Genomic DNA, 124,094 nt, shown 5'->3' on the forward strand with positions numbered 1-124,094 from the left:
TCGGAGACTAAAACACATCATCGAAAAACAAATAACTGCAATCTGTAATTTCAAATCCTCTCCTTCTTTGGTGTGTGTGTGTGTGTGTGTGTGTGTGTTTCAGTGTGCACAGGGGCACCTTGTTGACTTGCGTTCCGCTCCCTTGGATTCTGCATAACTCCAGATATTCTTTTTGACTCTTTAATTGCTTTTGCACAGTGGCCCTGATGATGATAAGGAGGACTTGGTGACAACATCTCAATTTCTCTCCCCAACTGAACGCTCCCCGTTTCAATTATCCTCGTCGTTTTTTTCTCCCTTCCCTTTGCCGCCCTCACTCTCTTGCCTCCAAATAAATTTTCATTTCCCTTAAGCCCGCTGCTTCCAGTATCTGATGGCGTCTCACTCAGTTATCCATGCATGGTATTATCGGGGAGACAGGCCCTTACTGCTCACTGAGAGGGAAAAGGCTGCAGGCCGCTTATTACATACCAAATATCAGGCACCATATTCAAATCCAAAGTAGCTGCCTGTGGGGAATATGCCTAAACTGGTTCAGCCTGTTAAGAGTTTTGCGCCAGCCTACACAGATAAATGAAGTCCACACACTGCAGGAGATGAGGGAATTTGCTTTGAACGTTTGCAAATTTTTAATATTTGTGTTTTTTTTAAGCAGTTTCGACGTGTTTCTCGTATCCGTTATATAATTTCTCTCGACGCAGAATGTGAGTCAGAACAGCCGCTCTGCGAGTACACGAGCGATTCGCAATGGAAGGAGACTGAAATCCCCCCAAAAATGAAATCTGATAGCACCTTTTTTAACCGCCTTTTGGGAATGTATTCTGAACCGTCATGACATCAGCCGATTCAAAAGCTCGCCCGAGCTCTCCAAACAATGAAATCATTACAAGCAGCTTTTTTTCCAGGTCGCCTACCTATTAAAGGAAGAGAATGGGGAGGTAAGACGTTGGATCCAGCCGCTGGGTATTGTGCAACGTTACAAAGCAAACAATGAGACAATCAAACGGGGCGATATCATATTGTTCTATTGCCTCCCCGAAGCTCAAAGTAATATTCTGCTTTTTGAAAATGACATAAAAATCTCTCCGCTGATTATGGCGCCGTTGCGACTTCACGTCGTGACAATTTTCCCACCGAGGAGGAACTCAGTGTCATATAATAATTACAGAGCAATGAGTGCACGACAATAAACATGCAAACTATTCAAGGCAGCCGAGATAAGATAGCGTTTAAGCACCTTTTTTTTTTTTATTTTATTGCGAGAGGTTCCCACAGTTCAGGTTGTTCAAAGGTCTCTTACACAACCACAGATGTCCATAAAGAGCAGCAGTTCTCGATCAAAGCAGGGAGCGAATGAATGTGTCAGAGATGAGCTACCAGTGATTAGGTTTGCTAACAGAAGGCAGCCCCCTTTCATTTTCAATTCAGCCCACGCAGCAAAAATAAACTTAAAATTCACATTTGATTCACAGAGAGCATCAACATCTCTCAGCTTCTAGTCGGCCGGTTATGAAAAAACCTCTTTTGTTATTTTGCCTCGTTGAATAATTTATTACTTTTTGATAATTCCAACTACGAGCAATGATTAATCTGATCTCGGTTTAATAAACAAATGGAGATATGAAAAGAAAATCAGACGTAATGGTATGCGACTGTTACAAATAAAAACAATTACGAGGCGCTCCCCGTTCCGGAGTAATCACAGCGAGAAGAATTAAAACATTGTGCGTGTTTAATTTCTTTGAAAATTAGATGTTAATGTTTTAGCTAACGGAGCAGGTCGCTCAGACGCCTTGCGAATGCTAAATGAACGTCGAGCCCGATGGGAAACAGGCGGGTTTGACCGGTCGATTCGCCTCGAAGGAAGTTGCGCAAGATGTTCAAACACCGGATACTTATCTGAAAAGGAAATATTTTAGACCGGTTAAACCATCTCAAGTCTTATTCGATTTTACAGGTTATAATAATTGGGCTAAATCTGGTTCAGGTACCATTGTGGTGTGAGGGGATGTGGTGCGAAGGCAGGACAGGATCGTGTGCAGAGAGACGAGCAAGCTGAGTGGAATCAGATGCGACTTGAGCCGAACGTGATTATGAGGGAGAGAGAGAGAGGGAGACAACTTGGAAGGAAAGCTCGGACGAAAATTGCGTGAAATTATTGCAGATAATGAAAACACTCTTCTTCTTGTTTGATTTTTAAATTAAGGCCATTTCTTTCTCGTAAACGCCTGAAGAAAAAAGGTCTTTTGAATGAAGACTGTGAATCGTTTCCAATAAATCCAAGATGGGACTCATAATGGAGCCACCTTGAACCGACTCAGTAGGCTGACCCTGGTCTCCTGTGTGCTGTTCTTCAGTCTTTGTCAGTTGTGTCTTACTTTGATATTTTGTTTCTGAAAACTGTGACAAAAGCACATCTCCGGTCCATTTTGAAAAGTGGGATTTGGCTGTGTCGTGACAGCAGGGACCGCAGCTAATGATTGAATTCATTATTGGTTGATCTGTTTTTATTATTTTCTCAATTAATTGATTATATGCACCCAGTGTTGCTTTCATTAGTTTTTTTTATTTGCCCTTGTTTAACTTGTGTGAAGAACATAGTTTTAAAAAATGAAAAATGGTAGATGAAAAATAAAGATGAAGACGTCCATCCCAGAGTCAAAGGTCATGGCTGTAAATGTCTGTCTTATTTTGTCTGGCACAACAGTCAGAAACGTAAAAAAATAATCCTTTTACAAATGAAATAAAACACACAAAAGAGGCAAAAAGCCTCCGAAATAAGAAGTTGAAACAAATGAATGAAATTGCTGTCGAAAGGATCCACTTTCTGGCTCTCTATATCATTCAGAAACATTTCTGCGCAGTGACTTAAAACAGCAATAGCAGTTCAGGTAACGAGATTAAAGAGATCCACTAATTGCTGCTATAATCACCCTGAAACAGACGCCCCCTGTGAGCGTCTCGTGAATGGTGGGAACTCTTGATTTCTGTGTCAGCTCTATAATCTCTTTGTTAACAGCTCAGGGGTGGGCGGGTTGGACCGCCATAAAACTGGCCGACGAAACTCTTTCATGTGTGGACTTTATGCGGCGATGCGGCCCAATCAACCTGTTTGCTCGCTCTGTTATTGAACGCTTATCTTTGTGACAGGAAGACACTCGATACCAGAGCAGATAAAGACGAGAAGAAGGAAAAAAAAAGGCACGGACGGAAGGAGCTATTTGTGTCAGAGCTTCCTTATTTTTCAGTGTGAGTGGATTGAAGAAAGACAAGAGACGATCGATGTCGCGCAGCCTGGATCTCTGCATTCATGGATTTTGTGCCCTATGAAGGTTCGATTAATCAATGCAAGGCCTCAGAAGTAAATTCAGAAGGCTTTTTTATGTTGATTTACTTGGAGTGGAATCAGAATAGTTGAAACGTCCAAGTTGTTATCAAAAGAAGTCGGGCTGCACTTAGTGTTTGTCATAATTATTGGTTAATCTGTTGATTATTTCCTATTATAAAGTGATTGTTTGCTCTATAAACTGTCAATGAATTGGGAAAAATGCCCATCACAATTTCCCGGACCCCTCGTTGAGGTCTTCAAATCCCCTCTGTCGTGCAACCAACAGTCCAAAACCTAAAGACTCTTCATTAACAACCATAAATGACAGAAACAAAAAAAACAGTGAATCCTCACGCATGAGAAGCTGAAACCCGGCATTTTTTTTTGCTTGGAAAATTGACTCGAACGATTAATCAATTATCAAAATAGTTGGCAATTCATTTTCCTTTCGATCTTCTCGACGTGTCGCCGCAGCTCTTAATGAGAAGAGTCGCAAACCCCCCCCCCCCCCCGGCTCACATCGTGCTGGATGCTGCGCCCGAGATGCTCAGATTCCCCCTACCTCCGCCGGTCTCCCCTTATTTTGGGGCTAATTCAATTTCCCTCAGACAGACTCCCTCGCACGCTGACGCCGTCTCCATTACGACGCGCAGCCAAACACAAGCATTCATTAATTAGTGGCATCGTTGTCTTTTAATTATGCATGTGGCTTATTAGGCGCCTCACCCATTCACCCGGGCCCTTCCCGTCTACACTCCCCTCTGCTTCCTCCGCCGCACTCATACGGGACCTTTAAACTTCCACCTGCACATTATAGCTCTAATAAAGCTGTTATCAGGCCCGTGAAGGAGATGGCAAACAGGTGAGGAAGAAAAAAAAAAAAAAAGGAGGGAGGGAGGGAGAGAGAGAGAGAGACAGCAAAACGGGCGACTGAGGGTTCTGATATGTCAGCAACAGAAATTAGCTAACTGCACTCCCGACTGTGACACAGGCGGGGAGAGGATAAACCCACCAACTCCTCTCTCCCTCTCGCCTTCTCTCTCTCTTCTCCCTTTCCTTTAATTCTGTCTTCCTCTCTCGTTCCCTCTCCAAACCCCACAGACAGGAGAGAGGGAGAAAGAGAGGGAGAGAGAGAGAGAGAGAGAGAGAGAGAGAGAGAGAGCGTCAGCCGGTGAATTTTTACAGCTCTCCAAAATCATTATTGGCAATTAGCGTTCGTCAGGGAAGACAGCAGCTGCTTGTAATTACAGGTAGCCCCTCATTACTTCTCAGTGTAGGGGAGAGGGAGGGATGGGAGGGAGGGAGGGAGGGAAGGGGAGAAAACATGTTCCAGAGCCAGTGTTTATATTTATTTATATATTTCCTTACCTGTGATGTTGAGCGACATAATGTATACGAGCTATAGAGGAGGGCTGGAGACTTCAGCAGGTGCAGCTTGAGAGGAGGAGAAGGAGGAGGAGGAGGAGAAGGAGGAGGAGGAGGAGGAGGAGGAGAGACTGAACTCTTTGTAAACAGCCAACGTTATCATACAAATATGGTGCTATTGCTGTGTAAGAGTGGATATGATTGTATATATAAGTGTCAGTGTACAGTGACTTGACTTTCGCCCGCCGGTAGTCGAGCCACGAGCCCTCAGAGCTCGAGGTTAAGACAACCTGACATCACCGTTCACCATGCCCCTCAAATCCAGCGCCGCATGGCACGGCGGAGCGTTCACCTTAGTCATTTCCCCCCCGAAATATCTTATATTCACTCGCTTACGCAGGAGTGAGCTTCTGCCCCGATAGGCCCAGAAACTCCCCGGAGAGAGCCTGATTGAAGAGGAGTCACTCCCTGATAGAGGAGGTATTTCTACTTAATCAGAAGCTCAAAAACTGGCACGGGTCAAACAGTGCTGATTTGAAAAAAAAGTTTAACTTTTTTTATTCCCAAGGCAGACTCAGCTAATTAAATGATAGCTGGAGTCTCACCAACCAAACATCAAGCGGTTATGTTTTCATACTTTTCAGGCTACGTTCGTCATTTTTAAATTCTTTTTTTCCATGTTGTTTTATGAGGGGCTTGGCGAGCCTCTCGTTCTGTCAAACCTGACGAATCGACATGTTTTGCTCTTCGCCAAAAAAATGTCAACGGCATAGATGTGTGTACCAGACCGGGGCAAGGTCGATTTTAATTTGACAGCATAGCCGAAATAGTTAAAGCTTTACTCATGAAGGTGGGGAGGTTGTAGCCCTTGGTAACTATAAAAGGAGATATTTCTTTAGGGTGATGAAGATGAGGTAAACACATACCGCGGGCAGGGGCCACACTCCTATGAATAGTTAATTAATACCATCTGAATGCTTTATGCGCCCTAGCGACTGCAAGGCTTGAGAGTGGACCACAGAATCTGCCACAGCCTAGGGCAACAATCAAGCCAATTAACCCAGGGCAGAAAATAGTGGAGGTGGGGCGCAGCTTGGAAACACAGTGGACCGTCGCCTCCGCTGATCCCCCTGTTACCTCAGACTGAGCGAGGTTAGGTTCATGGGAGAGGACCCCCGCCCCCCAACCCAGTTCCGTGTCGAGGTGTAGTTTTCAACATGGAGGTCAGGTCCGCTACATGCGAGGCCTCTCTGCAAGACCAACAGAGGGCACGCTAATAGCAGCCAAACATTAGCCTCTTAGCCTCCGCCGAGGGGTTTGGCTCGTTCTCAGACGAAAGGAACGTCTGAGTTTGTGTTTCCCTCTTTGTTGCCGAACGTAATCGTCGGTCTCACTTACCCAGTGAGTCATTTCAGTTCATATGTTCCACGAAGGGGAGGGGGGAAAAAAAAGTCACAACAAGTCAATCTCCGGGCTGACACATCGCTCGTCCTTCAATCTCCCTTCCCCGGTGATGAGCACCATAACAGTATACGTACCAGCCGACAAGCAGGTCTTTCTGCCAACAACTTAAAGCCCCAACCGTGTTCGCGCTAATTCATAAAGCGCCGCCGTTTACAGCCTTTTTTCAATAAACATATACTGTGATTGTCTGCTACAAAAAAAAATAAAAAATCTCTTTAGACCTTGAGGATATCTGCAAAGCTTTATTCGCTGCGAGGGTGCTGGTATTTATTTTCTGCACACACACGCACGCACGCACACACACACACACACACACGCACACACATACACACACAGGCTCCTGCTCAGTTACAGTAGAACAACCGGCATCCTGGCAGCCGAATAGCTCACATTTGCAGGGCATCTCTGGTTTCCACTGTAGACCGTCCAACGCAAATACAAAGAACAACTGTCACATTCAAACTGGAGCTGAAATGACTGGCTGGGTTTCGATTCATCTTGTCTGTCCGGGTCTCTCTTTTTCATTCGCTGCCATGAAAAGTTGGAACTGTATGAGAACCCCGCGCAAGAGGGAGAAGATCAAGTGTGTAAGGATTTAACAGATGGAATTGGGACTAAATGAAGCGCTAATGCATGGATGGTATGAATCCACTGTGCATTTTTTAAAAAGCAGGGACATGAGGAGACGGTTTTCTGTTCAAGGTGGAAGTTAGTTAGTCGATTTAATTTTCCACTTACAGCCGTGGAATATGATTTTAAAAGATATGTTGATCTGTGCTTAAATAATATGTCACTTATTTTAGCTAATCATTTGCAGATTATGTGCAGGGCATCTTACAGGGGGAAAAAAGGGGATGATTTATGTCATTTATCTTTATGTTACATCAACTCCTCCACTGTAAATTTACAATGGAAGCCTTTACAGCTGTGCAGTTGCTAAGAAGCAATGCTAGAGCTGAAATTTACAGACAGGATAACAACCACTGTGGTGAACGTGTCAGCGGGCGTCTGTTTCATTTATACTTTTATTAATTGGCAGACTTGGGGAGAAATGACACTTTGCTTATTGCACTTTGGATATGTTTTTACAGTCGGATGGATAATAAATGGCTGCAGTGTGCTTGCGAAGACACTTCACATGCTGCCCCAGCGTTTTTTGTTTGTACAGTGCTCTTAACTTGTGATGAGTGCCTAATGCGCTGCCGCTGTTCTAAAATAGGGAAAATTATAGTGTGTGCTTTACACTCAAATCAATTTTTTAAGCACCAGAGGAAAAACATTGCCTCGCTCACATGCGTACCGGGGCTACACGCGGCGCTCACGAAGAAAAAACGAGATCTTAAAAAAAACAAAAAAACAAACCCTTATTTGGATGCTCCTTCTGCTTGTTACCGTGGCAGCTTTGAGAAACGTTGTCGTTTTTGTTCTACCGATGCCTCGCGCCGCTGCAGTGCTGCATTTTAAACTGTTGAGTCAGATTTCATTTACCAGCTCTTTCATCTGTTTTAACTCAGTGAGGCGAGGTATCGCACACAGTGTGTCTCTCCGTGATTTAGCGGGCGAGAATGTGTGTATAAATTTGCTGTGTGGGCCCGCCTGTGAACCGTGTTGCTTGTGCTTGTTTTGTTCGCGTGTGTTTGTGCACCCTGTCGTGTGTGTATCCGAATGTGTGTGTGTGTGTGGCTTCCAACCCAGGGCTATTATGTGGAGACAGCAGGTATAATATCTGCAAACCTTTGCCGCTGTGCTGGATAAGTAATGGCCTCAAGACGTCACCTTTATCTGTAGCCACACTCCTGCAGCTGGGGCTGTGTATTCCCTGCCTCACACTCCCTCCACGATACACAGGTGTGGCGTTATGTCTGTGTGTGTGTGTCTGCCGTTTATCCCATAACACCCCCTCCCCCAGCCGCCCCCTTATGTATTTGCCACACACAAAAGTGGTCATGAGGAAGGCAGATAGGGCCGAGACTGACACATTCATTTCCTTAACGGCCGCCAATGTGGCTGCCTTTTTAAGCAGCTTTAGCCATATATCCCCCTACAGACGCAGACGCCGGGGTGAGCGCAGAGTGTGGCGCCACTGGGAGCATCCCATCATGCCCCGCAAAACGGGGGAAAAGGGAGGCCATGGTGGGGACAGATAGGAGGACGGAGAGATGCGGGAGAAGGAGGCAGAATGACGTGCAAGACAGATAGGGAGCAAAAATTGAAATGAGACAGAGGGAGGGAGAGAAGGAGAGGGAGAGGTGAAACAAAGGAAGAGTTAGATGGGAGAGTGAGTGAGCTTTGTGGTCTCGGGCTCCATGGGAGGTTCAGCCCAATCATTTATAAAAGGTAAATGCTGTCAGGACGCAGGGCGTTTAAAGGCGCGGCGCTGCAGGTGTGATTTATGCTCTCAGTACGGGGCTATAAATCACCCTGCCTTTGTTTCCACAGGCTGCTGCCGCCGCCGCCGCCGCCGCCGCCGCTGCTGCTGCTGCTGCCGCGTCAAGACATAACCATCCCTGCCTCATGTACAGCAGGCGCACACATCCAAATACACACACACACACACACACACACACTGGATAGCAATAAAGACAGAGCAAAGAAGCACTATGATGGGAACGGATGGCTGGGTTGAGAGTGAGGGCAGAAGAGGTGACCGGTCGGAGTGTATGATGAGATGTATTGAGTCAAAGAGCTGGTGGTGGTTCAGGATGTTCGCACACACACACAGACACACACACACACACACACACACACACACACACACACACACACACACACAGCTATCAGTGCAGAGCAGGGAGAATCTACTCTGACACACTCCTCGTGTTCCTCCATTGTTCTATTTCAAACAGTGCTTTTGAATGTGACCCGCTGTCTTTTTAAAGTTTGACTCAAGGCTCCAATCTGTGGAGCTGTCGGAAAGCAATTTCTGTTCGGTTCTGCTCTGTGGACTTGTGCAATACTTCTCTGAGCTCCCTCGCCCCAAAAATTAACATTTTGACATCCACATTTTCCCCATTTTAACGGGTTTGATCCAGATGTAGCTGAAGCAGCAGCATGATCTGTATCTTGCTGTTCTCAAGAATGTCTGTCCTCTGTTCTCTGTAAACTGATATATATTCCTCATTCATTCAAACGATTCTGGTTCTTCTCACTGTAACAATGCAATCCTAGTTATCCAATCACTTCTCTGGTGGACAACACAGCATCACTGTATGGCTACCAGTGTCTTGTCCTGGTCACAAGCCATAGCTTACCAGAGGTTGAGTGGCGAGGACATAGGCGGTATTGATATGACGGCCGTGTGGGAGGGAATGGCACTTCAGCAAGGTCACAAGTCCTGCTCATGACAGTCACATTGTCAGCATTCTTCAACGAGCGCGGATAAAGGCCTTTGTTCTCCGCCAAACACCCACGACTTCTGATGGGGTGCAAAGCGGGTTCAATCGCAGTCAGCTGTTTGACGTACGCAGAACAGCAATGCGACACTGTTGAACGTGCGAGGGAAGCGTCTTCGGCGAGGTTAGTCACTTAACAACAAACAGTGTATCTGTTGCTCATTAAAGCGAGAAATGGATACCAAGCATGGTGCGTCATCAGCGCCACATACTTCAGGAGTTATGTTATGAAGTGGTGCTACGATTCGCCTGAGTCAGTCAGCTCCTGCATCTCTTTGAATGACTTTCAAGAATACCCCCGGGGAGGAAGCTTAAGTGGGTTGCAACCATGCTGTTGGTTTTACAAGATGGAGAGATCAGATCAAGAGTAAGTCATAGAAAGCAATAATAAAGTCCCTTACTCAAAGTGCAACCTGGTTGCTTGCAGTGTGCAATATTGAGGTTACTGTTGCTAGAGAAATTATCTCGTCCTGTTTTCCCACCAGTTCTTGCTGCCATTGCTGCTGCGTGCAATGTTTAATTGATTAGTTGGCAGCTATGACAGTAATCGCAAACTAATTTGATAATAGATTAATCGGTTTGTGTAATTTAAAAAAAATTAAAAGTCAAAATTCTCTGATTGCATCTTCTTAATTGTGAATAGTTCCCGGTTAATTTCCTCCTGTATGACATTAAACTGAATATTTCTGGGGTTGCGAAAATGTCATCTCGGGCTCATTGGCATTTTTCACCATTTTCCGACATTTTAAAGACCAAAACAACGAATCCGTCTGATTGAGAAAACAAGCAACAGATGAATCGACAATGAAAATAGTCGTTAGTTGCAGCACCGTTAAACCCGATTTGTACGGTAAATACTAATAATAATTTAAGAGGAACCAACAGACACACAAAGCATCGAAGCTCTCGGTTTATCGAGGCCGTACACTTACACACACACACACACACACACACTGGTGAGCTGGAAATACATACTGTATTGCCCCAGGTGAGGATTATTATAGGAAAACCAAGGCCTGCTACACTAAATGCTTACATTTTCTAAGCTGGTTGTCACTATGGTAGAGATGCCATCTCACACTTTTAATGTTTTGGAATAACTCTGTTTATTAAGTGTTTTTTGGCTGATGACTGAATGTATGCGAAAAATAAAAGACTCATATGGAGGGCTGGGCATTAAAATGTGCACCTACCACTTGCCTCCTTGCTCCTGCCTCTCCCCAGTTCCGTTTCCATGAGAGCAGAGACACTGTACTACCGCAACAACGATGTGAAAAAACAACTCACGACAGCACTTGGTCTTCACACGTAATCAGTCCCTTCACCCAAACCTTATTTCAGCCTCCTGCGCGTCGCTCTCAACAAGACACCCAATTGTATTCCAGAAAGCGGTCAACAATGCTCTCCACTCAATACATAATACAGGCGTATAAATCACCTCAGAGAAGGCTCTCTGTCTCTTACTGGCTGCGAGGGCCGGGGGAAGGAAAATGGAGCTGTAACACGCGGCGAACACGTACAAGCTGACCTGAATGGCTGCTGGTATTCTGATTTCCCCCAGGAGCTCCTCTCTGGCCCGTGCCGGTGTTTTAGATTCCAGAGGGAGGCCATTAATGCTCAGCCTGTCGACCTGATCCATATGTATGGCTGGCTGTTCCGTTCTGTTCAGCCTACCTGACTGTCTCAAGGCCTGCTGGAGCCCAAATTGGTTCCTCGTACCGCACAGATAGAAATAGAATAGCGGACATGGCCGACACAAAGGACAAGCGGGGCCTGATTTTACAAGGTGATTATTCAGACCATGCATCTGGATGTCTAGCAGAGGCTAATGGGCTCCATTTTGCAGACTCAGGAACACAAAGGAGGGTTCCTGTCCTTTAACTCTGGGAACAGTTTGGAATGGGTTATCGGCACATGACCGACCACCGTGCTGTCCCGTCAAACAGACCAGTAAAACCTCCCGACACCGCACACTGTACTACAAACGGGGCATGGAAAATGCTTTTTTACTGCGGCAATTATCCCAGCCCTGTGAGGTGAATGCAGTCCATCGGTTTATTGGTTGCAGCTCACTTGGTCTCTCTCTTTTTTCTTACCTTTCTCTCCCCCCTCTCCCTCTCGCTCTCCGTCTCATCCCCTCTTCACTGTCCAATCTAAAAGGGTGTGATTTGTCACTCACGACGGGATTGGCCTGATATCCTTTTAATGGTCACATACACTTATTTTTTCGCCACACAATCTCCAATTGGCCAGCTGCACTGAGCGCAGTTGAACAACGTCTAGACAGTCTAATTAACAAATCATCTCTGAAGCACTATTATCCCTCTTTGGTGACAGAATAGAGAAGACAGAGACAGAGAGAGAGAGAGAGAGAGAGTAAAAGAGTGGGCCATGGATTCACTGTATGATATTTGCTACATTGCTATCCCAATAATTCATCTCAGGACTCGCTTTATTCCATCGCGCGTCGCCTCGTATTGATTCCCAGGTTAAAAATAATTTTTGAGGAATGGCCGGGCCTCACTTGACATCGATTTTAAACGCTAGCGTTGGAGGGTCTCTTTGTCTTTCTCATACTGGAAGCCTTTTTTTTTTTTTTTTGCCCTGCGTTAATATTAAAAATTAATAGAGTCAGAAAATAAAGTGGACGTGGACTGTGCTGTCCAGATATAGCGGGAGCTCTCGCCTCGCATCCATTTAAGTCGTCCGCCGGAACAAATAGTCAGGCCGGCTTGGATTACAATACACCCTGTCACATTAAGGGTGCTCAACAGAGACAGGGTCTCTGTAGGACGGAGGAAGAGTCAGCAGATAGTCTTCTGAAACGGAGCAGAAAATTTAATTATAACCCCTTTTGTTCTGGGGAGATGAACATATGAGATCATATTAGAAACAAATACTTTGTTTTCTATCCTTTTCTCTGCCACTGCAACACAGAAATTAGAAAACTCATCAGAAACTCTTTAAGATCTTTAAGATCTGCTGAGAAATGATATTAAAAAAGGAGAAGATGCAAGATTTCTGCGGATGGCAAAATAAACATCACTGTTTAAATAACTCTGGGGTTGTATTATTTTCAGTGTTTTGAGCAGCAAACCATCATATAAAGTAAAGGCAAAAATACTGTGCGAGACCTGATATAGATCTCCCTCCTGTTATGATGGGTAGTTTTATGCTGCCTGCTCTGTAGGGCAGAGAAATGCCAGAATAACATCAGATGCATCAGCAAATAAAGCTTCAGTGACATTATAGGAAGCTGGACAGAAAGGTCTTTATTCAGACTCAACCCCATTTTTTAATAGCTTATATTGTATTTACCACCGTATGTAAGAGCTGGATACTGTCGTTTACTGGAATCAATTGCAATCAAAGTTTGCTCTTAATATTTTGGCTCTTGAAAAGCTTCAAATAGATAACTGACGGTTTGTTTAATATCATTAGTAATTCCCTAAATGTTTGGACATTGCAATTCCTTTTTTTAATCACCAGATGATGGAGGGATATCTGCGTTCATTAAATGTCTTTCGGTGCTCGTGCAGAACATTCTGTACGTTCTGTGTCACAGAACATTTTCTACCCCTTAATCCCCCTTTAGGATTATGACGGTTTAAAGGCGGAAACATTTCACAAATAGTTTATATGTTTTGTATAAATCCGGCTTTGAATGAAAGCGTCCACATAAACTAATGATGGACAAAGGTGTTGGATATGGAAACTCAAAATACATCAGAAATAATTTGGATTTTCGGTAAAGGGATTAAAAACAGCAGACACTGTATTTCATTTGTATTCATTTAATCTTATAATTAGATGATTGAATTGTAATGTGGGCACAATGTGAGACAGAGTTTAAGATTACTGAATTAATTGTCATACATTCACATAAATATTTCCTATTTCTATTTTTTTTTTCATTCATTCGAGTGCTTATGTGAGGTACAATCTAGTGACAACTCTGGACCTTTTCATTTGATCATTTTCATCTAACACTAGTATTATAGTATATAATATTACTGACATACTGTGTGCATTTATCAGTTTTACTTTGATTATCATAATTGTCACGAATCTAAAACAATTAAGATTAAGACAAGGGTTTTGCCAAGTGGAAAAATAAGGCTCGATGATTGGCCGAGAAAACGATCAAAGAACAGTTTGCCCATCACTTGTTGTTGGCTGGGGGTGTAATCTTAATGTTGGCAGCCTGGAAAGAGTCGACCGCCTTCCAGTCGACACTCTGGGAATTTTTTTTAGATGTGTGATTTTGTATTTAATTTCAAAATTGTTCCTTCTCAAAATTGTCATCTGTGTTTATGCATTTGAAAATGTTCAAACTGTTTAATGGGAGCATTAGATTTAGAAATATATGCAATTTAGAGCTCCCCTAAGCTTTCCTGCCGCCCGAAAAAAGCGCTCCACATATGCGGTCTACTCTTTACAGATATGAGCGATGCGAGGGAGACGCCGTCTCTCCGGAGTAGAGTCTCCAGTGAATCGCCCTGTCAGACTTTCATTAATGACACCTATAAGGCAGAACACGTGAGAACACACACAGCGGGACACAACTACTTACAGAAAATATCTCTCCTGTTGCCACTTTCTTTCCTTACCCTCTTATCCTCCCTCCTGTCTCCACCTCACTTTTTAGAAAACCCTGGTCACACTTTGCTTTTGAACAATCCATAAAAAAGAAAGTAAAAAGGAAATCATGAAAAAAACTGTATTGCTGTGGCTAAATTATTGAAACCTATATCGTCGAAACACAAATTGGAAGTTGTCACGTGACCGAGATAATAACATGACAGGTGAAACTACCTGGAAATAATCCAAATGATGAATGAAATCACAAAATAACAGACAGGTGAGAATATCATTTTTACATTTACAGACACAAGTAGAAAATAAATACTCACTACTAACATTACAACAGACTGTGAGACAGAGCACAGTGTATTTTTTATTGTGCCATGGATCTTGTATATAATATGCACTGTGTCAGTGCAAGTGTGCAGATGTAGCTGTTTGGTTTTGACACTGTTGCTGCCTTGTATTTTAAATTCACTTCATTTAATCAGAGGATTTTCACCGACAAACAGTTTTTATTATGTACCATACTTCAGATGTTTCCATAGTTAAGTGCACATTGGAACAAGGCCACCAGAAAAAGTAAAGTGTTACCGAGACAATCCCTAAAGCAACAGCTTTGAGAGCTGTAATGCTTGCACACTATCATCCCCGGTTAAAAACAAGGGGATTTATCAGGGATGTCTCTGCCTCGGCTGGGGCTGGGGGGACCAAATTACACCCCCAGTGTCTGGACGGAGGCGGGGAAGGAAATAGATGGGTCCAGATATAATGGTGATGGCCCCTGGGTGGTACTCCTGTGAGGGAGAAAGAGGAGATTAGAGTGGAGGTGTGAGCTCGCCGTAAGATTACATTTTCCCTCTTTTTAATGGATAAGTGCTTCTTGCTTTTTTTTTTTCGCTCCTGTTTCACTCCCACTATTCTGCTTCTGTTTCACAGTGTTCCATCTCTCTCTCTGCCCTCCGTCTACACACACACACACACGCATACACAAAAACACACACACACGCTCATAAAAAAGCGTCCACATGCACGTCCACATGCACGTCCACATGCACATATGCATGCGCATGCACCAAACACACGCGTCTCTCCTCTCTCTCCCTCTGTCACCCTCTCCCTCCGTCCTCCCTCACTTGATCCTTACACCTACGTGCTACAGATGGTTTCATTTTATAAGAGATAAAACCACATTTGGTGGAACTGATTAAACAGAGGGAACAACATCCCCATCTGCCATTTATTCCAATCTGAAATTGCTTGGGCAGATGCTGACATCTTTGGAGATGATTGATTCACCCCGTCTGGCCAGAGAGGAGTGGAGAGGAGAGCTGAGTTGGATCCTCCCCGGGGCTGCAGCTTCCTGCCGCCCTGCCATGGCACCACCAGTGTCACTTCAACCAGCAATGGAGCCCCCCCCACCCACCTCCGTCACCTCCCAGTTCCCCGTCTCTTGTCTCCAGCAAGCTGCCGCAATCAGCACAGGCCCTGATTGGACTTGGGCAGGTGAGCGCAATACACTTTAATCATGGGGCCAGTACATGCCAGATCATCCCCTCTGTATCGGTGTGTGACTGCATGGAGGCAGGGGAGGTGGGGCGTAGTCTGTCTGGTTCACCACCCATAGTACGAATAAACATGATTTCTCATTTAACTGGCTAAAGCCGTGCAGATACTTTTTATGGCCCAAAGATATCTGTCTCTAGATTTTTTTTACTACAATACAATGGAGGGATAATAATTTTATTCGAGACGTTCACCCCACCCAAAAAAACGACCTTTTCATTACATTTAAAGTCTGGTCAAGTGGCTCTGTGAGGCCGAAGGGAGGCGAAGATGCTATTTTTTTTTACAATGGAAATGATCAAAGTTGATGTTTAGCGGGCGTAATGTTCACCATGCTCACCATCTTAGCTTAAACACAAGTACAGACGAGGCTGATTAGAATGTCACTGGCTTTGTGGATGATTTATCTTCGAATAAATGCAGTGTGTAGGACTGAGTGGGATCTATTGGCAGAATGTGAAATTCATAATTATGTTTTCACTTGTGTATAATCGCCTGAAAGTAAGATGTTTTTTTACCTTAAAGAGCCTTTTATATCTACAGAGGAAGCAGGTCCTCTTCGACTGGTTCTGTCGTGAACAGACGAACCTGAAGTTCACCATCCCCTCCCTCCTCTGTACATCACCACTGTTTTTTGAGGCTGCTCTCTTTCCTCCTTCTTTTCAGACAGGACCGCCTCTCTACAGCAGCTGTAAGGTTATTTCAATTAATCGCTATTATTATCAATTCATTATATACATTACATTTCATAGCAATCCATTCAACAGTTGTTTGAAACATTTAAGTCAGGACCCAAGAGGTGGAACAACAGACCGATCGACCTAGCAGCACCACCATCCTCAGGGCCGTGCCTTTAACAGCAATGTGTCTTTCCACAAGCAGGGTTAACATCAATCTGCATGCCCACTTACCTTACTTTTTTAGGGTTTTTCATTGAAACTACTGTCTGCTAAAGGAAAAGTACAGCAACAGTGTTCGCCATGTTATCAACAGTGAGTCTAATGTTTTTAAAAGCCGTTTTTCTGTTCTGGCTATCATGAAATCAGATTTACTCAAAACATGGGCACATGAAATCAAAGCTACATGGCTTCATGGCTAGATATCATCGGAGGTAAGTGAGAACCAATCCTTTAGGTGATTTGATGGCATCTCACAGTCCTAGACCTGTGCTAGTAAAGACCTTTGCCCAACATTGATCCCTACTTGTTGACGGTAATTATCATCAAGTGGGGACTGAAACCTGCATGACGTACTTCAACCTTTGATTACATAATCAAACCTCTTTTTCACATCGCTGTGTTTGTGAACTTTCCCCCGATGGTGCGGCGCGCAAGCCCGAGTTGTTTGCCATGCTCTGCGCCGCCGAGGCCGCGTGACATGACTGTTGTATGAAGGGAATGCCAATGGGTCCCCCGGTGATTAGATATTCCACTCAACCTCCATCTAATCAACATTTATAGTGTCCTGCCTGTGGAATTACACTGCCCTCCACTAAATCGACTCTGCGTCATCACTTGTAAACACTCAAGCATTTAAAGATTGAAAACTCTTCCCGCAAAAAAAAAAAAAAAAAAGTGCCATCAAAGTCAACGGTGTGTGAGTTCGAAACGCGCGCGGCCTCGTAAAAACTGCTGAGCTGGGCTCTTCAATGCAATCAGGCGCCGGTCTCAGCTCATATACTTGTTTGATGATAGCCGAAGATGGAGGGAGAGTGATGGAGCCCTCCGAGGGACCGCGGCGATAATTTAGCTCGGGGAGTGGGTGTGAATCATGGTGAAGGCAGCGCGGGGAGAAGGGGGGGGGGGGGGCGGCGCTGGAGGTGGGTGGATGAATCATTAGGGTGGGGGCAGGGTGGAGAGATGGAAAAGAGAGGGGTAGAGTCCCCCCGGGGAGTTAGATCCATCAGACGGCGCTGCTGTGGCCTCGACTGCGGCATCGACCCGTAGGACTGCAGCCCAAACCTGTCCGTCTTTTCTCTTTCTCATCTCTCTCCCCGCTGCAAACTGTTGGTCTCACTCTGCCTCACTATCGCCGTGATTCATAGCGGCCTCTCTCCTCCTCTCTTTTCTCCTCTCCCTCTATCATCAGGCATGTCATTCCACATCAGAGGCCTCATCTCTCCCTTCTCCACGTCTCTCGTAAGCCTCTTGAAGTATGACTGGGCCTGAGAATGGCAAATGAATTCCCAATCTGAATGCATACTCTCGCCCTCTCCTCTCTCTCCCTCTCTGCCGCCCTCCATCTCTCGCCTCGGGCTACTCATTCTACCTCTCCTCCCCTCTGTCCTCCTCTTCCTCCGCTCCCTCCCCTTCCCCCTCCCTGCACCCATGGCGAACTCTGATGGGATTCAGAGCAAATTGCTCAACCCCTGGAAGAAAAAGGAAAAAAAAAAAAAGCAGCGGAATATCATAAAAAGGAAGAATTGTTTCAGCCAGCCGACTGCCATTTTTGCACGACTGTGCGACATGACGAACAGCACGCGCTCGAAAAAACATAACCCTAGACTGCCCTACTTCTCCTTAGTGCAATAATCCATTACCGGCAACATCCACGCCTTTTCAAGAGTTTCAGCTCCCCAAGGCTTTGACTTTGGACAGGCAGAGGTTAGAGGAAAACAACCTGAAAACAGCCTTATCTCCCAACACACGAATGTTTGTTAAGGCTCCCCATTAAGTCTCCCCCCGAATTTGCATATTAATTGCATTCTGGCTCTACTTCCCCTCCTTTAAGGCTGCTGTTTATAGGTGCTTTATTTCTTTGAGAAGACACAGACGTCCGCGGGGAGCTCACCTGCAACGGAGGACAAGAATTGAATTCTGCGGGAAATTGCTTTAACTTGAGTGTAATCGAATTTGCACCCACACACACCTTGACTCGAGGACCCGGAGGTCGCGCCTGCATGTGGATGTACATGTATAGTACATAAAAAACACACACACACAAAAATCCACACACAGTGCATACTTATCAAACACAGAGAGACAGCCTCCTTAAACAACCTGAAGAAATGAACACTAGTACAATATGGGAACTCAGACGGATGCTTTTTTTAGGCTCTCTGGCTCCCCCAGCACTTCTCACATCTTAAATATTTTTCTGTCCCTTCTCTGCTGCTTCCTCTTCCTCTTTATTTTTTTCTCCATCTCTTGAATTGTGTTTACCGCTCAGACATCAGAGCACGGTTTGGCAGCTTTCTCGACAAATGTTTGAAAAGATGTGAAAGTTTTAATGACTGGATTGAGTAGGGGGATAAAGGAACAGCTGGAGATTCTGTAATGTAGTGGCTATTCTTATATAGGAGAAGGAACACTCAAGCTGTCTCATTTGAAAAACCGGCGTTGCGGTTTTATCCATACTTAAGAATAACAGGTGATTGAGCATTCTCTCGTCCCTATCTCCAAAACAATGTGGCCATATGGGACTTATTTGAATATGATGTACTGAGTGGCACTCTATATGTGTGATATCGCATTATGCAGAGTGGGCCTATTTATTATTTTCAAGATAATAGTTTCATTTCACAGATTATGACTCACGCAGATTTTTTTTTTTTCTTCCCCTCAGTGATAGCACGGCATTTAATAGAAAAAAATACCAGACAGTGAGTGAAGTAGTCATTATTTTGATTATTATCCGGCGCCAGTAACAATGTTTGTGATGAGATGCGTCTTGAACACGACTATTATATTCATTGGATACAACTAAATTCCACCACAGGAGACTTAGTTTTATGGTAATGGTCCTTCATTCAAACTGAAAATCTAATGATCTGCACTCAACCCATCGGAGTAACTCAGTTCCGGGGCATTGATTTCCTTTGTGCTGCAGATTGATCTGTGGCCTGTTAGAGCTCAATATGTCACAGCCTCCCCGCAAAAAAGGGCCACAATGAAAAACAGACGCATGAACACGCGCTGGAGTGGAACGGCGAAAGGTGCAGCGTGGATCGAATGTGAAAAGTATTCTGTGTACGGATCCTGGGCCGATGCATAGTTACACAAATGTTTGAAAATAAACTACATCATTAAAAAAACAACAACAAACCCCCACCCCCCCCGCTAATGATGATTTCATAGATGCCACTGGATCTCCATTTGGACTCTAACATGATCATTAACGTGCAGCTATGCCACTGGCCCCCGACGCCCCCTGCCCTCTCCGCTCTACTGTGAATAATACGCGAGCAGTTGCCCGGGAGAACGCGGTCTCATTATGGCTCCGGTTGCAGTGGACCACTCCCCTGATCCTCCCTATAGCGGCATCATCTCCCTTTACCCGTTGGACCACGGCCCCCCTGGGCAGATGCACGCACGCACACACATCCTCGCGCGTGCACGTATTAAAACCCTCAGTCTTTCCATTAGGCCATTTGCTGTAGCACGCTCCTCTTAACATGGTTGTCTGACTTTCTCTGTCTCGTCTGCGCTAATGCAGACTGGGCGCGGACCCCCACCGTCATGTGTCTGAGAGAGAGAGAAAGAGAAAGAGATCAGTTTTTTGGAGCGTTTATCGATAAGGGAATAACAAACAAAAGAAGTGCACGGGGACCTCGCAGTGCCGTACAAGAACCCCGCAGGAGCGCGCATGCCTGTGCGCGTGTGTGCGCACATGTTCGCCTCGGCTTTGAGGAGGTTTCTATGTGATATGTGTGTATAATGTGTTCTAAAGGGGTTCGGTAGGCACGCGATGGGACACATAGGGCTGCTCTCCCGCAGATGCAATTAGGCTAAATGGGATTATGCCTATCACATTTCAGACAGGCCGGCCCCACGGCCACCTGGGGGAGAGGGTGGTGGGTGGACGAGGAGGGGGTGATGAAGAGGGATAGAGAAAGGAGGAAAAGGGGGAGGTGAGGTGGAGAAGATGCAGGGAGGGGAATGTGGTCTCTAAGAGACAGCATCCAGTGTAGTTGTGATGCAGGCGGTAGCAGAGCCCACTGATGCTATGCTGAAGGAGAAAAAACATGTCTGGCTTCTTTGTAGTGCAATGAAAAGGGTTTATGACAATGAAAAAGTATGAAACGGGGTCTGTATCGGTTGATCAACACCTTTCACACTCCATATATAATGGCATCATATGTTTGCTTTGATGTGATGCACTATATCGAACCCCCCTCTGGTATCAGGCTAAATGTCAGCATCAGCAAAGAGGTCCGAGGCGGGGGAGGCTGACATTTTCACACCGGGTGATTCTGCCCATAGATTCTCCGCATAGAAGCGGTGCTGTATTGAACTGCGTGGTCACGGGGTGAAGAAGAGGACATGGAGGAAGAGGAGAGGCTGTGCACTGTGCCATAGCTGTGCTTTTGAAGGGCCCATGTGCGATCGTTGCTCTGCATTCTAATAAACAGAAAACCAGATGTTTTTTTTAATGTTTTCAGTGGCGACAAAAGTATTTGTCCCGTGATGTTGTCAAGTCTCATATTATTCGAAACATTTAAATTATACAGTAGCAGTTTTGCCCCACCCATGGATAACACACCGTCCCACTGAACAACGTACACGTCTATTGAAACTAGCCTGAGCGCACACAGTATTGTACGGTTGGAATTCAGAAAGACATACAGTTAGTTCTACATTTGATAACAGAACCAAGGAAAACCACTACAAGCTTCGTTTGAGCTAGATTGCTAGCTTGATTACAAGGTAGTTAGCTGGCTAGCTTATACCGTAGCTGGCTTGTTGTAGCTAGTACAGACCAAATCTTGAGATCTGAAACTGTATATGTGCAGATTATTGGTGCCGATTCATGTTAAACACTTAATGTCTTCACATGCTAGTCACCATCCCTGCTTTCCACCTCAAGTGTAAGCTCAAAAGGGCCTCTGTCAAAGGACTAAAGGTTTGATTTAACATGTGTAACTCCCTTCTTTTGTCAACCGCATCACAACTCACACACACACACACCGAACAGTGAGACATTTGGGCCAATGGTGGACCTTCCTCACCTACATGCACCTCCTTGGCAGGAGCAGAGCAGAGAGGGGCACAGTGCCTCCGTCCTCCCAGTCTCCCACGCTCGCTCTCACATTAATCAAAAGGGATGCGGTGGTTCCCAGCTCACCTCGCAGTCCCTTGGTGCCAGCTGTGTTTGGGACGCGCCCTGTTGGCCTGCCTGCCCCTGATCACACACTGTCATTGTTCCTTTCGGCCTGGTAAACAGCGAGGCTGCTACAGCTGATCAAATCCAGGGTCACATACGTTTGGGTGTCATGTGCACGGATGCGTGCACACATACACAGACCTACACGAACACAATGCATCCATATTATCACTTCTGTGCATGCAAATGTTGCGAAAACGCACACGTTTTTCTCTCGTGAGGATGCTCATCGTATTTGTTAATTAAAACAAAAAAATAATTCATTTACTTGTCACAGTAATCAAACAGAGCACACTAACACATAGAAACATGAACATTTCCACCCTCTCTGCCAACGTACATGCAGATAATGACTGCATTTCGCATGCCGGTTCCCTCTGGGATGGATGCTCCATGTGAGTGTGAAGGCTGTGAGTGTGTACATTTGTCATTGCGAGCAAATAACTGTCTCGGTGCGACTGGACATCTCTTAATGATGAGGAATTAAACGTTCATGGTAGACCACTGAGAAAAGACTACAGTATGCTCCCGAACATGGGGGGGGGATGGAGAACGGAGACCGAGGGGGGGGTAAACCAGAGAGCTGTGATAGGATACGGCCCATTAATTATTGAATTTGCTGACGTTATGACAAATGGCGTTGTCCTAGCCCTCGCTGGTGCCTGTGACTTTTACAAGGCCAGCTGGACAGAGTCTCAGCACTTCTACTGTTAAACCACGTACGCAGGTTTAAAAATCCGTGCTGTTTTTTTTTTTTGTTTTTTTTTCCAGGCTGAGAGGTTTTTCTCAGCCCACCTGCAATGTGGCAGAAGTTAGATTAAATAGCTGGAGCAAAGTATCTCTAAGCTGGGGTCATTTACTCTGTTGCAGAAGCTAAAATCCCTCCTTGAGAAACCTACATGCAGGTTTGCTGTTTTGGGAATGAGAGTAATTGAGTGATGGTGCATGTAGGTGAGACAGTAAGCAAGCCAGTGTGGGAGACAGTTACACCTCCGTGTCGGGGTGTTTTTTGCGATGCGAGGCCAGCGGAGAAAGAAAGGCAACAGTGTGCCGTGTTTGCACTGTGTGGGACGGCCTCCTGCTCCTGACGTGCATGTGGTCAGCCGTGCCCCAAGGAGGCCTTTACTATGGACTGTTGGCAAAAAAACCCTGGAGGCTCTGGAGGGTATATAAATCCTGCACATTCTCCCATCCATGTTTCAACACACAATCCTGTACCTGAAACGGTAAATAATTTGTGCTGCGGCTGAGAAAAACCTGCATCGCTGCCCACTTGGTGTTTTTCCTTTTCTTCGACTCTGCCTGCCTCCAGTCCATAGAGAGAAAACCTGTCATAGCCGCATCATTTAGTCGTTCGTCTGTACCTAATCTTCAAACACCTCCAACCCAGCCCGGTTGGAAAAAAGCGGAAAAAGAGAGAGTAAAATGAGACATAGCTTATAGGAGAACATGCAAATGAGTACAAATGTGTCTTGTTTGGTTTGTCTAAAATAAGCCTCATTACAGCTGTTAACCTTTAATAGCAGCGATGTATCACCTGGAGGAGAAAAAGAAACATCGCATCTTTATCATCACTTTTTTATATCTCGCAAAAATGAGCCTCTGGCGAGTTGTGCAGGGCGAAAGTGTTACTAATTTAAATTACTAAACAACTGGGTGCCACGTACCGAACAGTGACTCCTTTTTATGCGAGACACTTAAGATTGACTGGGACTGGAGATGGAATAATAGCACCATTTATGAGTCAAATGTATGGTGATAAGTCACAGAGGGCACTCTGGGTGTATTTGTCTCCTGTGGTGTTTGCCCGTCTCCGAATAGAGCGCCTGTCTGCGAGGGGAGCCAGGGTCTGCCGGCCTTATTTCTTCTGTTAGCTCCGCCGTCGTTAATGGCTATCCCTGTAGATACAGCCTGCTGCCAGCTGCTGCTCTGGCCCTCTGGAAAAGAGGCTGGCAATTAGACCTTGCACTTAAAACAAGGTGAGTCAGGACCTTTTAATGGTGCACTATTTCTACGTTCCCACACATGTGGCCGCTTAGTTTTTCGCTGTGCCAGAGAACTCTGGGTACTGAGGCGTGGAGGTTAGTACGTCCAAATAACTGAGGCGGTGGGTGGCTCGGCAATGGGGCAGAGTTGTTCTGCAGAAATTGCTCTTTTTTTTTTTTTTTTTGCAAAACCGTATTTGATTTACCCTCCACTGGAAGCCATTTGTTAGTAGTTTTCTTTCAACATCTTTAAAACCAACTGCAGATTGAATACCAATCCCAATTTCATAACAGAAGTCTCTTTTAATCTAACACGTGTTTAAAATGAATATCGTAAAGGGTGTTCTGCTGCAATATGCTAAAGCTAACATTATGAATAAGAGCTACAGGGCTACTGCTTCTGCATGCTCTCTTTGTATTGCTTTCTATCTGAAGGGGGTGAGGTTCACTTTCTAATTCCATCCTGCCTTTCATCTCAGACCTTGATAAGATAGGGGGGGGGGGGCTGCCTGTGTTTAGACTGCTGCACCTTGTTTCCTTGGACCTTACCCAGCTGACCTTGAGTCGATACGGCGATGAGCATATACGGGCGAACGCGCTGACATGCGCGCTCTCTCTCGCTCTCCCCCCCTTACATGCGGAGCAACATACACAAACATACACACAGCGTGAAGGGGTCGCATGAACACGAGCATGCAGGGAAATTATTTACTGCTGCACAAATAGAACAAGCGTAGGCTGAAATAAGAACGGCTAATATCCCTGCTATTTTCTGCTGTGTTTAAAGGAAATGATTTGCCGCGCACACGCCTATTTTCATCCACCTTTAATTTTGCTTTCTGGTGTATAAATGAGAATCTTTTTATAACAGTGTGTGTGGAATATTTTTAAATACAGATGCCTTCAACCTCTGGGGAGTAGGCTTTCTAAAGGAGTGGCATTGAGTGAGAGAAAAGAAAGCTGATGTTGAGTTCGTGAAACCTACATGTCTGCCAGATCCTTCCTCGTGCTGTGAAATTTTATCCCCCCCCGATCAGACTGGAGAGAATCACAGTGGTCCATACGCGGTGACAGACGCAAAGGCCGCTGGACTTAGACTGTGGTTGGCTGCAGCAGTCGGTATGCCATCCGAGGAGGGGCTATAACGCTCATGATAAATGACAGCTTTCAACCTGGCCAATCTAAATAGATTATCTTGGCTGCATCCTCCCCCGACCAGGTGCCGATGCGTAGAATGGACCAACTTTGTAAAAAACACATACAGTCACCTGCTGTATTCATGGCGGCACGAACACCGAGAGGGAGAAACAGAAACTGAATTCAGCTGCATGTGATTGAGTAACATTGTGACTGAGCCTCCTATAGGGGGACGATGACTATACCTTACTTTTTTCAAACAAAACAAAAATATCAGGATTTTTTGTTTCTGCCAGGTCAAAAAAACAAACAAAAAACATCTACTTGCATTTATTCCAGTGCTCGTGGATGCATACCATACACATGGTGTGCGTCTGCAAAGAGCTCTCTGTCTTTTGTTCTCCGGGAGATAAAGAGCATCCACTGCTCAGCAACAAACACATAAATATGCATTAATCAGTTCTGGTTGGGCGAATCTGAAGAACTGTCAAGCGTCAAATGTAAAGGTCATGCTTTGCTTGCTGTAAGGGGGAAAATCCTGGAGACCATGGTTAGGGCACTATTTGAATAAACTATTCAAGGATTTACAAGAAGTAACCTTCAGGGGTAGGCACGCCCCCTTCCCCCTCACTAGGGAATAGCAACGTTATGAATGCGCTCTATCACCAACTCCACCAAACTAGATCAGACTATGGATGTCACACAGATCATGATAGATAGTCAGCTGGTGGGCACCGGTATGGTTTTCATTGAGAGTAGATTTTTGTGCCTTTAGATTAATGTGTCAGGTTATAACTCAATTCAGCCCTCTTCTATTCTCTGGCACTTTTTACATCATTTGCACACTGTTTATTTATAAGATGTATCACTGCAGTGGATAATATTGTGTATGGAATAAGTGTGCACAGTGGAATACCCTTTGAATTTTGAACAAAGTGCCCCCACTCCACTCCCCCACCCCCAGCCCTCTCCACGTAGCATGACAGCCACGCCGAATGTGGCAGGTGGAGGTCTTTCAGGCAGAGCAAGGGGTGACCTTGCCACTTCCTCTGTAGAATTGGTTTGGTTGGTAACACAGCGCCAGGCCCCCCCAAAAAATGTGCTACAGCTCTATAGACAGGCCTGGTGAACAGAGGGCCAGTCCCAGCCCCAGACTCATGCCCAGCCCCATGGCAGCAGATGCCACATGGCGGCCCCAGAGCCTTCAGCCGGCGAGGAGACGTAGGCGAGCGCCAGCCGGGTCACCGGAGCCCATGTCCATGTCATGCACAGAGAAGGCCTTCTCAGCAGGCAGGCAGGCAGCCTGCCGTCCTCTCCTGTCCCCCTTTCTTGGAGGCAGAGTGTAACAGCTCGTTTGCACGTGCTTTGTGTAGATTAAAGCAAGAGGCTGTCAGGAATAATTAAAAGTAATAGAGCTTAGCGCTTTTTGGATTAGTGTCCTAGACAGTGATACTATTGTCCGGGTAAGTGTGTTTATTTATGTTTCCTCTGTGTGTGTGTGTGTGTGTGTGTGTGCATTAGGCTGTCTGTGCATCCATATGTGTGTACATATAGTATGTGTATGTGCTGCTTTTCACAAAACATATCAACATGATCCATAACGTTGTGAACTAATGATAATGTGCTTTGGCCTAACCTTGTGTGTGTGTGCGATTGCCTGAAAGCAAGACAACAAAAGTCCTCTCATCCCATTAAGTCTGTTCCTCAATCACCCAAATGGTTGCTTGGGCAAAGTTAATTGCGACTGTGCAGTAACCCACGTAAAATGCATAACAAAGACGGAATAATTAATATACAGAGGACATGTAAAACATGATGCATAATTGACAAGGTTCTGCTCGGTCATTCCAACCATCAATCTCCCCTCCCACAACACCCTTATAAATAACTTTGCTTTTTGTTTACTCCCTCTGAGTTGGTGTAGTTGTTTTGTTGGTTATCTTGGGCATTGCAAAAGTGGGCTTCTAAGATTATGATGATTTTGTTTTTTGTTTTTAACCACATTCATGTTCTATGGCACCACATGTTTCAATCGTCCATTTTATTCTTAGTAGCTGTCCGTCACCGTGTTAAGCGACCTTCATGTAATTTGTCAGCTGCCTTTAAACTGATTTTCAGAGATTGTGCAGAAGGTTTAGATTAAGTTTCTGCTCATCAGAAGATGTTAAGATGAGGATTCATTTTAGTAGCTATGACAAAAATATGAGTAAACTTTGACAATTTGACAAAATGTGAATATGTCTTTCCATGTGTCTTACATCTATCATTATCACACAAGCCACTATTTCAAGGGGTTATGAACTAGCTGGACAACAAACTGAAGAAAAATAAGTTTAAAGGTGCACAGTGTAAGAATTTGAAGTCTCTCAAATTCATCCTAAAAACAAATAGTTGGCAGCATATCACAAGAGTTACCGCTAACCGCTGCTAGCTGTAGCTGCCATAAGCTAGTTAGCTCAAATAGCCGTGCGGCTAGCGGTCAGGACATGAAGCTCGGAGCACCAAGGAAGTGTGAACGTTTGCAACACTAGCATGGGAGCTTTGGGCGAACAATTAAAGGTTGGTCCATTCTACTGTTGAATGTTTTTCCTGGCCGAACTGGTTGGAATTTCCGAAAAACATTTGTAATTTAAAACGTATTACTTTAAATAAACCAAACGGGGGAATATGAAGGAAATTGTGAGACCGAAAGGTCATTTAGCAGAAACACCCAGAATAATGTGCTCCTATGTGGAAACAAATACGCAGCATATTATGAATCAGCTGATTTAATCTAAAAAATGCACCCATGAACGCTTCACCTAGCAACAACAGTCATTAGAAGCTTCCACTGGACACAGTCAATTTAGACATTACTCAGAAAACTTCCCTTGCTGAGAGTCTTTTCATGGATGTTTAAAATACCATTTTCCCATTATAGGATATTTAATAAGTCAATATATTTTTTGAACCAAAGAAAGGTGATGTTGTCCCATCCAGACTTAAGCGTGGTTGTTTCACTTGAATATAAAATGTGCTCTCCCCCATTATAAAAGCATACAGGAAGACGAAAATGCTCAACCATAATGAAATTAGAGGGGACGAAATTACTATTTGGATTTGGTACAGTAATAGCATGATGAATTATGGCACATTTTCTTCAGGGGACATTGCTTGAGGAAATGTTATAAGATGCCCATGGGAAGCGGCAGTCATCAATCACACATGGTGTGGTTGGGGGTGTTGTGGTGGCCCTGAGGACTTGGGTCTGCACAGCAGCCAGTAATCTAAATGGTGACACCGGGCTCCAAGGCCTCCGTGGGGCTGCCCGCTCCGTCGCCTGCAAAGAAAACAGATCAGGGGAGAGGGATCAAGGTTTGTTTTCTCCCTTTTCTAGGTCATTATTTATTATGTGAAATATCAACGTCCTTGGCTGCTGCATGGGATCTTCTTCCCCCCAATTGACAGATCTCATTATAAGATAAACGTGACAAAGATAGCTCATAATGCTTCAGAGAAATGTAACACCATTAGCGGGTCATTGTCATCGTTCTAATGTGTCCTTTTAAGCCGCTTAGTGAACTGGTGCTGAAGTGTGATACAGGGATTAACCTATCAGAGAGTTGCTGCGGAGGAGTTGAGCCGCCATTGATGGAAATTTTTGGACGTGTGGTGATATCTTCCCAGGCGCTGCGCAGAGTCATGGTAGAGCCTGATTCCTAAACACACAGAGGTTTCTGGGATACGGGGGAGGATGTCTGGAGGGTATAGGCATGCACGGGGCTGGGGCTGGCGTCTGCTTGGTTGTGTGAATTCCTTAATGCTGCAGTGGTGGAAATACTTGGATGCACTTTTCTTGCTGTGAATTTATTTTTACACGTGAACCCACTGCAGGTTGCTTACAGTGATGCCGCAACAATTATCTCCATTGCAGGAACACGGCAAGCACTGGTAGTCGCACCGCAAACAACATAAATCTTAATCTATCGGCAAACTACATCTCATTTCTGGGACAACCCTCGATTAAAGAATGTGCTTTTAATGAGTTGACGGAGCTGATATACCGAGGTTGAACGTCTGCGTCGGCGGATTAATGAGTGAGTTTCACATTTGAGTTGTGGAAATGACTCCGGAATGTGAATGACAGCAAATGCTTCCAGGGTTAAATGGTTATTTATGAGGCCATTGTTTAATTCTACCGTACAGTAGAACCATCTGCAGTCATGAGGGCGCGTCGTTATCGTTCAGCCATTCATTGCACTTTTGGTGACTGTTCGCTGACACAATTTTCGCTGATCAGTTTCACGACCTCATCAATCATTCTATTAGGCGTCCCGGCATCACATTAACATCGTATTAAAGCGAGCGAGCAACACAAAAGATGCGTTAATGATGATGCAAAGCACACTGGCTGGCGCATTGTCTGCGGCACGCACACAAGTGTACACACACACACACACACGACAAAGACGCTCAGAAGTACTTAGGAAAGCTCTGTTCTTCTGGACGCATCGGCAAAAAAAAAAAAGTGTAAACAATATGATCAGATATGAGAGAGACTGAGCGGAGTGATGTTTTCCTGCGCGTGGCGTGACGTCTTCCAGCTGAGTTTAATGGAGGAAAGACATTTCAGCCTCGGCTCCACTGTTGAATTTTCTCATTTCATGGCTCAGCAGGAATTATCAAAGCTTTTTTGATTACATTTTCATATGACCTTGATCTCAAAGGGCAGAGCAATCAATACAATAGCCATTAGCATCCTGGTAATTGTTAGTGAAATAGTAATCATTTTCTCGCGGCCCCGGAATCTCTTTTAGCTCCTTATTTATTTATTGGGCATATGGAGGGAGAGCGGGGCTGCTAGCCGAGATGGATGTGATGAATAGAGCCCCGAGATGCAAATTAAAATGTTTGTAATTAAACCCACTGATCATAATGGCTTTCTTGCTGCAGTCCTGCTGGTTGTGGCTGTAACAGGGATTGAGTTTAGTGTTGGCGTTTTTAAAGTTTTAAGACACGTGTGCCGCCCTACGCCTCTCGAAACGTGCCATTTTCTGTTAGCATCGCAGGGGTCGGCGTCGCCCGCCGCAGCCATCTTGTTTACATCCGACATCAGACGACACGCGAGCTGACAATGCACGGAATCACAATGCAGTAGTCAGGGTAATGGGACTATTTATTCAGCTTTGTTAGGAGAAGGGGTCATGTGATCAGGGGATAGTAATTATAGCATACGCTTAATTACATTAGCAACCTCCTGTCTTTTCATATTATCTCTGACGCAAAAAAAAACAGAGAGAGAGATTTGATTATGTTAATAAGCAGGGTTTTATACATGGTAATGGAGGCCTAGTTCAAAGCCATTAGTGCTATGAGGAATATCCATTTGAGTGTCGGAGCTCTCGAAAACGCAGCTCGGCTCAAAGTGCACATTGTTTAATGGTATTGATCAACGGTCTAGCGAGCTCGGGGGCTTTTGCTCATTACTGTGTCTTATTCATGCTTTCTTGGGTAATGATGCCCACACAGCAATTACTGCCACAACCATTTAGATGATCTAAGAGAGAAATCACAATCATAAAAAGATGGAGGAGTAACAAAAGAGAAAAAGAATGGCGTGTCATTTATCCGAGAGGGGAGCACAAAAGCCCCTCACTAAAGGGAAGCGTCGAGATTTCAAGTGCATCAACTTCAGAAGAAGTCTCCACTAACTTCGATCAACCTGTCATAGATGAATACAGTGTAAAATCTCTTGTAGAGTTGGATAAGCTCATGTGTCCAATCCCAATACTAGCTAAAAGTAACTTAAATCAAGCAGATTAACAATACTTGTAACTGCATGTCCAGCAAGCTACACATGTATTAATAGAATTAAGAATGTTTTAATTGCCTTGAGCGCAAATTAATGCTTTCGACAGCCGTGTAGCTGCAAGCGGCCATTTGACGCGGGTTTTGTCATCTGCCCGTTTCTGGGGGGGGGGGGAGCTGCAAGCCTATGCAGAAAAATCAAATGCAGCAGAAAACAGAAGGTGCATCCTGTATTGCGCCTGCGTCCTTTTTAATACTACGTGCGATCCTTTAGGCTCATTTGTGCCCGATTACATGGAGAAGGCGAGAAAAAAAAAAAAAAACATCTCGCAAAACCTAATTAAAACTATTACTCTGTTTATCTGTAATGTCTGAATTAATTTGACAACACCGTCTATTCGGCTATTTTCCGGTCATTGGCACTCTTTAAAACCAATCAAAGCGAACACAAAGCGAGGTCGGTTTCCGAAATCAACCTTGCCCCCCCTCACATAGCCTCTGCCTGTCCGTCTTGTTTTCCCTTTCTGTCTCTCTCCCTCCCTCCCTCCCTCCCCGCCCCCTTTTTCCCATCTCTCCCTATCAATGAGGCGGCAGACATCCCAGACCTGCTCAGTCAACTGCTTCAAGATTTATTCTTTGTAACAAATCTGCAACAGCTGGAGAGCCGGGGAATGCATGTAAACTTTGTGTGTGTAATTTGGTGACAAGTCAGGCTTAATCAAGCTCCCAGTGGCTGGATGAGAGGAGTGCAGGGGAGCGGCATATGGGGAGCTGAGTGGTGAACAGGCAGTGGGCAGGGAGGGGAGACACAAAGCTCTGTTCATGTGCATTAACATGCATTACAGTAGTGGTGGCAGGCGCACAGACAGCCAGCAGTCAGCCCCGCTCCATCCTCCAGCTTACGTAGACATCCAGACAGGTACTGCACCGGGCTGTGCGCGCACTGGCGGTTTATTTTTCTCGAGAGCATATAGAGCCGAACATTTCCGTTACGCTTGACAAGTATATGGACATGTTTATTCAGTGATGGGATTTATTTGTGGGTGAATTTAATGCGCATATTTAGAAGCTCCAATCCCTGTCACCGGATAGACAGGCACATTTGTCGAATAGTGATTCAGAAAAGCATTTCCACATTTTTCTGCTCATCAATACAAACTCTTAATCATCTATGCAAGAGATGAGCCACCTCTGTTTTATTTAACAGAAAACCAAAACATTAATGTCCAGTATAGTGGTAGTGGTACAATAGTAATCTGCTCTGCTCTTGGCTCACATCCCATTGGAGTGAGCACAACCTGAGTTTACTGTGCACCCTTTACTGTAATATTATCCTTCGATGTCACTGTAAGCTTGAGTGTAGGAGGCAACAATGAGGCTCTTTAAGTGTTCAGCAGTTTCTTTTATTATCCTTTCAGCAGTGGAAGTGTGCGGAATATTCACAGTGGTGATCAGCTCGGCCCAAACCAATGAGCCAAAAATAAGAGACTAAAGAAACAATAAATTGGAAACTTTCAAATGGGTAGAAATGAGGCAAAAACTCTTTACCGGTCTATAACTCATTTAAGTTTGGGCCCCTGCAGCTTTTAGCCTCTGCAGCCTGTTCACCTGCATTAACTAACTCTGTCAAGCCACTCCAACATCCTACTTCCATAAAGCAGAAACTCCTCCTACTCAGGACGTGACAATTAGCCAATCAATTAACTAACAATTAGCTTATATCAGTGCTTTAACTATCATTTGATAGAAAAAATCTTTAAGCTGACAGCTTAAAACATCAGTACTTTTCTTCAAAACAGAAAACATTATTTAAAACTGCTCGATATGGCCCTTTTCTTCAGAAACTCCCTAACACCCCCCCTCATCCGTACCACACTTGGCACATTCCCCCAGGAACTTGACCATAAAAGGATTCTGGACAAGCCAGGACTGGTTTGCCAGTTCCTGGGTCCAAATCAGAGGAAGGCCAGGTGCAGTCTGGAGGAGAGGTGAGGAAACAAAACATGTTAAAAAACACTTCATTTTGTCAGAGGTTTCTTTTCAGTATCATGTAATTTTGTGACTGTTTCACAGCTTCATGTTCTTTAATCACTAAACACCTCAGCCACCTGCCGGCTAGACGGTAGAATTAAAGTGTTGTGTGTCATGTGTTTATACTGTGAAGTCCCGGGGCATCCTGTGACAGTCAACTTTAATCACATGACCGTACCACTGACCACAAACACACAGAGGCCATTTTCCTGTAACACCATGCCCAGGGTTTAGGAAGCATGGCCTGTAAACATGGGGAACCTGACATGGGGAAATAGTTTACATTTCACTGATTTCCAGGTTTATCAGCAGCTGAAAAGATCATGGAGAGTGAAAATCCAGACAGATGTCGGACCATGTCTCAAGGTAAATCAGCACACTTTATGACCCATTAGCTTCTGTTGGACAACGGTTAACATTAGCATTACGCCGCTTCCTTGCTAACATTCGAACTTGATGTCAGTGGAAAATGGTCATCATGTGTATAGGGTCAATTGTCATTTAAAAATGATGTTTATATACAACATAACTGATTAGCTCTAGCTTAAAGCTATGGTCTACAGTCCTGGAGAGCTAGCAAGAGAGCTAGCAAGATTTGAAAGTGGCACCTCCTCTAAGTTCCACCCCCCTCCCCATCCCGTCAGTGCTCCGTCCAAAGCCACGCCCCCACAAAGTTGAACGCGCATCTGGCAGTGGGACTCAACAGGGAGAAGGAGATGCCGGAGCAAGACGCAGCAATTCAGCTGAATTTAGCACGGAGCAGACAGGAAGTCAAGCGCCAAAATAACAAACTACATCCGGTTACTTTTCAAAATAACACACTCCGTGTTGACACCAGCACACATTGTGACGCCAGCTGTCTACCATACTGCGCTGTTGCAGACACCGCAACCGGTGGGGGTTGCCGGACGGCGGAGCAAAACCGGATCTGAGCCGCAACGCAGCGGACCTGCATCCAGTGGAAATTAGGCCGACTCATTAGCCATTCTCATGGCTGAAAACAACACACAAAGAAGCTAACGTTAGCATTGGGCTAATACGAGCTACAAACGTAGCCAAGTTGGCAAACCTCACATATTTCAGGAAAATAACAAATCCCCCTGAAACAAAACAAATAATTACCTGTCCAAGAGAGAGAGAGAAACCTCTGCATCACTTTTCAAGCCCTTCACATGCCCCAGTTGTCTCCACCGCTCAAACACCGCACCGATGTTGACTTGGTCGATTTCTTTCTTTATCCAGAGCCTTTTTCGTCGCAGACTGTTCTGCCTCAGGCTTTCTTTTCCTTGCCTTTTTAGCGGGGTGAGTTGTTACAAGTAACGCTGGCTGCATTTTCTCTGCCATTGTAACCAAATGAATGTCTTCTCCTGCAACTCCGTATTTCTGCAGAGGAGTGTGCTGAATATTTCCGGCATCAGTGAAACGTAACGTGTGCCACGCGGAGGAGGGAGGGACAGAACGAGACGTAGTTTAAGCTTTAAAGTGAAACTCTGGCTAAAATGCAGCCTAGGCTTTTTTTTGTGAATGTACCCAAGTCAAACCTTCGTGTAAAAGCATAATTATGACAGAGGTCCTTATAAGATTTACCGTATTTTTGTTTTCGTGTCAAACTAATTTTCATTGGGAGTGCTACGAGCACTTTAGCGATAGCAACGAAATCGCTGTTTTTAAAACACTAAGAAGGTTCGACACAACATGAAACTTTGCTCGTAGTATCACCAGGGTCTCTACACATGAACAAAAGCATTGAGAACATTGTTTGTGTTCACAGAGTTTACTAAAAAGAAAGTTTTTGAACAACTAACGTTAGCTGTTGCTTGTTCTGCTAGCCGCCGTACTGCCAGTGGAGAAGTATCAATTACAGAATGCAACGTAACTTTGAGGAGAGTTAAGGTGGAACGCTACAGTCTCCCGGTAACAACTAACCACACAATATCTCACGTGGCTTTTTCATTTCAGTATTGTTTCTTATATGAGGCTCCTTTTTCAACTTCAAGGTCAACATTGTTTTTCGCTAACGACAAAACCACAAATTATCTGTTCATTTATATGGAACTAAGCTTTAGGAGCGGTCTACCTTAACTCTCATCCATGCTCAGTCGCATTCGGAAATCGACACTTCTCCACCGGCAGGATGGCGGCTAGCGGAACAAGCATCTGCTAACGTTTGTTCTACAAAAACACTCTTTTTAGTAAACTCTGTGTACACAAACAATGGGCCTCATTCACCAATTTCTTCTTAAGAATCTTCTTAGATTCTTTCTTAAGTTGTTCATAAGAGGTTCCTTAAGAAAACCCTACGTCAGATTCACCAACGTGTCCGTAAGCCTCAGAATTGTTCGCAGCTGTGTTCTTACATTGATGAAAGCCGCAGGAGCAATATATATGCCATTGTTTTGCGGGCCCTGGATGGAGAAATGCCACGTATAAATAGGGTGGGGGGGTTACTAATTGATGGCATGTTTCCAATTTACTTGATTTATCTTAAATCATTGGCACATTTAATTTATTTTAGAATTTAAATTCTTTTTAAATTACCAAACATTATGAAATGAATAAATAAATGAATAAATATGACAGAATTATCACTGTAATATTGCATTTTATTGAACTACACAAGAGAAGAAAACACAACCATGCAAACATTTCGGCACTGAAATGTGCGTAAGAGTACTCCTGAGTGTTCGTAGGATTTGTTCTTGCCAAAGAAAAAATCCTAGATAAGAAAAAATTCATGAATGCCACAATCTTCGTAAAATCTTCGTAAGTGGGACTTAAGAACAAATTTGTTCGTAAGAACGGTTCATGAATGAGGCCCAATGTTCTCAATGCTCGTGTTCCTGTGTACAGACCCTGGTGATACTATGAGCAAAGTTTCATGTTGTGCCGAGCCTTCTTAGTGTTTTAAAAATAGCGATTTTGATGCTATCGTAAAAAATGCCCTTAGCACTCCCGTTGAAAATGAGTTTGACCCGAAAACGAAAATACGTTAAATCTTAAAAGTGCCTCTTTTGTCATAATTATGCTTTTACACGAAGGTTTGACTCGGGTACATTCAGAAAAAAGCCTAGGTTGCATTTTGCAGAAAGTTTCGCTTTAGCCTGAGGAAAAAAAACAATGAATAGTGCCCATGTAGAAATGATGAGCCTGATTTTTGTCCACCTCTTTCATAGGTCACAGACTCAAAAAATATAATTTATATTAGTAGTTTATCAACATATTTGATAGGATATATTGAACAGCACTATAGTTTGACCACTAACATAAATGAAAGCCATTGGAGACATCCTTGCTACTGGTCTGTTATGAGTCTGAATTTAACACACACACACTCTCTTTCACACTAACTCAAATACACACACACACACACACACACACACACACACACACACAAACGCACGCACACGGGCTTAATGTTAATGACAGGGTCTGTAGCTGGACTGAACTGTACAGCTTGTGCCAGCTGCCCCACGCAGCTGCAACACATGATCGAGAAAAGAATAGAGGAATTAGACAGAGGTGGATAAATATGGGAAAGACTGAGTGCAAGGATAAATTTAATGGACTGGAGAAAGTGCGAGAAGACAACAACAGCGCAAGACATGAAAAGCAGAGAGAGAGTGGGCGACTGAAATGTTGTGATTAGAGGGAAGGTAATGGACGGGGGGTCGAGGACCGTCGGCGTAATGTGGCAAGGTCAGAGGGGTATAGCAGAGAGAGAAAGAATAACAGAGTAAATAATGGTTCTTCCTATACAGCCGAGACCTTGGTCCTTTAACTTAAAGGTCCCTATTAAAGACTCGTACACAGGATTTCTGCACTGCATCTTGTTTACTCCACATTTCTAGGTGAAAAGGAGCAATTGTGCGTCTCCCATGGTTCAAGGTGTTCGCTCTACCCTTGGAATAATTCTTTTTCAATAGAGGAACCTTTGGCTGTTTTTTTTCTGTACAGTATGTACAAAATGGTGGTCGCCATGGTTACGCAATTAAATGAATTGAGACCTTTGGCGGAAGTTGATTGTTACAAAGGCAGACTGTGTATTACATTCTCTGCTAACTTCAGGACAGCCACACATAGAAGTGATGCAGAGAGTATGAAACCTTGATGCATATGTATGAGATTTAATGTTTATTGAATTCAAACGAGGCTTTAAACGGGAGAAGAGGGAGGATGGCACAGGGAGGGGTGGATCATGTTGGATGTGTGGCGTGCGAGCTCGGGCGAATGTGCGCTTTTTTTTTTCTTTTTTTTTTTGTCATGATGCATTATAGTTTCTCCTCGGGAACACATGGCAAGGTATTTACCAAGCCATCTGCTAAAATCGCCCGGCTGAATTGAGCTGACGTCCAGTTGCTAAGGAAATGGATGCTTTTCAAAGGGGGCCAGCCAGTGTTGCACACCTGTCAGTGTAAAAGGACCCAGTCTGCCTCTCGCTGTCTGCCTCTTTCTTCATCTCTTTATGCTTGTGTGTCTGAAGCTCATCAGTCACATGTTAGAAGTGTCCCTTCCTCAAAGAAAACCCCTATTATTCAGTGTTCTGTGATTTGCTGCTCTTTTTGTGTATTTTGGCCTGTATTGTATGTTTGAGCCATCAGTGACTTTATGTCACTCACTTCTTCTTGAAATCACAATAAAACTGCTAAAGATGATTCAAGCAGTGCTGGTGAGCTGATGTGGATCAGCCCTGCGAGAAGCATCACAAACACCGGCCAGAAGTAAAACGCGGAAAAAAGGGAGCACGGTGCACTTCAGCACAGTTGGGCACGTCAACGAGCAGGTGGTTATGATTGCTTTAGTGTCACAATCCTACGGCCCGCGGCTAGACACTTTTCCCAGAAGAAGTTAATGCAGTTGGAGAAGTGTGTCCAGGGCTCGTGACGGGTCTCAGAGAAAGAGGCTGCGGGGCAGGGCATGACCTTCGGAGAGACGCTTTGTCATGTCGGCCTGAGCGCCACGTCCCCGTCTGGATGACACCTATAAAGGTCACTGCAGGGGCAGACTTCTGGTCATAAATCAACAAGGTAACTTGGGACGCGTTGTCCTTTTGGTCCCAATTCCACTGTCCTGCTTGGGCCTTGCCCTAGATTCAGGAGGAGAAATGATATCATGCGAGATGGAGCGTTCCAACATAAATGAAAGCTTGAAATATGTTTTTCCCCTGAAAGCTTGGAGAGATGTGATTTTGTGCTAAGAGCTTTGTGAGTTATAGGTACGACTGCTGTGAATGCTGCTGGGGTTAAGGTAGTCGGACGTTTTCTTGGATTAACGCGCACATATTTCACATAAAAACGGGACTGCTAAAAGGTATGAATCTCTTTTTGTCCTTACCTTTTAAACACACAGTATGTTATTCTTGCTGCTAGGGGTCTCTCAATCAAACATAACAAAAGACGTAAGTAGTGTGGGATCATGGGAGCTGTTGTCATTGGAACGACCAACTGCTGCTGATGGGAAAACAAGCAGCATCACTCGGGCGGAAACGCTCATGGACGAGGTCATGTTTGAAAGTTTGGTTCATGTTAAGTGAAGTCACGTTCGCCGACCTCCTTCCTCGCTCTATCTCAAATTATGCCGACAGCCAACTTGAGTGAAAATACAGATGCATCCGGGTTTATACACTGCTGGCAAGCTAACGTGAGCTCACAACTCAAAGGAATATACAACAAAGGCCCTGTTGTTTTTAGACATTTTAATCGGAGAATTAGATAAATAGAAAGAAGGACGATGAAAGAGGGAATTCATATGAATATATGGTGTATTTAATTAGACTTCACCTGCTGTGCTCCGGAATTAAAATGTAAAGCTGCTACCTGTAGTGACCGTTGTGTTCAAACCTCCCCGAAAGAAGGAAAAAAAGCCCAACAGTGATAAGCAAGTTCACATCCTTGTAACCTAGCTACATATGGTGAATTTGTGAGTGCAAGATCAGAGCCTTTTGCTTTGCCTTTGTACTTAACATCGGCCCTTTGTATTCTACACCCTCTGCACTATATTGTTACTTTACGATAACAGGACCATCAGCCTTCCATTAGTGAAATATTAATATGCATCTCAGAAAAGATAATTGCCCCTCGCTGCTCTCATCGCCCAGACATGATGTGAACTTAGAAACAATCCCTGCTGTCTGCTCGCCGCGGAACAAAAGGGGCCTTGGATGGAGGAGGAACATCTTCATTTCCCTCACAGAATACATTAGGGCCTGTAAGTGGGCTTGGTTATTGCGATGCCTGCGTTTGCGTCGGGCACCTGGGATTCTCCAGACCTGTTTGATGTGGCCCTTTTCAAGCACTCTGATCATCCTGCTAAATTGCGGCTAATGGACAGGGCCTGCCACTCGGAGAGGCCCAGACAACAGGGGGACAATTTAGTGACACGCACACACCTGTCCTTTGTAGTTGAGCGAGACATTGTGTGCACAGGCGCATTAGTCTCCGCGGCGCACATACAAGGCACTTTGTGAGCTGCAGTGTAGCCAGAGCTGCCATTTAGGCCTGAATAACCCCAGGTGCCATTACCTTGGGTACCTGAGTATCCCCCCCTACACACACAAACACACTCTCTGACCAAACAATAGTCAGTGGGGGCAGAGGGTGCTCGCACATACGATTGTGTGTGTTATATATTGTGTGTACACAGTGGACTGTGTTTTTCACTATAGGATGTGCATAGCTGCACCTGTCCCTTCAATGGAATCCCGTCAATGGAGAATAATAGGCGGGGGGAGGTGGCAGTAAGCCAAGGCGTTTGCGGAGACAGACCATGTTTTCCGCTGTGTAATAATTGGTTCATGCCAAAAATGTTGGTGATTTTGTTCCTTTGTAAAAAAAAAAAAAAAAAAAAAGAGAAAACTGTTCAGTATTCCCCCGGTTTTTAAAATGTCCCCATTTTTCTTTTCCTCTTTCGTTTTTAGTATCTGGATTCTGGTTGAAGTGAAAACCCCCACTGTGTCACCCGTTCGTTTGTAGACCGCTGTTTTCAGCCTTCCATTTGGCAATACAGACTTTGCCATCTGGGTTTTTTTGTTTTTTTTTAAGCTGAAGTTTGTACGAGACGGTGGTGCACGGGAGGATATCCTGATTGGATCTCCAATGGCTGGCCCCTGTATTGAGTTATTATACTTACCTAATGGGTTCATTATCTCATAAGCTTACATACAATCAGACTTCTTTTTGCAACCAGTCAAAGAAAGAATGCAGGTTTTAGGCACTTCCACATTGGCTTCACCTTTCAGGCCTGGAGGCTCTCTCCATATTTTTTTATAGGTGAATGGTTGAGGCCTTAATGTATAAAAACATTCACAATTTTAATGCTTTACTTACTTTTCTCTTTGTTTCTTACTGAGATTGTTGTTCAACATGGTGCTTATCTTAATTAAAAAGACCTACTTTCTAATTTAAGTGTTAGTTGGATACCCAGACATGTCAAATTGGCTTACTTTTGGCTTGTTTCTTTATTTGGTACGGAATGTTTACAGCCCGCTGCAGCCGTGACATTTCTGCTAATTAGTGAAACCTTTAACCGAGCAGAATCTCCGCTTTGTTCCTGATCGCAAGCAATCTTTCTCAAATTAAGCAGAAGTAGCTGTAATTATTATTCCTCATCAACTACCAAACGATAAATAAAAAAAAAAAAAATATATATATATATATATAAAATAAAATCCCAAGGCCTAAGGAAATCAACAGCGCTCGTACAAACACACCGCAGGCTACTTTTCTGAAGTGTGCTGGAACAAATAACTGAGCAGGTAACTAAGCAGAACCTTTGAGAAATGTCCGAGGCTTGGCTCCAAACCAAGCCCATATTGAATGGCACCTAACAGTTTTAAATCAAGTCTGTGTGCCCAGCATCTGATGTGGGAGGGACTGGGAAAGGCTTTCTGTGAGCGCACCGGGAGATTTTTATATTTGAGCTTAGTATGTGCGTGTGTGTGTGTGCGTGTTTGTGTTTGTGTGGACAATGACAGTATCTGTTGTGCCAGAGGAACTGATGAGCAGGTGGTCTGAGTGGGATTCAGCATACTCTCGCTCCCTCCTATTCACACTAGCACTCATGCCTCTCCCTGCTTCTGTATTTGTGCGTGCGTACGTGTCTGTCTCTCGGGCGGTCTCACTCTCCTTTTTTCTCGCTGTTTTTTTCTTGTTTTACTTCATTTCTGTTTGTTACATGTGAATCATCGTTCAGTGCGCTGCCTGCGCCGAGCAGAAAACTAATGCGGCTTACTTTTGGAACAAAAAAAAAAAAATGAAATAAAAAAAATGCTGCCAATACAAAGCAGCGGGTCTCTCTCAGGACGGGAATAAATGTTGAAAAACGGATACCTCTGTGGAAGTGACATGCAATATGGGAGTTTTGACACCTGTGCTTGAATGTATGTTTGATGTTGCGATGAATAAATCATTACAGGAACTCTCCTCTTCTGTTACCGAGGCAGTGCAGTGTTACATGACTCAGAGGACTCTGGACAATGCCCTTCGCCTACATGCACACACACACACACAGACACACACACACACAAGCATGCATACTTTACATACCATCACTAACCAGATGTCGGGTCTATTGATTGCTCCAGTGACACGGTTCAGCAATGTCCCATTTAGCCGATGTGAGTGCGGGACACTTGCCGTCCGCGCACACACCCACACACACAAGTCCCAAGTGCATGGACACGCGCACACCTGAGCAGCTCCGGGTAACACACAGTACGGTGTGCCTTCCACCATTCACGGCAGGTCCGATATGACCCATATGTTCCCGTTTGGACAGTGACTCAGTGTTGAGTATCAGCTCCATTCAGAGGATCAGGTTGTGAGATGAGGTGTCCCCTGTCTTCCTCCCTCTCTTTCTGGTACTCTTTCCACAAATTCAGCAAAGATCATTTAAAAAGTGACCTTGTATTTTAGTATTGAAGGGGAAAACAAGGCCGTGTATCAGATTTGTAAGGACTGGAATGCAGTTGTCAATAGTCACTAAGTGCAATAACCCAAGTATTGTCCTGTGCCTCAATTTCTGTTTACGCTGTTTTTTATTGTTACAGGGACAGTGCGCAGTTGACAGTAATTGCAGTTAGCAGTTAGCAAGCAGCTAATACGCATCTGGTGTCTCTGGGCAGGTAACCAAAAACACACATATCTAAAAAGCCCCTCACCATACATTACACTACAGGAAACAACACAATGCATAAAAGTCCAATATGGTAGTACAATAAAGTAGATTTAGTATGACTGACAACATATGCAAAGGCAATAATTGTAACTGATTTTGCGTCGATTTTAGCCAAAACCTGAGCTTGATTTTAAACACTTGCAACACTTGCACTTATACTCCACTCCATTTATTTGGCGTCTTCAGTCGTATCATAATTTTTACACAAAAAAATATAGTTATTCAACAAATCAAGACAATAATCAGCAGCTGAACAGATATTGAAAATAACTGTTAAGAATAAATCAAAAGCTCAGTATAATTCTTGTTTTCATATTCTACATCTCATGACCTTGTCTGTTTTCTTCATCTGTGGCCATAAACGCTTTGCAGAAATAAGAATTCACCTGATTCGTATGTGACACATTTGAGCCGTGCTGCGTCGGCGCCAATGACTGAGCAAAGATGTGAGCTGAGTAACGTCGACAGTTGATGTCTGATGCGTCATGAATTATAAATAATGGAGGTGAGCTTTCCGCTGACCCGTGACAAACATTCCTACAGGAAGTAGAATGTCGGGGTCTCACTGTGTCTTCAGCAGCGCTGTATGTGATGTCACCGCCTTCGCAGTCAGCGAACCGTATTTTCGTTTCTCTCTTGCATCAGCCTGAGGCAGTTTTTTGAATATGCAAATATTTTTAGGAATTAGGGGCTTGATATGAATAATGATGTGAAATGATGAACTCGTTTTTACTGGAGAGGAAGAGACATGTTAAACTGTGGTCCACTGTCCTTTCTCATTAGCCACAGTACATCAAGCCTGCAGTCGCTGCATGTGTGTGTGTGTGTGTGTGTGTGTGTGTGTGTGTGTGTGTGTGTGTAGTACAAACCCTCAGTCTTCTTTTGTGGCTCTTTAATTAAGGAGTATTTTTCTGCATTTGGTGTCAACTCTTTATCAGCTGTGGAACCACAACTGAAACCTCCAAATCCAAGGGGAGAGACGGGTGTAGGGAGGGAGATAAACAGTGAGTCTGCAGACTGGACTCTGGATGTACAAATACATCTGAAACATAATAATTAATCTGACACAAAAATCTGCTGCTGCGGCACCGTCTCATCTTTTATGCCTTTACGCTCTCAGCAGATATTTAATTGAAAGCTTCAGTCAGACGATCTTTGTAAATGATACTTTAATAACGGGGCTAGAAAAGTGTGAGAGAATTTATGATACATGTTTTGATACATGGCCGTAATCTGTTGATAATTTCCATCAGGGCTGGGGTGCTTGTTAATATTTATTGGCTGTTATGTTAAGTTGTAAACCGTGGATCAATAAAGGGGTGCACTTAAGGAAATTAGATAAAGGATTTATTTTTATTGGTATTGATTACGGAGTGGAGAGGCGGCAGAGGGGGAATTGTTTCTGCAGATTTGTGAGAAAATAGGGACGCAGGAAAGCTGATCGACTAATTTATCTGAATATTTAGCTATTTAGTTTTTTTCTTTTATGGCCTTCGATCGATTCCAGCAATCACATTTAATGCAGCCAAACAGAGGAAGTACGGAGAAGTTTTCCACTGGCAAAAAACAATTTATTTCATGTAACAGTCAGTGTTTCCTACACTGACTTGTATGATTTCACTTGTATTGTGGCCCTAAACATGTAATAAGAAGAGGGTGTTCTTTGTTAACAATGTTTGCATTTCTTAAGGTTGTGCACAATATATATTCGGCAAATATATGTATTTATTATTGGCTGATGAATTAAAAGCTGATTAATAGAGCCGATAATTTAACACATTGTTGCAGCCTCTACTTTTATTGAGCTCCTCCACATCAACACACACAAATGGTATGGTGACCAAAGTTGGTGTCACACAAGCACCGCTAGCTAGCTCGGGCATAGATAAAATGTAACTGCTATGCTAAAACGAAAGCTCTCTTTATGTAGTCTAACTGTAACCCAGGTCCCATGTAGTTAAGAGAAAAGCTAGAGTGGTTAATACGATGAGACTGGGCCTGGGCTCGTTGTAGGAAAAATACAACTATTTTATATGTTACTTTAATAATGACCACCACAACTGTACTTTAAATACAAAAAACCTCACAGGTATTTATTTATACAAAATGAAATAATATTTAAATGGGAAGATATTTCCTTATGAAATAGATGGCGGCAATATAGATAATGGCAAATTTACAGCTTCTTCAAATGGTTACTTCTCTTTTAAGTTTCAAAACAAAACGTGTTGCTGTACACACTTGTATAATAAAGCATAGGTACTCAAAAATCACTTCTTTTTACTTTCAAAGAAATACCTCTTATTATACCTCTTATACCTCTTCTTATACTTGGAGATAAAGGAAATCAGATCCTCTTAACATATTCAATTTACCTTCAAAACAGTTGCTGGAAACGACTCAATATGTACCTGTGGGCCCACACACATTCACATGAAACATACTAGAAACAAAACTTAAACCCGTTGCAGGCCTGTTGGATGAAGCTCGTGTGCGGTGGGGCCTAAAAACTGTAATGGCCGCTTCACTCTGAGCGTAAAATAAAAGCACGTGCACAATTGTTTCAGTTAGTACTCACGAATCCAATGTTTGTTAGTAGGGATAGAAGGGGACAAGCGATGGCAGTCTCATGAGGGCAATGGAAATGGCAGTCACAGTTCAAACACACAGGCGTGGGCAATGGCGCACAGCAACGAAGTCACAAGGAAGAAAAAACAGCAGGGCCGTCGGTTGGAAACCCGTCTCGATCTCTCTCTCCTTCTCCAACGTCAGCCTCCTTTAAGGATATCATTCATAAGTTGAGCCACAATATCAACTGCTATCTCTTGTTGAATTAGCATTAGTTCGCTTTAGCTTCAAAGTCATCTTAACGCTAAAACTACGATACACAGGCACATTAGCACTGCATGCTACCGCTAGCTAGCATGTCGCTAACCGCGTTACACATCCAGTCTACTTTACACTATAACTGTTAGATATAGCACAAAATACAGGCATACACATCATATTCACCTCTTGCAGGTCACACAGAAGTTTGTATCAGGACAACGAGTAGTCGACCTCCACGATAAAACTTAAATGCTCTCCACAACACGATGCCTCCTTCTTAGCTCTCTGGTCGATAGCGTCTCTGTCTCTCCTGTCGCATGCTCACTACGCACCAAGCTAACCTGCGCCACTAGTCCCACCTCTTACACAGTGACTTTACTCTGATTGGTTTGTGAGTTTGATAACCACCAAAGGAAACACAGGAATTAAATGATTGACATTAAACAGGTAACAAGTTAGATTACACATAAGAATACTGCTACTTCTTCTCTCCTTTTCTCTGGATCACGGATATCTTATCAACTCTATGAACTTAACCTTTTTAGCATATTTATCTTTTAACTGTAAATAGTCTTATTAAACTGTACATATTATATTTATACCTTTTATCCAGCACATATTTTAACCATTAGTTTTTTAATATTATGAACTTTCTCTTTCAAATTCCATGAACTTTTTAATACAACATTTTATCATACTTTGAAATGAATTTTATGCACTGTATCCTAAATGATTTTAGACAGGGCTACACCCTCCCCCTTCTGACCGTGTAGATGTCCTCATCACACCTTTTGTCTCTCTTTGACTTGGAAGGGTGATTCCTTATCTCCTCCTCCTCTTTGCGCCTTTTGGATGTTTTCCACTTTTTCCTTGGTTCAGTGTCTTGGTCTGGAGGGTTTAACTTCAGTTGAATGACCATACCATGGTGCATGATAGTAACTGGCTCACAGGATTGGTGACCAGGCTTTTCATAGGTCAATCTCACAGTTGGTTTTGGTTTTCTCAGAGATTTTCTGACTGTGGAAGACCCGTCAGTCTCACTCCTTGGATGTCTAGAAGATTTGTTACTTCTGTTTGACAAAGGCGAGCTTGCTCTACCTTCTACATCTTGTTCTTCCACAGTATCGTTATTCGTCTCTTGAACATCTGAGTCTGACTCAGTAGGTTCAACACCTTCAGACAATTCCTCATACTCTGTTTCTGTAAGTTGTTGATTGTCTGCAGCTTCACAGTTTTCTTCTTCAGATCTTTGATTTTCAGCTGCCAACTGTCTCTGGACTTCATCCACATCAAAATCAGGTTGATTATGGACAGTTTCAAACTCTGAGCCTGATGACTCTGTGTCACTTTCTTCTACTGGGTCAGTAGACTTGGTTGTTGGTTGACGTTGCCGGGTAAGTTGAGCTCTCATGACAGGTCTCCGAATGAGTTCCTTATCATCCAACGGATTAGACATCCGGACCATATAACCGATGGGCAACAGGTGGTCTCGATGGAGAGTTTTGACGACACCTGGACCATGTTCTGGTTTGACCTTGTAAACTGGCAGATTTGGCAACTTCTCCAAAACAACATACGGTGTTGATTTCCATCGATCTTGCAGTTTATGCTTTCCTTTTAGACCCACATTCTGAATGAGAATTCTGTCACCTTTCTCCAAAGGTAAGTCTCTCACACGGTGGTCATAGCGTGCTTTGTTTTTCAGGTGACTCTTTGTGGCAGCGTCAGATGCCAGTTGGTAGGCTTTTTGCAACTCCTTTCTCATTCTGGCAACGTACTGCTGGTAGGAGGACTCACTTTCACCATTGGGTGAGATTCCAAAACAGATGTCAATGGGTAGCCTTGCTTCCCTTCCAAACATGAGCTGATACGGTGAATATCCTGTGGAATCATTTCTTGTGCAGTTGTACGCGTGTACCAGGTATGTGATATGCTGACTCCAGCATTGCTTCTTCACAGTGTCCAGGGTACCAAGCATTGCAAGGAGCGTTCGATTGAACCTTTCTGGTTGTGCATCCCCTTGAGGGTGGTAGGGGGATGTTCGTGACTTTCGAACCCCGAGCATGGACAAAAGCTCTTTGATCAGTCGACTTTCGAAATCTCGGCCCTGATCCGAGTGTATCCGTGCCGGTAGGCCGTAGTGCACAAAATACTTCTCCCACAATACTCTTGCAACAGTGATAGCCTTTTGATCTTTTGTGGCAAATGCCTGTGCATAACGTGTGTAGTGATCTGTCACTACTAACACATTAGTAACACCTTTAGAGTCAGGCTCTATCTGTAAGAAGTCAATACATACTAAATCTAAGGGGCCATTACTTGTTATTTGATTCAAGGGCGAGGCATGCTGAGGGAGTGTCTTCCTGGAGATACATCTTCCACAGGTTCGAATAAACTGCTCAACCTCAGCTGTCATCCGCGGCCAATAAAATCTGTCTTTGATCAGTTCAGTCGTGCGTTCCACTCCCATGTGTCCACACTCATCATGCAAAGACCTTAACACCATTGGGCGATATCTTGCTGGTAAGACCAGTTGTTTGATCTGTTTTCCACACATCTTTTCTTTCACTCTGTAGAGTAATCCATCCTTTAATTCCAACTTGCGGCTTTCTCGTAGCAACAACACAGTCTCGGGCGAATCATTTTTGGAGCGAGTCAGCCCTTTATTCTTCTCCATTGCTTTCTTTAATGGCCCAATTGCTGGGTCCATATCTTGTGATGCCTGGATATCTTTCGGGCTCAGCTGGTCAAGGGTATTTAAGCTAAGGTTCACTGGGAACACGTAGGCTTCTGGTACTGCTGTTGCAGGAGCTCCCAGCTGATCCACCAATCTGTCAGTCACATCTGTTCCTTCACTGATGCAGGCACGTTTGCAGAGGGCTTTGATGCCATCAGGTGGGACACTGGTCCATTCTTTAGCCTCCTCTGAAGTGTACTGTCGAGACAGCAAGTCAGCATCGATATTTTGCCTCCCAGGACGATACTGGATGGTAAAATCGTAGGTGGCAAGGGCGGCGAGCCAGCGATGCCCAACAGCACTGAGTTTGGCAGAGGTCAACACATATGTTAATGGGTTGTTGTCAGTTCTTACAATAAACTTGGCACCATACAAGTAATCATGAAACTTGTCCACGACAGCCCATTTTAATGCCAGAAATTCCAACTGATGGACTGGATAGTTATGCTCTGAGTCTTTAAGCTTCCGACTGGCAAATGCTACTGGCCTAAGGCCCTCAGGATATTCCTGGTTTAGGACAGCGCCTAACCCATTCATACTGGCGTCGACATGCAAGATGTATGTCTTAGTGGGGTCAGCGAATGCCAACACTGGGGCGTTGATCAAACAGTCACGGATCCGCTCAAAAGCCTCCTGACAGGCTGGAGTCCAACGTTCTCCAAAGGGCTCTGATGGTTTAAAATAGACTTTGGCTGAGTCCACACTCTTTTTGGATTTGGGGTCTTGCCAAGTCGGGGCGTAACCCTTGGTGAGCTCGGAAAGGGGACGGACAATGGCGGAGTAGTTTGCAATAAACCTCCGATAGTAACTGCAGAATCCAAGGAAGGACTTGAGAGGCTTCAGGTGAGTGGGTGCTTTCCAATGCTTGACTACTTCCACCTTTTCTGGATCAGTAGCTATTCCATTTGCAGACACAATATGACCCACGTACTTAACCTGAGGCTGACAGAATTGACATTTATCAATAGAAACTTTTAACCCGATCTCCTCTAGTCTATCCAGCACCTTGAGGAGACGTTGCTCATGCTCTTCAAGTGTTTTGCCAAAAACAATGATGTCATCCAAGTACACAAGGGCTTCCAGAAGATGCATATCTCCAACAGCTTTCTCCATTAAGCGCTGAAACGTTGCCGGCGCTCCTGTGATTCCTTGTGGCATACGCTCAAATTGATAGAAACCAAGGGGACAAATAAATGCTGTCTTTTCTTTATCCTCTTCAGCCATCTCTATCTGGTAGTAGCCACTACGCAGATCTAGCACCGAGAACCACTGGCTGCCTGACAAGGAATCCAGGGCGTCGTCAATGCGTGGCATTGTGTACTGGTCTGGTGTAGTGCGGTTGTTGAGTGTTCTGTAGTCGATACAGATTCTTATAGTCCCGTTCTTTTTGCGGACTACGACGATCGGTGAGGCATAGGGGCTACGGGACTCTGTGATAATTCCAGCGGCCAGCAGTTGCTGTATATGTCGCCTCACATCGTCAATGTCTGCAGGGGCTAGTCTCCTTGACCTTTCCCTGAAGGGTCTGGGGTCATGCAGGCGTATGTGATGTTCAACTCCCTTGGCCAAACCAACATCCCACTCATGCAGCGAGAAAACATTCCGCCTTTCAGCTAACTTCTGCTGAAGCCGACTCTTCCACTCTTCGGGGATGGGTGAATTCCCGAAATTGAAGAGATTTGGGTCCAGAGTTTCAGCTGTGAGGTCGGACGGCTGGATTGGGGTAACTGTGTCCACAGCATACATCTCTGCAATTACAGTCCCCACTGGGATAGATGTTGTTTTCTTGGATTCATTCTGAATGAGCACAGTAAAACTGTTGCTGTCAATATCGGCATCTGAGAGCACACCGGGCTGTATTAACACACCGGCGGGGAGTAACTGGGCAGTGGGTGCATCAATAAGCACGAGGTCTTTAGATGGGGCACTCTGTCTTTCCACTTTACAGGTTGCATAGTATTTTGCACCTGGAGCAATTGAGAGTGGACTGGGACCTTTCCACTTTATCTGTCCCAAGACTTCATTCTTGGCTAGCTGTTCTTGTGCTTTAACAGGGGCATACACAGACTGAATTCTCATGGAGTGTACAGTGTTCTTGTTACTCTTCGTCTTCACCAACTCCCATAGGCGGCGGAACAGAGATGTATTGGTTCCAACTAGCACAGGGGTTTGTTGTTGGTTTTTTGGCTCAGGACAAATCAAGGCGAGCACTTCTACACGTCCCAACACACCAGTGATCTCCTCAGTGAACTCCATCTCTACAACAACGTAGCCTTTGTAAGGATACTCTGTGTCAGCGAGGCCCCAGAGTCCAAGGCAAGAGAGGGGTTTTATGGGGACACCTGGTAAGTGTTTGTTATACCAGTTTTCAAAAATAATAGTCACATTAGACCCACTATCAATGAGAGCGTCGCAGACCATGTCATTAACTCTGATGGCATGAATAAATGATGGACCTACAAGACCCTCAGGTAGGACAGTGTTATTCTCTGGGACTTCGACTTTGTTTGTTCTAGCCACACACTGCTCTTCAGCAACGGGCTTTGGGTTCTCTTGGTTGGGGTCAGGGGAACCTCGCACCAAGCGTATGAGCTTTCTAATTACTTTCTGGGGGTTCTCAGGTGCAGTGCATCTGGTAGCTATGTGACCATTTTCTCCACACCTGTAACAGAAATATTCATCATTGTGCTTGGAAGATGACACCTTGGAATGAGCAGGCTTGTGAACTGGAGCTGCTTTGTATTGGTGAGGCTGTGGTGTGTGTTCTCGTGGGAGGTCTGATGTGTATTTTACTGCCATTACACTCATTTTACTTTCTAGGGCTTTCACTTGTTTTCTCAGTGATTGTAGTTCACTCTGTGACTCATTTTTCTGTTTTTGCTTTTCCTTAGGCTCTTTAAAGGAATCATCAGATGGCGGCTGTGGCCGTGGGTTGTTTCTTTCTGCTAACTGCGCTCTCAACTCTTGAATCTGAGCTTGCAGTTCACTCTGAGATGCTGAGTCAGGTTCTTTCTCTTTTTCTGCTTGGATGGTGCGTACACGCTGAGGACGCATGGGTGTCACTTGGCTTTGTCTGGCTGACTGGCGGCCTTCCTCTTCCATCACTTCTCGTAGCAGAGTCAGGAAGGTAGGGGGATCACTGCTCCGCTCCCTAATTTTCAACTGAAGCAACATGAGCTCTGAGGTGGATCCTCTAATAAGTTGCTTTAACCGAGCGCTATTGGCAGCGCTAACAGGTAAACCACCTCCTTGTACTACTTTGACAAGAGACCTCTCTAATCTTCGCAGAAACTCTGAAAGACGTTCACCAGGCTGTTGGCGAAGGGCTCTAAATGACAAGTATAGTTCCTCTCCAGACTCTACTGTACCAAAAATGCTCTCTATAGCCTCTATGTATTCATGTGGGCTAGAATCAGGTTGAGTCAGACGCACAGCTTGAATGATCTCAAAGGCAGGCCCTTTAAGACTTTCCAATATCCGACGTCGTTTCTCTTTGTCTGAGCACTCACCTTCTGTTACTAAGAGTGTTGCTTGCTCCAGCCAGTTGTCTAAGGACTCTTCTCCAGCGGGGGTGGGACTGACCCCGGAAAATGTCCGCAGACGTCTGTATGTGTGGCTGTCAGGTTGTTTGTTTGTTCTGTTCATAACATCACCGAGCTTTCCAGCCACTTCCGCCACTTATAGGCATAATCTCGGGGGGGATTTTGGAGGGGTCGATCTCTTCACTACACTCACATAGCACCATCAGTGATTGTTGTTGAGGGTGAAACATTTTGCCCCTAACGGTAACTTTCCCTAATGCTTTGATGGTCCCTGCTGTTTCTTCAATGTCTTCTTTAGAATTTTTTTCAGGCACTCCATATAACAGGAGGGCATGTTTTACATCTACTGACTCTCCTTTACACCAGTTAACTAGCTCAAGTTGTGACGGACTGCTTGCTTGACTTGCCATTATTGCTCTTGATTTTAATTACTGTTAGCACATTACTTTTATGTCAAAACTTTAAAGTTGTGGGGTCCAGATTATCAAATTATCAGATATTTACTTTATGTTAATATAATCCCAGCGGTGCCTCCATTTATGTAACCCAGGTCCCATGTAGTTAAGAGAAAAGCTAGAGTGGTTAATACGATGAGACTGGGCCTGGGCTCGTTGTAGGAAAAATACAACTATTTTATATGTTACTTTAATAATGACCACCACAACTGTACTTTAAATACAAAAAACCTCACAGGTATTTATTTATACAAAATGAAATAATATTTAAATGGGAAGATATTTCCTTATGAAATAGATGGCGGCAATATAGATAATGGCAAATTTACAGCTTCTTCAAATGGTTACTTCTCTTTTAAGTTTCAAAACAAAACGTGTTGCTGTACACACTTGTATAATAAAGCATAGGTACTCAAAAATCACTTCTTTTTACTTTCAAAGAAATACCTCTTATTATACCTCTTATACCTCTTCTTATACTTGGAGATAAAGGAAATCAGATCCTCTTAACATATTCAATTTACCTTCAAAACAGTTGCTGGAAACGACTCAATATGTACCTGTGGGCCCACACACATTCACATGAAACATACTAGAAACAAAACTTAAACCCGTTGCAGGCCTGTTGGATGAAGCTCGTGTGCGGTGGGGCCTAAAAACTGTAATGGCCGCTTCACTCTGAGCGTAAAATAAAAGCACGTGCACAATTGTTTCAGTTAGTACTCACGAATCCAATGTTTGTTAGTAGGGATAGAAGGGGACAAGCGATGGCAGTCTCATGAGGGCAATGGAAATGGCAGTCACAGTTCAAACACACAGGCGTGGGCAATGGCGCACAGCAACGAAGTCACAAGGAAGAAAAAACAGCAGGGCCGTCGGTTGGAAACCCGTCTCGATCTCTCTCTCCTTCTCCAACGTCAGCCTCCTTTAAGGATATCATTCATAAGTTGAGCCACAATATCAACTGCTATCTCTTGTTGAATTAGCATTAGTTCGCTTTAGCTTCAAAGTCATCTTAACGCTAAAACTACGATACACAGGCACATTAGCACTGCATGCTACCGCTAGCTAGCATGTCGCTAACCGCGTTACACATCCAGTCTACTTTACACTATAACTGTTAGATATAGCACAAAATACAGGCATACACATCATATTCACCTCTTGCAGGTCACACAGAAGTTTGTATCAGGACAACGAGTAGTCGACCTCCACGATAAAACTTAAATGCTCTCCACAACACGATGCCTCCTTCTTAGCTCTCTGGTCGATAGCGTCTCTGTCTCTCCTGTCGCATGCTCACTACGCACCAAGCTAACCTGCGCCACTAGTCCCACCTCTTACACAGTGACTTTACTCTGATTGGTTTGTGAGTTTGATAACCACCAAAGGAAACACAGGAATTAAATGATTGACATTAAACAGGTAACAAGTTAGATTACACATAAGAATACTGCTACTTCTTCTCTCCTTTTCTCTGGATCACGGATATCTTATCAACTCTATGAACTTAACCTTTTTAGCATATTTATCTTTTAACTGTAAATAGTCTTATTAAACTGTACATATTATATTTATACCTTTTATCCAGCACATATTTTAACCATTAGTTTTTTAATATTATGAACTTTCTCTTTCAAATTCCATGAACTTTTTAATACAACATTTTATCATACTTTGAAATGAATTTTATGCACTGTATCCTAAATGATTTTAGACAGGGCTACATAACTATTTAGCTTAGTTAGCCCCTCCTCCCTCTACCTAGGATGAATCACATCAGCGGAGGGAAGAAGTCTGATGCTAACTGATGTCTGTGGTCCTAAACTCCACTCAGTATTTTGATGTCAGGCATATTTTCTATAGTTTTTTTATTATTGTTGTTGTTTTTTACATGTTAGATTAGTTTCCAGTGAGATATTACTGAGTTTATAGTCATTTTGCAGTTGTATACATCACTGTTATGTATATTTAGAACACTCATTTGTATTTTCGACGAAGGTTTCTAGTCATCCAGGTCATGGTAATTCTAATTGCTGTATCGTAGGTAACTGGACTTGTTTCAGTTTCTTGAAGATGTTTCACCTCTGATCCAAGAGGCTTCTTCAGTTCTAAGTAACTGGAGTGGAGTTGCAGGTTTTCAAAGAGTCAATTCTGTTCCTAATCTGAATGTATTCTTTTGTAAAATAAAAGATTTTTGTATTTTTTAAAAAGCAATTATTTTGTAATGAAAAAAAATTCATAAGAGTATCAAACAGAAGCAACCCAATAAAGAGTATTAATAAGAGTAGTAGTATTGAATAAATACTGCACCTGGGTAGATCTAAGCAGTGTAGACTAGAGAGCCAGACATGTCGTCACCGGTGTTGACTTTCTTATAGTTTTCAGAGGAAGATTACACTATTTGCATTCCTTTTCTGCCAGGATTCTGAAAATCCTACGAGCTTTAACACAACAAACTTGAGTCATGGAACATTAAATCAGCCGTCTTTGCTCGCAACTTCTTTCCATCAGGTGTGCATAACACTACATGTTACAGACTTCTTTTTTGAAAACAGAAATATGAAATCCTGTCATCTCATCAGTGTGAAACATGAACAACAGGTAATTATCAGTATTGGCTCGCTGGATTTATATTGTGCCTCCCTGGTCACGACTGGTATGTGTGTGTGAATTTATGTAGCACCGACGATGCTAACTTGATGCTTTTTAGTGTTTGTCAGTGTGCTCATCCTCAGCTCATGCACATGTGCACACCCCAGTGTGTGTGTGTGTGTGTGTGTGTGTGTGTGTGTGTGTGTGTGTGTGTGTGTGTGTGTGTGTGTGTGTGTGTGTGTGTGTGTCTGTATTCGTGATTATTGTGTGAATTGAGCTGTGTGTGGGCGTCGTCCATTGACCAGTACATAGCAAGCCATGCCTTGGCAGGTGTGGGATGCTACGTGGGCTAACTGAAGTCCCTCCGCCAGCCTGTTAGCCAGCCAGTCATCCACTCACTCAGCCAGCCAGCCAACCAGCCAGCAAGGCAGGCAGGCAGGCACAGAGAGAGGCAGTACACAGCTGTCTGAGCAGGCCTCCATTATCCAGCACTATCTATTGATCCACCCTGTGGGATTTTTCCTCTTTGGCATGGGATCATCTGTGAACACACACAGCACGCTAACACGCAACCTCTCGCACAGACGTCAACGGAAGCAAGCACACCTTCACACAAGTATACACAGATGCACACAGATGCAACACATACAAAGAACGGAACACACACATTTGTACCAGGCCGAGATCGATAGCCAGGAGGGGGGATCTGGAACCTCTTAGTTTTTCTTATATATTTATTTTCTTTATTTTATTGTCTCCTCCTCTGACATCGGGGGGGGACGACCCCCCTTCACTCTGTTGGGTGCTGCTGCTGTGCTGTTGTGTTTTCTCTAATTATAGAGCATGGCAATGGGCAAGGACCCATAAAGAATATCTCTGACGCTATAATTACTTTGGCTGCTCGCAAAATGAATCAGATAGTGTCAATAGGATTAACAAATGGTTTGGGTTTTAATTTTGCCTCCACCATAGGGCTGGTTGCCTCTTTTATTTCTCGCTTTTTAAAAAATAGAGTTAATTTTGCTGAAGAAACACGAGGACGATGCGTGAAACTTAACTTTGATCTCCGCTCTTTGATCGTAGTTCTGCTGCTTCTTTGATGGAAATGGAGAAAAAAAAAATCCTCCTATTTTTCCCAATTTGATATCATTCTGTAGCACATTCAAAACACAAAGATTATGTTATTACACAAACAACAACAAAAAATGCAAACAATGTGTTTGCATTTCTATCCTCCCACGCGTGATCTCATGGACGGCCCCGGCAGTAATGATCAAACGAAGACGCATCTTAATCAGCGCGTTGTACACAAACAAACCAACAGTTACAGTACAAGCAAGTGTAAACTCCAGATGATCATATGATTAATGTATTCGTCCTGTGCGCGCGCTCCTCAGTATTATTGCCAATAAATAATGCATGAGCCCCAGCTTTTGTTGATGGTAAGATGCAATGCATGGGTCCTGAGTATTCTGCTTCCGTGCCAAGAAATGCCTCTCAATACAAACTCCATCCTCTCCTCCCTTATATACTGTGTCTTGTTGTCGTTTCCCTACCACTCTGCTCTCGGTGCTGGCAGCCAGGCTAAACAAGGCTTTGAGATCGGTGGTGGTGATGGTGGGGGGGGGGAGAGTTAATGAATAATAACAGCCGTTAATCTCTGATGGAAAACATCTTTTCATATGAAAATCTCCAGGTTGATCTCTCCCAATCCCACCACATTGTCAATCTGGAATATGGAGGCCCTAGAGGGAAAGGCACTGTAATCTGCTCTTAATCTGTGTCCACCCCCTCTCCCTCCCCTCACCTCGCCCAATATCCTCAACAGCAGCTGTTTAGCGCGCTCCGCTTGTTTTCATCACTATGGATTGTCTTTGAATATCACTCTAATATTTAAAGTGTCTCTTTTCCTCAGATTGTCTCTGGAGATGATAGGACAACCATTTAGGGCTATTGTACAGAAGGAATGTGTACTTGGCCAGCCTGTATCTAATTTGGAAATTATAGTGATTACGAGCTAAATATAAAAACCCAGGATTTTGAGGCTGTAAGAGGCCTGCAGCGAAGGCTTACTGTATTGTTTGCCAGATGCACACACACACTTACACACTTACACACACGCAGAAGCAGAGAATCGCACAAACACAAACACGTGCGCACAATGGAAGAAGCAGCCGTCTGATGCGCTAAGTGCTGTTGTGTCCCGTTGAGTGCGTGACAGCCTCCATCTTCGCTGCCCTCTCTCCTCGCTCCTGTTCTTTCCTCGGCCTGTCTGTCTTTCCGTCCGTCCGTCCGTCTGTCTGTCTGCGCGGAGGGAAAAACATTTGGAGCAGCACCCGCTAAAAGCCTGCGAGCGGGGATGCAGGGAGCCTCCTCGGGGCTCTTAGTCCACTCTGGACTTTAAATGGAGCCACACACATGATGGCTAACAGATGTTTGCCAGATTACACGCAACGTGGGCCCAACCTCGCCTCGACTGCCACTGTCTGTTTGCCTCCACTCAGACGCTCCGGGTTCGAGTCCTCCCCCCTTTTTTCTCTTGCTGCTCCTCACTCGAATTCAGTGGTTAAAGGGTGATCTGCAGGGTCATGGATAACTGTCTAGTGGAGCCTTAGTTGCCTGCTCTCGGGGTAATGCATATATGTGTTTGTTGTATATGTGTGTGTGTGTGTGTGTGCGTCAGGGGTTGCATTGTTGGGAAAAGGGGAGCGTGACGAGAGTCTGCTGTGGATATAATTAATAGGCCACATGCGGCTGCACCAAATGTGTCACAGTGAGGGGAAATCAATCGATGGAGTCTGCCGGCATAAAGGGTGTGTGTGTGTGTGTGTGTTGGGGGGGTAGTTGATGGAAGGGAGGAGGGGAAGGGGGAGGGGGATGGAGACGAAGAAGGAGGTGTGGGGAAGAGGAGCAGGACCCAAGAGGGGAATGAAAGGGAAGAGAGATGTGGGGGGGGGGGGGGGGGGGGGGGGGGGGGGTCAGGAAGACAAGGAAGAACCATGGGAAAAGGAAAGAAGAAGGACTCTGGAGGAGAACAGAGGAGTAAGAATATGCAGCAGAGGTAAAGGAGGGAGGCAATGGGGAAGGGGGTGGGGGGGCTGAATCTCCCATCTCAGCTGGATAGAAATCACAGCCTTTAGCAATTTCCTGCAGAGACATTTGACATGGAAATTCATGACCGTGTCAATATATGGACATAGCGTAGATCCAACACATACATCACAGGAAACTCCCCAGCCGCATATTTAGCAGCTGCTTGTATCTAATCTGATTCATCTTGCTCCGTGTCTATACATTTAGTGCGGGAGAAGCAAGCGAAATCAAAACCTTTATTCCTCTCCTCTGCCGCAGATATTGCCAAACGCCACAGAACTAATCGCAGCGAAATTAGGGTGGCTAAATGCAGTAGCGCCGGTACTTTGGACTCGCCACCCAAGTAGTGAGATATCCTTCCTTTCTCAGGGCCCTAAACTCAGCAGTTGGCCTGTTTTTAAAGGGTGCATATCTAAGTTTGGAGGCAGGGGAGGAAATCAATGAAGATAAGAGTTGGATAGAGAGCTGTGTGTTGAACAGGCTGGCAGTAGACTGAGAGAAGCAGCCTGTCACCAGCTGCAGGGCCCTACTCTGTGTGATGGTGTGCGTGTGTGTATGTGTGTGTGTGTGTGGGATACAGGGACACATCTAGGCACACAGTCACTGATAGTGCTGCCAGGCGCCAGACACCCATAGATGAGACAGGGGGCGTTATCTCAGACTGCTGCTGCTGTTGCCCTTGGAAGTCATGTGGGTAGGTACACACAAAAACACATGTGCATGCACCTCTACACTGACATGCATTTAATGCAGTTGTATACACACACACACAGAGTTGAACTTTAGTTCCTCCTCTACCTGTAAAACTTTCTGTCTGCCAGCTGGGGGCATATGTATCCGCCAGATTATTGACTGTAATATGCACTCCGGGACTAAAAAAAACACCGGAGATGAATAGTGACTGCTTTAGCTGTGTTGATTGTATTTCCAAACATTCACTGTGGTAGTCAAGACGGCGATTTAAATATGAATGTTGAGCTTAAATAAATCCGCATTGAGGAATTTCATTTATAACCTATAAATAAATAGCATCCACTAAAATAAATTGTTCCTGCACTCTTATTTCTGCTATACCTCAAAAATACTCAAATCATTTAGTCACATTTACCATATTATAATTTATTTAATGTTAGATCTTTACTTAATTATTATTTTGATATCCTTTTTAAAGGTGCACTATATAGTTTAGTGGAGGATTTTGTTCAGAAGATATTTTTTTTTATGACTAAACAAACTAAATATACAATCTCTTCGTTTTCATCATTGAATAAACTGAATAGACAAACTGATCTTAAAGGACAGAACAACTTCAGACTGCTTTACTTTGCTTGTATTTGGCGGACCCTGCCACCTTTCTAGCTTCAAACTGTGTTCTGACCTTATTTTCCTCTCAGAACATTGTTTTTACTCAGTTATGGAAAAAATAGATATTTCTGAGATTGTATTATTACCTTATCAATATTGTAAAAATTAATGGTGATCGCCGATAGGAGTGTCATGATGAGTCCAAGAGGCTTTGCCAGAAGATGCCTCCCTGTCTGCAACGTCTCCTCAACATCTCTGTGGCCTTGTCACATGTCGCATAACTCCTACCTATCAGGAGTTGTCCACTGATGGTTAAAGGGCCCCCCTGCGTGTTTGTCATAAGGTGTCTGGATGCTTGGATGACATTTCCCGACCGACGCAGCACCTCAGTGCCGCACGCCGTGTGTCCTGCAGTAACTGATGCTCCGCACAAATTCACAAGACTTGCCAGGACACATAAGGATCTCCAGTTTCCCCCAGTAGATATATTCTGCAACACAGAATGTCAAAACTGTTTGTTCAACCGTCACTGTCTTTACACTTGAAATGAAATTGCTTTGCACCTGTGAGGACCTGAACCTTTGTGGCTTCCGGTCCTCTACACAACCCTGCCGACCACTGTATACAACAGTCACAAATCTGCTGGAGATTTATTTTACCTCAGAGTAATCCCGTCATGTTTCTTTGCATTTCGGTCCTCCATCTGAACTCTTTATTGGTGACAGCCGCTGTAGATCAGGTGGTTGGTGGTTTGTTGGTTTTGGGGGGATATGGGGGGTGGGGGTGGCAAAGGAGCTGTCATTTGGTCTGAGGAACACACACCCCAGACCCGGCGCTGCCTGGTCTCTGTAACAGCCCCTCGCTGCCTCCCCCTAGTAAACAGTCCATTAGCGTAGTGCTCCAAGGTAAACATATTTACTGGCTGGTGACGGCTTGCCAGTGTGGCTCCTCAGGCCCCGTGGTAGAGGGGATTTCATTAGGCAGAGGGCAGGGGGAGAACGGAGGAAATTAATGTGCCATTCAAGATGATTTCTTTGTTTCCCATCAACATGATCACAGACAGGCCGCAGGGAAGAGATGATTTACGCACACAAAGGAAAGAGACGGGGAGAGAGAGGGAGGGTAAGAGGGAGGGAGAGAAAAATATCACAAAAGGCTCCCAGTGCGTGAAATGTCTTCCTTTTGGTGAAAACGCTCTTGTCATGATTTTTTCTTTTTTTTGTTGTTGTTATGGCTTGAAGTGCTGGAATTGTTTTCAATCAGAAAAGCTTTCTTGTTTGTCATTAAGAATTTGAAATGGAAGTATATTCCGCAGCAAAAAAAGCACCAACAGGCACAACAATGTAATGCAATTCTTTTTTCCCACACTATCTACACACAGTAATCCAACCAATGCGGCGGTGTCCTGCAGCCTTGTTAAGAGCCTGTTTCACAATGGGAGCTTTTTCATACAGTTTGCGATGCAACCTAGAGGATATTATTCCGTGGCCTGCCTCGTTTATTAATAACTGCGCCTCACCAGTGAATTATCTGAAAATTACATACAGCTGATGGCAGCATGTTGGGTGTGTTGGAGTATAGTTTGTAGTAAAACTGTACTTAAATCTTGACCTAGCAAACTTTTCTTGCCATAATATACACTATAAAACATTTAATTTTATTTGTAAGTACAGTTTGTTTAACACTACCTACAAAGGAATCTCTTTTGAAATGATATCTGTGCTACAAAGTAATTAAATTACCATTTTTGGCTAGATTTGAAGTACCAAACAACCGCATATAGTACGTCCACACCTAAGTGGCGGTCTGTTGCGGTAATTCAAAATTTTTGAGACGAAATGAGAAAACATGATACATAATAACATAATAAGGGAAGGTTGCGGTCAAAAGTAGGCGTCTTGGAATACAACAAACACAGAAAGTGACTCAGAAGAACTGGACCGTAGGCTGTCATTAGTTGGAGAGTATTCTACAAAAATGATCAAGCTCCAGGAACGGAAACTTAACAAACCCGGTGAAACACAAACACCCTAGAACGCATACTGACATTTTCATCAGTTTTGAAAGCTGGAAATGTCTTATGGTAAAGGAATTCTATATTTACTGTACACCTTCCTGTGTATTAAATTGCATATTTAAGAAAAACAGATTCAAAAAGTCAGAACATTGTGAGGTTGCTGCACGACTTCAGTGTCTCAGGGCTGTCGTTTACAGTTAACCACACCTGTATAATAAGACTGTATTGTCTGTGCGAGTCAAGCTCTGTTTTTTCACTGACGACGTAGTCGTTTTTCATTAGGACATGGCCTCCGCTGTGAATTGGAGTGTTTTGCCGTTTAAGGACGTTCACAAATTCACATACATACAGATCAGCACATTCAAATTTGAGGCCACAGTTCTCCTTTGAAAAAAAAACATGTATTGATGCATGAAGTGAAGCAACAACTCCACAAGTGCGTTTGTACAATTACTGTGCTTATGTAGGCATTGATAGACTTTATTTTTCAAGGAGAGCCGATGAAAAGCGTTACTATTAAAGATTCTTTGCAGAGCTTCTCGGCTCACCTTCATGGAAACGGTGACAATCCAAGATATCTGGAATGGCCTTAGAGCAGGACCAATGCGCTTTGAGAGGAGCAAGGCGAGGAGTTGAGCTGGTTCAGGCGTCTGATTACTGCAGGATACCACTGGACTATATCCAGACCGTCTCAGGGTTGCCTCAGGATCCTTTAGAATGGCCTGGAACATGAAGGAAAATAGGACTACTCTGCATTTCCATTTCACATAACTTTATATGAATTAGAATTTCAGTCACATTCACATTAATTGGTCCATCGATTTCCATAATTGCATTAAAAACATTCAAATCTTTTTTAATACCAGCCATAGTTGATTTGCAGCACAGCGTTTTTTCTAAAGTTTGTCCCAAACTTTGCTTGACGTTGGAGCAGTAAACCACCCAACATAATATCGGCACAATCACCCGTAAACAAACCAGATGATAAAGTTGGTAAAGATGTCCTATTTTCACGAATTACCTCCACCAACGAGGTTGTGTCTTTATCCAGGTCTCTTTGTTAGTTGGTTGGTTTGTCGGCAGGATTACACCAAAACTTCTGAATGAATTTCCATGAAAGTTGGATGGAGGATGGGTCTTGGCCCAGAATAGACCCCATTAACTTCTTGATGAAAAATATCAGGCCTATTTACAGTAGGTGGCTGGTATCCATGGGTGAGCACAAATGGGGACTGTTGGGCCTTGGCGAAAGTATATGCCCTCCTGAGTGCAATACTAGTTCACTACTAGTATTATCGCTCAGCAACACCTACTTCTTTCAGGGCATGGTTGCTTACAACTTCGCAGGCTTCACATCACCTGGATGCATTATGTATTTTTAAAGCAGTTGCGGATATTTGAGCATGCAGTCTATGTATTATGTACATCTGCGACAGTAACCAATGATTATTTTTGTTACAGAATAATCTGCCGATTCATTTTCTAGATTAACAGATTATACAGTATCAAAAAATAATCAAAATTGTCCACCCCGATTTCTCAAAATCAAAGCTGATGGTTTTAAACGTCTTGCTTTGTCTGACCGACAGTCCAAACACAAAAAGTACTCTTTAATGCAACAGAATACAGAACAGAGCCGTGAATCTCTCTATTTAAAAGGCTACATATATTTAATTTCTTTACTTTTTTATTACAATTATCAAAACCGTTGGCGAATAGAAGTGAGAAGTCAACAAAACGTACCGCTCTGAATTACAGCTAACCATGTATTCCTCTGTCTCTCTTCTTGACCCACCACACTTCTCCCCATCCACCACTCTTCTCCTTTAGGTCATATTCAGGGTTGTATGACACCTGTGAGCGATGTGCCAGCTGACACGACCTGCATATAAATGACCGCAGAAGAAAAAAAAAAAAAAACATGCCCCTTTTGTATTTACACACACACACACACACACACACACACACACACACCATGTATTTTCAGAAGCCTGTCTGGGCTGTGCTAGGAGGCAGTTTTATGTAGTTGGTGACCTTAGACTGTGGAGCAGGTGTTTAGGGTCTGATAACATCATGACAGAGAGTACAGGTGTGACTGCGACAGGAAGGGAACACACTCAGGCACAAACGGACACACGCACGGACACATAAAGTATTGCATGTCATATTGGATGGCGCGGCTCTTTGTTCGCCAACCGAAAAGGCGGTAACGTCATACGGCGCGGGGGGCGGGGATTATTCTCCCGATTGGATACAATGTGCATACAGCTGCGAATTAATAATAATTTCAAATTCAAAACCAGCAAAGGCATGAACGTGTTCCACCATGTACTGCCCACTCATTGTAAGCCTTTATACAAACATGCATCTGTTCGGTACGAACAATGCAAACATAATTAATTAACAGCGATTATTTGGATATTGTGTTTACTTCCTGTGAAATTCAGACCATTTACATACATGTCACTCTACATAGGCACATTCTTGTGTTTGTGTGTTGTAGGCCTTCTGTTGATGCAGCTGAAAGTGATCAGAAACCCATTTTTTTTCCCAGCAGTGTTTGAGTGTGTGTGTGTGTGTGCACGCTCTGTCTCTGTGTGCAGCAGACATGCATATCTAAGAACCTAAAGGTAAATGTCAGCTCTTGTCCGGGGGGGGGGGGGGGGGGGGGGACTTGTCCTCTGCACCATCATGTGGAGAGAAGCAGTACAGCAGTGACTTCATTGACATTCCTCTCATAAAGGCAGAGCGGCTAACCCGGCCTCAGAGAGTAATCCCTCTACACCGAGACGTGGGAAGGGAAGAGGGACACAGTGTAAAGCTGATCGATTTGATCCCCAACCAGGAAATTGTACATGTTTTTTTTCCAACAGTACTAAGAAGTTTGTCCGCTATGCAGCCGTCCAATCCCTTCCCCTTGTACCCCGGGGATGAATGCATAATATGTTTCTGTATGGCATTAAACCGTGAAGAGATGTTTATAATTTCAAACTATAGCATAAAGTGTGGGATCTTATTTTTTTTTGTCTCTTTGAGAAGTCCCAGCCTGCGGGGTGATGTTTTGTTGATATCTGAGCACCCAAGGTACAGCCTTGATAAGAACTGATATACAGACAGAGAATGTTTTGTCTCTCCAGCTCTCATTGAGCATGACAGAGAGGATTTTCAGAGAGGCTGCATTGCCAGATGGGAGATTGTTCCTCCATGGCTATTGTCTGCGAAACGCCTCGGAATATGTCAGCTTTATCTGTGTTAAAACATACCAAACATTTTTGCATGCGATACTGTGGTACAGAAGCTATAGCCTCTCCCATCTGTGCCGTTCGCAAACTGTATCTCGGTCCTGCAGCATCCAGCACAACGAGGCAGAAATAACTCCACTGATCTGAGGAGGAGGCTGCCATTGCCAAATTTGTGATATGTAAAATGTGTGAAATATTGTGATATTGAGACATGGTTCGAGATAGATTACGTTGTATCAGCGAGCTGTGTTTCATCCCTCTTCCCCGCCGCTCGCTGCTTTCCTGCCTCTCTATCTCGTTCACACACACATACACACTGACACACATAGCGCTCTCATGCGCGCGAGAGGTGTGAAAGGCAAATATATGCTCTCCTTCACTGTGGACATAATACTGAGGTCATGAATGGAATGTTAATGAATGTTTTACCACATACCTCCATCGGCGGACGCGCATACAGAGCCGCGGCTGCACACCAGGATTTTACGCCGAGCGAGTACCAACCTCGCCAAAACCATAACAATACCCTATTTCAAATATGCATTCCTTAGCAAGCGAGTGGGTGTTTGGGTTTGTTTTTTTTTTTTTTATTTTCCAGCTTGCTTTCACTTGCATATAGGGCTTGCAAGAATGTGAAAAAGAATGAGAAAAACACACAATTTAGCTGACCGGCAAGGTAAAGGGAGGGAAAAAAAAATGTGGCCCGAGCAGGTCCGGTCCCCCGAAACGCGACCCGTGAACTCCAAATCCGTGTCACACTGGGAAATCGCAATGGAGGAAAACAAAGGGGAAGAAGAGGGTGTGGGAAGGAAAGGGCCGCGGCTTGCAGATCACTAGGCTGTGTTTGAGTATCTTATCGCGGCTGTCGCCAGCTCAACCTGGCTCCATTGACTTTGTGTGGGGATTAGAAAGGCCCACAGCTTCTGATTATTTGGGTGAGTGAGCGGTTCTGTGTAAACAAACATTGCGGCCAGGATTGTTCCAGTCACAACACGGCTGGTTGGCCCCTGACAAACGCCACACACACACACACACACACACGCGCACACACACACACACACACACACGTACACACTGACAAGCTTGTGGGAGAGTACACACACTCGCTCCTCCTGGAGTGTCCTGATGGGGTCTGGGTCAATGTTTAATTCACCTTTTACGGATATCGGCCGTGATTTCTCATTGATAGTCAGAGAGTTCATGGGAAAAAAAAGATGGACGGGCAGCTGCTTTTCAAACCCGAAACATAAAGAAATGATCAAGATGTTACGATTCTTCCTATGAGATGCTGTATTGTTCCTTTTTTTTTTTTTTAAAGTGAAACACACTGAAAGATGGCGAACCAGACTGGAGCTACTGTAACCGCAAACTGTTGGCATCTGTAGACTTGTTAAAGCCAAGAGGAGTCAAGCGGAAGCATATTGGGGGTGAAGAGAGTTGAGCAGTTGTAAGACAGAGAAAAAAAAAAGTATTATTTTACCAACAGCACAATAAGCCAAGCAGATGGGATACGGTGCAAAGAGAACAACTTCGATAGAAAAAAAAAATTTCCTCACAAGCGCAAATCCTCAGTGAGAACTCCCGTTTTATTTTTGCCGCAACCTTTCACTTTGCATTTTTAAAAAAAAAAAAAAAAAACAAAGGTAGAAGTGAGAAGCGCCCGCGAAGGGGCTGTGAAGTCGGCTGCATCTCCAGATATCCATTCCAGATGCTGGCTAGACTTGGTGGAGCCGGGGCCCGCCGTACTGGGGGCTGGATTTAGTTGTCTTTTCTTCCAGGTGTGATGCCTCATGCTGATTCCCCCACATGTTCCACGGGTCTTATCCAAACACGCCGGGGCTGGTGACAGCGCCGGTAGGCCTGCCCTCCCTCCTTGCCTGCCTTCCTTTCTCTCTGCCTCCTCTGGTGGCCCACCCACCCACGCTGCAGCAAGCAAGCGAGCAAGCAACCGGGTCCTCTTCTCCTTACCTGTCATCAGAGTTGCTGCCCTTCCTCTACTCTTTTATTTCCCCCTTTCCCCCCAGAATTCTGTCTCCTCCTTGGGTTTGAACCCCTTTGATGAAGGGGTTATGTTCACACCGCCGCTCCACAGGCTCCGCCGCGAGCCCCGAGACGGACCAAGTTGTTGCTCCAGTAATTCAGTCGTGCTCGACGGTGATGTAGGACGTATTAAACATGTCATATTTCAAGCCTGGTCAGTTTTAGGACGATAAGCCATCAGGGAGTGTTAGCTGGTTTGAGAAAAAAAAAAAAGAAAAAAAGAGTGAAGTGGAAAAATGAAAACAGAAGCTCGGCTGTTCCGTGTATTTGTTCCCCAGCTGAAGGTTCGGCGTCTGCTTCCATTAAAAGTGTGGGTGAGCAAAATTCAGTCTTCATCCCTGCTGCAAACTTAGACTAGCTTAGGGTCTTTTCTTTTCTTCCAGGCTTGATTTCACTTTACACCATGAAAAAGAAAAAAAAAAAAGAATGTTTCCCTTTTACTGTACATGAATTCCACCTACTCTTAAAGTTTCTCTTTTTCCAGGGCAGGCACGGATGGATGCAGTTTGGGGGGCAAACATTATTAGCGAGCCCACACAAAATATGTTGTCTCATGGCTCGAGTTGGACGCCTTCCAGGTTTGGCATAACTGAGGATAACATATTTATGGGAACAAGAAACGAGCGTCCTCGTTGAAACATGCTGGCCTTCGTTTCTTTTGAGAGGAATCTGTCTCGCTTTTTTATTGGTGTTATAACAAATGCCGGGCTGATTGATTGTTTCTCTCCACTTGAAGTTTTTATCACACGAAAAAAATTGTTTCAGAAACTGATTATTTACAAGTCAATTATCGTACGACAGAATTAATTAGAAGGCAGGCATACATGCTGCTAGTTTGAATGATGAAGTCAATAGATTGAAAAGGAAGCTATTGAATGTTTTTTTCTGCAGAAGCTCCGGAGTGAAATTAGAAAGTTCTGTTTTCTAAACCCATTAATCTATTGAGTCCAAGCCTCTATTGTTTTTAGAAAACCACATTTTGAGCGTGTGTGTGTGTGTGTGTGTGTGTGCACATGTGAGAGCAACTCTCGCTGACATACTTTGAAACTCCCCACGAGCCAAAGCAATGTAAATGATTTCCCGATGTTTAAACCATCATTGCTGTGATTAGACTCACAGGATCAAGATTTCAGCAAATAAACTGCTTGGACCGTCCCCAGAGCTCATTACGAAACACACACACACACAATTGGTAACACTTAACTCTTTGCAAATGTGCAGTGACACAGCGGCTGCAATGTGACTTTATTGTTTTTACAGGACAAGTGATACAATTCTCCCGTCGGGCCGGGCGGCGGAGGGCAAAACGCATCAAAAACAAGGCATGCCCCAACTTAAATAACCCAGTCATCTGTGTCTTATCAAGTCATTTTCTCATCAGTAACTCGTGGTATTGTAATGTCCCATTGGGGGTGATTAATACGTCGTGTCAAACCGAATCAAATGCCTGGCAACTTGAGTTTAATGTGATCAGCGCAACAAATGTCAGGAAGCTGTGGTTTGGTTTGGAAGCAGCGGTTCGGCTTAAACTCTCCGTCATTGTCAAACTTCTCCTCCCTTTTCGTCAGGGCGGGTTCAAGGATGTGTGGGTTGCTCCGCTGTGCAGCAATGTAATGGCTGCACCAATATCGGTACCAGTATCGGAAAATGAGGGCTCAGATGGAAACGAATCATGGATGGTTTTTAATTCTTGTGATTTTTAGTTGATGCAATGTGGGGATCTGTATAAGGTCAGAGTAGATCATTACCGCGGGAAAAACTAGCCTAGACTACCACAGAATCGACAATATGAAAATATTCAGCATATAACCTCACAACTAACACCCATCATACGTTTTCATACTTTTTTGGAGAAACAAAGAGTTTGTTATGCTCAACCAATCTCAACTAATTCCAAGCATACGGTTTAAATATGTGAGAACATGATGAAGCCGGAGCAGCGACTGTATTATTCCTGTTTATTTAGCACTTTACTGTAAGTCACTATCTTACTGACTGGAAAATCTGGCAAATACGATGCGCCGTAATATTGCCGATCTCTATATGTTTGCAGACATTAAGCTATTCTAGCTAGCTAATCCATTTTCCTGCACATGTTGTCGGCTGTAGCTTAGCCTTGCTGTACCTATTTGGTTATGATTTTGTCATCCTTTTACAGCGGAATCTGGAGCAGACAGTTTTCAATTTCCAGATGCTGATGGAGAGCAAAGCGTTGTCATTCACTGGTGTTATTTCTGTTTTTTTTAACATTTCTAACAAATTATATTTTAAAAACGAATGGGGCCATGGTTTGGTGCTTAGTATCGGCATGTATTAGAATTGAGATGATTGACCATAAAATTGGTACATTTCTAGTGTCTAGTACATTTACTCAAGTACTGTGCAATTTTAAGATATTTGTACTTTACTTTAGTACTTCCATTTTCCGCCACTTTATACTCCAGTACATTTGCAAGCAACTTTAGTTACTTTGCAAAAGTAGTTTAATAATACAAAATCTGCATAATGAGTACTTTTACTTTTGTTACTCTAAGAGTATTTTGATGCTAATGCTTCTTTGCTTTTACTCAAGAAAACCTTTAAACAGAGTATTTCTGCACTGCGGTGTTACAGCAGTACAAGATCTGACTACTACTTTCACTTCTGATGAAATCTGATCAATTGGAGAGAGCGCTGATTGAACATATTTTAAGATTAAAATCTCTCCCATTGAATCGAAGTTATGCTCCCGTCCCTGCCTTTTGCCCATCGGTGAGAGCCAGTGATTTTCCCGCCGTGAGTTCCAGGTGGGGCATAGCTAGCCGTGTCGCAGGACCCTCGGGCCACCTTGTCTCGTGACATCATTGCCAGTCATCCATTTCGTCTCCCCTGCTCCAGCTGGAGCTGGATGTTGGACCTCGGTGAGGCCCCAGTGCTGGTATTAATTTCTTGGTCCTGTTGGCGTCCGTCCCTTGGCAGCCCAGCGCCAGCTCCAGCCCCAGTCTCAGCCTCAGCCCCAGCTCTGGTTCCATCTCCATGTAGGAGTGTTACTGGAAAGCTGGCCAGTGGTATCTGGCTCTGATAATCATTTCAGGCAAGACCTGCCAGCATCTGTAGCGAAGCTTGCAGGAGATGAGCTATTAGTATTCAGAGAAGACAGACGTGAAGAAGGAAAAAAATCAATAATAAAGAAACGAGCAGGAGTATCAGCATCATACATCATATAAGGGGAAAAAAAAAAATCTCTGTGGTCCATTTCTCTACACTATGGCTTTATAGCTTAATACCGATATGGTGCATGCTTTTGCGGAATTCCAGTGTGGTTTCCAAGATTTTGAGCAATTTCTATTTGTAAAGGGCTGTTTCCAATTGCAAGCGGAGGGAATGGTTGTATAATGAAGTGGAACCTTTTTGAGGGCTTTCTACAGGGAGATAAGACACTAAAGTTCACAACTCGTTTCATGTTTAATGCGCTCGCCACGATAAGCATTGTAAACTTACCGACTGAATAACACTTTTGGATAAATAAAAACACATTCGATGACCCGTAGGCAGTGTTTCGGAGTTGGAACGAAGCCTATGTGCTGCAGCCACTTTGGATTATGTTACCAGAAGACATGGATTCCTGGCAGAACTCTTGTGTGTGGAGGTTTATTCCTTTCAAACAAACCACGCTAATGAAAAACAAACTCGAGCATTTGCGTCTCCATGTGGTCAGCAACCTTCAGTTTTTCATTTTTCACTTAAGGGGGATATTTTTCTAGTCGCTGATCTTTTTCATGAACCAGTTTAAGGCTCATCTTTGTCTTGTTCTCTCTATTCTCGCTCCTGCTACTGAATGTCCTACCTCACAAACCTCTTGTACTTGCTTGCATCTGCTAATGATTGGTACGTGTGTGTGTGTGTGTGTGTGTGTGTGTGTGTGTGTGTGTGTGTTTGCGATTTACAAGTGCGCGTTTCTTTCCGACTGTGTGTCTGTCTGTGTGAGTAGAGGTGGGCAGGAATTCCCAACTGGGTCTTGTTCAACCGGCCCCAGGATTCCAGTGGCTTCACGGGATGCCGCACAGTTTTGGAGGCTGTTAGTGGATGTTTAACGTTGAGTCAACACGCAGGAAACACTGTACCTTCCCCCTCTTTATGAGACCGAGACGCGGAATGATTAAACCTCATCTCGATCATTATAACTAGGCGTACTTGGACAAGGAAAATCTGGCTGTTTTTTTTTTTTTTTACGTCTCCTTTTTTCTTTTAAATGAACGTTTCACGGGTGGCTGATTTACACTGTTTTTTCAGCTCGACGTGTTGGCTCCACTAAATACCGACGTCCATTGGGCTTTGGTCTTGGATAGATCGGCAGCCCCTTTAACCCTTACAAGTGTTTTATTTTGAAGAGCACCGGGGGATTACAAGACATGAAAAGTGGGAAATTAATTCTGAAAACTTAAGTGGCTCATGAATGAAAAACTCACTTGCAGTAATATTTGGATGCAAAAATTCACATTTCTATTTTATGATTTTTTTTTTTTAATTGAAGCTGTTTGTGCACAAAACACGTCACCACGCGACTTGCTGACCTCCACCACGGTGCCCATGAATCTCCTTCTTCCGGGACTCCGGAGAGGTTTCTCCAACAAGCTGTTGTCCCTTCTGTAAACACAAGTACTGTAGAATACCGTGTGTGTGCGCTTGTGTGTGTGTGTGTGTGTGTGCGGATGGGGTTATTGAAAAGCTGTTCCACTTGCATGGCAACGCCTCATTACCCGTACTGCCTCCTTCTTTGCCCCGAAGTGGGCTGCGGCTCCCCTCGCTGGGCCCAGTCGTCAAGGTGACCCAACATGCCCCAGGATGGCGGGCAGGCAGACAGGCTGGGAGAGAATAGGGGGCTGTTTCGCTCTGTCTTTATTGCACTGGGGCCACCGTATGCTAGCTGGTGCATCGGGCCCTGGGTAGTTCCAGACTGCCGCATGCGTCCCGGTGAGCAAGCGGCTGATCTCATTTTTCAGCACACAGCTGCCCCAACATCAGGCCCAGGTGAAGGTGACCTCCCTTGCCTGTTGGAGTGCCTCTTAAATTGGTGAGGTGCAGACGTCGCTGTGCCAAAATCGGAAATAGACAAACTTCCGGTGATGTAGCATTTAGGGTTTTTTAACATTTTTTTTCTAGATCTATTTTTTCCGAGCAGGGGAATTAAAATTGTCATCTAAGTGTTGCTTTAACATCTTCAGTATAAAGTACTTAGACTGACACAGACGACAGTTGTCATTGAGTTATTGCAGCAGGCTGTTCGGTGATTGAGCCTCTGTACTTTGTAACAACAGACTGTAGCTGCATATCTCATCCTTTCATCTCTCCAGACATCCATCTCTATCTCGTGTTCGTTCTCACTCTATCCATCCATCCATCTACCCATTCCATTCCTCTCATTTGTCTCTCTCCCTCCCTCCTTGTCTTCCTCCTGTCACCACCCCCCCCCCCCCACTCCCACCCCGCTCCCCCCTTGAACACAGGACAGATTGGGAAGCCGTGATGGCGGCACAGAAGTTGAGGGAGAAGCTATTTATCCCAGACGGATCAGGAGGTGTGTGACGGAGGTGTGGACGGTTGCTGCAGGTCAGTGACGTTGGCAGGCGCCAGGCAGGCCGGCCCACATGGCTCGGGGACTGTGGGACTACAGACAGATGGCACCTGGTGGGTGACAAACAATTAACAAACCAACAAGAATAGCTGGATCGGCAGTATACCCACAAGCACAGGAGATAGCAAGAGGAGCGGGTGCATCTGTGCTCTGAACACTTTCACTCTTTACTTTTCCTCTTCCCGAGTCTTGTTTTGTATAACAGTCGCAATTTACCCATGTGTCTTTTTCACAAAAACACTCTTGTTGTCGTGTCGCTATAGAACAGTCTAAATAAAGCGGTGTCGAGCATATGCAGCAAGCATATGTTTCTGTTTATTTCGGTACAGTTTTGAGAGACGCAGTGGGTAATTTAAATGAACAATACAATGAAACAACACATTTGATATCTACTTTAAATGTTATGCAAAAAAGTTACAAACAGTCATATAAAGTTTCTTACCGGGAAAAAAGGCTTCACCTGGCACTGTCGCATTGTTGTTGTTGTTGTGTGTGTGTGTGTGTGTGTGTGTGTGCGTGCGCATGCGTTTTTTCGTGTAAAATCCATGCCGGAAAATTGATTCAGTGTTTTTATTCGAAAAGTGAGCACGGTGGCCAATGGTATTTCATTGCCTAACTGCATCCAAATGTCATCGTGATGGGGTGTTTCTGCACTCCACTCCCACTTACTGTACAGTGAAGATGTCCTCTGTTGGTCATAAACAAGAGAAATCTGTAATTTTTGGAAGGAGTGTCTCTTTCAAGAGTGGGGAGTGAAAAGATTATTATACATACCTAAGTGCGTGTAAGTAAACGGCTGTCATCTGGTAGAATTATTGCTTTGGACTGGCATTGGTCCTAGTATGTGTATGTGTGTGTGTGTGTGTGTGTGTGCGGACACATCTGGAGTCTAGACTCTGTGGCTCTGTGGGCAGGGTCCTATCTACGAGCAGCATCGGGTCCGGAGACCGGCCATGTTGACATAGGTGGCACACACATACCGGCATCTGTTTCAACAGTCAGTACTCTTACTAAATACCCGCCTTCCAAACACACACACACATACACACTGCTGGACACTTTTATCCTCCACTGAGGGATGGATTTGGGAGGGGGGGAGGGGGGGATGGGATGGAGGAAGAAGACAAAGTGGAGTAAGGGAGCAGGACGGGGGAGCTGCAGAGGTCCCTGGTAACCAAAAGCAAATGCAACTTCTCTGAATCAGCACCGTAAATCCTCCAATCCCCCCCGTTTTTTTGTTTTTTTTCGTTGCTGCGTCAGGATATTAAGACGCAGAGGGGAGGACAGTGTTTATGTGCGCGTTTTTGTCTTTTTTTCCTCCTGCATTGGTCATGTGTGTGTTCGCATGAGTGTGTGCTTGTGCATGAGGGTAACAGACAACATGTAATGAATTTTTCTCTTGAGGAGTTATGGTTAATCATGAAAATGGCCCCACAGTAGTCTTGGGGGGGTGAGTGTGTGTGTGTGTGTGTGAGAGAGAGAGAGAGAGAGAGAAAGAGAGAGACTGCAAGTGGGCTGCATTTCAGGGTGTATGCTGAAGGAGCCTTTAGCACTTCCAGATCAGGGAGTTTTATTAGCCCATATCAGAGCGCTGCCACTTGTGATTTACGTCTGTGCGATGTCAAAACACACACACACACACACATATTATCCATGTATGCTTCTTTAATGTGCACACTTGCACAAACAACATAAGCAACTTGGACAGAAACACTGCGGCCGGTCAAAGTGCGAATGCCAGGGAGGACGAATGCACGGAGACAAAAGCGCAAAAAGGATTTATTAAACAAACGGGGGTGATGGAGAACCAGTCAGAATGATCACCGCAGTCCTCCGCAGCCAGTTTACATAATGGCTTGACGTATTAATGGGATAAACACGACGATAAATCTTGGTCAGTGAAGGACATGCAAAGAATGCGGGAGCAATAGGCTTTTCACAGCAGGAAAATAAACACTGATAAGACTGTGGGAATATTGGTGAAGTGCTACGACACTGGTACACACACACACACACACACACACACACACACACAGATTAAACACAGAGAGGTAACAGCAGCACCTAGAGTGCAGCCGCATTGATTCAATTTGATACAAACTGCTCAGGAGAGCACGGTGAGTAGTGCATATTGAAAGTGTGAGTCTATTTCAGTAGATGGTAGCAATATCGGTGTCCATTTTCTTGCTAACCTTTTCTATTCTTAAGCCATCAAACAAATGGAATACCTAATGGCAAATGGAGTCGGTACAGCTTTCAAATCAATGAAAACGAATGAGCTTTCAGGAAGAGAGAGAAAAAAAAAATCAATTTCCGTATACAGAGCAGGGCTGAACGTGCTCCGCTCCAGTGTTTGTGCTAAGTCAAAAGACGAAAACAAGGGGCCTCTCTCCGATGCACGTTTCAAATAGAGATCTGCTAATAGAATCTGGGATATAAATTTTCCTGTCACCTTCTCTACCTCCGAGGAGCCTCTTGGTCGATAAGGGAGAGAGATTGGGTTGAAAATTGATTTTCCAGAATAATTGCTATTCTCTTCGTCACGGAGACTCAAGTGTCTCCGAGGCTTTTTCCTATTACAGCTGCTGGCTCTCCAATTTACCTGCCCAGAGAAAATACACGAAAGGGCGCAGCCTTTGGCCTCCGCAATCATCAAGGTTGCGAGGCTTCCAGCGGACGAGATTTATGGCGGGTTCGGCGTGATTGGCCGACGGTATTCTTCAGATTGAAAAGGTTTGACCTTTGCGACGCAAAACCTGAAACATAAATGACACGTTAAGTTCTTATTGTCCTGTAGAAACCGCACTGAGCATATTTGCGCTGCAGGTTGAGGTTCTGCAGTGGCACGCAGGTTAAAACGGACCATCTCTGCAGACAAGAGCTTGTCGTGGTAATGTGACGGGTACTGACGCAAACCCACTACTGTCGCAGTTGACAGCAGCCCGTCATTATGTGCCATCACGGCTTTGATCTGTTGTGTTACTCTATGCTGCAGCAAACAGTACTATTTGTAAGGCCGGTGATGAGAAGATGGATCTGTACTGAGCCAGGTCTAATTCCCCGTGGCTTAGTCGGTACCTGGTCCGGCCCTCCTGTGGCTAATCCCGCTCCCTTTGTGCCATCCTAACAATACAAACTGCCATTTATCCTGAATAATAGCAGCACTGGAGTCGGTGAGGTTCATAGCCTGAACCAGACACGGTGGGCAAAAATATATTTGCAGGCATTTAATAGTCGGGTTGAAAACTGCCATTGTCTGCCAAAGGAGTGGAAAACATTGCCTTTTTACTCAAGTTGAAACAGTAAAAGCATTGTGTATGTATTATACGGCAGGTGAACATTGTTCATTATGAGGGGTGTGTGTTTTGTTGCAATGTGCCGTATCATTGTGCCGAACAGAGGGGAGCGACTCCTCTAGCCCTCTGTCCTCCTTGCGTATCATACTCGGCTGCCATCTGAAGCCTCCTCGCTGTGCTCCACTGTACAAAACCCTATTGTGGTTTCCCTGAGATAAGCAGAGAGAGGGTGAGAGAGAAAGGGAGAGGAGGGGGTGAGAGGCCTCTCCGGAGGCGCCAGGCCTATCTCCTCTATCTCCCTCGGGGGGGGGGGGGGGGACATGCCGGCATTCCCAAAGACACCGGTGCTAAGGGCCTCGTCGCCCTGCTGCCCACCTCCTGCACACACAGGAGAGGGGGAGACGCGGAGATTTATGTCATGGTAACCCAATCTCTTCCCCTACTGAACTCCCCGTCTCCCCTGACTGCCTGCGAGAGCGAGGGGGAGAGTTTGGGAGTGGAGGGCTGCTGATGTTTTCACGGAACAGAGGTGGAGTGAAACAGACACAATGTTCTCTTTCTTTTGTTTTAATCCGATACGTGAGGGCTGCAGCGATTTGTACGTGTCCTAGCAGCGCCTGTGCGGCTGCGCGTGCGCATGTGGCGTTTGATATCTGATACCAGCGGCCCTTCTTTATTTGGGACTGAGTGGGATCGACTCCCACGGATGGCTATGAGAAGAGATGTGACACTTGGAGATAGCAAAAAAAAAAAAAAAAAAAAAAAGGAGGAGGAGGTCGTGTAAACACATTCACACATAAACACACACGCTTCGCTCACGTGTTAACACATTCGGAGCCAGTATTCACACAGTTGCATTTTTAGGATGCCTTCCGAGTGCTCTTTTAACATTTTAACATTCGCCAGATTTTTCTTTTTTTTTTTTTCGTCCAGAAGACGACAGAGAGGAAGCTGCGAAGAAGTTGAGACTTCACAAAACAAAACAGATGCTGGGGAAGAAGTTGTAAAGCCAACACGAAGACGGCACTGCTTCTTCCTGTGCGCACCTATTAGAATTCAAAGAGTCAACAATGTGGTGTAGGTGTGCATAATGAATGAAACACAGAATGTGACATCTCCTTGAATTCATAGGTTTAATATTTCATGGTTCGGAGGCACACCTGAGAGTCGAACATATGACCGAATCAAAACTTAATGTGGAACACGCAATATGCTGAAATGGTGAAGTCAGGGGGAGGAGGAGACTGAATCACTGCATCAAGGATGACAGGGCCGGATAATCAAACACTGAACTGCAGTCAGTTTTTATTTCAAACTTTCTCAAAGATGCAATCCCTCAAATTCACATCCTACGTTTGTTTTCCGCATCCACCACAACTCGATAACAATACAACACAAGCGCAGTCAGTATCGTCAGTCCCGGGCAATTCTTGGAACCGCAGATTCTCAAGTCTCCATCTGTGACTTTTTCTCACAAACCGCAAGAGATGCTCTAAATAAGGCTCCGCACGTTCACCTCTGCAGCATCTTCCAAACATGTGTCGAACCCACCAGGAGCCGGCCTTATGGAGATGTGTGTGTGCGCTAGGAGGCCCTTCCTGCATGTGTGTTTTTCGGCATGACGTGGCAACCCCCTGCCCTGTTCAAACACGGCGTTGGCTGTGCAGGCAGCCTCATCGTCAGGCTTGGCTTGCCACTGGTACACGCTGTGCCTGGCACCCTGCGGAGGGGGAAGGAAGGAGCGCAGCGGGGCCAGGCCGCCTCCAACACCTCTCCCACCGAGCCAAAGGCCCCTCTGGTGGGGCTCTGAACACCAGAACAGGCCCAGGGAGAAATGATAATGAGGACCGAGTCTGTGTTCCACAGGATAACACGTAGGGACGCCATCACAGGTTTCAAACTGCACACGCACACACACACACACACCACGATGTAAACATGCAAATATGGAAGCATATGCACACAAGCACGCCTGCTCATAATCAGGCTGGCAGGGAGGCGAACAATTGAACACACACGCACTTGCTCACAATCTAGTTTAGGAGAAGACATTAAGCTTTGGTGAAAACGTGTCAGTTTTAGGTTGTGTTGTCATGTGTCTTTGTTAGCGGTAATGTGAGATTCATGCTTTCGTTGCACTGCCGGAGTTCACTCGGCTTTCGCCCGGCACTGTGGCATGTTTTTGGACTCTGTGTCGATGCAGATTTAGCTTCAGTTTCAGTCGGTAACAGTCCGGTACCTGTCAGTGATAACGCTCTAACCAAGGATAGCAATTTCATTCCAAACGAATCCCTGCTGCTGCCATGATTCTCCTCCATGTGAAGGACCTAACTACTACTGGGCAACTTCTACCGACATGGTTTTAATACACATCTAATCTGTGCTGCCTGTGCAATTTGTTGACACGCATAAATTTTAAACCAAAATAAAGCATCAAGCCTGGCTTCAGTTGTGACAGTATGTGCAGGGCTGCAGCCTTGTTCAGTGCCCCAAGGCTGTACCACCTGCAACTGGTCAGCATAATCATGTTTATGCATGTTGTTTTGGCCACATGTTTCCAGTTAAATAATTCTCTATCATCAGAGCACATCTGTCAAATGGATGTAGATTTCTACAGATCCCAGCTTCAGGGGGTCGAACCTTTGAGAACTCTCGTGCAGGAATTAGCGTACGCTAACTTTGAATTAGTAATCGGTTTGCACAATTTTCCAATTTGTTCAACCAAATGCGCTCGTCGCAAGCACACAACAAACCCAGCACAGCACCGTGGAGATTCAGGAGCGAGGATCATAACTTAGCCCTCAGAGTCACATTAGCATAAGTTTTTCAGGCTTCCCTACACGCTCATTCTGTGTAGGTCTGTGGGTGGCTGGAGTCGATCCCAGCACCCACTGAGCGAGAGGCACTCTGGACTGATTGTCTTCCTATCAAAAGGCTTTGAACAGTATCTACAACATATAAGGTGTTTTATACAGTCACCACTTCACTAACCTGGAGGTCTATCAATCAGAAAACTCGCAAGAGAGCATGCTGACACTAAACCAAAGCACCCTGGCCTTGTCTTTCATACCCTTATGAATGCTAACTACGCTAACTGCTACATGAGTTTATAATTTGGAGGTTGAATCTAGTAATTTTATGCCAGGATTTTATATTTTGATTACATTTGTAGTATTTTAATTGTTAATAACTAGAGTTTGCAGTCACAATTTGATCATTTGAAGGCACATAGCAGTAATTTGGAAGCAAAATTATTTATTTGAGGGGACATATTTAGTCATTACAGGGTGAAAATTAAGTGAAAATAAAGTTTTACTTGTTGCTAGTTGGACTAGCCATGGAGGTATTGCTCCTATTAGACCTCGGTGCCAGGAGCCAGGCCTGGCGAGAAAACCATCTTTGTGTTATTGTTCCCTGTCGTCAAGCTGGCCGCTGTGAGACGGAGGCTGTGCTTGGTCCCGGTGTCATTACCGACTGTGTTCACTTGAAGCTAGCAGAGTGTGTTTCACTACCCGATCCTTACCCCATACTGCCCCGATCTGTTCTACACATCCGCGAAAACTGGTCCTGTAAGTCAACGGTTACCACTAATATCTGTCTCGTGCGTGTGAACATTGTGGCAAAAAACTTCAGGTGAAGAGAACTGAGCGCGACTGTCTTGATAACCAGCACGGTGCCGCATCTGAAAGAAAGATCATGTTTAGAAAATGCAAGCAACAAAGCACAGCCACAAAAAATGGCATGTGTCAACTTACGTGTTGATGGGAATATGCAAATCCAACATGTGATTACAGCGCCAGGATTGTAGATATAAACCATAGCATGCATGTGTGACTGCTTTGCGAGATGTTAAAGATGAGAGGGGATGAAAATTGGATTAAATTGTGTGTGGCAGCTCACTGTAGGGAGGTAATTAGGGACAAACATTGAGACGCAGAGTCTGATCTCTCCTGCTGGAGGTTAAGTGAAATAGGAGCTGTGAGTCCCAGCGTCCCGGTGGCACAGTGATTAGAATTTCCTAATGTGGGGCTAATGGGATGTCAGCCGGGAGCAGAACCCCTACACAGAACCACTCATAACAACAAGTGGTCAAAGATCAAGCCTGATTAAAGAGATAGAGAAGAGAAACAGGAACACAATGCCAGTGTTGATGTAGAGCTTAACACTTCTGGGAGTTATGAATCCTATCAGCTATATTATCACACACGACATTTGGGAACGGGGAAGAGGAGAAGTGGGGCATTAGGGTTCTGAAATGGGATACATGATTGGGATGTGATTAACAATGCTAGCATTTTATTTCAATAACCCACAGCTTGGAAATGCTTTAGATTTGTTCCCACAAATATGTTATTTCACTACCCGCTCCGTTTTATGCACAACTCAAAACATCAGCGAGTTGCAAATCAGCAGATTTATACATCATTAAGATAAAAAAGCAATCACAGACAGATGTCTGCCTCATATTTTCGACTGATCCGAATGGCGCGTCGCTGCTTTTACTGTTGTTCTGCTTCCATTACCTTCTTCCAGCTTCCTACAGCTTGAGTACCTGCTCTTTCTCCACGTCTGTGTCTCTTAATCAGCTTGTTTGTTTTCCGTGTTCACCCACTCTGGCCCCAACTTGCGTTTGCATATTTGATCAAACTCTGCTGAGGATTTGATAGCGCAGCTAGTTGCCAGTTGCAGTGGGGCCTGTGGTTAAAATAACAACAATAGCACCGCAACTTGACTGCCAGCCCCTGATGATGAAACGTCAGGGGGAAACAAAAGCAGCCCCCAGAGCTGCAGATGTTGACGCTGGAAGCTGTTTGTTGTGTGGAGATGTTTGCGAGGTAGAGGTGGTGTGCTTTTGTGCGAGTACGAGTTTGATTGTGTGTGGGTGTGTGAACACATGTACTTGCACATTTCTGTGTGTGTGCTCGTGTGTGTGCACGTGTGTGTGTGTGTACTGTATATCTGTCTTTGTGCATGTGTGTCAGTGCTGTGGCCCTGTGGCTACGAGGTACCCAGCTGGGAGGAAGAGTGAGTGCATTCATCCTGGCTCTCAGGGGCCGGGGGCCACACAGGTACCCAACGAGGGGATGAAAGGCTGCTCTGCAGATGTCACCCGCTGGGGTTCAGTGGCCTAGCCAGCAAATGTCATGTTTGGCAGCTGGCACGCTGCTGCTCTCCCACCAGTTGTTGGCAGAGGCGTCTTCTAAAGGATGCTAGAGTGGGATGCAAGCACCGGGAGCGCCCTAATGGGAGCAACATTAAAGAGAGTTGCTGGCTTCTGTCTGTCATAGAACATTAACCTTGTCCTGTTTCCTGCTTCTCTCGGGCAGCTGACGCATATACTAGCTCTCTGCCGCTCTCTCTCCTCCCAATAACTTGCACACATGTGCACATGCATTTCTGTGCGCTGTAGAAATCTCCACTTAGCACTGCCTACCTGTTTATCTGGTTAAAGTGACAGGCTTACAAAGTAAATCCCATGAGTCCTGGTTTAATGTGTCTAGGCCTCCGCCCCAACACCATGTAGGTGAAACCAGTTATGTTTAAGATGGTTACATTATTGAAGAAAGAACATTTGAAAAAACCTTTTAAGTAGAAAATGTTTTCATTAAAAATAATCGAATGAGAGTTTTGTACATTTAGTGTGAACTAACCCTTTAAAGAACGGGCTAAACTATACAGGCTGCTTTTATATCAGCTCTTCTGCTGCTCAAGCATCATCTGTTCACTGTGTCTGCCTTTACACAACACGTTTGTTCCGTGTCAAAGGTCACATGACCGGCCAGCGGTTTGTGGAGCCTCCTGCTGTCCCACAGCTGAGCTACCCGAGGTTACCTACACACAGAAACATCACCCGCGTAGGACGAACACTGTATGTGGCTGCACATCGGCACATGCAAATACACACACAGTGACGTCTTTTATGTGACACGTGTTCTACGAGACGACGTTTGTCTGTGTACTTAGAATAAAATAGAAGAATTAGTTTATAGAATATGAATATATAGCCCTTACAATAGACTGGCATGTCAAGATTCTACCGATGCCGCCAGTTTTCTGGAAGTGATTTCTTCCCAGTGTGTACAATAGAACAAAGTGGTGTGTATATTTTCCTGCTAGTCACACAGTTATTCCATTGGCATTGACAATACTGTTCCAGTTGTTGGCCTTTTGTGTTAATGCTCACCAGGGCCTGTACATGAGAATCCCATTTGTGCAAATGCTAAAAGAAGGCATTAAAGAAAGGTCAGTTTCTCACTGTCGGATCGCTATTTAACGACACATCAATCCCACCATAAAAAGCGGAAAACACATGGGGGAGAAAGCTGATGCCTTTGTGTACGCCTGTGTGCACGCGGGGTGAGATCATTTTTCTGATCGTTTTCTGTCGAGTTACTAATAAGAAACATACCGTATTATATACTGTATTTGGAAAGAGGGATGAGTCAGTGGGTTCACTTACTCATCAAAATGTAAGAACTGCCTGACATTTCCACTGACGCTCTGCTGCCTCTATTTTCTTTACCCTGCCAGTCTGAAATAATGGCTACGTCTAACCAAAGGTTTGTGTTTTTGCAACATCTGTGAGTTATTACTCTGGATCGGACTTCCCCAAATACAGACAACTGGCAAAGAATGCCTCCAATTATATGTCCATATATTATATACTATTTGAAAAGGTTATGTTACAATACAACTAAATATTTCTGTGTGTTTGCTCCATGGCCGGAGGAAAAGTTGGACTTTAACAAATTACGAATGTCATAGCTGTGTTTACACATTGAGTCCGAAAAATCTCTGTGTATCTGCACTCTCGTTAGAATTTAAAGGCACATTTCACTTCACCTCTACAGCACTGGAATTTAATATTCATTTAAGTCACAATCATTTTCTGATCCTGTTATTTGGGTAAATTTGTTTAATTGCTTTCTGGGCAAGGGTTAAAGGAGGAAATTAATTGCGCTGTCATGTTTGTACTGTCAATATGAAGCTAAAACCAGCAGCCAGTTAGCTTAGCTTAGCATAGAGACCAGAAAGAGGGGGAAACGGCTGACTCGGTTCTGTCTACCAATACCTCTAGGTTTAACTAATTAGCACATTGCAGCTTGTTTCTTTAATCAATACAAAACCCAAAGTGTAAAAATGACTTGGACAGGCTCTATTATATCTGGCTAGCTTTTTTTCTCCCACTCCCAAAAAGTTGTTGTCTTAAGCTAAGCTAACCAGCTGCTAGTAAAAGCTACATATTTACTGTAGAAGTCGATTGTTAATGATCTTCTCATGAAAATTATGACAACAAAGCAAATTTACCAATTTCATAAATTGCCAAAATTTCTCTTCCAAAAGTTTTTTTTACATCATTTTTGGAAATTCATGGGTTTTTAAAAAAAATTTTTATGACGCATCAGTCGAGAAGCACAGAACTGTCAAATGCATATTTATTTATATTTGTACTTAATCATTATGTCATCTGTCATCTGCCATCTGTGCCACAGTGAGAACACTACACAAACACAAACTATTCCGCTTTTTGTCTGAAGGTGTCCTGTATTTAAAGCTGTGTGCTGACTTTACATACAAGCACAAGTGCCCATATGTAGCGTGCATAAACACGCATGCATACACACACATACTCACACTCACACTCTCACACACACACACACACGTGCCAAGTGGACAAATCACACCCAGGGGATTTGGATGCATGCAATTAAGATTATGATCAATGACAAGTCAATCATGTGAGCCTGTTCTCCTCTCCCTTCCCCAACTCAGCAATTATTCTCCAGCTGGTGGGGTCTGCCCCGAACCATTGGAGGAGACATTATACTCCTCTTTTTCCATCATTTCTTTTTCCTACCGCCTCCATCCCGGCTCTACCACCACCTCCTCCTCCTCCTCCTCCCCGTCTTTCCCACCCTCCCTACCCTGACTCCCCATACAGAGCAGTTTGCTTTGTCCTCCCCTGCTCCTCCTGCTCCTCCTCCTCCTCCTCTGTGGAGCATTTAGCTCTGTCAGTCACATCTGACAGCTCAGGGCTCTTCACCATTAGCCCTTGGCCTACCAGCCTTCAGTTTCCATGTTAGGTCAGAAACCCCCCCCCAACACCAAACAGACAGATGAGGGACGGGTTTAATGTTCCCCTCAGCTGAACATTGAAACTTCAAACCGCCGGTGTTGAAAGGGTGATGTATGGTTCATTATCACATATTTGCGCTGGATAACTGCCAAATATACATAAACTTATTTCAGTTTCCATTGTTTTCGGTGTTGTCACTCGAAAAAGATGCTAATTTTTTGTTGACCAGTCGGAGCTATGTGGAACGTCCACAGACAAACAGCAGGAGAAGAGCTGCACCTGTCCTCTTCCCTGTTTTGTTCTTTTTCTTTTTTTTTATTGGCAGGCCAAACACGCTGGATTTCACAGTTTCTCAGGTACATTTGCTACTGCGCTACCAACCGCAATGCATAATGGTGCTCTGTGTGGTGTGTACGTTGACGAGGGAGGCATGCGCTCGGGTCTGCCCATTATTCATAATAGCAAGGCTGGCGATCCTGCCAGCAGACCCATCGCTCCTGTGCTATCTGAGAGCAGATAAAGGAGGCAGGTGTGAGGAGGAAATTAATGTAAATCCATCAGTCTTCAATTAGAGCGCTGCTCACACCCAAAATAAAGACTCCATCTCGGACCAATAGGGCCCCAGCTTTATTCACAGCCCAGCCCCACCTGCACAACCACAACGGCAGCAGCAGCAGCCCCTACTGTGTAAACACTCAGGAGCTATATAATGCAATGTTTAATGATGAGAGAGCGCGGGATGTGCGATATGTGCAGGTGCAGGGTGTTATCAAGCTCGCAAGAGGCAGCCATGGCGCACACGGTTGTCCATTAGGCTCCCAGTGTGTGGCCAGGCTAATTCCGTGTGCCTGGAGGTGCAGGGTCAGAAGCTCTCTGTGGACTGTGGGCTGGGGGAAGAACTGCAGTTTAACCTAATTTGGTTCTAATTACAAAGACAGGAAGTCCACCTGCCACACATACGGCTGTGTTCTCCTCCCCTCCAAGGGTTGGAGAGAGTCTGCAGAGAGGGGGGAGGGGTGAGAAGGGAGCGAGACATGATTTTTTTCCCTCTCTTTATCTCGCGTCCTTCTATTTGGTACAAAAAGGTGCGTCATCACACAGAATATACAGTTCGCTCACAGCTGATACCAAACTGAATATTCAAATGAACTGCCTCAATGATAAATATTCGAAAAAGCAAATAGCCCATTAGATAAGAATTTTTAAGGAGCTCTGGGAGTCTTACGAATGTCAAAATGAATGTTATCTGATGAGAACATAACAGTATTATCTCTGCAGTGCCAATGCCAAACACTGAATCAGCCTTGATGTGTATCTCTTGGTTGGCGACTTGGGGAGATTTACATCTCGCTGTTATTAGTCTCGGGAGTTTGGTTTGTTTCTCGATCGCTGGGACCCGGTGTAAGCCATAACAGCTTGCCACAAAGAATTTGTAATGTTTAAACACGATCCAGGAGTTCCCATTCAATGCATGACATCATCATCAGGAGTTTTTGGGCAACGGTGGACGGAAGTGGTGAACTCTTGGTTTTCTTTATTCTCGTAGCTTTGACTTCATAACGCACATCTGAAGAGCTGACTAGCTGTCTGCTTTGACTTTGTCTCTGGCTGATGTTGTGCAAGATTAATGATGAGAGAGAAACTAAAATTACAAGGTCCAGTGGTTTGCATTTGTAGATTTTACCTTACCACCAACCATTTTACTATCAAGGAATGAATCTCTGTCCGTCTGTCTGTTATCCAATTGACTTCACGCTTGGCAGGTGTGTTGCTGAGGATACGAGAAAGTGCCCCGTCGAATGTAAAGTATAGGGGCTGGCGATACCCTGCTGCATATTTTTGAAAAGATCAAAATCAGCAATATCCCTATGTCCCCCCTGTGGCTCTCAGCCTTAAACCCATATATATTCTGTATTTTAAAAAAGAGAAAATCCATTTCTCACCAAAATAGAAGAAAATTGTGCATTTCGGAGGATCACTTGATGGACTGGTGAGTGTTTGTGGCAGGAGAAAGGTGTATGCTGGATTGAATTTAAAGAAACTAGAGTCCCCAATGAAACAGTTTGTAGATAATAAAGATCTATGACACTTACAAGTAAGCTATTAAAGACAATACTTAATTCATTGTTTGTCTTGGTGTGTTGTTTGGATTTTTTTTTACCCAAAGAAAAACATACAATATTGCCAGTTTTGTTATTTAAAACAGCATGCAGAGATTTGAAACATACTAAGCCACATAAGTAGTGTGTGGTTTCGAGCAGGGACGATTTTCGAAAGCTCTCTTTAATAGAGCTCTCATAGACACGCCGACATATCACGTTTAAGTGTTGGCCCCCGGACAGCAACCTTTTCATTCAAGATACCGACTCCTTTTGGCATATTCGATCAAGTGAAAGCAGCCGCCCGTTCGAGCCTACATGTAGCCTTACGAGGCCAACTGTGGCTCCTCCGATCTCAGGTCTTATCAGCTGACCAGATCCCCCCGTGGTGTTAATGGCAGGCCCTGGCGGTGTAAAGCTTCCTAACAAGGAACCTGATTGTTCTGTTAATGTGTTACTTCCTGTTGGAGTCACTGCTCCGGAATGGAGCTGAGTGGCCAGTGCCGGAAGAAATCCCCACATCAGAGCGATTACAGGCCGGCCAGGGTTTCACTTAGCCAGCCAGCTAGCCAGACAGTTGGCCAGTCAGCTTCCACGGGCCGCGATGGAAGAGATGGATTTCACTTAAGCAGTCTATGTAACCTGATGTCCAGTCTGAGGAACCTGGTGTTCCATAGTGGTCTGATACCTAATGTGGGTTATACTGTAAATGTTAGCATCAATTTGATGTTTTAACGTATGCACACGTGCGACTCATATAACACGCTACCCTTTGCCTCATTCTGTGAAGCAACACTGGCCTGCAAATGTCTTCTAAGTGTTATTGCTATGTGGCATCTGAGTGTTAGCAGTGGGGACTGTTGCCATCACGGATTCCTCCAGCTTATTCCCCGCGCTCTGGGATTTACACTCTGTGCACAACTTTGATCTCGTGGTATTAAAGTCAATAGCAACCAAACAGGGTGTGGAGTAGAGCAGGGGCTTATGGGGCTTTATAGCCTACTCTACATGCAGAGAGCTATCAGAGACCAAGCAGAGGCAGCATGGATGGAGGTGAGGGCACGATGGGGACAGAGAAGAGGGAGAGAGAGAGAAAGAGAGAGAGTTGGAGAGAGAGTGGGAGCGAGAGCGAGACAAAACAGAGACGCGGACTATCTGGCCGATCATGTGAGCAGCGGGTCATCTCCTTGGCAGAGATAGTGCTGTGTTGATATGGCAATATGCCTTTTTGCCCACCCAGGAGTCATGGGCCAGGGCATCATCAGCTGTGTGAGCGTTGTTCAAGAAGCAGTGGAGATCAGGGCCTTAATCAGTCAGCACTGATACAAGGGTGAAGAGTGGGAATAGAGCCTGGGGCTATTTGGAACAGGAACACCAGTACACACACACCCACACCCACGCACACACATAACACACCGACCCACACATCCTTGCAAACACAGCATCTGATGCGCGGACAAACAAGATAAAAACAAAGCAGAATTAGCGATTGGTATCTCTTGAAATTCAGCGTCACTCTTAAAGACGAGAATGTAAAGAACAGCGCGATTATAGCTCTATGCATTAACATTTAAGCCTCATTTCCCCAGTGACGAGGATCAGTATGTTGCTCATATGGTTCAATATGTGCAACTCCTGTTGGCACCCCGTGTAGCCGCAAGAAGTAAATAAGGAGAGACTCGTGTGGTGTGCCCAATTTGAGTGTTTTTTCCCTCCAAGGCTTCTGAAAGTCTGAAGAGGAAATCTATCCTGAAGTTACGAAACTTAATAACTGACCGACCATCTGATTCACACCCTATCTGTCCAAGACGTGGCACATATTTATTTCCAGCAAGTGATTGCATCAAATTTGTCCTGTTTTTAACTTTGTTAGAAAAAAAAAACATGCTTGGCGGATGCACGGCACACACTGGTGGCTGCAGGGAGCCAAAAGCACTTTATTTATGTTTGGATGGCAGCGGGTGCTCAGTTCTGCTTGGCACAGGCAGTGTGCTGTGGTCTTTGGCACCTCTTTGCATCCCTCCTGTCCCCCTGACATACACTCTCCCCATCTCTATTGGGCCTCTGTAGCGTCTTGCGCATCAGTGTGTATGTATGCATTTGCACGTTTTTGGAACTATGCATGTATGCTGTGTGTTTCTGTTTATGTGTTCTTTGAACTGCAGTTAAGATAATTTTTTTTTTACCATGAATATCACATAAAAAGAAGCAGGCAGCGGCGATGCTTTATATCAATTTTTCATAGACTCTTTTATCTCTGCTTTTTTTTTTTCCAAAAAGGACTAGCTCCTCTAATTAAACATGAGAAGTTTTTCAGAAAGTGGTTTTGAAATTGAAACTAATCTCCAGTGCACCTAAGGTCATGGGACTGCAAAGCTCGAAGTTCCAAGACGAAAAAATACTACATGAATTAAGATGAATGCATATGCCAGTGGCTAATCTTCTACTTTGAGACTTTGCTACTTGAAACTTACTTAAGACGTCACATGCAGGGCATGAGTGACTCATGTAGTAATGCCAGCCAAGTGCAAATTCTAATCTTCCCTCAGCTCTGCTTATGCAGGAGCGAGCACTCTGCCAGGGCGTCCACTGAGCACAGCCATTCCACAAATTCAAAGTTACAAGGTCGGTGTACATCTGCTGCCGGCAGAACCTAAAGTAAGCAAATATCCCCAGGTCTATACCCCAACAATCTCATTTATTATTTTTTCCTCCACCTTCCCAGTGCTTTTCATTTTACCTCAGGGAACCGACTGACCCTCGCTCAGTATATAAATATATAATTTATATCTCTCATATTTATAAACCAAAGAAAGGCCAGCCGCCTTAAAAGGAAACAAGGCCTTTTTCCTTGTGCCGGAGCTCTGCGGAGTCTGTTGAGGCTCAAACCTAGGATCCGTAGCCTGGATTTCTTCAGTCCGGAGCAGCCAGTGTAGCAGAGGGGCTGGGGAAGAGAGCGAATCTGGTCAGGCAGGCAGGCCATCCGCGGCCAGATAACGGCTGATACTGGGACTAATTTGGTCATGTGCAGGGCTGCCGGATGACGAGGGGGCTGATAAAGAAAACATGGCAGATAGACAGCTGGGCTGCTGGAGGAGGATGTGAACTGTCTCCAGATCCTTACTGGAAGATTTTAAGTGTCCTGAGCCTGCCTGTCCGCCTGTCTGTCCATTCATCTGTCCGCTGGAATCGCTCATAGATCATATGGCAAAAAGTTACATTATCTTTATCGTCACGTTGATTGATGGATGTTTTGGCAAACGTGCATCCCTCAACTTGGATGCATGCGTTTTTCAGATTAATTCATCCACATGCAGCTGACTTGACATCCCAGCAGCGCAAGGTCAAGCATATAGAAACCCCTACAAGCTGGCGGATGGATAACAATCCCTAGCGGAGGGGAACTGCTGTGCAGGAAAACATACTGTGAACGCGCGCGGTCTTGGCCGGCGGAGTAGGATTGCAGTGCAGCGGCGCGGTTTGAGAAGCCATGCCGGGGTCATATGGTTCTGACAGCGCCGGTCTGCTTAGGCTAACACAGAGCCTGATGCCTGGGCCTAGAGAGGGGAAAGACAGGGAGATAGTGTATGATGGTGGTGGTGTGTGTGTGTGTGTGTGTGTGTGTGTGTGTGTGTGTGTGTGTGTGTGTGTGTGTGTAGATTGGCCCCCGGAAGAGCAGCAGTGGCTCAGGACTGCGAGGAGGCTGCTGGGAAATGTCTGTGTCACTGGTGTCACCCGGGCAAGGCAGATACACAGAGCAGCAGTCACGGACACATTCTTGGCCCGGGCCGATCTCCAAACACACTCCGCTACCACGAAACCCCCTCCTCGCACTTTTTTTTTTTTTCGAGCTCTCTCTCCGCTTCCTCTCTTCTTCTCTCACTCGCAGATGCTTTCTGCCTCTTTCTCTCTGGCACCCACAGCCCTCTTTTGCTCTTTCTGCCTCCGTCAACAAACACACACACTTTCACGTGGCTTTTGATTTTTCTTTTCTTTCCTCTGAAAAGCGCAACAAAGAAGGGCGTTTTGAAATACACTGGGAAGAATTCAGCTTCAGGGCTCAGATGTTTCAAAATCATCCTTAGTAAAATTGTATCTTGAAATATTGGGGATTATTTGTTTAATTTCTTTTTTTTTTTTTTTTAAAACAGTACAAAATCATTATCTTAAGAGGATTAGCTTTGAATCATATGCATAATCTATTCTCTATTGTCGTGCTCTCCTCTCTATAATTCAGTTCTAACAAGGCTTGTAACCCATTCAGTGTAGTGCAGGCAGAGGAGCCAAATGAAGATAACTAGCACCCCCTTTTGAAAGTGCACACTTGACCAGAAAAAAAAACAAAAAAAAACACTCTTCTGCCATTCCCTTTTTTCATCATGTTCGAGGCTCAGGAGGAAGCACACGGGGGGGCGGGGGCTCTCTGTCACCTGTGCAAATCTATACCGGACCGTCTCGCTTAGAAAAAAAAAAAACGACCGGATGGAGTGATGAGCTGAATTAGCGATTAATTGGGATTAAAATGTTTACCACGGGAGGCTGTTTTGGATGACCTTTCATGTACAGCGCGCGCATGCCTGTGTGTTTATGCCTGTGTGAGAGAGAAAACAACAGCTCAGCTTTGATTAATATGGATTAGGAGTCTTACAACTCATATTTCACACACTGAACAAAAAACATGTTTGGTAAAACCATAATTCCTTTCAAATATGAAGGGGGAAAAAAACACGAGTATGGGAAAATAATTACTGTCTGTTTTGCCGGAGCTGAGATGTGGCGTAACTTTCACCGCGCAAAAATCACATGAAAATGAGGTTACTCGTGTATTATTGAAGTAGTAAATCGGCTTCCTGAGAAGTTAGTTAATCCTCACTGTGCAGGGGAGTTGCTATTAAAGCCGACTACTGTAATAGTTGCCGTGAGCGATGGTGTGTGATTAAAACAGCAGATTTTTGGAAAGTAAGTGAAACTCATTAAGAGGTTTAACGCGGCCATTTTTCTCCCAAGTCTCCACGCACGCAAATGATCTGTCTTCATGATTTTATTTGAATTTCTTTTAAGCTTTTTTATCATCAGTATGTCCACTTATTTTTCCAGGCCTTTAAGCCCTGTTTCTGCATAAACTTAAATGTCAGACATCGAATGCCTGTCTCCTTCTTGATAAAAGTTGATTTCATCGCGTAAACCACCGGGGACGGCGGCGGAAATAACCCCAGGACTTTATTGTTCCGCCTATTATTGTTCTATTGTCAGTTAACCGAAAAACGAGAATAGCTGCTGATCAGCCTGGTCTGAATGTGCTGGACCCCAATCTCCCAGCCACACACACACACACACACACACACACACACTCTATCTAACATGCCAGTCATTGTTTTCGCCACCACAATACACATATACATCCATCTAGTCATTCATCTCCGTCCATCCATAGATACGTACTGTACGTCCAGCCAGACACATTTCTCCGGCAGCTAGTCGGAGCCCAGGGGGTTTGAGCTGCTACACCAGAGAGCGGTGTGGGAGAGACCCGATAAGCAGCTCAGACTGGATCAGTGGTAGCGGGAGGGGAGCATGGGAGCTCCTTACAACCCCCCCCCCCACCCCCACTCCCTTCCTCGCTATCCTCCATTCCTTCGCCCTTTACACGTGTTTATACCCTTACTGCTTGATCTGTCTCTTTAATGAATTACTGTATAATATTCTTCAAGTTTGTTTTTTTTGGCCTCAATTACAAATGTATTTGTCAATCTCTGTGCAGATTTTGTCCTCCCCACCTCAACACCTCATGCTCCTTCTTTCCCTGCTTTCACGAACACAACTAGTTTTCTGCTCAGAGTTAGGGAGGCGTTGGAGGTCAAAGAGGAGACTGAGGGACGGGGAGTGGAGTGAAAAGGGAGGGGTGGGTGGGGGCATGGGGGGGGGGGTGGGGGGGGGAGGCTGAGTGAGTGCGGAGCTGGTCGGTCGGTCAGGTGCAGCGCCACCAGTGATCATTAGGGTTACAGCTGCCCGGGCCAGATTGTGTGCTGCCTGCACCAGGCGAGATGTTTTGCCCAGGGAGAAGAGCGAGCATCTGTCTGTCCCTCCCCGTAGACAGCAACCTCCTACCAGCCTGTCCAACTCAACCCAACTGGTAACAAGGTCACCCAACTCTTACTTTCTCTCGCTCACTCACGCACACCCACTCTGAACTGCTCTGCACTTCTTTTTCCTGTTTCTCGCTCGCTCCCCTCCCTTTTGCAGACGGCTCCTCGCGCTCGCTCGCTTCTCTCTTCAGGACAGGTTGTGAAAGCAGCAGGCCCTTAGTGCAGTGCAGATTGCAAAAAAAAAAAAAAAGTAGTGCATGTGATATTTGGACGGAAATTAGTTTTATGCGAGTGCAGAGCCAATACGCATAGCACCACAGAGAAGCTTTTTTTTTTAAACTGTAGAGATGGTGTATTCGCTATCTGCGCCCAATGTTAATTGCATAGTTTGATCCGCGTTGATAGAGGGACACTTTCATCAGAAGAAAAAGAAACGGCTCGGGCAACTTGAGAACTCTTTTTTTTTTCTTTTTTTTTTTTTTACATTTCTTACAACCATTGTTCCTCCTTATCTTATTAAACTACTGCAAAATTCTAATTATGCTCAAAGCCCAAAGGGGGAACTTGTAGCTGTATGTGTACTCACCACAGAACTGACATCCTCTAACTTCTGTTTAAGGACGCAGACCCGATGAGAGAGCCTGAGAAGACTCCATGTTGAACTGGTTTACACCGAAATGGGTTTAGATTATATTTTGCATTTTTTTTTTTCAAACGTGGGGATTGAATAAACCGCATTGTAAGTTAGCATGAAAGCTACAAATCCCTTTACCTATTTCCTTAGAAATAACAAAAGAAAGGTTATTAAAAGAAAAGAAAGATCGAAATCACTCTTATGTCTGTTGTTGTTGAAGCTGCAGTGAGCGACCTGTTGGCTGATCATAAAGATTGGAAACGGGGGAAGCGGCTAGCGTGGCACAGACAAAATATAGACACCTGCTAAAAAGGGCAGATTTCCTGTTTCAAGTTCACAAACACTCATCGATACAAGAAATGCATCTGTCGCAAGGAAGTGACCAGTGGTGGCTGATCAATAGGGGGCTCATACTTGATAAAGGATCGGATCAAACTGAAATGTAAGCTTGACCACAGCACGTCGGGATATGTTGTGTTTGGAAGTGTGTTTGCTAATGTGACATTCAGAACACAGTGGGTCTGCTGTTTATGCCTCAAATCACCAGCTTCCCACCAGATTACGTGGGGGGGTGGAAATCCTCAGAGGGCTGATTTCTTCTTTGATTGGATGCCAGACGTCAGTACTGTTTGATAGGGTTTGAGGTAATTTGCTGATTGAATGTATTAGGTGATGGGTGCTAATCTCTCTGATCTAGCTTTGTCCGTAGACTAACAACAGGATTGTGCGAGGGGAGAAAAAATCTTAGCAGGGAACAAATAACATATGGCCTCTGTTGTTAATCTATCAAACGCAGTGCCCCCTTGACAACAATAGAATATTTAACAAGTATGTATTTAACGGCACCTGGCCTCACACGCTTATCACAGCAAATATGTAGGCACAACACTAACTTCTGACGGGCAACAAATTTGCTGTCAGTCAGTGGAGTGGCGGGCTGAGAAAGCAGCGAAACCTTTTTAATTCGTTTTGACAGCATCCTCTGTACTCAGTCGTTGGCCAGACTGAATGAGCCGAGCCAGGAGCCGACAGAAAAGGGACAGAAACAGGTGTGACACCAACTTTCTGCCTCACAGGAGACGATAAAGCCCTTGGTCAAGGGCACAGCACCTGGGCCATTGTTTTATCGCACAAAATAGCTTTAAAGTGCAAATTTCCACTTGGTCCTAAAGGAGACCTGGCCTCTGCACTTGCTTTACTCATCTGAACCAATATGTGATCTGGCCCCATTTGCATAATGGGCAGAATGGAAATGAGGGGCCAGCTTTGTCAGCCCAAGACAAAAAGAAGAAAGAGAAAAGGGAGGCAGACTGATGCCATTCTGTTGAACTGCATCTGTAAACACAAAGGTGTGATATCTTGAGTCTCATTTGACCACTTTTGATTATGATCAGAGGTTACATTGAGCACTGCCACTCTCATGGTTTGACAAAAGGCCTTACAAGAGGCTGCTGAATGGTGAATAATCAAGCAACGCGCAGGCAGATGACGTGAGTGCGCGTGCCCGTCCATACATGCTCCTCTTTTGTTAGCTGCTAATAGGATTTAGACAGTTTTTTTTTTTTTTTTTTTAATTACAAAAGCATCTTTTTCACTTCTCAGTCTACTGTTTGACACGGAGTACGACTTAATGAGATGCCGACAGCTTCTCAGTCTCGTAAGAGGGCTGGATACTTCTGGTTATTTTATGCTGACTGCGTTGCGCTCGTGTTGCATCATATGTTTTCAAGTTTCATTTCTCAGTCTGCCTAACGAGAGATCAGTGAGTGAGTGAGGACTTGGCAGTTGGGCTGGAATAAATCCCCGCGATGAAACTGATTCTTCTGCGGCGCTCTAACTATCAAAACTTTGTCCTCTGAGTTACTGCAAGCCGACCAGGCTGTATACGCAGGCATCCCCTCAACCGGTGTGGTGATGTGTACGTCTTGCATAATGGCATCGTGCATTTATGTAAACGAGATGTGTCTATTCAATTTAGCCACAGAGAGGTGAAGCTGGGTTGTGCATCTGATTACAGAAGGCAATTTTAGGAACAAGGTAAAAGTAAAGAAGAAAAGTGTTTTTAATGCTTTAATGAAACACTGAATACTGAATGTGTTTAAATTGTACATTTGGCAATGAAAGCAGCCCTGTAGACTTTAAATGTAGTGTATATGGTTGGCAAGGACATTTTGTGAGCTCTATTATTGGACTGATGTATTCACCGCTGGGCAGTTGTGTTGCAAACCTGGTAACCCTGGTGCTCAAGGCAACCTTAGTCTCCAAGAAGTTCTGCAGACAGCAGTGACACCTGTAAGTATATATGTAATACATTATAATGAGCATATCATCAGAGTAGCTGCTAACTGCTGCTAACTTTAGCTGCCGTATGCTAGTAAACTCAGCTAACAATGCAGGTAGCGGCCATATAAACTGACTATAAAACTGGGTTAGGTGTTGGTGTTGTTAACTGTCGGACTATCACTCCACAGGGTACTTAAATCATCTTCACCTCATATTCTGTTGATAACTTTAGTTAATTTTGAATGTTTTAAACAAAAATCCTTTCATATTTCACCTTTTAAATTACATTTAACTACTGCTTTATTCAGACAGTACAATAAACTCAAAGGTATTGGGGCTTAATTGTATTTTTCAGTAACAGAAAACAAGTTGGAAAGGGCTGTTTTGTTGGTTGACTGGTTTAAGTTCAGACTAGCTGTGGCTAGTTAAACCAGCAGGAGTTCAGTCACTGCGGTTTGGTTTTTGCTCTTGTTTTGTTGCCTTGTTGTTCGTAACACATGTCAGAAAATTAGATTTTTATCTTTAAAGTTTTGACTAAATACTGTATATAGTTTGACAGTTCTGTCTCCCTACTGGCGCCCACCAAGCTGCCTTTCACATTTTCTACTCCTGTACTGCAATCAATAACCAAAACCACAGCAGAGTCGGGTTTTCAAGTCGGACGCTGTTATTCTCATTGCTCTGCAGCAGCCTGGCCTTCTCACCACCTGCACAGTGGGCTCTGTGGCTGAGACTCCAAACTGTCAGCAGTGGTGCACTGCAAATAGCAAGGCTGCCCGCATCAACTCAAAGGCGTCCTCGCTATGACTCATTTTTCTCTTCTTCAGTTTACCGCCGCCAGTTTTTTTTTTATTGTCATGTGGGCTTCTGTGACCTGCAAACAGCATTGTGGTGAGACAGCACACCCTAGATTATAGAGCAGCAGGAATGCTACTGAGAGACGCACATCTCGGCGCATAAAAAGACATATGGGTAATAAAATGTTACTGTTTGAGCATGACATGCAATTATAGCCATCACCTGTAATCAGAGAATGTGGATTTTAAGCACTCCCATTTGAGATACGAGAGCCCAACCACAGCTGCATTTCATTTATTTTTAAATAATACTGTATAACTCAATATGATGTTGGATTTCATAGCATATTAGAGGATTACGCCAAACACCTCTTTCTCTCTATCTGTCTCTCGCTCAATTATACACTCTCAGCTCCACATATAAGTGTTTCTTACTGAGCAACAAATAGACCAGAGCTTATTTTGGATGTCTGAGTGTAATTCCTTTGCCGTTTTCTGTTGGGAAACATCGTTGTAACATACGCACGCCAAAGTGATATTTCCAATAAGCCACTACTTGCTTTCTCTGTCTTTTCTTCCCCTTGCCTTGTTGGCACTTAGGCACAAAGGTATTTACTTTAGTTTAATCTTCTTGAGCTTTCTACAACCCGGCAATGCATCCACATAGATTCTAACATGGACAAATACACAAAGAAGCAAAACCCTGTCGCCTTGTTCTCTGCGAAGGTAGATTATCTGTGAATGCGCGGAGAAATTTCTCGGGGGATGCTTTGGCGCCGAGTAATAAAACTCGGAGAGTGTTGCCTTTGCCAAGCTGAGACATCTGGTCACCTTATCACAGATAAGTGGGGGTTAGTCCTGGCATCTGCTAGAATTAATCCATTTTGCAAACACAGTTATCCTAATCTCCTAAATATGTCATTCCACAACTGTACAAAGCAGTAGGTATCATTTTCACCTTTTCCTTCTTCGATGTGCACGAGATTGATCGAGGCACATGTCGCTGCGCCGCGTCACCGAGCGTGAGCGGCGACACAGTAAAAGAAGTGGAAGATGAAAAGAGGTTGGAAATCGGTGTCACAACCTGCACCTGGCCAACTATTTGCCGGTGCCTGGTCTGGTCTACAGCTAGCCACCTAACATCCCTGCATGAATATTCATGTGGGCGGATTTCTCTTTTGTTGCCTGCCTAGTCAGCAGTCACAGAACACATGGTGAGTGTTGGCAGCGCCCGGCCTAGGTAGAGGGGCCGCGGACGGAGGCAGTGGCAGGAACCAGGACCTGTGAGGCTGACTGACATTTCCATCTGTGGCGAGGCCTGGTAATTATCGGGGAGAGGAGCGCCCGCAGCAGCGCGCCATCTGCTAGGGGAGATGGCTCAATGAGGTATGAGCACGAGCGGCACTCCGTCGGGCCACTGCCTGCCTCTGACATGAGGGCTCGCATCTGCTACCGAGGAGCCGGGCTGCCCAACACAGCCTGCCTGCCTGGCCGAGAGAGGGGGCTGACAGGAGGGAGGAGAGCAGCCAAGAGCCCCCCTGACCCCCCTCCACCCCCACCACCACCCACCGCCATCACTACCACCACTGCCCTGCCAAAGGCACACTTGAAAAACAGCAGAGCCCACTCACAAGTTTCCATACAGATCTCATCAAGTTGTTGGTTGGTTGTAAAGGATGCCTCTTAGCTCTGGTCCTCGCTGAGGAATCCATCACGGTTATGTCAGTGTCAATGAGTGCTGGAACAGGCAGACGGCATGAGGTGAGACTGAGCGAACAAATGTATTATATGATATGAAACTGACGGCTGGGCTCAGCTGAAATATTCTCTACCGGTCTGCTTGTTACCACGATTCGCTCCTGACTCATTTGTGTAGCACAGCTATGAGACCGGTCTGTGGTGGGAGCCCGGCACCATATCACACAGCCTCCTCACACACCTGGCAGGTGCGTGTGTGAGTGTGTGTGTGTGCGCATTCGCCTGTGTGTATGCTCTCCTCATCTCGCCATTGTGGCTCTCATTTTGCGCTCAGCATGGTTAGTCCAACTGTGGTTGTGTTATTACACTCTGCCCACAGACATAGGCACACACTTTCCCCGAGCCACACACTAACATCCCATTAACAATGAGCACAGAGCGCGGGCCCACTGCTCGCTGAGCAGTCAAGATGGCTTACCATTGAAAAAGACAGCTGTGTGCGCTATTTGTTTGTGAGGTGTGAAAGCAAGAGAGTTTCTGTTGTTTGTGCTATTCTAGTTCCGCCTAAATGTGAGCGTATTTTAAAGACATTTTGTAGATACCGATTTATAATGATTGTTTAATTCAGGGTGCAGTCAATACAGCATTTATTCAGATGCTTTTTCGACCAAAATCTGCTCATTTTAAAGGAATCGCTGGGATCAGCGGCGCTTTTTGCGAGAGTCCAAAATGGAGGAAGCCATCTTACAATTTCAGCTGTGCCGCAGCATCAGTCCTGACTGAGAACAAAACAAATTGGGCTTTCCTTTTCATGTTCTTTTTCATAAACATTATTGAATTTCACTTTCTGGTGTTACCGACAACCAACTCTCTTTCGACAAAGACAACAAACTCACTCCTGACGTGAAGACCAAAGGAGGCGACGCGGAGTAGATCAGTGTGTTTGCGGCAGCTCCTGTCACTGATTTTAATTTTACCTGCTCCCGTTTTTAGTTGTTTTGTTTTTTTTTCCAACATCTGTCAAGTTCCCTGACAAGTTGTTGTGGAAGTTGTTTTTACCTTTTGTGGATCTGTGTTTTCTCGCACTGTCCTCGCGCCTCTTGCAATGCTTATTACCACTCGAGAGTTTACTCTAACGGAGAGAGAGAAAAAGCAAAGGAGGGAGCAGAGAGGTAGGGAGCGAGAGAGAGCGAGAAGGGAGGAGGTGAGAGAGAGAGAGAGAGAGAGGGAGGGGTGGGGGGGCGAGCGCATCTCTTCATCGCAGGATTTTATCTGACTGTTTGGACAGATTGGTAGAATTCAAAATGCAGCAGGGGCCTGTGATGTGGCAATAAAGCGTTTGCCTTTGATCCCGCCTCGCGATTTTTTTTTTTTTTTTTCTCCCCTGCACATGTGCACGTCAAAATCAATTAGATCAACTCTGAGGAGGCGAGGCAGCTGCGCATCCGCACAACAAACCTTTGCATCACCTTAGTTTACCAACAATCTGGTTATTGCTCCCATTGTCGACTCATTGATACAAACTCTAGCACCGGCGTCACCTGCGCGCTACAACAAACTTCAAGGTGTGCGAAAGATGAAATGGTACACAAATAGAATATCCATCTTAGCAGACAGGAACACATGCTTACATCCTAGCCGCAGCTGTCAATTACCTACAAAAAAACCCTCTTTGATAAGGAAAAAATTTGAATTTCCCCCCCCCTCCCCGCACTTGGAGTGGCTTTTTCAGATGTCGTAGCACTTATGAGAAATTTGTGACAGCATCAACAGCGCCTATTCCCTATTCAGCAGCATTAACTCTGTGCCATGTGTCTAACAAACGGAGGCCATTCTGGAGCCCTTAATGACAAGGCTGCTCCGCTCCTCTCCTCTCCCCCTCGCTCTTTTCAAATTGCTCTCTAAATGAAGTACAGCTGTGTGGACCAGGTGCTGCCATCCCCCTTTCAGAAAGAACAGGAAATTATGAAATCCCCAAATCCTTCACAAATGGCGGGCAGGAGGGAAGGTTGGAGAACGTCGGCTTCGGCTTGCCTGGTCTGTAGATACGCGTCTCTTGTCAGCGGGGTGATCTTTCATCCGCGCTCTCTCCATCCACCGCTCTGACCCACAAACCTGTCACTTGACGAGTGCCGGGGGGCATACGACGGATGTGTTGATAGGTTCATTCAGTTGCAGCCTCATTTGGGCGTAATTTTAAGAAACATGTATTGATACTAGTGGGTGCATCTTATCCACGCCGACTTAAGGGTGCAGCAGGAGATATGTGCGTGATGCCTGATGTTAGGTGGGTTGCAATTATTGAAAATATTTCTTTCACTCGTGTGGGTTCTGGGTGCTTCTCCCGACTGCAGATTTAACTAATTTATCAATCCAATAAACTAGTTAAAAGGCTTCAGACGGGGCTGAATACATTTTAAAAAACACTATGTCATCCCTCATCTTTATTTCGATTAGAGGTTTAGCTTAAAAAGCTACACGAGCTAACAAAGAATCCAGAGCTCTGTGTTTGTTCCCTGTGTTCTAGACAACAGAGAGAGCACAACTGCCGAAGTAGGCCTCCTGCTCAGGAGACTGTCAATGTGCAGCTGTCAATGTCTCCATAAAGCCCCATATCCATAATAGACAAAGCACTCATCAAGCCTCAGCTTCATCTGGCCTCCCAGATGCCCCATCACCAGGGGCAAATCCCATCCAGGACTGAGCGCCGCACCATGCAGCCAGATGTGAGCTGGCAACATGGCCGTGGGGTCAACACATGGCAAAGGTAGACCCAATAAATGAATTATACTCTGATTATCATAAATGTGGCATCTGAGCACGGCGCTCGTGTTAGTGGTGTTTGGAAAGGGGAAATGCTGGGACATTCTGTATCGGCTGCCTCTGAAACACACACACAGACACACGCGGGTTTACGTTTTGATCGCGTTAATGTAAAAATGCGACATATAGCTCCAGTGTCTAAGCATGTTATCAACTGACATATCACTCAAACTTTGTGCTGAAATTAAAAAAAAAGAAATTACAGGGGGTAACATGATGGAGCCAAAACATATTTAGGATTCTCAGAATGATTCCATGCCATATGCCCTGTATTTGTACATAATTCCACAATGTTCTAGGTCGCTCCCCCAAACATATTCTGTTTCGTCACATGCCAAAAAGACCTTTTTCCCCCCATCCCTCCCTTCTTCGGTTTCAACACGTTTGCATGCGGTATCTGGCTGCCCTGGCTCCCTGTCTTCCCCTTTAAAATGCCATGCCAACTTCAGAGGACCCAGGTGTATGGGTCCGTTATCAATTCCACTAACAAGCGTGCTTACTGGGATCACAGGACGCGTTGTGGCTTGCTTTAAAGTCCCCGTCTGTAGCCAAGGCTGACCTGAATTGGAGACATGCGGCCCCCTGCTGATAGCAGCCAACCTCTGATGGGCAGTCCCTCTCCCAGACTTGGCCAGCACTCCGCCCGGGAAGGAGGAGGGGAGAGAAGAAGAACTCTTTGAAATGCTGGAGTTCCATGAAGAATTGAGAAGCAGGACAGAATCAAAGGCTTCTGATATAGGAAAAGGAAGAAAAAAAAATATAGAATCAAGACTCGCTGATGAGGGAAAAAGGGGAGATCACGTTGGAAAAAAAAAAAAAAAGCCCCCCACCTACACACACACACACACAAGATCACATATGCTCTGTGAACAAAGGACATATCTGAGGTTGCGAAGAAAACTTCTCTATCTTTTTTTGCCACATAGGCCTTCACATGAAACCGGCAGTTTAAAGAGAAATGATGCTTCTGCAGCTCCGTTAAAGGCACGGTAACATCTAACCCTGCAGTACACACGGCGCTAACATCAAACAGCTAACCTTTACTGCAGATATTAGACGGCTCGTCCAACAGAAGTGCGTTCTACGCCGCAAATATTCGTATGTTGCCAGAATCTCTATCTCTGCATTCATTGTCTGTTTTGCTACCCACGCTGCCATATGAACAACAGTATAAAGTCTGTGCGTGATAGAGAGAAAAAAATTGGTACACGTGTGCCTAACTCGGTTCTGCTGCTGCTTGTATTGGTGGTGATGGTGGCAGCTGAAGGCCATTATGTCCAGGTGGCTTAGAGGATGCAGAGGCTTTACTGGGGAGCTATACACACACACACACACACATAGACACACACACACACACACAGACGCACGCATGCACAGAAAGCTTCACAGCTGCTAGGGCCCGCTGCATGTCAATTAGGACGGCAGAGGATGTACAGGGACACATGGACATCCACGCAGCACATGTATAATGCATGACAGGTTGGATGGACTATATTGAGGTCTAGCGGTAGATTGGATTCAGCAGCAGTGGTGGTGTATAAAAAATATATATTTCAGACAGGAATCACGCACCTGAGGTTTCTCACTGGCAGGTGGATTTGATGTCGGCGTACGTGCGTGCCGGAGTGTGTTTTCCAGTTTTCTGTGAGTGTGTGCTTTTGAGGGTACAACTCAAGCTCCGTGTGTTGCTCACATGTCCACGAAGTAAAATAGGGACAGGAGCGCATTGTTTAGGGAGGAAAAAAAAAAGAGGGAAGCAAAATTGTTGTGACAGCTATTAATTCCCCAGAATCTAGCCTCATTTCCATCCTCACCTGAACCAAAACAATTTTCATGGTTTAGCGTCGAGTCTGCGAGCAGAACACTGGGTATCACTCAGCAGAGAAATCATTTTCATCCTGAGAGGAAAGGCGAAATTACCCTCCCATATCACAAGTTTCTTTCATTCGTACGTTTTCAAGCCTCCATTGCTGATTGCATACCCAAACCGTCTACCAGTATGTTCAAACGCAATGTGAAATGCAAAGTTTTGCAAAAAAAACCTAAAAAATATTTTTAAGGTCAAAGCAACTCAGAAGTCCTGTGCAGAAAGCGAGCACATTATGCTGATTACTCTTATGAAAATTGCATGTAGTGGGGTGAGGGGTCAGCAGAGCTTAATTCCGTTTTCATGTTTTGTTTCACACTAGCCAAGCTGTGGGTGTCTGAGTGTGAGGCGCCGTTTGCTATTGGCCTTGACAGCGCGCAGTGTAATTGGCTCGCTAAGGTGATTCAGTAATCGGCTGAGTGACACCTTCCCTGGCAAATTTTGACACTGGAGGTGGATGAGGATGCGGTGGGCTTCAAGTGCCAAGGGAGCTAACCTTGTAGGACAACCGAAATTTACAGGAGGCGAATGTGGAGGGGGACCCGCTTCATTCAGCGTTACCTGCATCATGTAAAGAATTATTTGTGTCCTCTTGGCCTTACTGACTTCAGCCATTGAAATGTCCTTGGTGTCTTGAATGAGTTTAAAATTGGATCCTTCCTTCCTTTCTTCCTTCCTTGTGTATTTTTATCTGTTCAACCAACTTAATAATCTGTTTATCTGTACCTACGGTGGGTGAAGCTTAAACCTAACATGGATTGTACTTAAACCGCACATGGGCGGGGCTAATTGGAAGTCCGAACTTTCAGCCTGAACTTGATATGGGTCAATCAGAACTTGCTAGTTTAATTATTTGATGAAAAACTATTTGCAGAAATGGTTCCACAGTGATAAAGGAACTATTTATATAACTTTTTTTGTTTTTCAATCAAGTTGAGCTAAAAAAACTTATGTCAGATGTTCACCTGCACTGGATACTTGTTTTAGCCAGGCACTCACTCAACTCTCCTTCCTTCCTTCCTTGCTTCCTTTTTCACCTCCTCCTCACCTACTTTCTGCTCCCTTTCCTGATTTTTTTTTTCTCAGCCCTCACTTACTTTCCTCCATCATCACAACTGCTGCCCTTCTCCCCTTCTTCACATCCCCCCCCCCCCCCCCCCCGCCTCCTCCGCTTCCTTCTCCTCCCTCTCCCCGCTCATCCATCTCCTTAACGTCGCTTCTCCCTCTCTTCCGCCTCCTCCGCTTCCTTCTCCTCCCTTTTGCTCCTGGCGTCGCTCATGGAGAGGAGGAGCAGCCAGCGCTGTTCTGTTCCTCAGGACTGTCCTCCTCGTGCAGAACACAGATGGTTATTATGGAGCTGCACATAAATTGATTATGTTGGAAATTAACTGTTGCTGTCAAAGGCAGCCGCCAACCTGTCCCAGTGTGTCCCTGTGCCCGCTGATGCATAGGATCCAGCTGATGGACCAGATGTTTGCACAGTGCGCCGCTCCTTTTAAGGTCAGCACAAAAGTGGTATGGGGGCTCTCTCATCTCCGTCTCTTTGTACTTTCAGCCCGTGCCCTCTTGCCTCTCGATGTTTTGAGGAAGTAACGGGGACAGAGTTTTCCGAATGTGGATGTTGATGATTCATTTTGCACCAATCTACATCTCTTGTAATTAAATATTACTAAAGTGTTTTTATCTTTTGCGTGGGAGAACCGCTTCTTGTTCAGTTTTTAAGTCCGACGATGTTCCCTCAGAAGTTCTATCAATAATGAAGACTTCCGCTAAGTAACATTTAATCTATGGGAGGCTGATGTAGGCCTTACGTTCGTGCCAAAAGACCATGTAGTCTCTTCAACAAATCCAGCATGCCAAGAAGTCTCCAAGCGTGTGTCCCTAAGTAGGGACCGTCTTCCAGCGCCTCATTACAGGTTGAGCATGATGGGTGACTCCTGGCGGTGGCCTCGGGGGACGGCTAGGGCAATGCCAAACTCAGCAGAAAGTCAGGTCTTAGGAGTGTTCCTACATTGTTTTCCAGGCCTGACCTTGATTCCAGGCCCACTCCTGCATGTTTCCGTATGCATGGCAGAGTACGGAGGGCTGCCAAAATCAGAGCCAAACAGGGAAGAGACACACACACACACACACACACACAAGTAAACACACACAGAGGCGTGGGCCAAATCCCATCACGAAGGTTAACTCGCATGGAAATGGAAGCTGAATAAGTTGCCTCAAAGATTAAAATTGATGAAAAAACTAAGAAATAGATGCAAAAAATAGGTTTATACGTATAATGTTGTATTTAATACCATGGTTTTATAAGTTGTTTTTCCATTTTGCATTCCTTTCCTGTGATCTCTGCATTGCAGAACATTTGTTCTTGTTTCATGTCAAATTCTGGTTTGTTTTCATATTCATGAAAAGAAACCTCTCCTCTGATGCACTTCCACCCTGATGTTAGATATGTTAATACCCCGGTGGTGCAAAAGTCTCTTGAAGCATTTTGATTAGCGTGGCTCAGAAGATGGCTGTAAGAACCCCGTCCCCGGTGAAAGCTGCTGGTCGCTTTTGGGCAGAATAAAAGCCCTCGCTGGTCAGTGAACTAACTGAATCCTGTCTCAGGCCAGAGAGGCATAGTGACATGAATATGAATGTCAGCAGGTGATAAACAGAGTGGATTTCTGGGACGTGTGACTGTTTGCGACACATACCCCTCACACCCCAGATGTAAGCGAGCTGGGGAGGCTGCCACTCAATTTGACGACATCTGAGCAGCTATCGGCAGTAATTGGCTACAGACTGCAAAGCAACGAGTCTCATAGGAAACTTTAAAAATACAGAGATTAGATATACGGCGCAGACAATTACTGTATATCACTTCTGCACACGCAAGCAAGTGCTGTTTACCTGAATAGAAACTTGATATACACGCTCTGGTAACACAAGTGTGAAACTGCTACATATCACTTCAGTTGAGATTAACCACATGAAAGATACTTGAATTTAAATCTTCTGCGTAGCTTTTGGATCTGAAGAGGAGAGCGCGCCTTTTAGATGCACAAAACATTTTGACTAACTTTAACCAACACCTACTTGAGTAAAGTCCAATCCATGAACTCTTGGGGAAATATCTTTTGGTAAATGGCTTTTGATGCAAATCCTTCAATCTACATGTAAGACATAATTCCAGAATAGAAGTAACCTCTTTAACAAATATGAATCTATTAAAGTTAATTGAATAATTACAGATATACATATACTGTATGAAACTAAGGTCATATCAAGCAATCAGCATATCAAGTGGCATCCCCATCCAAATTAAGTATGAGATGTTAACAAATAAAACAGCAAAAACATCCATCCATTATCAAAAACCGCTTATCCATTTCAGGGTCACGGGGGGGCTGGAGCTGATCCCAGCTGACATTGGGCGAGGGCGGGGTACACCCCGGATATGTCGGCAGTTCATCACAGGGACAAACAACCATTCATGCTCACATTCACACCTACAGACAATTCAGTGTAACCAATTAACCTAACTTAACTCCGCAAAGAAAGGCCCGGCCCCAGCCAGGTCTAAGAACCCCAGGTCCTTCTTGCAGTGCTAACTACAGCGTCGCCGTGACACCCACAGAGAAATTTGGGTCAGTGGTCATAGAATGGGAATTCATTGACCATGTGGCTTAGAGACAAATACATTTTGGAAGGCGGCACAGGGGCGCATGTCGATGCTGATGGGAAGCAGGTTTTTTTTTTCTCGGGTCCGGGTGAGATCAGTGGGCCGGTGAGTGACTGTGGGGAAACAGAAGTGACTACAGTGGTGAGCTAATTCCTGGCTGACGACAGCTCTGAGGGGACACACTACCTCGAATTCAGAAACATGTAGTAACAAAGGTCGAAATAGGGCCCATATGCCTTTGATAACAGGTCCTGGTTACAACATCTACATAGCAGCTCTACCTATTATATATGAAGAAAGTGTCGAGGAGAGATTGCAGTGCACAACATCATGATTTCCCAAACATACATCAGCTTGAATGCGTCTGTCTTTCTGCCTTTCTGTTTAAAGAATTTCAAAAACGACACATGGCCTAAAAGGTTGCCATAGAAATGTGATCTGAACAGTTTATATTCATACACAGTTGCATTTTTATCTTACTATATCAATTGTAATTTTTTAGATGCATTTTAAATGAAATAGCACACAGTTTCCCTACATCACGAGTCATACTGCATCTTCGAGTGGTGCTGTTTATTCTCGCTGGTCTCGCACATGAAGCAAAGCAGAGGATGTGCTACATTTCCCCGGCGGAGGACCCGTTGCATATTAATTTTGGTTTTGAAATGTTTGAAGAACTTTATCTTCTCTTACAACATATTTGTGTATAATATCTTTCAACGGCCAGGCAGAGTAAGAAAACAAATTTGGGATTTCAGAGAAATGTGCGTTCATTGTTCCACAACTTAGATTATAAGAGAGAAAAGGCTGGAGGATTTCTGGTGATTTACACTCCTCTGTGTGTTAAAAAAAAAGGTAGGAATCTCCTTTTCTTCTCATCTCTATCAGGCTGAAACACCTTGGGCTGATAGGAGCTCAGAGGTAGCTACAAGCTTAAATGAAATTTTCCATGTTAAGGTGTGTGTGTGCACGCACGCACGTGCGCGTTTTTGTACACATCTGTGTGAGTGTACGCATGTGCGTATGTCCACGAATGTGTGCGTGGGTGTGAGTGCGGTAGTGGTGGGAGATATTTTCCAATCACTGCTCTGCCGGTTTCTCATTGTTCTGGGAAGCTGTTTGCCACTCTGCACGATTAACAGTATTATCTGTACGTAGCCCAGTCAGCCAGCCAGTCCTTGGGCCATTGTGTTCCCGTCAGGGGTGAGTGCTCTCGATGCTGCGTGTCACGCCTGCCCCCCGACAGTAGGGACAGGCTTGGCTAGGCCCAGGTGGGACGTGCTGGCATTTGGGCACTGTCCGCTGCAGGAGGGAAGGGGTGGACGGGAGGAGGGAGAGCGGCCTCCACAGCAGGCAAGAGGCGGAGAACTGGTCCCTTTGCCCAGCCAGATCTCCAGTTCAGGGGTGAGGAGGGGTGAGGGGTGAGGATGGGAGGCCCCCGGGGGCCACCTTTGTGTGCCCTGAGCATCAAGCTCCATCTGGTCACTCTGCAGAGAGGACAGTGTTTGTGACAAGCAGAGTCGACTCGTAGTTTTTTGGTCTTCTCTGCTCACTCATATTCCCACTCAAAAATACCTTAAGTACAATTTGGAGGTACTTGAACTTTAATCAAGTATTCCCATTTTATGCTTCTTTACATTTAAAAGAGAAATTGTTTTGACTTCACTGTATTTGACAGTTATAGTTAGTAGTTACTTTTTAAGATTTTAAAAACAAAACATAGATTTCTATTAAATATTGTCAGTTAATGCTCATCTTAGATTTAAAAAATACCAGCTGCAGCATTAAAACACTGATCGCTCATTTATTAAAAAGGAAAAAAAAAGAAAAGGCAACTGCCAGATTGGCTGAAGGGTGCTGCTTCTTGAATGCATCTATCAACAGAACAGGTGCTCTTTGGATCCAAGGGCATTTCATCACATTAGAAGACAGAGGCTGGACTTTTACTTTGCTTAGTGATCAAAAAGTCAAAAATAGAGAGTCTCTTCAGTCTAAGACATCAGAGGATGTCACTGTATACATAATAAAAACCAATAACATGGCAGAGTAAGAATAACATATGACATAAGATGGTCAGAAGCTTCATTTTGCCTACAAGATGCACTTTTTTAAAATGTACTTTTTCAGGCCTTTTCATGGCTTTATTAGACAGTGAAGCTGAAGAGAGACAGGAAACGGGGTGAGCGACAGGGCCGACGCGTGCACTAAAGGGCCACTTCGGTGAGGACACAGTCTCCTTACAATGGGCTGCACGCTCTTGGAGGGTCCATCATTTTGTACTTTTATTTTAATAGAGTTCATAATGTGGAAATATTACTTGTAATGGAGTCGCACTGTGGAATTCGAAAAGTTGATTTGAGTAAAGTTCATTTATGTATTCTGCACCAGTAAAACAAGAAACAAAACACAAAAAGAAGAAGGTAGAAGAGAGAAATCTCGAGAAGAACAACAGGAGAATCCTCCAGGATGGACAAACATGCACTGAGCAGACAGAAGTGACAGTTACAGAATTCAACCACTGCTTTTCATTTGCATGTTTATTACCTAACTGTTTGTGCTGTACACTCCGATGAAAAATAACCAAATAAAATAAAATGTTATTAGTCGTAACTGTAAGCCACCCGAGCAAACTTCCAGTGCAGTGACTACTCACACCAGTAACTTAAGAAGCCTTTCAACCAAATTTGTGTCTTATTTGATTTGATGATGCGGTCCCTTCTGATGTAAATGTCATATTAGCATACCATTGACAACCTACTGGACCGCTCTCCATCCCGGCCCCTCTTTCTCTCGCTTCCTCCCGGCCCCCTCTCGCCGCTGACCCCTCTGCCCTCTCCTTTGATGAACTCATGAATTCATTGCCCCGGCTCTCGCGCCCTTCTCTTCCTCTCCTGCTCTTTACCCCTCTTCCCTATGCTGTATAATTGACTCAGCTGCAGCCTTTGTGATATAATAGCTAGTTTACCTGGCAGAGTGACATTTCACAGGCTCTGAGCCACCATAAAGCTAATTGTTCTAGAGCGAGCGGGAGAGAGCGGGTGTGTATGTGTGTGCAGCTGATGATAAGAGGAGAGCGGCCGCTCCGTTTGTGCTGCACAGGCCAACAGAGGGTTAGAAGTGACATTTATCTCCGCACCGAGCCTCAGACCCAGCCATGGCCTGATGTACTCTCTCTGTCTCCCTCTCCTGCTCTTTCTTGCTCATGTTTGGTCTCTATTACCTTCCGCTGACTTTTTGTGGTTTTATTCCTTTTTATTATTAACCGTTGTGCATGTGCGTGTGTCTGTGTGTGCACGCGAGTAGTTAGTACATACCTCCTGTAGACACCCTGCACAGATAGGGTCTTTAATTAGGCCCAGTGGCTCTTTTTCTCTCCTCTCAGTATTCGGCATAATGTGGATGGAAAAGCATAAATATACATGTAAATGGAACGGAAAGGAAAGGCAGGTGGTTCCTCTGCGATGTAATTCTAAAACGTGTTGCTTGTGGTCGCTCGCTCGCCGTTTGCCCCGTCCATCTGTCTTCGTTTAAAGCGAATATATGGTACGAGTCCATTTGTTCTAAACAAATGTCAACTACCATATACAGCTCTGCTGTCTCACAGAGACGCGGTTCGCACCACAGATGAAGTCCTCCGTCACCTCTGATGTTGTGCTTTAAATGTCTGCCATGGATATTGTCAAGGGTGGATTTGACTGAGCTCTCAAACTTCGTGACAAGTATGGTGTAATCTATGTATGTAACAGGGTATTGAGAGGGTAAGACGTATTGTGTTGCATTTTGTGTTTCTTCGTAATAGGGCTTTGATATTGATATCAGCCGTTACGGAACAGCTATTACTAGATTATACAATTTACTTACGTATCAAGCATGCATCATAAACAATATCTGGATTAAAAACTGCTCATGTTGCTTTTTCTTCTGATCATGATCTGATCATAAGCCTGTGCATATAATGGCCACACAAGTAAACGCCTTGATGTGTTGAATTGACTGGATGTGTAATGTGAACATTTCTGAGTGGTGCGCTGATTATGAAATGTTGCTGCTATGTGGAACTGTGTGATGCGATCATTTCCTTTCCTTTTGTGTAGGACGGTCCAGTGTTTCCTCGGCCAAAAAGGAGCTGAGAAAGAAAAGCACTGAGGCAAAAATCTATAGTGGTCATACTTTTTGATAATAGGTTTGAAAAAAGCAACATATAACAGTTGACCTCCGTTGATTTAACTTCTCACCTTGTTGCGAAGTGTGCTCCCAGCATGTGCCAGTAGACTGTGACATCAGTGTTGGGTTTGAAAATTGAGCGTTAATGGGACTCATTTTCAATAATGGGTTATGGCCAGAGGTTCTTCGGGGATCTGGGAATGGCCAACCCCCCTCCACCCTGCCACACCAGGAAAAATTAGATTTTTCTTTGTCTCAAACCAATTACGACATCCCGTAAAGGTTGCTGCAATGGGACAACCATAAATCTAAAACAAACCTGACTAAATCTAAATATGAGCCTTGATTGGTGGATAATGAGTGTTTTACTTATATTGTTAATAGATCCTAACTGTTGCATTTTTAGCTTTATTTGAAATTCAAACTATTTTCTGTGACTTAAATTGGAGTATTCCTATGTGGCACTAGCTCAGGTAATATCCTGGAGCATAATAATGTGTCCCTCGTTGTGTTTCATTGTAAAATAATGCATCGCGTGGGCCCCCCAGCAATTGAGATATAGCAGTCCGACACTGCCCATCATTCCACTGAATCAGACCCTTTATATAGAGTCTGACAACACACTCAGAGTGGAGACCTGCCGCTGACATGCTTTGTATCGATTCTGTCCGTCTGACATTTCGGATGGGCCTGTCTAGTGTTTCAGCGGAGAGAGGACGAAGAGAACGAGATGGAGGGACAAATATAGAGAGGAGAAGAGAAAGCTCCCAGAGGGAGAGCAGCTGCTCAGCAGTGCAAGAAGATACATTTCGTAATGAGAACATATTGCTATTGATTCCGAGTTTGAATGGGAGCATTGATTTGATTGAACAGTCATTACATCGTGGCCCTTAACAACCCTAATGTGATCAGACTAAAAGCATGTCTAATGTTATCTGTCGAGGGAAGGGTTTTTTGAATGTGCATGTGGAAGAATCGGCTGCTCTAGAGGAATACTTTGACACTTTGGGAAATAGGCTTCCCTAATTTTATTTTTTTTTTCCAGAGACCAGTGCCTCACTTATATTTGCAGTTAAAGTTCAGGGTGTACGATTTGTTTGCAGGATATATTGGCAGACATCAAATAGGAGAAGTCACCTGATATTTAGAATTAAAGTGTATATAGTGTTAGTTAGATGGTATTTTCGTGACCTTTAGAATAAGCCCTTAAAGCCTACACAAGGGAGACTGCCATGTTTTCACAGTGTCATGTCAGGGCTTTTGTGTTTTCTATGGCCGTCAGTCGGTTGCAGCCTGGAACCTTGTCTTTAAATACCGCTACATTCAACACACTGTCTATGAATGGGTACAATTCGACTTCACTGAAGTAAAGAGACTGTTGGGCCTTGGCAGATAGATGTCCATTGTAGTTAACACGTGTAATTTCTTTGTGAATCTCAATACGAGATTGCAAGCATCCAGCTGAGAGACTTCGGGAGGTTACTGCTGCCTGTTTGCTCAGATTCAGCTCCCCAATAAACCAGAGCATGTGTTTTTTTTTTCTTTAATGAATGAAGGAGATACAACATGGAAATGACTTAACATTAGAGATGCTGGTAGATGCATGTTTTTCCACATGCTAGTTACACATGCTTTGCTTCCAGTTGAGCTGAGCTATGCTATTTGCTTCCTGGATCCAGCTCCATATTTAATACACAAACAGTGGAGTGGTATTGCTATTCTCCTTCAGATCTCGACAAGAAAGCATAGTTCTCAAAAAGTTGAACTATTTCTTTAGACTGCCTGTACCCAGTTGGGCTGGGATTTTTGAACCGGTAATGTTTTCGGTAACAAGCTCTGCTCACCATTTTTTTTTTTTTTTTTGGAAATCACTGCATCTCATGTACTCGTTATTGTGACAGTCGTCAACTAATGTATAATGAACTTAACGGACCCAAATATTCAAAATGATTTGAAGAAGAATATCTACAGTGATGCTTTTAAAATGCCACCATTTTCACATTCGGCCGCGCTCGAAGTAAACATCCTTCTCGTGTCGGAGCGCTCATATTAAATGCATTACAACACATTTATCTATCCTGGCAGGTTTTGAGGAGGCATGTCCGCCTGCCTCTGTGTTGAACAGACTGTGGGATGTCTCTGTAGCGTCACTAGGTTTCTTCTGCTCTGTTCCTGTCAAAAAACCCACAGGCCCACCCATCCAAGATGGCCTCTCCGCTTCCCACTTAGAGAAATAGATGGAGTGTTTAAGTGTTTTTGTCGAGTCAAATGGCACCAGGCAGATGACTGCATGCCATTACCATAATTTACCCTGGTGCAGGCTGTTGGGGTGTATCATCAGCAGGTCTGTTTCCTGCCCTATGGAGCTTCCAGGACCTTATAGACAGGTGTAGCACTCCACAGTCATTCTGTGAAGCTCCGCGCACGTTCAGACTTGCTGCTTAGTTTGGCCAAATTTTCTTTGTTTGTCTGCCGCAGCTTGTCGCCAGTAAAGTTAGCCTCACTTCCTTCTCTCTGGTGACAGCTGAGGGGTGATGAGTGGCACTCGTCCTTCAGTCTGTCTGTCTGTCCATCCCCACCTGTCTCTCTCTGCCAAAGCTTTCAGTGGCTGCCCGCACAAATCTGTCAGGCAGATGGGGGGCCGGCTTTTTACATGTCACTTGAGGGACGCCCAGGCAACACAATCTGCGGCCCCACAATGCAGTGTTTTTGAACCCTTTCGTGAAGCCCGGAACGGAGAATCGATGCGACGCCATGCGTGGCCCAGATTCCTCTGAAGAATCCCTCTGTATCCTGCCTGTCTGTGTCTACCTTCTGCCGGGCTCCTTTAGAAGAACTCTGCATCTTTTATTTATCCCTTGAAATAAGGCTGGACCCTGACGAGAGCATAGGCTGCACACACAGACACACAGCCTCACGCACACGCACACAAATGGGCCTCCTTCTGTTGCTGAAAAGTCGGCAATTATGGAGAGAGAGGGGAGGGACAGTTGGGATTTGCATATGTCGTTGAGAGAAGAAACTACATCTCCCACAAGGCCCGGCGGTGGAAATGAACCAGCTGTCCATGGTTTGTAGATCAGATCCCATCCTCTTGATTACGAAATCACAGAATAATAAGGACCAAAAAGTTGTGGGCCACGCTGTTTGTTCCTCCTTTGTTGTTCCCTAGAACAGAAGTTATTTTGCTTCCGCTGCCTCCGAGCTGTTTGCCATGTGCCAATGTTTGGTGCACTGTGCTCCACTTGTTCTCCTTCTCACACGGAAAAAAAAAAAATCAGAAGGCTCCAGCCCTGCCCCTCCAAAGCTGTCATGTGAACTCCCGCCTTTTGTTTAATTTACATTTTGAGGCACAGCCCATCAATTCCCCCCTCTTCCCCGCTTGCCCCCCTGCCAACGCCGCCACCCCACCACACCAACTGGCTTCATCAAAAATGCAGAGTTCAAACTAATTAGTGACATTTGGCCATTTGTGAAACTTTTTTCCTCTCCAAGTTCTGCTCTCTGTTAAGCGTGGCCTCACAGCTCGCAGAGGAGTGGAACACTTCATCAGTATGAAAAAAATTAGACGTCGTACATCAGTGACAAAAAAATTCTACCCACAACATCTATGCCGATCTGAGTAGAGATCTGATAACATACGCGCCACAAACAAATCTGGTTTGAATAAGGTACAATAAATACATAGAAATGTTGAATAATAAAGAAATGAGACGTCGTAATGCTAAAGTATCTCTAGATTGCTGTGCAACAGCGTAACGGTTCATGCTCCGCTTTCCATTTCTCAAAATTTGACCTCTGCAATCTGTAGCCTCTATAGAAATGATTGACCAAAATAACAAAAATGAGTCAGGATAATTGTTGGCATGTGTGCATACGTGGGAGCCTTCCAGTGAAATTTAAAAACTTTGCTTTTGTCAAGGGAGACATCTGTCTCACTAATTAAAAATAGCTCTATGTACAAAGGGAAACATCTGTAGGGACAGAAATAAATAAATGACGTGATGAAATGATGACATGAAAGCTTAATCACACAGATAAGTACTGAGGTTCTAATAGCAGCTTGTGCAGAAGTGTGGAATCTGGGGATTAGAGATATAATACACACGCACGGACACACACGCAGGTCTATTCAATGCGATTTGGCCAGTGCTGGGATGTTTTCAAAGGGACCCATGGTTAGGCATCTCTGTACTGCCAGCTGTTCTTTAGTGTGGGTGCAAACAGGTGCTGACCATAAAAAAAATGTTTTTTTTTATTTCTATAAACTTTTTAGCCTGACCTGAAAGGAATCATGCAAACTCAAGTGAAATTAAAGTGACCGAAATCAGTACTGTATGCTTAAATAAACAATGGGGGTAAAAATTATGAATGCCTGCTTGTACTGTATGTTATAATGGTTGCTTATAGTGGCAATTATACACGTATCAACCAGTGTATCACCTCAAGCCTCAGTTTTAGGGTACTTTTTATCATGTTTTGGCTATTTTCATGGACCACTACTTTACTGTTTTGGTTCAGTCTCACTGCTCTCCTCAGAGTGGTTTTGACCAACACCCAGTAGCTATGGTTGCGGTTGCCATGAGGGCAAAAACAGTGCATTTTGAAAAACGAAACATTTCAAAACCACAACATTTCACGAAACACACTGATGATTCACAAAATACAAACACATTTTACAAAACACAAAGACATTTTACTAGATATCACAATTCAGAAGCAAAACATTTCGGAAAACACAGCAACGTTTCACAAAATGTGTTTTGTGGAATTTTGTGGTGTTTCTTTTGACCGTCAGCTACTATAGTTTTTAAGTAAAAAATATCTAAAAACCCACTGTGTGCTTTCTGGCACCAAATAGACAAGGTTAGCATTGAGCTATTGAACATGGTGGAGAGTTAAGCACCTCAAGAGCCAAATATTCCTCTCAGGAGTTGGTGAAGACCAAAACGGAGCTAAAAGAAGGGCGAATATCGGACTTATGTTCTCCTTGTGGCCAGAAACGTGACTACAAATGATGCTTGTTGCTCCAAAACTAGCAGACGTGTAAAATAGCAACTGTTTGCAGACAAAATTGCCATGTTAGAAAATGTCATTGTATTGTTCACAGCCCAAAAATTGTAAAAGTATCACCCAAAAACATTCAATTACCTCTCTTAGCAGCTTGATTGTATTTCTAATAGATTCAGAAAAAATTTAATGTAAGAGCTGTATACTAGCTGTATAGTAGTACTTTAGTGTCATGTCTGTACAATTACATCAAACAGGTGCTTAATTATTAACAATCTCATACTTCCTTCAGCTGACTCATCAGACACGAGTGACATCTTGTCAAAACTTGTGCGCTTCCCTGACCTTGGCCAACAGCGGTGTGCTGAAAACGTAAGCTTGTTTGTTGTTTCCATCCAGAACTTCACAAATATTTCTAAAAATGGAAAAAAAACATGGCTGCAAGGCTCAAAGTTTCTGCCAAACTTCCTTCTGTGTTTCCTGTAGAGCCCGGGTGTGAGGGGAGCACTTGAAAACGAGCGGAACAGCAGAACGTGGTGAGGAATGGAGCAGTGCAGGTGAGGAAGAGGGGAGCTAAAAAGCTGACAACGTTAATATGGAACCAAGAGGAGAGAGTGCAGCCTGGCAGTCACTCAAATCCTGCACCTGCACCTTTATAAAACAAGCTCTCCGGTGTGCCTCTCTGGCTCCCTCTCTCTCTTTTTGTTTCCCCCTCATTTCTCTCTTCCTTTCTTCCTCCCTCTGTCTCTCACTCTTTTTCTTCCCTTTTCCATGTGCTGTGGCTCGCGGCGTTGTCATTTTCGGCATGTTTTTTGCACTCTCTGTGTGTGTGTGTGTATGTGTGCATGTTTGCGTGTGTTAATTGCGGCCCTCCTTGGGGAAGGGGAGAACGATGAGGAGGACCTGTTTAGAGCAGCCGTGCCAGGTTCTGTGGTACGACTCAGCGTGGAGCTGCAGACACCTGGTCTGCCTGAAGGGCAAGAGGAAGGTAGGCTTGCTTTCTCTCCTCGTCCTCCTTCTGCCCTCCCTTCGCTTTTCTGTTCGACCTCTCTCTCTCTCTCTCTCTCTCGCTAACACTCTTTCTCTGTCTCTGCTCTTCTCGAGCTCAGAGAAAACAGCTGCTGTACAGCCTGCGCACCGGCATCCCACCTTACCAGCCCAGCCTATCCCATCAATCATGGCACACTACTCACCACCGTTTGTATGGATCCAAGTGCACTACGCGGGGAGAGACTCAGAACTTTGTGGGTCAATGACTTTGAAACAATTTGTCCGGAAAAGGCCCGAGGCCACAGCACCGGCTGATGATGCTTCATAAATTACAACAATACATCAATGACCATCCTCAACAACTCTTGAGCAAAGTTGCACACTGGGGAGCAGGCAAAGGCTTTACCCACTCACTGAACCCATTAATTTCACTTAAGAGACTTTTACCCCTTATTTTGAAAGTGTTAGCCATTTTGTGCATCAGTTATGGCAAAAGAATTAAGTCGCCAAAAGTAATCTTGAAGATCTGGGACCATGAGCACATCAGTTATATTCTCAGTTATATAAAATTCTATTATATTAAACACCACAGCACGAATAAAACATCTGAACATAGCCAGGCTAACTGTTTCCCCCTGTTTAAAGTCTTATGGTAAGCCAAGCTACGCTAAGCCAACAGCTGCTGGTGGTAGCCTGTTTTACTGGACAGACAAGAGAGTGGTGGCAATCTTCTCATCTTACTCTTGGCAAGAAAGTGGACAATCAGATTTTCCTAAATGTCAATCTGTTCCTTCATCAAGATAAAAGGAAGGGTGGCAAGGCTTTCAAAAATAAAAAAAAACCCTAAGCAAAAATCAGGAAGTGCAGAAAGATTACAAATCTATATTTTGTCAGTTTTTCAAGCAAAATAACATCTGTAAAATGAACACATTAAGCATCGGCGTGTTAACCCCTCGAGCTGGCCTGTGATCAGTGTCTGTCACCACAGTGTGGCCTGGATTTATAGTCTGCGGTGCTTTGTCGCTCTGTCACTGCTCCTTGGCCTTTCCACTCAACTTTGACATTCACCATCAGCTTTGTGGCCATATGTGCACATGGTGGTTGAGTGATGAAAAAGTTGCCCGTTTTCATATTCAAGTCTGACATATTGAGGAATGGAAAGATGCTCGTGGAGTGCTTGTGGGCAAAGACAGTGACATACGGACACAGACTCTCTCTCTCTCTCTCTCTCTCTCTCTCTCTCTCTCTCTCTCTCTCTCTCTCTCTCTCTCTCTCTGTCTTTCTCTCTCTCTCTCTGATACGCACACATACGCACACAACTCTTGGTCAGCAGCACAGATGAGTTCTGGGAAAACAAGCAGCTGCAGGAGGAGGAGAGGACCATAAGGCTGGACGGCTTGCCAAATTTCATCATCTATTATGGATTGCCTGAGATGCACACTCTACTGCAACCAGGGGCATATCTCTGATTCACATGCAACTGCAAATCGGCACACACACACACCCACATGCTGTATATGCATGCACACCTTTACAATCAAACCTGCAGCATTTCAAACCCCTTAATCTGACAGAACCAGGACATAGAAGGATGAACTGAAAATTCCCTGTTATACACACTTGCGCATAAAACAGGATATCACCTCAGTCTAATAATCTCCCTTGTAAAGATATATATCAAAATCAGGAGCACAGTCACTTTGTATTAGCAAAATAAATAACTTTCACTGCATGAAAAGTGGGATTTTCGTCAGTATGCGGCACTGTAGATTGACGTGGAATTTCAGGTTTGCGGCTGCACTCGGCAATTTGCAGGCAACACTGAAAACTGACGTAAATTGTCGGAAATTGACGTGGGCCTTGCTTGGCAGTTGTCCCCCCATGACCCCCCTCCCCCTGATTCTAGGGGAGGCTTTAACATGTAAATGAAAATGCTGTGAGCTATACAAATGGAAATCAGGGTTGCAGGGGGAGTTTTACCCCAGGTGACCTTTTTCTAAGAGGTGTTAACTTAATTTAAGAAAATCTCTGGTATAAATAGATCAGGCTCAGTATAGCCTAATTATAGACCCTTATATTTGAGCTTGAATGGATTTATTTAATGAAAGTATGCTAGATTAATTACTGTGTATGTCATTAGCAATGGCCAATGTTATGTAAAAAGATTATTTATTCTTTTCTCTCTCTCTCTCTCTCTCTCTCTCCTGGGAACAAGTTAAAGATAAAACGCCAGTTGTTAAGAAGTTAAAATTTGCATGAAATATTTTGAGATAACCAAGATATTAAAATGTAAAAAAAAAGTATTTCTATAATTTCATGGGTTCTGAATGTTTTAAAAGCAGTTGAAAAGTAATTCTTATTGCGTGTGAGAGTTCATGACCTGTAAGAGTTTTTACACTTCCGGGTTAGACCGGAGCGTGAGTGACGAGGAAGAAGGAGCGGAGAGTTAATGGCGTCGAGCAGCTGACAGTGGACAGTGTGTGTCGTCAGTGTCGTGTTTTATCACTAACAGACTGTGAGCTGTTGTCGGACGACGTGCTGTGAGTGTGTGAGTTGGACTCTCCATAACAGTCGAAGTGTTTGTGTTTTAATGGACACGAAGCAAGTTCGGCTAAGCTAGCTAGCAGGAGCTAAGCTAGCTAGCAAGAGCTAGGCTAGCGGCCCGGCCATTGTCGAGAGGAGGCCTGCGCGGACGGGAGAAGCTTTGCCGGGTCGCCACGAAGAATGTCGCCGACGGACGGAGCTTCGCTGCCGCAGAGGGACACGGAGGTTTATCGCTGCGAGCATTTTGTTTTCACAGACTAACCTCGGCTCATAACGAGGCCGCGACCTCCTGTTAGCTCGGAGCCTCGTCTGCAAGTCCAGATTTACACGATGCCGATAATGACGCCATTGTGTAAGTAACTTACTGTTTTCTCCCTCGCTTAATTTTACTGTGACTTATGTTTCTTTATTCATACCAGTTTTTTTTTATTGTTTTCCAGCTGCCTGTAAGACATTACGAGACAGTACGCAGGACAACAAACAACCAGATCTTGCATCGCAGGCAGAAGCTGTGAGGAGTTCAGCTCGGAGTCGATCGAGGACAAAGAGTGTAAGATTTATTAGATTGGACCCGTCTTTGGTCAATGTGATTATTATTCTATCAAATAATATATGTGTTGTATCCATGCGAAGTACTGATCGTCTTTATTGATTGTTTTTACAGCTGCTGGAAGCGAGACAGTGTGCTAGCTGAGGATGAGGTGGACCTTTAGAAGTTCGCCGCCATGGACCTGATGTCTGAGGAGGAAGACGGCACAAGATGGCGGGTGTCTGGATGAATTGTGCGACCTCCGTCCTTTCGCAGCCGGGAGCTCACCGAGCTCTGCGCCACACTGCAGTCACATGAGAGGCGATTCCGAAGTATAGGGCAGCGCACCACAGACGTCTGCAAAAACAGACACTTCGGTGCTGTAGAATTTTGGGCCTCTTGTGAGTTTCCCGTTTGTTGTGTGGGCATATTATGCTTTGTACATGCTTTGTGTTTGTGCTAATAAAACACTTTCTTTGAATAAACAACTCCTTCCTGGCAAATGTTCCTTTCCTCAGTAAATTCATTCATGTCATTGATGATACCATAAATATAAATGAATGAATAAATCATATAAATATATAAACATAATAAATATATATATATATATATTCCCACCGGGGTTTACATTTATAATGACCCAGGGTGACCAATCACGAGTGATTTTGCTTGTTTATGAGTAGTGGTTTCATCCAATACTGAGTGAGGATATTCAAGCCAGCCCACACATCCTCTGGCCAGGCGTGGTTTCGCTGCTATTCATATGCAAATTAGAGGCGTTCGCACCTCCGGGAGCTCCACTGACGTCATGGTTCGTTTCCGACAATTTTCGGCACAGACAAACGCCACCTTCACAGCCTGTAAATTGTCGTTAACTGCCGAAAATTAGGGAGATTTCCGGGCGTTTACGGGGCCGAAAATCCCACTTTTCATGCAGTGTTTGTGTCTGCATTTATTGTCCTATTCAACTCTGTAACTTAGAGGCACTTAAGTTTGAAATGTTCATCTTCTACACATGGGCCCTTAAGGTGCATTATGTAAGAATTGGCCACCTCTTAAACACATACTGAAAGCAAATAGGGTGCAGCATATCACTAAAATAACTGCTAACTGTAGATGCCATTAGCTAGTTAGCTCAGTTATGTGTTCAGCTAACGATGCTGCAGACTGGGAGCTTGAAGTCATTTTACGAGAAAAGGCCCCAATAATACCCAACTGCAGCCACTGCGACCCCCGAAGCCACTACAAACCACGCCCCATACAAACCACGCCTCTACAAACTACGCCTACGTGTTGCTACGGTGGCCGGGAAGGACGATTAAACTCACAGCAGCAAATGCAAGCAGTCAAAGAAGAAGAAGAAGAAGGAAAATGCAGCCAAGACAAGACGACAATGCCAGTTCAGGTGAGACGCATTTATATTATTTTTAAGTTCCCGGTTAGGAGGTGTAAACATTGAACACTTAATGTCATTTTAACCGTACGTTCGCCAACCGCAGTTGTCAGCAGCGCCTGTAGGCAGACAAGATGGAGATGCCGGTTTAGGTTAGGTCGTTTACATTTTGGGAAGATGTTGACGTTTAATTTAATGTTTGAGACGTCTTTTGCCAGGCAGAAAGAGCATTAATGACTGTTTTTCAAAGACACCGGACTATTTGTAAAAAAAAAAAAACAACACATTTCGTCAAACCGATACACTGAAAATGTGCGTAAGCAAACCCATTTTGTGTCGTCTTTTACGTTATGAAAATCAGGTTAATGACTGAGCAAGGGATGATAACAGAAGTATTGAGGGAACACGGCACGTAGACGCAGAATATTATCATTTAACTCAACATATCAATGTGTTATTTTGACACACAAAAACATTAAAAAATAGGGTCATGTTTTATATCACTTCAAATAACTGTACTGGCTAGAGATTTATTAACGGTGACGTTTAAGTGCATGTCAGAAAGTGACATACAAATACATTTATTGCAAAAATGACAGATGTATTCTTGAATCCATTTAAATTGTTCACGTTTGATTGTTTTATTGTAAAAAGCAGAAAGTTTGTACATTTTGTCAATAAACCTAATTTGCAATGGGGGTGCGATAATTTTAAGTGCAAATGTCAATCCTACCTGGATCCCCATAAATCAAACTGACACAATTATGGTTTGCTTTCTTCAGAGTTCACAGGACACCGACCACATGTACAGCAAGAGGCCTTACAGCTTTCCACCCAGAGAGCATGTTAATGTGAGTGAAGATTAACCCAAGAGAACAACATATCCAGTGTTCACAGCTGTGCACTAAGTCATGACTTTGTGTGTCTTGATGACTTGAGGACTATAATGACAGCATGGACTAACATGATGTGGTCACCACAACCAGAGACGTTGGGATCCTGAGTGAAGACGCATCTTTCCACAGGCTTGTGGTGAGGACATGCAAAGGATCAACAAACAACAAATCTTATTTGATATACTTAACCAGAATAATTAGGTTTAACATCTGAATGCTGTTTGATCAGATTTTAGGAAAGGGCTCAGCAAGCTGAACACCATAGAAAAGTCACTAGTGACCTTCATGTAACGTTCATCACTCAGGATAACGGTCTACTGCAACATCTTGAAGTGAGTTTGAAAATGGAATTTAAGTCACATAGTGTAACTCATTTTGGTCCAAATATGTTAAATGAATGATTTAAGTGAAACATTTTCTGTTAGCCTAGTGTTCGTACATTTATTTTGAGCATTCTCCTAAGAAATATATATATTTACAGGCGGTCATCACATGAAAAGTTACATCCTCATGGGCTCATGACACAGGCAACAGTCCATGCCCTTTCAGCTGTCCATGCATTTTCCATTGACAGAGCCACAGAAGTGTATAAATGTGGACTGCAGTATGACTTGAGGTATGCTACATACATAAGGAGAGTGCTAATACCTATAAGTATTGTTTTTTACCTTGTTTATGACAGCCTTTCCGTGTTAATTTCCTTTTACTAATCGCTATTTTCTTCCATTTTGTCTCATCAGTGAAAAACGGCTGTTGGCTCATTACATGACAAACAACATGAGCAAGGAGGCAAAACAGCAACTAGAAAAATATGCTGAAAAACTCAGAAGAGCTCTGGACTCTGAGGAGTTTTTAAAGACGCTTTAGAATGTATGTAGGATGAATTAAAAAATAGTCTGTGAAATGATAATGTTTTATTTTATTGCCAATAAAAGTTGTTGCTGGCTAATTCATTTGTCACAACTTTTGTGTTTTGAGGTACATATTTTAAAGACCTGTGTATGGTCATATTTATAAATACATAAATACATTTTATTTGTGTCAAAGGGCCAGCAGTCTTTTCTGTTAACCCATAAGAAATCATCACCTTAGAGTGATAATTATGGCATCTGATGTAGTAGGCCAAGCTCTGTGACAGTGTGGCTCTTAGAAAAACGGCTGGTGGAAACAACCTATTTTAATCGAAATGACTACTACTAATTATTATTATTATTATTGTAAATATTTAATTTTATTGAGTTTAAAATAACCTTGTGCACATACATTAGTCACTTATATAAAAAATGAAAAGATGCATGCACCAGATTTAGCAGTCCTATATAATCTTTTATCAGATTAATCTTTTATCCCAATCTTTTATTTTTTTTATTACTTAACTTTCTATTTTTGTATATGTTTATAGTTTCAAGCAAATTGTTTGCATTGAAAAGCATTTAATGTTGTGAATCAACCGTTAAAGTTGTTAAAAATGATCTGGTTATTGCTTTGTTTCCTTTGTGTTTGCTTTCTAAGTGCTCAGGGCCTCCACAGCCACCGTAGTGTTGTATGGGCGTGTTTTGTATGGGCGTGGTTTGGAGCGGCTCTGGCTTGGCTGCGGCTGCAGCTAGACCCTTCTCAGAAAAGGTGTGGCTGGGGCTATCTTGTTAGCATGCTAACGTCTGTAAATATCTCTGCAACGCAATTCAAGACATAATGTCAAAACTCATATTTCTTCACATTCTTTTGATCATTTTAATTAATGTTTGAATGTTTTAAACTAAAATATCTTTAAAGCAAACATGCATAAGTAAATTGGGCAAAAGAAACTGATGCATTCTGCAACACATAATAAATATAATGTTAGAGAGCTGAAAAAATAACGATAAGTGGGCAAATCATCGTGAGTCTGGAGATTTTGCGGAAGATGGCGAGTGACTGTTGTCCTGACATTGGTCTAAGTTACAAGTCTTCACATCGCAATTCGATATAAACTGCTGAACGTTTGACTGCTAACTCTGATGTTGTTTTCAAATGAAATCAGCCAATGCACTCTGTGATATATGAGCCATCTATGCTTCACTCACTCTTTTCCTCAGCTGTGTGTTGCTGCTGCAGTGCTCACTTGCACTTGCTCTTGCAGCGGCTGCTGCAGCTTGTATCTGTGCTCTGCCCTGCTTATTATAGCTGCTTGCTATGTGTGGCGTTTCTTAAGCGGTGCTCCTATCCCAGAATCCACCTGTAGGCTTTGAAGGCACCAGAATTTATAAAAGTGGTGGTCAAACAGCTTTTGGATCCCTCCACACCATTCTGATTATTGTGACTTCCAGCAATCTACAATCAGCTATACATACACCTACATACACTATTTGTACTTCATTTGAGTATATTCGATTCAAGTCTGTAATTTTACTCATACCTAAGTACGCAGTACATCTTGTAATCTACTTAGTTACTTTTATTTGTTTCGTACAATTTGAAGTAATATCTGCCCCATACATCAACATTCTTCTCACTGCACCAAATTACTACAGCAAGTTATTGCAATATGCTGATCTCCATTTTTGTTTATGTCTGCTTCCCCACGGAAAGAGAAAAATGTTTCTCCATAGGTTTTTCCTTACAGGACGTGTGTGACACAACCCGAATTCAAAATCAGTTTGGATTCTAAAAGTCTGTATCCTCCATCTACAGAGCCAAGAAGCCAGAGCACTGAAGCTGCTGCACAGAACTGCTTATTCAAACCGTATTAATATTTTAAATAAATGGCACCATACTCATTTGAGTTTTTTTATTGCCCGAACCCTGAGCTTGGTGCATGCTTGTAGGGAGTGACGAGGCTAGAGTCTTGACACCAAAACTAAAAACTATTGCTTCTGGAGGGTCTTCACTATTAGCAATGGTTGCATTCCATGTGAAGTTGTCCATTTTCTTTTTAAATCAGTCTATGTTTAGTTGGTATTGAATGTTCCAGCAAGTGGAAGATTGAGGCAGGTACTGGGAAGCCTACAGTAGATGCCTTGTGGGCCTCTACACTATCACCAGTCCTGTGGTTACATTTTATAGAGAGGTCTTGGCATTCTTGGTCCCATCTTCAGGAGGGGAAATGGGATAAGTTGTTGTTGTGCATGTTTGTGTATCTTTTCAGAGGGAGCACTTTGGCAGGCACCATTACCGCCCAGCAGTAAATTGCCTTGTAAATTACAGTGCCGGGGTAATAAAGCCAGATTTGTATATCACCGGGAGTGGAGACTGTGTCTGTCTTGTAAATTTAATTAAACAGCAGGTGCAAAATCAGGTCATATGGCTTTGATGTGCCCCATGTGAGAATGACAACCAGACAAAGATTCTAATACGGGCAGCATTTACATATTTTTGCATGCGGCGGGCGGCTTGTACGGAGGTAGGGGGAGCCTCGCCTATCACCTTGTAGTGTATTAAATTTCCCCCAAATTAAAGAGGATTCAAATTAGCTGTCACCTTCAATTTTAATAGATCTACAGCAAAATAAATGGTTAAGCTCTTCACAAAAAACAGCCTCGCGCTCGTCGAGTGTGCATAAACCCGGCCATTACCAACGCCTCGTGCCGACTGAACCACTTTCAGACTAATTGGCTTTTATTGCCTGTCTACTGTACATTACACAACATCAGAGCTACCTATTAGAATGCAATTAAAATACTTCTCGAGATCTTCAGTTTAAACGAGATGGGACACCGAGCTGAAGCAGCACCTGCAGTATAGTGCATTGGGAAAAAAAAAAAAAAGTGTCATTTTCTTGCCGACCAGAATTGTGTTTTAATATAGATCTCCGTCTGGCTGATGTGCACTGAAGCCAGAAATCATCCTCTTATGGCTGTACTTGACCTGTGACACTGTCAACG

General features: G+C 44.3%; 1 protein-coding gene and 2 long non-coding RNA genes across 5 annotated transcripts; 1 reads left to right on the plus strand and 2 right to left on the minus strand.

The window, feature by feature from the left end:
• Nucleotides 1-32,683: 32,683 nt before the first annotated feature.
• LOC115565820 (uncharacterized) lies at nt 32,684-121,187 on the plus strand. 3 transcript variants are annotated; one of them, XR_003980916.1, is made up of 10 exons: nt 32,684-32,698; nt 33,042-33,107; nt 114,175-114,254; nt 114,369-114,439; nt 114,766-114,870; nt 120,121-120,189; nt 120,278-120,370; nt 120,464-120,566; nt 120,716-120,850; nt 120,975-121,187. It is a non-coding gene; the product is annotated as an uncharacterized LOC115565820 (long non-coding RNA). The 3 variants fall into 3 exon arrangements; XR_003980915.1 differs by lacking the exons at nt 32,684-32,698; nt 33,042-33,107; nt 114,175-114,254; nt 114,369-114,439 and having other exon boundaries at nt 114,853-114,870; nt 120,121-120,370; XR_003980914.1 differs by lacking the exons at nt 32,684-32,698; nt 33,042-33,107; nt 114,175-114,254; nt 114,369-114,439; nt 114,766-114,870 and adding an exon at nt 119,147-119,350 and having other exon boundaries at nt 120,121-120,370.
• Nucleotides 43,979-51,144, minus strand: LOC115565817 (uncharacterized). Its single transcript, XM_030391356.1, has 2 exons — nt 44,925-51,144; nt 43,979-44,688 (listed from the first exon to the last, which is right to left on the minus strand). Exon 1 carries the CDS (start codon nt 51,121-51,123, stop codon nt 45,487-45,489), a length of 5,637 nt encoding a protein of 1,878 aa, XP_030247216.1. The 5' UTR covers nt 51,124-51,144; the 3' UTR covers nt 43,979-44,688; nt 44,925-45,486.
• On the minus strand, nt 51,691-53,197 carry LOC115565821 (uncharacterized). Its single transcript, XR_003980917.1, has 2 exons — nt 52,637-53,197; nt 51,691-52,400 (listed from the first exon to the last, which is right to left on the minus strand). It is a non-coding gene; the product is annotated as an uncharacterized LOC115565821 (long non-coding RNA).
• Nucleotides 121,188-124,094: the final 2,907 nt, after the last annotated feature.

Source organism: Sparus aurata, chromosome 16 (genome assembly GCF_900880675.1).
Source record: "Sparus aurata chromosome 16, fSpaAur1.1, whole genome shotgun sequence".
NCBI lineage: Eukaryota > Metazoa > Chordata > Actinopteri > Spariformes > Sparidae > Sparus > Sparus aurata.

What these genes read in the sequence shown, in the direction of transcription:
- LOC115565817 (XM_030391356.1), bottom strand. Translation starts at nt 51,123, where the DNA reads ATGAACAGAACAAACAAACAACCTGACAGCCACACATACAGACGTCTG.